This window comes from Chionomys nivalis, chromosome 4 (assembly GCF_950005125.1).
Source record: "Chionomys nivalis chromosome 4, mChiNiv1.1, whole genome shotgun sequence".
In the NCBI taxonomy this organism is placed as follows: Eukaryota; Metazoa; Chordata; class Mammalia; order Rodentia; family Cricetidae; genus Chionomys; species Chionomys nivalis.
In genome coordinates this window covers 14,497,213-14,641,391 of record NC_080089.1, presented here as the reverse complement: position 1 = coordinate 14,641,391, position 144,179 = coordinate 14,497,213, and the positions used below count along the sequence as shown (strand labels likewise).

Below are 144,179 nucleotides of genomic sequence, written 5' to 3'. Positions count from 1 at the left end.
TCCTGTTGCCTGTTGTGCAGAGGATTGTGATCCAGGAAAGTGATCTGTAAGTCTCCCGTAAATAAATAACCCTTTATTATATGTAATTCTGAACTAGTGTGGGATTATTTTGTATCTTCTGCCATCAGTCAGGGCTGTACAGAGACACCCTGTCTCACAAAACAAAACCAAAGACAAAAAAAAAAAAATCAAAACTAAAAACAAAAAAGAAAGAAAGAAAAGGGAAAAGGAAACTGCTTAGTCCAGGTTTTATGTTCTTAAATGAACTGGCAAATGAGAATATTTTATAATCTCACTTGATTAAGTAATTCAAGTTAGAAATTTGAGGTTCCAATATTTCCCAGTACCTTTTGTGTGATAGTGTTTTTTACACAAATTCTCAAGAAATCCCAGAAAAGATCTCAGGACATAGAGTTTGATTCTAAATAATTCAAAATAATGTATTATCTTGTCATGAAAAAATGTAAATACAGTTTCACAAATATGAATGCCCATGGAATCCAAAGGCCCACACAGGCAGGCCTGTGTGGGAAATGGAAAATCAGGATGTCCACGATGTAATGTCCTCTGCTGTCCAGTAGGTGGCGATAGGAGGTAAATCAAATTACTAAATGCCTGGAGAGGGTGCCCAAAAGGTGAGGGAGCCCCAAAAGTGTGGCTCAGTCTTAAGAGATGAAGTCTTAAGGCAAGGGATCACTTCAAATGTGGAACTCTGTCAATCTGGGGGGGATAAATAACCACCAGACATGCATAACTAGAGTCTGAAGAGAGCAGTGAAATCTAACTTGTAGTGGCATTTATTTCATTTGTATTTTAATAAATAAAGCCTACCTGAAGATCAGAGAGTAAAACAGCCCACTGGTCAGCTTTACAGACCAGGCAGTGGTAACACACCCTTTAAATCCCAATAGCCACAGTAGTTGCCATAGAAACTGGATGATAGTGGTGCACACGCTTAATCCCAGCCCTAGAGAGGAATATAAAACTGGAGAAGACAGCTCTCATGGTCTCATTCTGAGGATTGCTGGAGGCAAGATAGTCATTTCTTGTGGAGCCAAGAGCCAGGGGTTGGCACTTTGCTTTTCAGTTGAACCCAAATGTCAGTCTCTGAGCTTTTATTAATCATGCTTTGTTTTTAACTCATATAATAAAATGTTTGAAACCTAAAAGCCACTATCACCTAGTGAGTCAACATGCCCTCCCCATTCTTCAGCTTCTGGAAGACCACCTACGCTTGACATGCAGGGGACATGGACGGTACAACATTGACTTCGCAGACGGATGTAAAAGAGAGTCATCAATTACTTTATATTTTATGGGTTTTGCTTGTTTTTATTTGTTTATCCAATTTTTAAAGATTAGACAGAGCTTCATGCATTCCCAGCTGGCCTCAAATCCCCGATATAGCAAAGCTCCCGATCTCCCTGTCTCTGCCTCCCAAGTTCTGGGAGGGTCAGTTTGTCTCACACGTTATAATAATCGCTGTGGTGGCTAAATGAATTGCAGATGGTGGAGAATTGAAACTGTAACAGTCTTGGTGTAATCCAGAAAAGAGACAATTGCTCAGACATAGCTGGCGGAACTAAAGACTGTAATAAATAGAAATATTCAGGAAATGTGGGTGGTGGTAGGTGTCAAAAGACAGGAGAGTGGAGTACAGTGAAGAAAAGAATAAAACTAATGACTTGAGCTGGGCCTGAAGCTGAGGCCGTAGAGTGCTGGCCCAGACTGTCCAAAGCCCTGGGTTTGAACCCCAGCACTGCAGAAACTGGAGGTGATGGCTCACACCCAGGACTCAGGGTTGGGGTGGGGGCAGCCATCTTCCTTCTGCTACATGGAAGAGACCCCATGCAATAGAACAAAACATAAAGCCTCAACTATTTGCTCCAGGGATGGCAGTGTTTACTGAGAGAGGGAAGAAGGACAAATTTTGGGAAGGGGAGGAAAGCTTTTGCAACTTATTAACAGCCTCCCCAGGTTGATAGTCCCCAGGAGAGGAACTGCTTCCCTTCCCTCAGCAGCTATCACCTGCCAGTAGCTACTCCCATAGAGCGTGGGGTGGGATCTCAGGGGCTTCTCCCTGGTCCACGCTGGAGTTTTTTGTTTGGTTGGTTGGATTTTGGTTCTTTGAAAACAGGTTTTCTCTGTGCAGCCCTGACTGTCCTGGAACTTGCTCTGTAGACCAGACTGGCCTCAGACTCATAGAGATCTGACTGCCTCTGTCTCCTGAATGCTGAGATTAAAAGCGTGTGCCACCCCCGCCCGGCTCATGCTGGAATTTTGATTGACTTGAATTTGGGCAGGTCTTGTGTAGAAACCAAGCTACTATGAGCTGAAATCTCCTTCAAAGTCTAGATTTTATATTTATTTGTTTGTTTGTTTGTTTGTTTTTACCCAAATCAAGAATACCTGTTCAGGAGCTAGAGAGATGGCTGCTCGTGCTGAGGATCTGAGCTGGTTCATAGCATCTACGTCAGGCTGCTAACAACTGCCTTCAACTCCAGGAGATTCAGCATCTTCTTCTGGCCTTTATGGGTAGCCCACACACATATGCGTACATGAAGACACATACAAACTTTTTTTGAGACAGGGTATCTCTGTTTAATATCCTTGGCTGTTCTGGAACTAGCTCTTGTAGACCAGGCTGGCCTTGAACTCACAGAGATCTGCCTGTCTCTGCTTCCCAAGTGCTGAGATTAAAGGCATGTGCCACTACCACCCGGCTCATACACACTTTTTTAAAGAATGCCTTCTTAATTTCTCTGCAACTGCTTTAATATATTCTCATAAATTTGTGTTTTCCTGATAATATAATAACTTTATTCATTAACTTTCAATTTATATGCCCATACAATTATGTGTGTGTGTGTTACACAGAAAAGTATGTGTAGTTATTAAATAAAATACCTTGTAACCACTGCCATGATCAAGAAAAGAAATGCTTAGGGTTACCAGATATTGTGGCACGTGGCTATAATCCCAGAATTTGGGAGGCAGAGAAGAGGAGTGCAAGAACAGCCTTGGCTGTATAGCAATTTCCAGGCTAGGCTAGATAGTGAGACCCTGTCTCCATGAAGGACCTTGAGTGGATTGCTGAGGTGTCCATCTCAGACAACTGAGCCAGTGAGGACCACTCCATCCAAGGTCATCAGACTAGACTCCTGGTACTTAGCCCAGTGGCCTTCTCCAGTGGGAGGTCAGCATTTGCCTCTCCTGGTTGCTGGGTGGCACCGCAGCAAGCACAGGCCTCTCCTTTCGTTTTCTCCCGTCACCTGGAACCCATGGCCGTCAGTCTCCACTGCTCTTCTTCCTCTTTGCATTGAGACCCAAGCCTCAACCATCGCCGTTTATGCTTCTTGGCCCACTCAGCCCTGGGAGCAGAGCAGCTGTTGATGAGGTGATGTTTATTCAAAACTTGATTTCCGCTGGAAACGTGTATGACCATGAGCTGGGACAGTTGAGTAGCCGAGATGGAGAGAACAGCACCAGGTTCTCTTCTGGGGCTCAAGGGGGTCAGCATCAGTGACTCTGGGGGTGTGGCTTCCTCCCCACTGAAATCAGTATCATCAGAGGGTTGGCTCAAAGAGCTACTCATGAAAATTCTCACGTCACAGACATATTGAATTAAAAACTCAAGAGTAGGCCTTGGAAGCTTTCCTTCATTTTATTTATTACTATTACTGTGTGTGTGCGTGTGTGCATGTGTGTGCCACAGCATGGGAATGGAGGTCAGAGGTCAGCTTTTTGAAGTTTCTTCTTTTCTATCACTTTTAAGAGGGATCCAAGAGGGTTGCAATGTAATGATGTGGCGAGCAGGCCTCCTTTTCGTCCCGCCTGTCTCCTGCATGGTTAGCTTTACATCCAAAATAACAACACACAAATTGTATTCTTTTAAACACTGCCTGGTTCATTAGCTCTAGCCTCTTACTGGCTAACTCTCACATCTTGATTAACCCATTTCTAATAATCTGTATAGCACCACCAGGTGGTGGCTTACCGGGAAAGAGTCAGCATGTCTGACCTGGCAGCTGACTCCATGGCATCTGACCCAGAGAGGAGAGGCATGGCGATTGCTTCACTTCCCTCTTCCTCCCAGAATTCTGTTCTGTCTACTCCACCCACCTAAGGGCTGGCCTATCAAATGACCAAGGCAGTTTCTTTATTAACCAATGAAATTAACACAAATCAGAAGACCCTCTCACATCATTGCAAGGCCTTTACTGACTGAGCCATATTACTGGTCCCAGAAATCTAGTTTAACAAATCCTTCAGGTGAGGTTAGTGGACACTGGACTCGGGCAATGGCTGGTCTCTAGAGGGTAATGGCTCTCAGCCAGTGAAAGCAGAGCCTTTAAGTGTTGCCTAGGCACCAGCATTGCACTCACTGTAAAGGACCCAGATGTGATGGCCTTAGATGCTTCCAGTGTGCCAGCCTGATGTGAGTCCTTGCTGCAGGGCACTTAACCTATCACATAGACTTTGGCACAATCAGATCACCTGGTTTTGAAGGAACATGGCCAAACTTTTTTTAACTACACCCTTGACCTGGAAAGCCTTTTGTAACTGGAGGTTTCTCTCCCACCTGCCAATTCCCGAATAAACACTCTGAAGCTTAATGTTATTTACACACTGTTTGGCCTATTAGTTCAGACTTATTACCTAGCTCTTACAACTTAAATTCGCCCATGTCTATTATTTTATATTTTACCTCATATTTTATTTTTCCTGCGACTGCAGGCGTCTCCCAGACTCCGCCTTCCTTTTCCCTTTCCCTTTGTTTGAATTTCCAGCCTGGCTCTATTCTGCCAGGCTGTTGACCAAATTAGTTTCTTTATTAACTAATGGTAGTAAAACATATTCACAGGCCAGGCAGTGGTGGCACACGCCTTTTACACCACCACTTGGGAGGCAGAGGCAGTCAGATCTCTGTGAGTTTGAGGCCAACCTGGTCTACAGAGTGAGTTCCAGGAAAAGTTCCAAAGCTACAGAGAAACCCTGTCTCCAGAAAAACAAAGAAACAAAAAAATCAAAAAACCGTGTTCACAGCATACAGAAGGGCATCCCACATCAGCTTTCCCTGCTCTTTGATTCATATGGTAACATTCCCTATTATCTGAAATTCTAAAGAGCCCATGAAGCTGTGTACCTCTTTCCTAGTATTTAAAGCCCCAGAATTCATCAGTCTATCCTTGGCTATGGAGTCCCCACTTTAAATCTCTACCCCTGGAGGCCAGACCGCTGCCCTGAAAGAGATTTATGGAGTCAGGGAGAGCCTGTCTTCAGTCTTGTTTTCCGTCTCCTGCTACACACATGTGACCCATGATGAGTGACATGCTTGTCATCTCGTGAGGCTGTTGTAGGTGTGAGACACCAGCATGGGTGTATCCATAGGTCTATTCTGATGGTCACTATCAGGGGCCCCGAAGCAGCCGGCTGTTTGTGCTGAGCTTTGCTCTTCCCTCTGCCTCCCACGACTAAACAGAGGTGGTGTCTACAGTGAGCTCTTGGCAGGTCTTGGAGTGTCTGCTACACCCTCCATTGTTGCCAGCTGTGAGGCAAACTTCCCTGGCAAGGCTTCAGAGCTACAGGGCTTTCCGCCTCCTCATCAAAGAGAGGGTGGCTCCCAGGCAAGTGTGTCTATGCTCCTGCATGGCAAAGGGCCTAAAACCCTGGGATGGAAAATCTCGAAAAGGCGCTCTGCAGCAGTAATGGTCCCTGCCCTCCACAGCCCACTGCTCTCGTAATAGTGAAGAAGGTAAATGCCCAAGCGGCTTATGCAGTCTAAACTTTCTGTCTGCCCACTGAAGCCCTTTTCCTGCCTGCTGGGGACCCCATGCGACACTCTCCAGCAGTTAGAAAGGACACCTGGAAAGAGGCACACAAAGACACTCATCCTGGACTTTGTCACCTTCCAGACCAGTCTTTGTGTAAAGAAAAACCGGCTCATTTTCCCTGAACCAAAATCAACACAAGATTTTTTTGTGGGAAGGGCTGGAGAGATGACTCAGTGGTCAAGGGCACTCGTTGCTCTTGCAGAGAACTTGGGTTTGGCTCCCAGCACCCACATGGTGCCCCACAACCATCTATAACTCTAGTTCCAAATGATCTGATACTTAAAAAAATATTTTACTGACTTATTTTTTGTTTTTATTTCAGGGGCAGTGGTGTTTTCCCTACATGCATGTCTACATGATGGTGCCATATTGCTGAGAGTTACAGAGCCACTGAGTACTGGGAATTAAACCCAGGTCCTCTGAAAGTGCTCACAACCACTGAGCCATTGATGGAGGAGGGTCATCTGTCTACGTGTTATTCTCATTGGTTAATAAAGAAACTGCCTTGGCCTTTTGATAGGGCAGGATTTAGATAGGTGGAGTAGACAGAACAGAATGCAGGGAGAAAGAAAGCATAGTTGGTCAGACTCCATGGAGCCAGCCGCTGGGTCAGACATGCTGAATCTTTCCCGGTAAGCCACCACCTTGTGGTGCTACACAGATTATTAGAAATGGGTTAATCAAGATGTGAGAGTTAGCCAGTAAGAGGCTAGAGCTAATGGGCCAGGCAGTGTTTAAAAGAATACAGTTTCCATGTAATTATTTCGGGTGTAAAGCTAGCCAGGTAGCGGGAAGCAGCCCGCCGTTCCTTTTACAAGCCATCTATTTCTACAACCCTGATATGACATTTTTATATTACTTTCGAGGGCACCAGGCATAGTTATGATGCATGAACGTATATGGGGGAAAACGCTCATACTCGAAAAATAGATTCTGTCTGGTGTGAATGGGACAGGCATGAGGGGAAAGTCAGTAGATGGATAGGAATGGCTTCCGGGCATCTGTATACTCCAGGTCAAGCTCAAGGCCAGGGACACACTGCTCTGGCTTTTCTTCGGTGGTTTCAGGGCTACCATTTCTCCTCACCAACCCACATGCTTACCTGGTTCTTTCTTTCAGTTTTTTTTAAACTAATAAACTTTATTTTTTGAGGAGCTCCTAATAGTTCAACAGAAAGTAAGGTTAAGATATCAAATTCCACTCTTTACAGATGCCCATTGCACCCTCCCCTGCCAGGCTGGTGCTTTGTTAAACTACACCGCTATTGCCCAAGGGCGTAGCTCATCTTAGGGTCCACTCTAGGTGCAGCATAGTTTATGGGTTTAGACACTTCATCATGAAGAACAGTTTTACTGCCTGCAACTCCTCTGCACTCCACCTACCCACCCCTTCATAATCATAGACTTTGACCCTTTTGCTTTTTCTAGAATAGAAAAATAGCTGGAACCATATAGTAGCCAGATTTTCTAGGCTGGCTTCTCTCACATGGCAATACCGAACTCAGTTTACTCCATGTCTTGTGGTTTAGTAATTCATTGCTTTTTATTATGGAATTCTAGTTATTCTATGGATGTACCATTGCTTGTCTGTTTACATTACTGAAGGATATCCTGGTTACTTCCAAGTTTGGGAAATTATGAATATAAATGCTACAAACATCCATAAGTAGCACTTTGTGTAAAAGAAAGCCTACAGCTTATTTCTCTAAGTATCAAGGAATTAAGTTACTGGTGTATATGGAAAAGGTATAGTTAGCTTTGTTAAAACAAAAAGAAAACTAAAAGCTGTTCAACACTTTCCCCTCCATTACTTGCACTGTTCTTTTCTCAACTGATCTAACCACATATTTATTTATACAAAGGGTCATACGAGCTTATTTGCAAATTCCATTCTCTGTCGTACTTGACCTGGTTGTGACGTTGCCAGAGCGAGGTCAGGATTGCATAAGCATGCAGGAGCCAAAAAACCTAACCTTTCTTCAGAGCACATTACATGGATTTATTGAGCAATCTCTCAGTGAACCGCCTCTGTCCTCTGGCTCTCTGCTTCCTTCTCTGGGCACCATGAGATGTTGGTCATAGTGCACCTGAGCTGGAACTGGCCTGCAACTTTAGGACAGAGCATACGATTTCATCTAATAAATGTTGCCTGCTGTTAGTATTACTCGTAAGCAAACTTGTAACATTAAAAACTGGCGGGATGTGTGCCTGGAGAGGTTGGAGTTCATGTCTTGAGACTTTTCTAAGATTTATTAAATATTTTTCAGCTCTGATTTTGGTCTACCCAGTATACTGAATTATTTATTATAATCAACCATGATGCTAGCTAAAATTTTTATATATTTAAGCAGTTGTTTCCAGATATTTTGAGATAATTGTACTACAATATTTATTTTATTGGAATGCAGCCATATGTGGAATCCCAATGTTTTCATTACCTATCTCTGCTTTAAGTAGAACCCCACAAACAGTTGCCAGGAACCTGCTCCAGTGGTAGGTGGTAAAGAAACCACGGGAGTTGGCAGCTATGGTTTGGAGGAATGGTTCCGTTGTAGTGGTCTTGGGTCTCTCACTCTGCTTACCAGCGTCAAACTGCTGCACCTGACTCTCTCACTGTTCATTGCTGTAGAGGCTCTAGGATGAGTGCTTGGAGCAGCCCTTGCTAAACTCAGCAGGGGGTTTCTGCTATGGCGAGAAGAGACTGGGCGGCTGGGTTTCTGCATTTTAAAAGTCTTTCTTTGAGTATCTTAGCAACAAGAATCTGTACAAACTGCTGACATAACTGCTCCATGGTATAACTAAGGGGATGGTTTTTACTGTAGATGAGAGAGAGAGAAAGAGAGAGCAGTCAAAGGCATTGGTAGAGTCCAGAGCAGAGAAAGAAGCTCTGGACTGAGCATGGCAGCAGACTGAACATGGCCAGGTTATCTGTGAGAGAGGAAGGCAGCAGGGCATCCAGACTAGAGAACACATCGAGGAGCAGGAGCGGGAAGAGCGCACAGCTGAGCAGCAGGTGACAAGGGGAAGGAGCAGACAGGAAAGGGAAGCCTATCTAGGGTAGGAGAGGAAATGAGGGGGTAAGGACGCTAGCTTAGACTTTGAAATATATAGCAGGTACTTGTGACACAGGAGCATAGCACCTCAGGTAGATAAATGTCTCTTCTGCAAATGTAGGACTTCTTTTGTTAGGGGGGAACCAGCGTCACAAGTTCCCGAGGAACACTGTCTTTTATCTAACTGCCAGAAATCCCCCGTAGTACAGCTGAGCTCATTTCTGGGTATTTGTGCTGCCTTTTTGAGTTTGGGGAATTGGAGTTTCCTTTGGCCTTGTGTCTTTGCACCATAATTACCCAGGGTCTTCTATTCCACATCTAGTCCTGTGAACCTCAGTGAGCAACTTTCCTTGTAGACATCAATATTTCATGCCTGAATTATTTATTCATCCATCCATCCCATCCATCCATCCATCCATCCATCCATCCATCCATCCATCCATCCAACAAATGTTCATTGATTACCTGCCGGGTACCAGGTAATGCTTTTAGAATCAATGACACAATGGTGATGTAGACAATGTTAATCCTCTTGGAACTTGTGACCTCACTATAAAGAGTGGCATATGAAGACCCCAAAGCACAGTCAGGTTTGAGAATGAGAGGGTCTGCAGGTTTTGTAGGATGCCCTTTCGGATGTAGTCTTCAAATGCACCACACAGACATGGGAGTGAGTATCTTTATGGAGAAATACACACACAAACGGGAAGCGGTAAGAACGTGTCTTAGAGATGAAGCTGGAGGCTGGTGCGGGGCGGGCAGTCAGGAGTGTGGCTCACACCAGTACCTCAGCCAGGTCCACAGAACACATGAGCATGTGGAACCACACTGTTCACCTAAATGGGTGGAGGAGGTGGTGATGTACTTGGGGGGTACAGTGCCTCAGAAGCTTTGAAAGTAGCAGGTAGCCATGCAATCAGGAGCAGGCACTGTGGGCCTTGGCGATCAGTGAGAGTCTGAGCATCGGGTACTTCCTATGTCTACCACATTTGTCGCTTCAGTGACTCATCAAAAACCCCAAATAAGGGACATGTAGTCTGCACCAGGAAGTCTTAGTGGGGCTCATATTTGAATAATGAAGAGCATGAAGCTAGAATGGAGATAAAGAGACACATATGTCCTGGGGAGCCTGGCAGGAACCGGCTGGAAGTGCTGGTGAGGGATCCTGTGTATTGGAGTGTGTGGCTGCGCACAGGAAAGCCTGGCTCCAGATAAGGAGACTCAGGAAAACTCTGCAGCAAAGACTTTGCAAAGACCTCAGGTCCTGTTTTATGGACATCACGGGTCTTCTGCATCCACTTCTCCCACCCAAGAAACATCTTAAATGCAAATATCCTTCTCTGGTTCTCGGGGTGACATCATCTTGACTAATCTTACAATAACTAACGACCTTATTGCAGTGGTTCTCAACCTTTGGGTCCTGACTTCTTTTGGGGGTAAATGACCTTGCACAGGGGTTGCCTAAGACCACCAGAAAACACAGATATTTGCGTTATGATTCATAACAGAAGCAAAATTACAGTTAGGAAGTAGCAATGAAAATAATTTTATGGTTGGGGTCACCACAGCATGAGGAGCTATATTAAAGGTTGAAGTATTGGGAAGGCTGAGGACCACTGCCTTATTGCAGTCACAGTTTACCTCATTTCTTAGATATAGCATATTATTATTATTAAACATAGCAGATTATTATCTTTCTCACTTTTTTATGCGTGGTGAAAACCCAGGATGGTTGGCAGAAGAAGCAACCGGAAACTAACGATACAAATGCAAACAAGACCAGCCTCATAAGGAACAGCGAAGACAAAGGTGCCACATGAACTAGCTTTTAAAATAAGACACCCCAGGAAGCCAAGAGCACTCGCTGCCCCTTCAGAGGCCTCAGCTCACAGGTCAGGTGGTTCACACCATCTGTAAACCCAGTCCCAGGGTGTCTGCCACTCCTTCCTGCCTCTGCAGGACCCAGGCGGGTACAGAGTACACAGACATACCAGCAAAATACCCACACACATCAAAAAGACACAATGCTCTTAATCAGTTAAGTAACTTGAATTATAATCAACTGTTTCTCATGTTCCAATAGCAAACTTCCCACATCCTTAATCACTCTTTGTATGCTGGGCACTGTGCCTGGGGCTCAGCTGGAACACTAGAGTCCCTTAGATGTAGACACAGATGAGCAGGAAGGTAGCTTTATTATTTGCTACAAAACTCCTAAGAAGCCACTGCTATGTCTGGGGTCTCCCCAAGCTGGTGGCTTTAGGTCCCTAAAGATCTGTGTCTTCAGGCCAGGCACATACAAGAGGCAGAGCCGGATAGATCTCTGTGAGTTCACAGCCAGCTTCATCTACACAATGAATTCCATGTCATCTAAGACTACAAAGTGAAGTGTCTCAAAACACAAACCCTGATAAATAACACAGAGGAATTATTTGTATTATTATTACAATTCTTTTTTAAATTTAAATATTTTAGAATAAAATAAAGCAAGAAAAATATTTGGAAGAAAGGAGGAAGGAAGAGAGGAAGGAAAGGGGAGGGAGGAGGAGATCATCTGTTAATTGCTTTCACCAAGACCTTGATCATGCTGGTACCCAGGTGGAGGGCGCCCCAGCCTCCAGAACCAGAAAGTCAGAGATTATGGGTTATGCTGTCCAGACAACACCCAGCGAAGTGCCATCTAAACTTTCTCCTGGATGCCATGACAAGGCAAGACTGATGAGAGAAAGGGGCTGGAGGGCAGAGCGACTGCACCATGAGCGGCTGCAGTGTGCCAGGAACCTCAGCTGTGACTTTGTGTCCGTCACTCATCTCGTCTCCCACCAGGTCAGTCTGTACAGCAAGGCCAATGGAGACGTCACTTCCAGAGAGACTGGAGCAATGAGCTTCCCAGCATGCACGTGGCATTTTAAACAGCTTCTCTGCACTTAGGGACTGGGCTGTGCAGCCTCGGAACCTTCCTCTTCCGTAAACTGGAAACGAAGCATTGTTTACGGTGATGAGGGCTCTGGAGATTAAGGACATTAAAACAAGCGCCCTCAGCCGCATAGGGGGGTCTGCAGTGTTCAGGGGCTTGAGAGGTTCAGATTGTGAGCTCTCTAGCGCCACAGAAGGCCTAATCCATTGACCCGGTCACAGTCTAGTGGTCTATTCAGAGGTGAGGCCTGCATGGCTTTGAAGGAAGTATCTTGGCTCCAGCTCCATCTTGACTGTCTATGTCCAGGCTTCCACGAGGTGGACTTTGTTTCCTTATGACCTCACCCACAATGTCAACCTTGCGGCTGGTGTCCTGCTCTAAGAACTTTTCCTGTTTTTTTTTTCCTTCCCACAATCCCTCGCGCCCGTACTTTCCAGCTTGGGCCCGGCAGAATGGCTCCCACAAAGAAGGGTGGCGAGAAGAAGAAGGGCCGTTCTGCCATCAACGAGGTGGTGACCCGAGAATACACCATCAACATTCACTAGCGCATCCATGGCGTGGGCTTCAAGAAGCGTGCTCCTAGGGCACTCAAAGAAATCCGGAAATTTGCCATGAAGAAGATGGGGACTCCAGATGTGCGGATTGATACCAGGCTCAATAAAGCCGTCCGGGCCAAAGGAATAAGGAATGTTCCATATCGTATCCGGGTACGTTTGTCCAGAAAACGTAATGAGGATGAGGACTCACCAAACAAACTCTACACATTGGTAACTTACGTGCCTGTTACCACATTCAAAAATCTACAGACACGCACGCCTTTAATCCCAGCACTTGGGAGGCAGAGGCAGGCAGATCTCTGTGAGTTCGAGACCAGCCTGGTCTACAGAGCTAGTTCCAGGACAGGCTCCAAAGCCACAGAAAAACCCTGTCTCGAAAAACCAAAAAAAAAAAAAAAAAAAAAAAAAAAAGAACTTTTCCTGAAGAGACGCGAACAGTGCTCTGTTCACCCCATTTAGGCCACTGATACCAGAAGGGTTCTGCCCAGGCCTAGCCAACGCCAGTGAGCTTACTGAGCGTGCTTACCTCACAGGAGTGTGGGTGACTCTCAGTGTTGTCACGCTAGAGTTCTACCTATGATAGATGATGAACGCAGACGCGTCATCGTGTCCAGTTAGCAACTAACTATTATTATCAATTATTGTTCTTTATTACTATTATTATTATTGAGACTGGTTCTCACTTCGTAGCTCCGGCTGACCTGTAATTCTCAGAGATCCGCTTGCCTCTTCCTCCAAGCAGTGGGATTAAAGGAGAGCTCTGTCATGTCCCATCCCTCTAACATCCATTGTTCATTTTTATTGATAATTTCTGCTCTCATTTATTTGTTTGTTTGCATGTGTGTTTGATGTGTGTGTGTGTGTGTGTGTGTGTGTGTGTGTGTGGCAGGCATGTGGAGATCAGACAACAGCTATGGAGAACCCGTTCTCTTCTTCCGCTGTGGTTTCTGGCAGTTGAACTCGGGTAGATGGCGAGTGCCTTCCTCTCCGGGCAGTCTTGGCAGTCCTGCTGGTGCTACTGTGTAATTTGAAGACATAGAGGTTGCAGGAAGACTTGATACCTTGCTCCCTCCTGACAAACTTGAAGCTTTGTCACGTCGAGTGTGGTCAGGCATCCTAATGGCTCCCCTTTCAACCTGCTGATTTCTTGCTGTGCTAAGGACCAGACCCTGTGCCTTGTTGAGCACACAAAGGCTCTGGGACAGCATCCTCTTCCCAGTCCTCCTCCAACTTTGTGGAAACGTAGCCTTTCCTGATCTTGTGTGTGTACCCAGCTGAGACCAGGGCAGGGTCAAGTCTGAGAGCCTGCCCTAGTAAGAGCTAGCTGTTCTACTAGGATGGAGATTCCATCTTGTTTCCACTGAGGTTGGATTTGAACTTCACCCATGTCTCTGGTTTGTTGCCCCAACTCCAAATATTTTAATTGGCTAGAGTACAAAACTTTAAAACATACGTTGGTGACACTACCTTGTAAATTCCTGGTCAAGATTAAGATCCTCCATATGACTTAGGACCAGTGAGGAGTTTGGCTGCAAGGGTCCATGGGAGTTTTGTTTCTTCAAGTGCCTTTGAGATTCTAGTTTAGTTTGCTGGTTATGAAGCTCCCCAAACAAAGTCGTGCTACTGGAGACTGGAGGGCACATTCTTCTTCTCTCCCCGCCCACACCATCCCAGCCAACAAGACACACGACAAGGCTTCAGCCTTGCTTGGTTTTTACAGCATTGCCCAAGCTGTGGTGCAGTTCAACCCTCTCTCTCTCTCTCTCTCTCTCTCTCTCTCTCTCTCTCTCTCTCTTTCTCGCACTCTCTCTGAATCGTTCATTCTCTCTCTCTCATTCAAAGCTGCTGTTGTATTTCCTCAACTAAGGATCTTTCCTTGCTTCTTCTGTGCCTGCTCATGTGTCAGAGGGCCCAGAGAGGGGACATCTGACAGGTGTTATAGAATGGTGGCCATGTAGTTGTCATCTTCTGAGTTTTAGGAGAGGCAGAAACTTGGGAGTTTATGAAAAGATTGGGGCTTTTCAACGTTAGGGGTTAATTAAACATCTTACAAGTCCCACAATATTTTCAGAGGCCAGAGTTGGTCCACTGATTTCTGAGACAAGCTGGGCGTTCTGTATACAACCCATTCTAGTTGGAAAAATTCCCCAAGAGCCCCTGCAACTAACCTGAGTGATTTTGCTCTGCTTGCGCTGGTCGAAAAGAGAAGATTCCTGGAGCACTCTGAGCCGTGTGGTCAAAAGCATTGTAATCACTTAACTTGGTCTGTGATGGCCGGCTTGGTAGATCCTTAACCAAAGAACACCTTTCATATGCCAAGCCCCCAAACATGTGCGTCTGATTCTGCTCCCAATTCAAGAGGCCCGCATGTCCTTCTAGACTCGCTCTGGTCCTCCCTCCCTGATATAGACTTTAGGATGTACAGAATGTGTCTCTGGAGACAGCAGAAAGGAAGGAGGGAAGTTACACTCGTCTCTCTTCTGCCCTTTCTCCCACCCCAGACCCTCCCTGCCCCTGTGTCACCTGGGGTCCTAGCACTGTACAAAGCTGCTTGTTTCAGGCTGCTATGTATCTGCAAGTGACCAAATGTTTCTCCCTCAATACTCTCTTTGTACACGATGATGCGGCTGGCATTTGTTGCTAATAATAGATTGGTAACAGATGCCCTCATTGTTGGGTGCTGGGCACATGAAGCACAAATTAAAAACCAGAAACAAAGGGTTCAAACGCCTGGCAACTTTAACAGCAGTCTCTTACTGTTGGGAACAGGCCTTGTGCTGAACTGGGCAAGGTGAGGGGCAGACTCCTGTAAGACTGGGGAACGGAATTCTAGCACAGATGGCATTGGAAAAGTAGATGGGTTCTTGGGAGAAGGGACCAGGACTATAAAGGGACAGTTGTCCAGAAGTTCATGTGTGTACATAGGTCTGTGGTGGAAATGTCAATGTCTAGTCACCCCTGACCCGGGAGAATCAGGTAGCAGGCTAGCTACATCACTGGTCTCGCTTCATGGCGTGACTCTGTCTGCCATCCTTTCCATTTTCCTCAAGAAGTCCTTTTAATAGGTCAGAGGAGTTTGCAGGCTATGAACCTTTAGGGTCTAAGCATGAACACTTAGGACTTTCTTTTCTCCTGCCTTCTTCCCACAATGCTCTTATTTCCCACTCAGGTACTAGCACCGTGCTGCCCAGTATGTAGTCCAAGAAGTGGATCTGGGGATTGAGGCGGAAGGGGTCTGTACTTTGATTCTCCTTCCTCTTGACTGTCTTCCCTGAGTGCTGGAACCATAAGTACACCTCCCACACCCTGCTAATGATTCTACCTTTAAAAATATTGGTTTGGGCCGGGCGGTGGTGGCGCACGCCTTTAATCCCAGCACTTGGGAGGCAGAGGCAGGTGGATCTCTGTGAGTTCGAGACCAGCCTGGTCTACAAGAGCTAGTTCCAGGACAGGCTCCAAAACCACAGAGAAACCCTGTCTCGAAAAACCAATAAATAAATAAATAAATAAATAAATAAATAAATAAATAAATAAATAAATAAAAATATTGGTTTGTTTTTATGTGTATGGATATTTAGACTGCCTATCTGTCTGTGCACCATGAGTTTACAGAAGACAGCATCAGAATTCCAAGGGACTTGAACCCAGGTCCTCTGAGAGAACAGTCAGTGCCCTCCACTGTTGGGTCATCTCTCCAGCCCCATCAATAATTCTGTCTTGATTTGGAGTTAAATAATTAGCGTAAATCCTCCAGCTAGGCACTTATAAACTAAGGTTAGTTAGTCTTTCTAAAATTAAATGATAGCCCCAGAAAGTGCCTTATAGGCTCCACATTTTATTCACTGTGTCCACAGTGATTAACACCGAGCCTGGCACTGAATGAGTGAATTTTTCCCATGTTCCCACCGGTATTCAGAGGAGAAAGCCTCTAGTTCATTTGAATGGGGGTGGGGTAGAAGGATGCAGAGGCAGGACACCAGCCTCTTTCTGCCTGAGCAGATGGCTTTCAGGGACTGGGTGACATTAACAGTCTTCAGGTAGAAGAATGAAACCAAGACATTTACCCCAATCTGAAGACACAGCCTTGGTCTTCCTGTTGCATTATTGCTCAAAACTTCTGTCATGTATTGTACTTGGAGCAGCAAGCAAGGGCGCTGAAGCCACACAGCAGCAGGAAGAAAACCCTACTGAAGGTTTTCCTGCAGTATTTACTTGTTGAATTTACTGCAGGAGCTTTAAAACTTATCTGATTTTTTTTTAAGACAGGGTTTCTCTGCAGCTTTAGGAACCCATCCTGGGACTATCTCTTGTAGACCAGGTTGGCCTCAAACTCACAGAGATCCACCTGCCTCTGCCTCCTGAGTGCTGGAATTAAAGGCATGCGCCACCACTGCCTGGGTAAATCTTCTCTGATTTTTTATGCTTATGAGAGCATGTGCATATATGTGAAGGTGCATGAGGAGGCTGGAAGACAACCTAAGGTGTACTTCAGAAATATTGTCTCTTTTGAAATCAGATATCTCCTTGGCCTGGTGTTCGCTGATTAGGCTAGACCAGCCAGCCCCAGAACCCCGTTGTCTTGCTTCACGGCGCCAAATAGATCATTTGTGTGTGTGTTCTAGGAATTGAATTTAGGTCTTCCTGCTTGTGAGGCCAGCAATTTTCCATCTCCCAGTGCTAATACTATTTACTTTTAAAAGATGTCAGCTCAGCATCCCTGAAGTGTTCATCCATTTAACGGCGGTTTCTTTCACTGTAGCCTCATGGAGGAGGGAGATCAGAAGAGTGGGGGCTGTGTACACATACATGCACACCTCCTATGAGATCTGAAGTTGTCTAATACTGTTATATTTTAACTTTTTAGTATGATAAAAATATAGAATCTACCATCCTCGCTGTCTTCAAGTGTGAAGTATATATTTTTCTGACACATCTCAATAACTTTTCCATCCTGTAAGCCCAAGTCTCTGTGCTCATTGACTACCAGTACTCCCTTTGAACATTATTCAGAGTTCGATACATAGAAAATATGTCAGCTCTGCGCACAGGTGAGCAGCGTTCTGTTCTCTACCCTGTTGTTTAAACATCTCTTACAGCCTTGTTCAGCTAACTCTCCCACCTATGGGATGATCCAACCAAGCTTCTAGGTTCGCCATTATCAGGAAGACAAAGAATGAATTCCAACCCAAAAGAAAACTCTTTAGCTCCCAGGCATCTCCCAACCCAAATTAGGTTAACTTCCTTATTGTGTGTTGATTCTCCTTAATGCTAGAGACTCTGCAGACAGGAGAGTCAAATACACAGCCTCAGGAGCCTAGAAATGACTGACTCTTCTAGTTACAGCCATGTTATAACATGTCTCCTTTATACTGGTTTCCACCTTCGCTAACTGTCTGACTAAATGCCATCTGCCCCATGCATGTAATAGTTTCTCAACCCAAATATTTTGTGCCTAGGTTTGCTTGTCTGTGTTTCTTGTCCTTTTTCAGCTCCTGTGACGTGGAGGTCTCCTGATATTGTTCAGAGCTTTGTGGCTTTTGTGAAGCCTGTGTCTTGCTCTTCCTGGTCTCAGGCAGAAGCTTCTGGGACATCCCTGACTTCTGCTTTCTCTTTGGGGTGCCCACCTGGCCCTGAAAGGCGCTGGAGCAAGTTTACAGGGGAGCGTGGGAACCAGGTGAAGCTCCGTTTCCTCTGAATACCCAATGGCTAGTGTACTCACCGACTTGTGGTGGGCAGTTAAGACACTCTCTGGCTTCTTCTTCATTCAAATAGCAAATGACAGGAGGGCCCAGAGCATGAGGTGGCCAGGATTAGGGGCCATGGTCCTAGTCAAGGCCACAGGGCTCCTGGAGGTAAAGCTGAAGGCAAAGAGTCACCAAGCTGGGCCGCCTGGTCATCAGGCACATGACGATCAAGTTCTCGGAGATCTGCTCACTCCCCCTGCCCACTAAGGAATCTAAGATTATTGACTTTTTCCTGGGTGCATCCCTAAAGGATAGGGTTCTGAAGATCACGCCAGTGCAGAAACAGTGGAACAGGTTCAAGGCTTTTGTCACTAACGGGGACTATGATAGTCGTGTTGATCTTGGTGTTAAGTGCTCCAAGGAGGTAGCCACTGCCTTCCGAGGGCCCATCGTCTCAGCCAAGCTTTCCACTGTGCCTGTGTGGAGAGGCTGCTGGGGGAAGAAGATTGGCAGACCCTCACTGCTCCATGCAAGGTGACAGGTGCTCTGTGCTGGTGCATTCATCCCTGTCCCCAGAGACACAGGCGTCGTCTCTACCCCTGTACCCAAGAAGCTACTGACAATGGCCAGTATTGATGACCACTACCAATCAGCCTCATCCCTGCCCCCAGAGACACTGGCATTGCCTCTGCCCCTGTACCCAAGAAGCTACTGATGGTGGCCGGTATTGATGACCACTACACATCAGCCTGGGGCTGTACTGTCACCCTGGGCAACTTGCCAAGTCCACCTTTGATGCCATCTACAAGATCTACAGCTACCTGAATCCCGACCTCTGGAGAGATCGTCTTTGCAGCATACAGGAGTGCTCAGGAGTGCTCATCGGTTTGTCCCTGCATTCTCTACGTCTCCTTATCAGGAATTCACTGAGCATCTTGTGAATACCCACACCAGAGTCTCTGTTTAGAGGCCCCAGCTCCAGCTGTGGCCACCACAGAAGGGTTTTCATACAAGAAAAATAAAGTGAATCAAGGAGAGAGAGAGAGAGAGAGAGAGAGAGAGAGAGAGAGAGAGAGAGAAAAGGAAGGAAGGAAGAAAGAAAGAAATGTTCTGAGACCAGCGTTCCATGGTGGTTCACAATTGTCTCTAACGCCAGCTCTAAGATCCAACAGCCTCTGATGGCCTCCACTGGCAATAGGTGTGCAAGTGGTCACAGACCACACTCAGGCCAACACTGACACACATAAAATAAATGGGAAAAGAGGCATTCTGAGAGCAATGGACAGAAGCAATAAAGCCCAAATGAAGAGTAGTAGGAAAAGGTCTTTCTTCTCTGCCCCTCCTATCCTTCTTTTCTTTCTTCGTCCTCCCTACGTTGGAATTTGACTTTAAAACAGGTACAGAGTTCACATCTGAAGGTTCTGGGCTTAACAGGACCATCAGAAGGGTCACAGGTCAAGGGGGCAGTGCTGGGCTTAGCAGGTACCATCGGAAGGGTCACAGGTCAAGGGGGCAGTGCTGGGCTTAACAGGACCATCGGAAGGGTCACAGGTCAAGGGGCAGTGCTGGGCTTAACAGGTGCAATCAGAAGGACCTTTTAACCTCAAGCTGTGTGGGTGGTGGGTAGGTATGAGCTTGTGGGGAGGTGAAAGGCTTGAGGGTGTGAGGTGGGTAGTGGATAGGGCAGACCAGGGAAAGCAAGCAAAAGGGAGAGAGAAGTACTTCCGGCTGCGGAGGCTCAAGGTCGATAGGAATGTGGCCTGTCTGCGGAGCTGCAGGAAACTGAACAGCTCTCTGGGTGCAAGGTGGGGGCGGTAAGAGGAAGGGAACCCAAGGAAGAGGGGCAGTGGTGGTGGAACCAGCAGCTGGTCTTATCCACAGGAGTAGGAAGAGTGACTGGAGAATGTGGTAGCAGAGGGTCAGGAAGTCGCCGCATCTGCAAAGGAGAGCACATGGAGCTGGGCACTGAGGGCCTGGCTCATTCAGTGCGGTTGGTCGTAGGATGCCATTGTCACAGTACGGGGGCAAGGCCCGTTTCCAAACAACTTGGGCTAGAAACCCAAACCACAGACATGTACACTGATGCCATTGTATTTCACCTCAGCCACCGTCTCTTCCTCAGTCCTCAGCTGGACGCTCTGGACAGGAGTTAGGGCTGTCTGGCTGTGAGGAGAGAGACCTAGAACTTAGGCCACAGCTCCTCCTCTGTCAGCAGTCCCTGGAGAAGGAAAGAGACTCAGAGCGACCGAGGCAAAACACAAGAGACACAAGCTGGCATTCCCGGATGCTGCTAAGCCAGTCTTCCCTGGAGTGAGTGGTCAGTATTTGAATCAGCTCTGGGCCTCGCACCCTGTTAGGAGCTGTTCACGTCGCTCTCACTGGCCTGAAACTCACCACGTAAGCAAGGCTGCCCTTCCAGCCCCAAGGACCCACCTTCCTCTGTCTCCCCAGCATGAGATTACATATCTATGACACCGTGGTCTGCTTTTTGCCTCCAGCTCTGTGCATCGCACGCAAATAGACCCTCAGATAGTCCTTGTATCTGATCCTCCACTCCCTAGTCCAATCACCGTGGCCGTCACCATAGCCACTAAACCATCTCCCCAGCCTGCCAGCTTTCATCCCTTCAGGAGCACCCCAGTCTCTCCCAGAAATATGACCGAAAGACCCAAGTTTAGACAATACTTGTTTGCTTAGTTTGCCGTTTTTGACATAGGTCTTGCTATGTAGCCCAGGCTGCTCTTAAATTCTCATTTCTCCTGGTGCCTCCTCTCTAGTACTGGGATTACAAGCCCGAGTCATCATGCTTGGATCATTAGCCTAAAATATAGTATTCTTTCCAAACTTCGGGTTATAATCTATTAGTGGCCCAGAGAAAACATTTAAATCAGCAATTACTCATTACTTTTTATTTTTAAATTAATTAGTAATTTAATTTTGAGACAGGCTTTCAAGCCCAATCCGCCTTTGAACTCCTGGTCCCCCTACTTCCCTACGGGTACGCTACCCCAGCTAGTTTACACAGTAGTGGGAATGGGACCCCAGGCTTCTTACACACCAGGCAAGCACTCCACCCACTAAGCCACCTACACTCTTGCCGGTTTCCACTGCTCTGTGTGTCGTCAGCCTTCTGGGGAAAGTCACTCTAGCTTGGGTTGCCTTCCTCCTGCTATCCGTTCAGACTGCATCTTGTCAGGCCCTCTCCTTACACTATAGCCTAAAGTCCTGTAGGAGTCATGCGGTGAATTCACGGTGGGTTTTCGGGGATTCTTTTAATAGCGCGCCTTCTGGATTGTTAACAAGCTGGATTCCCTCTGGGCCGTACTCATCACGCAGACACCCTGCTCTGGTTTGCTCTCACTGTACTAATCCGAGGCATATAAACGGTGGGAGGAATAAAGGGTGTTGGTGGTCTCTTTCCCTTCTGAGTTCCAGTTTGATGTCCAGCACCAGCACCAATGAAACCACAACAGGGCTCTGCTGTGAGCGGAGGAACTTCCTTTAACGGAATTATTTATTTATTTATTTACTTGAAGCAGGATCATCTAGAACCCTGTTTAACTTTGACTTATGGATCCCCTTGCCTCTACCACCACGACTGGCTTTAACCGGGTTTCTTTTCTTTTTTTTTTTTTTTTTTTTTCCGAGACAGGATTTCTCTGTGCAACAGCCTTGGCTTTTCTGGAACTAACTCTGTAGACGAGACTGGCCTCGAATTTACAGAGATCCTCCTATCTCTGCCTCCCAGGTGCTGGTATTAAAGCCATTTCCACCACCACCCAGGGTCTGATGCGGAAGGCTCTACAGAGCCTTGTTCTGCGGGCATCTCCCGCCCCCGTGCATCCCGGAGGGCCCTAGTGCGAGCAAGCCCTGGCTTCTCAGCCCCAGCCCGGGGGACCGTCCCTTGGACTAGGCCAGACCAGCGCGGAGGGGGCAGGTAGGTCTGGCACCCCGACAGCAACGCGGCAGGGGACCAGTCTCCCCGCGCGGGTGCAGCCGCAGAAAGCCGGGCGGAACGCTGCAGCCATCTTCGGGGTGGAGGCGGAGAAGGGGCGCGGCCTTGGCCCGGAGCCGCCCCGGCTGAGCGGCAGCGCGGACTTCCCTGCTCCTGCGGCGCCCGGCCGGCCGCGCAGAGGCCGCCATGGGCTGTGCGCGCTGGCTCGCGCTGGGCGGTCTCCTGGCCCTGGCTGGGCTGCTACAGGCCCGGCTACTGACCCCGCATCAAGCAGGCTTCGGTGAGTGCGACCGCTTCTTCTATGCGGGGACGCCGCCCGCCGGGCTGGAGACCGAGGCGCACGTGAGGATCTGTCAGCGCTTCGCGGGTTCCGAGCGCTTTGCCACCCTATACAGCCCCGGCCACCGCATCCCCGTGTTTTCCGCGTTCCGCGCTGCGCGCCCCGCGCCTCTCAATGCTGAGCAGCGCGGGCTGCTGGAGCCGCAGGTAAGCAGGGTTCGGCCCCGGGGTAGGGGGGCATGGGGGTGGGAGCCGGGCGGGACAGAGGACCCGAGGTTCAGATCGCCCCCTCCCAGGCAGCCTGCCGGTGGGAGTCGCCACTTAAGCCGCAGGGGCGGGAGGTCCCCTGGGGAGATGGCCCTCCCTCCTTGTGGGCGCAGACGCCTGCAGTGTCTGGTTGGTTTCCTGGGTAGTAGATGAGATGAACTAGGAGACAGCCCTCGGGGATCCGGGCAGATCGCGGGAAGCTCAAGCTTCCCAGGCGTGCCCTTGTCCTCTCAACAGCATTTATTCGGGGCGATGGGCAAGTTCACCCCATTTTACAGGCCTAGGAGCTTGCAGAAGACCTCCCACCCCCCAAGCTGGTAAGGTGAGCTGGTCTTTAGGCTAGAAAGCCACTGCCCTAGTGAGAGCACTGGGCTTTGAGAAGCTCAGTGGGGTAGTAACCACGGAGGAGGCACAAACTAGTTTGTCCTGACTCTTCATAACTGTAGATTATCAGACCATTGGCAATCATGTGACCTTTCACAGTGTTGGGTCTGTCTGAAGGCAGGGATCAAGGCTCAGAAAGGCCTCCATGGGCCCTGCAGAACCTGCTGACTGCCTCTCCTCTGCCAGGACTCTGCCGCAACACCCTGTCCTGCCTCTCTCTGATCTCCTCCCAGCCTTCCAGGTTTGCCTGCCCACAGCCTTTGGTTCCTGATGGCCACCCTTACAAAGCTTCAGGGTTTCAGGTGACTCCGCCTGAAGGTGTGGGTTGTTTCCCCATCAATTTCCAGCTACCACATCCTGGCCAGGAAGGTTTCAGGCAGTGTGCACCAATATTACCTCCTTCCATCTTTCCAGCAGTTTGTTGATCTCGGGACCTGTGAGGCCAGGCCAGTGAAAAGAGTTACTGACATGTGGATAGAGGTGCTGATTTAAAATTGCATCCCCCTAGTGTACCCCGAGAACCCGGGTTCTTTATGTTCCCCGGGCCTGGGAAGAAAGCAGCAACCTAGTCCATTCTCACCAAGGAGCTCGTTAGCATCTGGAAGGGATGAACATACAGACGGTGAAGCCATGAAAATTCTGAATACACCTGATGACCACTTGCTGCCCGCCTGTGTGCATTCAAAGCCTGCTTCCTCTAGGCTCGCTGTTGACTGACGAGGACCGCAAGATGATAATAACAGGGTGATGGGGGCGAGAGAGAGGGGCTAAGTGAGCTTCTCTGTGTTCAGTTTCCCGGGGGTGCAGGACATTTAAGTACTAGCTGCTCTCATGCTGTTCACAAAAACACATCATTTAACCGAGGTAAACAGAGTTCCGGAGGATTTAATCCATCGGTAAGGTGATAGGGAAAGCTGCAGGGTCTGCTTGGCATTTGTGCTGAGACTGGAAGGATTAGGTATGTGCAGGAAGGAGAGGGAGAGGGAGGAGGAAGAAGAAAATACCAGCCTGGCCTTGTGTGAGGTGGGCGTGGCAGATTCTTGGATCATGGCTTGGGAATGATTGGGGCAGGTAAGCTAATACTGTATCCTAAGCCCTGGAACCAAGGACTCATAATAAAGAGGAGTCATGGAAGGGAGGGAGGGGCAGGGCAACGACTCATCAGGGAGACTTAGGCAGAGCCAGGGACCTGTTATTATGGAGTCATAAGGGAACGGGGTTTGACAGTGAGGCTGTGGAGACCCTGGGTGGAGTAATCGGGTGAGGCTGAGAGATCCAGGTGGAAAGCTGAGAGTATAGCTTCCAATGGCAGCTGGAGCTGTGAGGGGTCCTGACTTCTGGAAGGTTCCAGAGGGTTGAACTGTGGCTCAGTAGGTAGAGTGTTTGCCTGGCATTCACTTAGCCCCGTGTTTTATTCCCAACACTGCATAGAATGGGGCTCATGCATACAATTTCAGTGTTCAGGTTAGAAGTTCAAGATCATTCTCAGGCCACGGAGTGAGTTCTAGGCCAGCCTGGACAACACGAGACTTAGAACAAACAAATAGATAAACAAAGTTCAACCCCAACACTGTTGGAGAGTGGCCAAAGCTGAGAACTGAGGCTGTTTTTCCCTGTAAGATGGTGGGCTCCACAATGTCCTACCTTGAAGTCAGTGAGGGGGCCAAAGAACACTGAAGGGAAGGAAAGGAGGAGGCAGAAGTGCAGGTGTCTCTGGGCCACTGCAGCAGGCTGCCCTGCTTTTTTCTGTTCCAAGACCTGCCTCTCGCCAGTGCCCTATTGCAGGTCCTGCTCATGGCTCAGAGTGTACTTGTAGCTGCTTCCAAGAAGTTCCTGTGGCCAAATCCTTTTGTGTTTGTATCACCTTATGAGGTCAGCATGACCAGGAGGTCTAGAGGCAGGAGGCAGGCAATTCAGCACTGGCCTATGACAATGAGTCAAGCAGGGTGGCACCAGCCAGCTGGGCAGCCGGGCAGCTCTTGGATGTCCTGCAATCACCCCCAAAGACGGTCTCTGAATAGAAGATGCAGAAATGTAGTCACTGGTGCTTAGACCCTTTGAGGTGTTTCTCCTCAACACCTCGGGGACAAAGCTCAAGCAGCAGGCTGGACGTTTCCATTCTCAAGACCCTTTGGGTGTCGAATGCTAGTTCCAAGTCAAGTTCTATCCGTCCTGTCTCCACACCCACAGGAATGTTGCCAGGCCTGCCGTACCTGTGGTCCCCTGGAATGCCTTCTCACACAGCTCCCACTAACCCTGAGCTCCCTCCTTACACCTTTGCTGTATCATCTCCCCCATCTGACTAGGCCACTCCTGAGTCAGGCAGGACCACACTTCTATGCTCTCCTGTACCAGCTTCCACATCCTCTTGTCAAGAGTGTCCCGCTGTATAGCCCAGGCTGTCCTCAAGTTCTCCATTTTCCTGCCTCCACCTCTCTAGTACGGCCATTACAGGCTCTGGCCACCATGGCTGATTTCTCTTCCTCCTCCTCCTTCTCCCAAGACAAGAGTTTTTTTGTGTAGCCATGGCTGTCTTGGGACTCACTTTGCTTAAACCATAGTCTCAAACTCAGGGATCTTCCTGTCACTGTCTCCTGAATGCTGGGAATAAAGGTATACACCACCATGCCCGGTTTTGATTTCTTCATTTTGTGCTTACGGCAGTGTTTTGTAATTGTCTGTCTCCCCTGCTTGAGCCCTAGAATTCTGACTGAGGATGTAGGGCATAGGTTATTCATTCCTGCAAATGTAGAGCTTAACACATAGAAAGAATTTAATCAGTGATGGATCAAATGAGCCGGAGGATCACGCAGGTGCACTGGTGAGGGGCTTTGCGGGGATTTTTTGGGTGGGGTGTTTCTCTGGGTCGGAAACCCATCCTTATTGCTGGCAAGCAGCCTCTGCTGTCCACGCATTTACAGGTGGTGCCCTCTCTGGCCTCCATTCAGCCCTAGCTTGGGGCTTTGGGACGCTGCAGTGATTCTGCTTCCATCTGTGCTCGCAGGTCCCTGGGTCCCCAGCCCTGCAGCCCGGTGTTTGAACGCTTTGAGGAACAGAAAGCAGTGTGGAGGGAAGCAGAGAAAGCCTGTGACCTGTGGGAAGGGCTCACCTGTAAACCTAACTTGACAGGTGGTGAGAGGCAGAGGGGAACACAACTCCCCATGACCATCCTACCTGGGGACATTTCAACTGGGACTCCAGAACCTGAGAGCAGTGTTAGATTTAAGGAAGAGGGTCTGCCAGTGTCTCAATGGCAAACGGAATACTTCTGTGTATGATAAGCATGATTTCCAAAGTACACTCATACCCAAATCCAGCATGAAAGACAGGAATGTATAGGGAATGGCCTTTACATTATAGCCAGTGATGGCAGTGTACATCCATTAATCTATGGTGTTGTTGTTGTTGTTTCGAGACAGCATTCATTAATCTTAAAAAGATACATTAAGATAGATCCATGACTGTCTCTTCATTGCTAACCCAAGGAAATTGACCCAGAGAGGTTAACTGGTGTCTGAGGTCACACAGCTTGGATCTAAAAACAGGACCCATTGCTTTTAGTATAGTGTTCTTTTCACACACATGGCATTCTTGTGTCTCTTTCATAGGAAAATCTTAGTTTCTACTCTTTCTCTTTTCCACTATCGAGAGCATGCATGAGCTGCAGAAATCCTGTTTAAGCTCCAGAGGCTCTGCAGTGACGGGGACATTTCCAGAGGGTCTTAGAAGGTTATATTTCACATTTCGGTGAATATGCTCAGATGAAGCCGTCTTGGTTAGAACCGTGAGTTCTCAGATTTGAGTTTATGGTAGTTGCTTCCTGCTGACACACCCAGAAGCAGTTGGACACACTGTTTAGTTTATTGTAATCTCAGCCACCGCACACTGAAGTCTCCCTGTACAGGGTGCAGCACTCAGGGTAGTTCTGAGTTTTACTTCCTGATAAAAGGCTTGGTTCAGGTTCCCAGCCTGCTGTGTACAAGCTGTATGACCTTGTGTCTACCAGCCTGCTTTTCCCGTTTGTTTATCAGAGGCAATTGTGACATCCATCGTAGAGTGGGACTGTAATCAAGCCAGCATAGCAAGCACGCACTGTAGGCTTGGGACTGCAGACACATAGTTAGTATTAATGTGTACACTTTGTTGGATCACAAATGCACACACAGGCTAGGTGGGTACCTTTTGCACTACCACACAGACCCTTCAACTGTAAATATTCTCAAATACACTACATCCCACACTCATGCTAGTGCTCAGCATGTGTATAGAGAGAACTTGAAGGAATGAAAAATTGGATGGATGTGTGCGTTGATGTATGGGTGCATGATGGACGGATGTGTACATGGATGAATGAGTGCATGATGGATGGATAGATTGGTGTATGATGGATGGGTGGGACCATGGATAGACGGGTACATGGATAGATGGGTCCATGATGGATGGATGTGTTCCTGTATAGGGACGTGATGGGGACATGACGGATGGATGCATGCATGTATGCATGGATGGAATAAAGTGACAGCAAACCAGCAACAACACACAGGTATCAGAGACACCTCCACCCTCTCTGGTGCTGAGCAACCAAGAAGTGTTGTGTCACAAACAGTGGGCAAGGGCGTGTGAGAGCCTGGTGAGGCTGGGAGTGCAGGACTTGGGAGGGCTTCCGTGTCAATCATCTGCAGCTCCCTCAGAGCACAGGAGCCCTTTCCTTCCCTGGCCCTTTCTTCATCTGTGGATCCAGCATCCCATTCATCCACAGAGTATTCTTGGGATCATGCTAAGGACGCACCCTCTCTCGGGAACACAGCTACATAGTGGTACCTCTCCATACTAGGTCCCTTACTTCTGGCAAAGGACTTCACCATCAAAATGTTTTTTAAAATCATGTAATATCTCTAGACATGGTGACCCATATTTTATAGTTTAAGAAGCTCACGTTCAAAGGGACTAATTAACTCATCCAAGATCTCTCATCCCAGGCTGGCTGCACCCTCTTTGATGCTGAACATCCAAACTCTTTAGCTGCATTCTTCTCTCTTATGCCACTTTCTAGATGAGTTTCCAGCTGAACTGACAAGATGGTTCAGCAGGTAAGGGCACCTGCTGGCAAGCCTGCAGGCCTGAGCTTGGTCCTTGGAACCCACATGGTGGAAGATTCCACACACTAGCCCTCTGACCTCCACACATGCCGGATGACATGCACATGCCCCTCCCCATATTGGCTTTTTTTTTTTTAAGAGAAAAAAAAAAGAAAATGTGGAGTTGAGTAGGTTGAGTAGATGAGAAAAATCTCGGAGGAGTTTGGGAATGGGAAAAAATGATCAGAATATAATGTATGAATTTTTTCAATTAAAAAGATTAAAGATTTCTACAGAGTCCAAACTGACTGACTAGATACGCTGTTTTATTGAATTGAACCAGTTCTTTGTTCGGCTTGTGGCCTTGCCACAAACGCATGGCTCTTAAAATCCCAGCTTCATATTGCTCATAGCTTAGCTCTTAACTCCTGATGATTGCAGGGAGCTTTCCTTGAGACATAAGCCTTTTCACCTCTGGGCTTCTAACACCTCCCCTTTAAACTGCTAAACCGAGGCAGTGCAGCTCTTCTGGGGAGCCTTCTCTCTGTGAGAAGTACCACAGTCCAGGGGAACTGGAATTTCTCGCATTCGAGATGCAATTGTTAGCTATTGTGTGGTTCCCTTCCTTTTCATCCACAATACTCGGCATGGGTCTCTTGATTCTGTGTCTATTTGTTCACAGAAAGGAAAGAAATAGCTGGGCATGGTGGTGCTTGCCTGTAATCCTAGCTGTCAGGAGGTGGAGGCAAGAGCATCAACCTTATACAAGGTCATCCTGAGCTACATAGTGAACTTATGACCAGACTGGGCTCCACGAGGGCCTGTCTGAAGAAATAAAACAAAAAAGGGAGGAGGGATGGGAAGAAACTGATTTTTGCAGTGAACCGTGTGGAAGGCCCACTCAGCACTCCTGTACTCCTGTTGTGACTGTGTACCGGACAGAAGTGTAGCCTACCCCAAAGGAGTCATTCTAAAGGCATTATTTAAGAATATAAATTACATTAAATATCATGTTTTTGTTAACTTATGCATTGATTCCAGATTGTCCTGAGCTGTGATTGCCCTTTAGCAGAGACACACAGTTCTGTCAGCAAGCCTAGGGCTCTTTACTTACTACAGAGTTCACTGAGCATCAGCTATGCTTCACTACTAAGAGAAGATCGGTGAACCAATAGACAGCATTGCCTGCTGTCTCCTGCTGTCTTATGGCCTGACAGAGAGTACAGAGGAGTAAAACGAACTCATGAAAGAAACATTGCATGACGATAGTTCTAAGCGCTAAGGAGAAAAATAAATTAACATATCAAGAAAAGGTGAGGTTTGAGAGGGTTTTCTTAGGACAACATCGTTAAGATTGTAACTGAAGGGAGGGGAAGAAGCTATTGGAGCCGATATCTAGGACAAGAACTTTCCTGCCAAACAGCTGTAAGTGCGAAGGCCCTCTGGTAGGTGTGGTCTTTGTAAGAGGAAGAAGCAAGAGGCCAGCATGGCTGTGGGAAGCAGAGTAGGGAACGAGTGGAAATGCTGGGAAACTCGGGTCCTGATGGGCTTCTTTTGAAAGGGTGCATTTTCCACGGTGTGAGGTTGAAAGCAGAGGCTGACACCACGATCCAACTCACATTTAGAATGGTTCTGGTGCTGCCGTGAGAACAGGCGTGTGGACTCAGCCGCCGACATGGAGATTAGTTAGGAGCGTCATTCAGAAAGACACAGCGATGGCTTGGTCAGTGTGTGGGGCCCTTGTGACATGACTCTGGTTCTCAATGCATTTTGAAGAAAGGACTAGGGATCTTTGGGGTAAGAGGATGGGTGGAGTTGTGAATGAGGCTACAGAAGTCCTGTGAATGGGAGAACAGTCCTGGGAGAGCCAGTTTGGGAACAGATCAGGACTGGTGTTGCTTGAAAGGGCAAGAACACTATGGTGGCTACCAGAGGTGGGGGCCATGGAGCTGCCTTGTGAGTGCTGCTTAGTGACACTGGATGGAATCTCCTAGAAGTCTGCGCAGTGCGCACTTACATTTGGTGATGCTGTTCATCACACCGAAAGCGCTGTTAGTAGGACACATTGCCAAAAGCCATAAGTGACAAAGAGTTCATTTGGTTTAAAATCCCGGGTCACAGTCTATCATCACAGGGAAGTTAAGGTGTCAAGAGCTTGAAGCAGCTGAAGTCACCCACAAGGACAGAGAGCACTGAACTGATCCATGGGTACCAGTGTCCAGCTTGCCGTCTCCACTCTTACACATACTGAGACTCCCTGCCTAGGGAGCAGTACTGCCCACAGTGGGCGTGTCTTCCCACCTTAGCATAATCAAGATAATCCTGCACAGACAACTCTCAGAGGCACGTCTCCGGAGACATTCTATATTTTGTCAAGTTTATAATTAACGCTAACGATTAAAAGAGGGTAGAGCTCATGTTAGGCTCTCCTATTCCACATGCAAGCATGCACATGCATGTACTCTAGCAAAAACACACTGACATAGAGAAACCTTGAGAGGTGTTAGATATGCCTGCCACCTTTGCGTGTTGCACTGCCATGCAACATGGCACCAAAACGCCTCAAACTTGTACACATTACACATGTTTGCGTCTTTGTATGTCGGTCATGCCTCAATAAAATTCTCTCTCTTCTCTTCTCTTCTCTCTCTCTCTCCCCCCCTCCCTCCCTCCCCCCCTCCCCCCCTCGTGTGTGTGTGTGTGTGTGTGTGTGTGTGTGCGCGCGCGCGTGCATTTGAGGCTTAGCTTTGACTATTTCAAATGTGAGACACCTTCACGGTTTCCCTTCAAAGGTTTTCTCTTCAGGAAGCCTAGCTTTTCAGGGGAGTAAAGTCACGGGAGCCTAGCTAAGTCAGTAATGGAGTGGGCCCACTTCAGGGACCAAAGAGGGGATACAGGACAGCACCTTCTCACAGAATGAAAGGAACAGAAAGGAGACAGAGCCACGTATGCATAGAAGACAGGCACAGCTTTGTGGGCAGCTCAGCTTGAGAGATGAAGGGCACCACTGGGCTGCCCGACTTAACAGAGAGGGTGGCTGGCTTCTGTATGAGGAGGCGGGAAGGCTGACGTTTGGTGACTCTTCCTCAGTCAAGGGCATAGCTTCCAATGGTGTTTCCTTCTTCTGCATAAACATTCTGGCTTTGTGCTTAGTGGGCTCATGGCTGATGAGGTCATCTAGGAACCGAGACTTGCTCTTGCTGCCGGCGTCATTCTTTTCCCCAAGGTCTTGGTCCTGTGCTTTTGTTTGGACTTTATAAGGCCGAGTGCTTAAGCAGGCAAGAAAGTCCAAGGAAGAGGAGCAGACACACTCACCTGCCTGTGGGCATTGGGCCAAGTTAATCATGCCTATAGTCTCAGAGAAAACAGTTTCAAGTTATCAATTTGTCTCCATGACTCAGAGGGTAGGCAGCAAAGGGGAAGACACAATTGAAGTCAGGGGCCACACCTTTTGTCCATTTTCAGTCATCCACGAGATGCCTTCAGGTACTAGTCGGCTTCTTTAGCAGAGCAGACTTCTGGTTCCTGTTGAGTAACCCAGGCAACCACCATAAAACACATCCCTGACAAAGATGACTTAAGGCAGGAGGAGTTTGTTTTGTTTCATGGTTTCGGGAGACTTCAGTCCACGGTCATGGGCAAGGCATGGTGGCGGGATCTATGACTTCTGGTTGGAGCATCGAGCTACAGACATGGATCCACGCAGTCAGGGACCAAGCCCAGCGTGGCTGTGCCTACGTGCAGACCTGGAATCTTCAAAGCCCCTAGTGAGCTGCTTCTACCAGCGAGGCCCACCTCCTAAATGTCCAGAGCCTTCAAAAATACTGCTTTCCGCTGGGGGAAAACGTTCAGAACACGAGCCCGTTGGGGTATTTCCAGTGCCAACCAGGGCTAGTGGTTGTCTTTTCGCTATCAATTATCAACTGAGACCAAGCAGAGAAAGAGGACTCACTGGGCTTTTCACCACCATTTTCTCTTGTCTTTGTTATTTGGTAGGGCAGGGCCTGAGTTTTAACCTAGTTTAGTCAGAAAGGATTTCTGGGCAGTAAATACACTGACTTTGAGCCTCATCTGGGGTTTTCTGTTGAAAATGTCAAATGCATGCTTTTAGCAGGTGGCAGGTTAAGGCTTGGGGTCTTATTGTCTCTTGTCCCCTTGTGATGGCTTCTATCTGTCTCACAGTTGAGTTGGGCTCAACTCAGAGCATCCCGCCTCTGCCAATGTGCAGAATGCCTTTTATGACTGTAGGAAGCAGACTGACTTCCATCTTTCTGAGAGCCCTTCTCGATCCTTTGTCCAGCTTGGCTAGTATGCTGTCCTGTGGATTTTTTTTTTTTTTTTTTTTTGATTTTCGACACAGGGTTTCTCCGTAGCTTTTTTGGTTCCTGTCCTGGAACTAGCTCTTGTAGACCAGGCTGGCCTCGAACTCACAGAGATCCGCCTGCCTCTGCCTCCCGAGTGCTGGGATTAAAGGCGTGCACCACCACCACCCGGCCCTGTCCTGTGGATTTTTGAGGGGGCAATGGGGGCTCCAGGAACCCTGCTTGACATGATCTTAACATTCATTGTAAAGGAAAGGAATAGAACCAAATGCGATTGCTGGTTGGATGGATCAGTACGTGTGACTGAACAGGGTCCTCTAAGGAAATAGCCTCTGTCTGGTTCATGATAAAAAGCAATTTAGGGGAGAAAGAGCTTAATTTAAGCTCACAGTCCCAGGCCATAGGTCATCATAATGTAGAAATCAAGGTAGAAGCTTGAGAGAGCTAGTCATAGCACATCCATGGTCAGGAGCAGAGAGAAGTGAATACATTTATGCTTGCTTGCCTGGTCGTGTGTCCTCAGCTTTACTTCCCCACCTTGATACAGTTCCCACCCTCCTGTCTAGGGAATGGTGCCTTCTACAGTGGCCTGGCCCTTTCTACATTAATTAATTTAATTAAGACAATGTTCCATAGACATGCACAGTTCATCCCCACAAATACCCTTTCCAGGTGAATCGAGATTGTCAGTTAAAGATCGCCATTGCAGCCCCGTGTGCATTCCTGTAAGACTGAGTAGCCACCATTGGGTCAAGGCAAGTGGAAGCATGGGACAAGGAAGACTAGCTTTCTGAGCCATCAACCTGTTTTGTCCCCATCCTTGGATTTCTCGGCTGTGTCTGTTGTCATGGAAACCTAGCCTCAGGTCTACCTATTTCAGGGATGAGGACAGTTTGAGATAGCCGGTGGCTTTTCTTTTCGTGCCTGAATTGCATCAACTTCACCTCAGTTTGCCATCTGAGGTTCATGCCCCTAGCGTTGAAAATTTGCAACTCAGCCCCCAATGGCTAAGGTCAGTTCATCCTTCCTTGCTCCACTGTGGCCCTCCTGTGCACTGCCCTGAAGCTAGAGAGATTCTCAGAGAACATTCACCTGTTTCCTCAGGATGCCCCACTTCTTTCTGATAAGGACATAGCCCCTTATCACAGCCAGGAGAGTTGTTTTGCCCGCCACTGCTCTCGCTCTCCTCCCACCTTATCTGGGCTCACATGCCTTACTATGCCTTCCGTGTTGGAGGCTGGGGCTTCATTCTGACTATTATTTCAATGTTCATCATCTGTCCCATCACACGGCTTTGGCAGACACTGCAATCCTTCTGTTTTGCTTTTGGCTTTCTGTAATATTCCCAACTAGGCCAACTGCCTATGTGTCTTAGTTAGGGTTTCTATTGCTGGGATGAAACATCATATAAGGCAGCTTATAAACGAAAGATTTTAATTTGGCTTATAGCTCCAGAAGGCTAGAGTCCATGACAGTGGATTGAAGGTGTGTTGAAAGGGGCTGGAGCAACGGTTGAATGCTCACACCTTCATCCACAAGCAGGGGCCAGAGAGAAATCACACAGGGCATGGCATGAGTATTTCAGAACTCCAGAGCCCCAAGTGACACACGTCCTCCAACAAGACCACAGCTCCTAGTCCTTCCCAAACAGTTCCACCAACTGGGGAACAAACGCTCAAATATGTGTGCCTATGGGACCATTCTCATTCACACCACCACATCAAAAGTAATGTCACTCCCACACATGTCTTTGCCAGCGTATTATAACCACACAGCTATTTCTGTGACTGAGTTCCACATGACTCAACTCCAAGACCCACTGAGTCAGGCCAGGGCAGTGGCTGCTACTCACTGGATCGCATTGCCTGACACCGGGGTAGCAGCCTTCTTCTGTGATGAGGAGTAACTCAGGTGGTGTGGGTCAGATGTCTCTGCTGCAATTATTCGACTATTTGTATTTTAACAAAACAGCTACAAGTGATGACCCTGTTGATGAAAGTGTGGAGGCTGGGATTGGCTCGTGGGATGTAGACTCCCAGCCCCTGATCTAGCACAGTGCTTGGTCTAGCACAGATGAATAACAAATGTCACCAATGGTGAGCACTTAGCACATGTGGACTGAGTGGTTGTGGTGTTTGAAAGTTGTGCCATCCTAATTCCTATGTGGCCCAGCAGCCATAGGTGGATCTGAGGGTGATTCCAGTGAAGCCTTTTGCTGTGGTGATCACCGTAGTTGTTATTTATACTATTTATTATTTATACTATTTATATTTTTTCAGTGTATACAAAAGAAACATATTCTCATGATCAAATTTTATTTTGAGATTTGTTTTATTTTGAGTATTCAAAAGAAATGGATCCCATTTCTCAGAGATAACCAATCATCATAGATTGTGCATGTGTAGATATGTGTATGTAAAGAGTCCAGAAATTTCTATCCCACCTAAAGATGCATGCACCGTTTCATACTCTCCATTTTAGCAAACAAAGTTCTATGATGCCTCACAAACATGCCTGTCACACGGTCGTCACAAACATGTGTCTCACACGGTCATCACAAACATGCCTGTCACGCGGTCATCACAAGATGCCTCTCACGTGGTCATCACAAACATGCCTGTCACACAGTCATCACAAACATACCTCTTAACATGGTCATCACAAACATGCCTCTCACACGGGGACAAGAAATAGCTCCACCCTCTTTCCCTTCCCCATGCTTCTGCAAAGAGAATTATTGCCGTTTGACTTATAGACGAGGAGAGAGAGTCACCATTGCTCAAAGTTGCTTAGCCTGTAAGGTAGATGTCCGTGTTTCTTCTCAGTTTCTGTTTCCATCCCATGCCCCTTTCCTTTGTTTCTGTGCTAGGGTGGAAGCCAGAGCTTCATATATGTTAGGCAAGCTCTTACTGGTTTGGACTCTGAATAATAATAATAATCTTCTATGGAGATGCCTTCCATATAAACTTTCCCAGTTTGTGATGTGAGTGGCTCGTGACCGAGTTGACAGCAGCATCCCTCAGGTGTACTTCTATTGACCCCGTTCCTTGCTGCTGTCCCCGGAGCTGCCCCTCTGACCTCCCAGCTGCAAGGACTAATGCAACTTATCTATAAACTTTTCCCAGTTTCAATCCTGGCATCTGGAAGCTTACATTGTCTACAAGGTCCCTATCCTTTATCGGTCCTGGGCTACTGGGTTCTCACAGTGAGAGGAGCCCCAATATTTAGCCCGACTGATGTAAGAGCTGCAGACTTATCTACTTTTGGTCAGATGTGGGTGTGTGTGCTTGGCATGAGAACACACTAGAAGACTCACAGACGCCGGGAAAGAGACAAACTACTCAAGTCTCAAAGGAACCAGGGCCAGGAAACTTCTGGAAATCAGATGATCGCAATCCTTAACCTTGTTTTCACCCTCCTTCTGTGTGTGTTTGTGTGTATATTTGGTGGGTGTGGGTGTTGGCGTGTACCTGTCATGGTGTGCATGTCACAACATGCATGTGGCAGTTAGAGGAACTTTGGGATATCAGGTTCTCCTCTTCCACAGAGGGCTCTGTGGATTGAACACAGAAATCTGCCTTTTAGCAAGGACCGATGTGTTTGTGATATAAACTGAATTTGAGGAACTAATGACTTAAGGAGACGTCACTGGTTTCCTTTGGTGGCTGTGGAGGCAGGGCTTAATTCCGCCAGAGACAATACATTTAAATCGAGTTGAGACTTGCTTGATAACGACACAGTGTGGAACTGCGCTGGAATCAGCTGGCCAGCTAAAGGCATCCAAAGGAGGGCTTCTCTGCCCTCCCTCCATCATCCTGCTTAGCTGGCTGGGCAAGGCTCGAGGAACCTTCTTTGCGTCTGGTATTTTGATGTGCAGTCTGTCCTGAGATTTCAGTGTCTGAATTCAGAAGGTAGAAAGTTAGAAATGGGGATTTTCCCTCTAGCTGATATGAGTTCGGTGCCACATGTGAATGCCAAACTCAGCCGCTCTGCAAAAGAAAACAGTGCTCAGTGGAAAAGAGACCGTCATGGGGAAGGAAACCCAAGACAACTGGGTTTGTAACCTGACAGGGTTCCGCAACCTGGAAAGGCCTGAGAAGAATCCAGCTCTCTTAAGTTCCCAGGAGGTCGAATGGGGACCTCAGTAAGAGCAGGGGCAGCCAGAGTAGTCCCCAGAGAGCTGGCTTGCCCTGGTGCCAGTCTCCTTTTGGGGCTTCCTTTTCAACACTTCCTGCCAACTTGAAATTGGTGTGTTCTGTTTTAATTTCTCCTTTTACTTTGATTTCTTTGTAAAGAAAAGATCAGAAGTGGAAGGGACTGCTTCCCCCACCCAGTTCTAAGTCAGTGGATGAGACGGAGAACCTTGCACGCCTGCAGGTCAGGCAGCACTTACTCGTGGGTGTGCCCAGCCTGGCTGGGTGTTGGAAGCCGGAGCAGGAAGGTGCATGTGTGGCCTGGGAGCCCAGAGGAAGGTGATTCACTAGAAGACAAGCCAGGGGCCCTTGCAGCTAGACACTCACCACTCAGCACAGGAAGTGGAGACCTCTGCATTTTTTTTTAGACCCAAAGGTCTAAAAAAAGCCAAAGAAAGAACGTTAGCATCCTTCTAATTCCTCTGCAGCTGCTTCTGTCCTCAGGGGGATATGGAACTGCAGATGCCTAATAGGGAGTTAGACTCATGTCTTTATGGGTGGGTCAGTAATTTCTTTTCTTCTGAGAGCTAGACAGTTCCTGTCTGTCCCGCCTCCAGTGTCCTAAAACTGCTGTTGTGTCTCCCTGGATCTCCTTTGTTGGTGGTTTTGTTGTTGTTTTGTTATTGTTGTAAGGCAGCTCCTTGTTGTCCATGGTGAGAGGTTGTGAGGGACACTTAATTCCAGTGTGTGATCACAGGGGACCTTTCTGCTCCAGACCACCCTGATAAGATCATCTGACTGGTCTAGCTCAAGGTTCTTACCTTTTCTGGTAAAGAGGGATTTCATCCCAGTGGCAATGGTCTCTCTCTCTCTCTCTCTCTCTCTCTCTCTCTCTCTCTCTCTCTCTCTCTCTCTCGTGTGTGTTTGTGTGTGTATACATCATACACCATCCTCACTCTGCAGAAACAAATTCAGAACACACACCATTCAGCCTGTTCTATTATTTAAATCTTCTAAAAATAAATAAATAAAACAAGTCGTAGGAAGGCTCTGGCTCCAGTTCAAATGATGCTCACTGGGCCATCTCCCAGCTGACTGACTCATCCCCGTGAGTGCTTATCTAGTCGTGGCTAAAAATTCTCCAGGGGAAGGAAACTCCACCCTGGCCATGGCAACCACTGCCAAGTTTAATAACCGCTTTGATGACTCTTCATCATCACTGCGTTTTTCTTGTGGAAGTCTGTGAGGCAGCAATAAGAAAGGACAGTCTGTTCTCTCTCCAGCGTCTTTTACACATTGTGAGGAATCCTGGATGTATCCTACGGGCAGGCCACTGTGCCAGGTGTGGAGCAGAGGCAGGCACAAGCCTGGACCCTTCAGTTCAGTAGGACAGACAGATTCAGCCCAGCGGCTGGCGTCACTGCAAGAACCACAGTGCTCTCTCTCTTACCCTCTCTATATTTTTTATGGATTTTTTAAGACAGGGTTTCTCTGTGTAGCTCTGGCTGTCCTGGAACTCTCTCTGTAGACCTAGCTGGCTTTGAATTCAGAGATCCGCCTGCCTCTGCCTCCCAAGTGCTAGAACTAAAGGAATGCACCACCATGCCTGGCGCACAGCTCTCATCTTAAAGGGAATAAGATAGTTTATTCTGGAGCCATTCTGAGTGACCATGGCCTGAGAACACAGATTTTAGGTTACTCAAAATTCCATGCTCCAACCTAGAGCATTCTCACAGGGTTTACAGTTCCAGAGAACAAAAAAAGTCATAAATCAAGACAAGTTTAAAATAATTGCTGGGTCCACCAAAGAGGCAGGTGCATCAAGATGAGGGAAGCTTTTCTCCAGATCCAAGATGCTGTCTGACGACATGTTTAGTTCTTTGATTGGTGGAAGCTAGTCTTCTGCTATTATAATATTTTCTAAGAGGTTTTTATTTATTATCATGAGACCTTAGTTCAGATACAGAGCGGGACAAGGAATGGCTGTTTTAGGAGTTTAGCACAAGTCCAAGATAAAGTAATTGGCCTCTGAACCTAAAAAAATTCCAATCTTTCCACAGAAAAGAAATTATCATTTGTCCATCAGTCTCTCCAGACACAGAAACTCTTTCCAGAAGGTTGTCTTTCTTGTTTGTTTGTTTGTTTGTTTTTTGTGCTTATTTTTTGTTGTTGTTCATCGCCAGACACAGCTTCTTTTCAATTGCAGTAAATGAACGCTAAGGCTGCCCAGCCTCGTATTGTGTGGCCCTGATCTCTGCCGCCACACATGCCAGCTTCCATCGCAGTGCACCGTGCTTGCCTCTGCCACCTGAAACTGGCACAGCCTTGCTTCCCCAGGTCAATGACCTGAAGTTCTCCTCATGCTCTGTCCATCTGCCACATCCCCCAGGGGCCATCCACATCAGCCCCTGATCCTCCCTCCGCTCAGAAGAGCTTTCCCTCAGCCTGGGCTGGCTCCTCATACCACCCTCTTGGTTCTTCATTTCTTTTGTTTCCTCAATACCACATGATCTCCTGCCCCCCCCCCCCCCCGGACCTGCTATACAGAAAGACTCTTCATGATGATGTAGGAGACAAAAGTTAGAGTGTAGACCAAACTACCAGGAAGTAAAATTGCCATGCCCAACGCCCAGGACCCAACTCTCAGCTTCCCTCTCTGACTTTCTTCTTGACTTTCAGATACCGAGGGGCACATGTATGTGCATGTACCCATGTGTATGGGGTAGAGGGATGTGCACATATGTGTGCAGTGTCAGTGTGTACATATGCATGTGTATGCACTGTCCGTGCTCTTTGAAGCTGATCCTAGTAACGCATTAAAAGCTGTCACCCTTCCCTCTCTCAGCGACCCTAGCCCTCTGCACAGCCCCCTGCCCATTTGTACAGAATGTCACCCTCTTCTAACTGTAAGGACTACTCTCATTTCTTTGTCTTCTGGTACACTCCCTTGGCTGGTTTGGGAAGGCTTAGCTGCACACCTGGCTCCACAGAGACCTTTGTACCTGCTTCATGTCTGAGCCATGCAAGGCAGCATGGGCCCATCTGTAAGATGAGCAGAATACAGGAGTGGAGCTGGCTGAAGAGCACCCACGGCTCTGCCGTCTGCTCCTAAGGCTCACCCTAACAGTGGGCAGCTCCCCATTCCCTGACCAACTCTGTGTGCTAGCTCTGCATGGCTTGGGCCCTAGAGGTTTGCACGGATTTTGAAGCCTACTGATTCTTAGCGTCTAGGCTATATAAACTCAATGTTCCTTGCTCGTTGCTCTCTGACTGTTCAGGACCAGCCCTAAGATGAGACCCAAGGTGGCTCTAACCTCCCAATCCCGCTTGTCCTGGGGCAGAAGTCCACCTTCGCCTGCCCCTTCAGGAAGCCCTCATCCTACCATTTGATGACATCCTTCCTGCCTTGACTTACAGGGTCCTCAGACTGAAGTCAGCGTCCGTAGCCCCTCCCACCTGTATTCCCCCACTGTCCTCATTCCTGAGTCCTCAGGACTGATCTCCAGTCACTGTGGCCCTTGTCCCCCCCCCCCCCCGCCCCATCCTCCTGCTTCCACACTGTGGTTCGCGCCCAGGCCTAGCTTCCCCTTTCTTTGCTTTGGACATGACACTTGGTGACTGATTCTCCTTACAGCTCTGTCTCTGCCTTCCAAGTGAATCTTGCCCCTTCTTGTCTTCACAGAGGTTGCACTGTGTCTCTCAGTATTTCCTTCTTTGCCTGAAAGGTTTGGAGCCGCTCCTGGCATGCCATTGGGAGCATTGGACCTGGGTAAACTGGGCTTGGTCCTTGGCTTGTCCACATTCCGATTGAATGACTTTTTGCCTGCCACTCTCGGGGTTTCAGTTTTCCCAGCAATCACCGTGCCTACCTCAGAGTGCTGGGGAGAGAATGGCAGCATCCGTGTTCCCCAGATTCTTCTGATTCCAGTCCCCTCCTTCTAATAAGTTTTGTACTTTTTCCTCCTCAGAATTCGGTTCCCAGGCTGCTTGTTTCTGCCCCTAACTCTTAGTAAGGAAATTGTACTAAGTCTTTGTTGACCTTTGGTTTCACTGGTTTGTGGTCCTATGTCTCCCAACTCCCGCTTTATATTTTGTTTCTGCTAAAAAAACAAAACAAAACAAAAAACAGTCTTCCTGCTTTCAGGCCTTTCCTTCTTGATAACTCTCTGTCTCCCTCTTGTCTAGCATCTGTTACAAACTGTGCGGCTCTGTTTTCTCTGGACTCTCTTAAGGCTGCAAGCATCTGCATCTCCTCTCCTTAAATAGATCTGACCTCCCGCCGGGAGGACTTTTCAGAGGCGTGGAGAGTAGAGAGTGGGATCTTCGGCTCTGGGGCGGGACTTCCCAAGGTCATACCCTGATCCCTCCCTCACCCCACCCCCACACATACCAACTGTGCTATCAATCTTGGACAATCTACTCTCTCACCAACACCTCAGATGTTCCCATCAAAAGATGATAAAAGTAACGCGTAGCTGTGATTTAGGTTAGGGACTTATCGATTTACTACGTATAGAGCTCTTAGAATAGTCTATAACACTCTTACAGGCCAGTGAGTCATAGCTATAATTATTATCCCAGTGGCAATGCCCCTTCTACAGTGGCTTACATACAATGCAGCCCTGATAAGCCCTCATTATTTAACAGACAGATGCCACCCTTCTCCCACCCTTTGTTTTTCTAACATGAATATATCACGAATTCGTATACTATTTAATCCTGAAACAAAGAAGACACACCACAGGTTTAAATAGCTTTTACTATCACTTAAGGGAAGACTTCTGCTTGCTGAGAGAAGTGTTCTTTTCTCTTGTACTAAATTTGAAAGGAATGTATCATACAGTTATGAGGCAGGAGACTAGTAAACTGGAGACAGCTTCTTCTTCTAAAACCTATTTATCATGTCGATCTTAGGGAAAAACATTCCATTAAATACAGGCACGGCATCAAATTACATCAGCAGTCCAGAGGGGTAAGGTCAGTTGGGAGGCAGATTAGCCAGGGAGGTTTTTACGTTCGCTCCCTACAGAGATGCCCCCAGGGAACCAGAGTAAACCTGGGGCGAGTCAGGCGGTGGGTGTAACCTGGAAACCAGACCTAATCTGAAACTGCCTCTATGTCATAGGTCTAGCTTTGTCTTCTGGGAGCTAGGTTGTCACTCATTTCCTGCACTTGCAGTAAGCAGATCATTAAACTCTCTGTAGAGGTGGAAAATACGTCTGCCCTTCGGGTGACAGCAGGTCAGAGAATATATCAAGAATGTTTGAATCAGTCTGAACTATTTTTAACTTTGAGTAATAGCTAATGCAAAAGAATTAGTAGAAAAACAAATATGTGTTTCCAAAACTGCCCAGTGTGACTTGGGAAAGGTCTGGAGTTCCCATACCCCTCTGTTGGTGATAGTGTCCTCCTTTGCCCCCAGTCATCTGAGAGGAGGAACCTCAGTTGAGGAACTGCCTGGATAGGTTGGCCTAGGCACGTCTGTGGGGTTGTCTTGACGGGAGGGCCCAGCCCACTGTAGGCGGCGCCATCCCTAAGCTCTAGAGGAATCCTGAGCAGTCTGGAGCTGGAATTAGTAAGCAGCCTTCCTCCCTGGCTTCCGGCTCAGCTCCTGCCTTATATTCCTGCCCTGACTTCCGTCCAGGACAAGCTGAGATTTGGCAGTGTTGGATTAAATCAGCCTTTTCTTCCCCCAAGTTGCTTTAGGCTGCAGTGTTTGTGACAGCAACAGAAAGCAAATCATTAGCGGTGGGTTTTCACCTGTGTCCCTCCACGCCATCGGAGAAGGAGCTCGTACTCCTTCCAGACTGCCGAGGAGTCTGGTCTGAGAAGAGAGCTTTACGCCAAGCAGATACTTCTCACTGCTTTTATACAGGGTCTCTTTATGTAGCTCTGACTGTCTGGGAAATCATTTTGCAGACTAGACTAGCCTTGGACTCAGATCTGCCTGCCTCTGCCTCTGAGTGCTGGGATTAAAGGTGTGACCCTCCACACCCGGCTCAGATACATTTGGGGATGTTGGAAGCCCAGCAAAATAGGAAGAGACAAAGGCCAGCATAGACTTCTCCTACTGAAAACCCATATAAACTTTGCATAAGATGCGTAATTTAAAAAATTTAAATTCATATTTTAGCCAAAAAAAAAATGAAGTTTTTATGTGTCAAAAATACGTTAAAGGTGGAGAATGTGACGCACAGGAAGCCACTGGTGCCGCTGGGGACAAGAGAGGAAGGCCTATGTGCTGGTGACCTGGAAGCAGAACAGGGCTCTCCGGGAACAGCGAGGAGCTGAAAGAGGTCTGCTGTCCTGCTAAGTCCAGCAAGACTGGAGGTGCCAAGGGGAGGCTGTGCGAGGAATTGCCCAGGAGGTTGGGAGAGGCCCAGAGAGGAGCAGGCCCCTGAGGGAGCAGCCTAGAGCCAGCCCCCTTCCTTTCCAGCAACTTCTCTGTTCTCCTTTCTCCATGAGACACCTGGAACTGAGGAAATCACTGCAAAGCTAGTCCAGGGTCAGTGAAGTCTGTAGGGCCCTGGGAAAGGCGACTATGTTGATTCCACTGCTTATCACGAACCCACTGTGCCCATAGACCCTCCCATCCATTGATGCCACAAAGCACTTGGGTTTACCTACCGTCTAAAGTCAATTAGCAGAAACGAACGACTAGGGACTGTGGGACTAGGGGCTGCGGGAATCACTCAGTGGTAAGCACTTAGCCTGTCAGCACAAGGACCTAGGTTCCACCGCCAGCACACACGTAAAAATAAACAAGTAAATAAACCAACCAAAACACCCAAATGAAAGCAGGACATCTTTGAGAACACTGTAAAACAAGTGTTATTAAAGAGACTCAAGTCTCTGGTGGAGGGTAGGCTTGAAACAACTTCTAGGAAGAAAGTAAAACATACTGACAACTATAAGCTAGACGGAGCTGCAGCAGAGCCATGGCCTGGAGGCTAGCTCTGCTTCAGACGGAGAGGGGAGATGTAAAACGTGGGAAAGAGGCCGACAGGAAGGACGGACAGGCTCCGGGCTCATGTCTAGCTGGGGTCTCCATGAAGCACTCTACATGTTTGAAAAAGATCTTTGCCATTTATTTATTTAGCTGCAGTTTGATACTGGATTAGATAAAAAACCTTGGGAGGTTTCTCTAGTGGTTTCTTTTCTGTTTTAATTTGGATAGTAGCATCCACATTAATTTGAATATAGTAGTATATTGTTCTGAGGCCATGGCCAGACAAACCAAGCCAACGGTGGTGAGCACTTGGGCCGAGCAGGTGGGAAGAGTGTGCTCGGCTCTCTTCCGTCTGGTGTTCCTGCTGCTGGCACAGAGTGGAGTAGCCCTTCTATAGCCTTGTCTTAGTGGGAACTGGAGTGAGAAGTGAGATCTGTCTCTTCAGTGTTAAAGTAGGCAATTAGATGCTTTCCTCACCACTGCATGCGAGCAGCCAGACAAGAGGCAGCTGAGGGTAAGAAGGGTTTATTTTAGTTCTAGTTTGGAGGTACAGTTCATGGTGTTGGGGAAAGTGAGGCACAGGAGTGTCTCAGCTGTGGTGTGAGAATTTTTTCATAGTGTTTGGGCCAGTGAGGATGCAGAGATGGGGCTGGCTATAAAATCCCATGACCCACCCCACTTATCCACTTCCTCCATGAGGCTCTACATCTCAAACGTTCCATGACCTCCCCAAATGGTGGTGCTGGCTGGGAACTAAGTGTTCAAACACGTGAGCTATAGGGACATTTCACATTCTAACCACAGTAGATAGTAGGCGGTGCTACAGTTGGAGCTCATGATGGCGGCAGGTGGCTAGCGAGACCACGAATGATCCTTGTACAAGTTGCGGTCATGAAGGACAGGCACCAGGAATCGGACAAAGTCCCAACATAAAGTATGTGCCCATCCTTGGTGGTACAGATCAAGTGTGGCCCACAAGGTCTCACACACTTGGGATGTGGTGAGTCTCAAACACAGAGTACAAAAATGTTCTTGGTCTTTTTGGAAGTGTGTCTCATTCCAGCAACTCCAGGGTATATTACAGTTCCTAGATCTTTGAGGGATCTGTCATTTCAACCTTTCTTGAGTTTCCAGTCTCTTATCCTTCCACAGAATCTGAGGCTCTGTCCACTGGAACCAGGCTCCTCAGGAAGCCTGTAAGGTTTATCTCGGTTACCTTGGTAAATCAGGATCCTTTATTGTTTAATATCACTGTGGTGCAAGACTGGAGGAGGCTGTCGGCCATGTTTCTGACCTGAGTTCAGAAAGTTTGCTTTGCATGGATGCCTGGGGTTCTGTGCCACCTCCATGGGCACACAGAACAAAAGGGAGCAGCCAGATGCCGGTTTCTGTGGGAACCAGCAAGATGGAGGCTGCTCTAGCCCATTGTTCCCTGTCCGTGCTGACAAGCGTGTGCGCTTCCTTGCATGGACAGAGGAAGAGGTGCGAAGACCTGGTGCGGGCCTTTGCCTTCTCTATTCATTCAGGATCCACGGCACCACCAGCTCGGGTGTTTGTCTTTCTCTGCAGTCTGGAAGTTCTTCACGCATCCCATGACACACAGAACTGGGGGACTGTGTGGCTTTTTTCCTTCTCTCTGGTGGACAGAGGGGTGCAGCTGTGTGTACTGAATTCAGGTAATTGCGGGACTGTAGGTTGAGAACAGGCTTTAGTGAACAAAAGGGCCAATCCCAATTTATATTCTACCCTTGCCGCTGACAGTCAGCTGACGGAAAACCTCCCTCATCTTTCTGTGCCTCGGTTTCCCCATCTGTAAACTATATTCACAGTCCTTTACAAAGATCTATATTTAAAATGTTTAATTGATAGCTCAGATCCTATTTCTATCCAGCGCCGTGCAGTCAACATTTGTGCAGAGTGGCCATGCTTTCTGCTTCTGTGTGAAACGTTGTATCTGTCTGGCCATCAGGCCACAGGCAGGAATATGGAGCCCATGTGAGTGGAGTGGTGATGGATAAGGGTTCCAAAGAAAGCAGAGGAGGGAGAGGGTGTTCTCTGCCATCTGAAGACACAGAACATAGAATTAACACTGCCTAGGGAAGGTCAGGGCAGAGAATCCTGGATACCAGCATGGGGCTGGCCCCTGGCCTTCCCAGCCACCTCAGCGTCACCATCAGGGTCTGCTCTCCACGTACCTGGGAAGTGTGGTCAGAAAAGCACAAAGACAGCAAACACACAAAATCACAGTCTGTCAGTCCCCTGACAGTCTGAAGCACACAGTGGATGACACAGGAAAGGGACCCCGTAGGGCCAGCGTACCCTAGATAAATAGTAAAGCTTTATGGGCTCTGCACCCCTTTCGGGAGATCTTATATGCTTCATAGATAAAGCTTCTTGTTCTCTTCTGAAATGATGGGTTCATTGGAAGAATAAAATGCATGGAAACCCAAGAAAAGTTAAATTCACCAGCTCTGCAAAGACCCTGGAATTGTGGGGAGCAGTGACCCCTGTGTGACTGGAACAAAAGCAGAGGCACCGCACTCAATGTCCTCTGTGGAGCCTCTGTGATCGTGGCAGCTGGGGAGCCAGCTTTGCAGTTTGCAAGTGAATCAGGCCAGTCCTGGTTTCTCCCCAGTACCTGGACGTTTATGTCCTGTACCTCGCTACTCTTCATCCTCCTCTCCCCTCTCTTTAGCCTCTTTCTCCTTCACCATCAAAGAAGCCCACTTGTCTGGGCATATCCTAGGCCTGCGGTCTATCCCTGGGTAGCTCTTGCATTGAAGACACCAGCATGCTCTGTGTGCTCTGCCAACGGGGTAACCAGGAGTCATCTCCAGACTTCCCCTCAAGCTAAAGACACTGCAGCAGCGTCAGTGCAGATGGGACACCCTAGAGAATGAGTACAGGAAGGCATTTTAAAGCCTGTGGCCTTCCACCCGGCCCCAGAGAGCCTGGCTTGGCTGTGTCTTGAAGCTACTGTTTCCTGGGGTATATCTTTCAGCTGTAAGAAAATGGAGACAAAGGCCTTGCAAAATGAATGAGTTCCTTATCTTCCTCCTACCAGGGATGGGGTGGGTGAGGGGAGCATCTAGATGCACTGCTTCTTACGCTAGGGGAAGATGGAGTGACATGGTAGGGTCAGCCTACAGAGAGCTCCAGGAGGCTCCATCAGATCTACCTGCTTCTTGCCATCCTGACTGGTCCTCGCCATCAGTTGCCCCGTGCATACACACACGTCTGAAGGCCACGCCGTGAAAGGCCACAGCAGAGCTGGCCAAACACACATCAGCTTGACCTAGATGGGAAGGCAACAAAGACCCCTGGCCTTGACTGTATGAGAGGTTTGAGGGTGGTTTAGGAGGTCGACTCCAATATTAGGGTGTCAGTTAGCAAGGAGAGATTTGTTTTGATTTGTGGGTAGGAGTAGTAGAAGAAACTGTCAACTCTCCAGGAACCAAACAACCGGGGCTGAGGACACATGCTTTGTTCCAAAGTGTTTTGGATATTTTTTTAGAGTGAGAAGTTTTGTGCTTTTAAGCAAAATTATGACTTTTTAAAGTTTATTTTTATCTTGTGTGTATGAGTGTTTTTCTGCATGTATCTATGTATACCACGTGCATGCCTGGTGTGCTCAGAGTCCAGAAGAAGGCATGGGATCCCCTGGAACTGGAGTTACAGATAGACTGAGCCAACACGTGGGTGCCAGGAGCTAAGTCTCTGCAGAACAGCCCTTGCGGCACGCTCAGCCATCTCTCTAGCCCGACCTCTGATACACTTCGTCTTTGCTTTCACTATCACAGTGCGTGCTTCCATGCCACAAACTCCAAGAGCTGCAAGCTCTTTTTCAAAGGGTTTGAGATGTTTAAGGGATATATTATCATTTACTTTACATTTTTTATTTTTGTTCAAGCCGCCGTTGTTATAAGCACTGTCACTATGATATTCTCTGGGCCTAAAGGTAAGCAAAAAGTCCACAAGACCTTGGGCTAGGTCCTCCAACAAAAGAACAGTCTACTTTGGGCAAGAAAAATGTATTCCTTAACCCAGCATTCTTTTGTCCTTTGGATTAGCAAAGTGACTATTGTCTGTCTATCTATGTATTATCTACCTTTTATCTTTGTATCTATTTGTCATCTATCTGTATGTGTATGTGTGCATCTATGTGTGCATATATTATCCTGTTGAACTACAAAAGCATCTTGTATAAGAAGAAAAGATACAATTATATATTATAATTGATATATAACACATATATTGATTGGCTTGTTAACCATAGTAAGTTTTGTGGAACAGCTACTTCGAAGATCAGTTAACCTGAAAGTGGAAGGAGTTAAAAAAGAATAACACAGAATAGTAGTTGATAGGACCCATGCTTGATCTTTTGGGCTCAATCTCAGCAAATGGAAAAAAAATAAATAAATAAATAAATAAAGAAAGAAAGAAAGAAAGAAAGAAAGAAAGAAAGAAAGAAAGAAAGAAAGAAAGAAAAATCAAAATCAGGTCTGGGGAGATGGCTGAGTCAGAACAGTGCATTCAGAATGAGCACAAGGACCCGAATTTTATCCCCAAGCCCATATTAAAGATACCAGGTGTGACAGCTTGGGCTGACGAGCCCAGAGCAAGGGAGATGGGAACAAGCAAATTCCCGCGGCTCAACGGCCAGTCAGCCTAGCGTGATCAGTGAACTCCAGGTTAATGAGAAGCCGTGACTCAAAAAAAAAAAAACCAAGGTTTACTGGAGGGATCACTCAGTGGTTAGAGCACTTGCTTCTCTTCCCGAGAGCTCAATAATGGGCAGCGTATAGCTCCCTGTAAATTCAGCTCTAGGAGTCTGATGGGAGATCCGATGCCCTCGTCTGGCCTGTGTGCATCTGCATACACCTGCGCATACCTTCCCACAAAACACATAACATGCAACCAATTGTTTTGTTTAAGTTTTTAAAAACCAAACCAACCAGCCAACAAAACCCAGGCCTGGAAGAGGAACAACAAAACCAAATTTTGTTTGAAAAATGCCACAATGAAACCGAATTCTTTGTAAGTGAATAACTTTTCTTTAAAGGCTGTTTAGGAAGATTGTTCTCTGATGCCACATGCATGTGAATGCATGGATGTGAATGTTTGTGCATACCTCCCCATGTGTGCCTGCATGCATTGAGAGAAGTCATCATGACTCTGTAAGGAGCAAGGATAGAACATGAAGCAGGACATATCCTATTTGAGGATGCCTTCAAATACCAGCACGGAGGGATATGAGAATGAAGTGTGTGTGTGTGTGTGTGTGTGTGTGTGTGTGTGTGTGTGTGTGTAAGAACCATGCCATGAGCGAGAACTCAAGGGTAGGATCTCCCTGGAGCTTCGGCAAGTGGCTCAGGTACTGTGAGCAGGGACCCATCTCAGCACTGTCTTCTTCTTTCAGATTGATGACCCCGACAGCACCCTTGAGGAGGTAATTGAAGAGGCTGACGCTGTCACCTCCGTGAACAATCTGGGAAGCAAGCAAGCCTTGAATGCAGACTATCTCGACTCTGACTATGAAATCGGACAGCTGTACCCATTCCTCCTTAGCAGTGACCTCAAGATGTCCACATTCCCACTCACAAATTCAGTTCCAATGACCCAGTCTTTCCGGGAACGGTGGCACATGAATCTTGACAGCCTCATGGACCGAGCCTTGATCCCACACTGTGGCGATGGCAAAGACCTGTACATCATCACAGGTGCTGTCCCCTCAGACTACAGAGTTAAGGGCAGAGTAACTATCCCAGAATTCGTCTGGCTGGCAGCCTGCTGTGACGTCCCTGGAGGAGGCTGGGCCATGGGCTTCACCAAGCACACCCAGGCTAGTGATATCATAGAAGATATTATGGTGAGAGACCTTGAGAAGCTGCTTCCTCAAAAACCCCAGCTGTTCCGGGACAACTGTGGGGAGATGGAGCAAGACACAGAGAAGATGAAGAAGATTCTGGAAGTGGTCAACCAGGTCCAAGATGAGGAGCGATCTCTGCAGTCTCAGGAGAGCACGAGTCCCCTCGCCAGTGCCCAAAGCCAGAGGTCTGCCCTGCCGTCCCCAGAAGCACCAGAGGGAGGAGGCAGCTTTCTGGGGAAAGTTCTTGGTTTCCTTTTGACCCCAGTCATCAAACTTTTCCAGTTAATTTATTACCTCGTGATGACAGTCCTAAGGAATGTACTCCATCTCCTTTGGTTTGTGGCCAAGCAGGTGATCAATGGCATTGAGAGTTGTCTTTACCGTCTCGGTGCAGCCACCGTGTCCTATCTCGGGGCCATTGGACAAGAGTTGGTGGGCATTCCCTGGAAAGTGCTCAAGGTGGTGGCCAAAGTCATCAGGGCCCTTCTGCGGATCCTCTGCTGTCTGCTGAAGACTGTCTGCCGAGCTCTGAGCATCCCTCTCCGAGTGCTTGTGGATGTAGCCTCTTTCCCTGTGTACACGGTGGGGGCCATTCCTGTCGTGTGCAGGGACATTGCTGTGGGCCTGGGTGGCATTCTCTCCCTCCTCTTTGGCACTGCATTTGGCACCATGGGTGGCTTGTTCCAGGTTGTTTTTAGTATCTTCAAGCGGGTTGGCTACAAGGTTACTTTTGACAATTTTGGGGAGTTTTATAACCCAAACACATCCTAGTGTCCGTTGTGGTAAATTTCATTATTTTTCAATAGAGAGCTAGACTGGTCTGTTTTTACAGCAGGTTTCTGTTGTCAGCTATGGTGTTATGTTCACCTGGGGGGATGGGTTGTCTTTTTCTGCAAAGGAGTTTGGCACAATTTAAATTTGATCTAAGAGCAATGTTTCGGGTAGGTTCGGGGTCATGGTCCACTGTGCCCTGCAATTATTCATGCAAGCGTTCCCTGAGCATGGTAACTTCAGCCCTGTGCTCTGACTCAGTTCAACACCTGGGCTGACCCAGGCTTGTTAGGAAACTAAACACAAGCGGGGAGAAGATAGCATTAAAAGTTATGAGAAGTGGAGAAAGAATCTTGTGCCTCCAAATGCTCTTAGAGATTTAAGGCAAATGATCCAAACATTGTTGTCCAGTCTCTTTGCATCTCCTTCTATTCCTCCCCGACCCAACCATCCCTGGCCATGCGTCGGTGCCTGCTCTGCTGAAACCCCTCCCTACAGACGCAGCCTCTGCTGCGAGTTTGACCTTTACTTGATCTCGAGGGCTTGTTTGATTTTCATTTTCTCCCAAAGTTGAGTTCTGCTAAATCACAATTCTTATGCCAAATATGGCATAATAAAATTTGAATACAACCCTGATTAGGCTAAGTCAGGTCTCTCCAGGTGTAGAATGGAAAGGAGACAGCAGTAAGTAGGCGCTGTGTCCGAAGGCATTCTTAGGGAGGCTTCATCGACTTACATTAAATCTCTGGTTGACAAGGTTAAACACAAAGATTTGCATGTTAATCTAATAATATGAAACTTCATATTTCGCGACATCTAATGCATCAAATGAGTACTCGATACCATAAAGCACTCTGACTTCTCTCCTGAAATGATTGTTACAACTATCTAGGTAATAGACAAGATGAAAAATATTCTGGCCATCTTGGGCAGAACTATATTGTATGTACATATTTAAAAATCATTGTCTCTTAGACCACTATTTTTATAGTGTATTTGAGGCTAAAAAAAAATATAAGCCCTCCATTAATGCTAGCTAAATTTGAGAGCTTATTCCCGATTTGATCAATCACTTGTAATTTTAAATCTTGCGCTAAAAATTATAACAAAGGGAACCAAACCGGCTTTGTGGGAACCAAGCATTCCCACGGTGGGAATGGATTGTCTAGTATTTTCCTGAGTGTTCCAGAGAGTTGCTGTGAAGAGGAAAAGGGCCGAGTGTGGACTTAACTGGGGGATGTACCGGTTGGCCGGAAGTAAGCTGTAAGAACTAGGAGTCCAAAAAGAAAGCAAAAAGGGAACAGTACATCAGCTGTTCCCAGAAAGCAGTGGCATATGAGAACCTGGGTGTAGCAAGAACCAAGTTTTGCAGATGATTTGAGTCACGCCAGAGAGAACTAGCAGCCTGCAAACTTCCATGCGATCGTAATCTGGAATCTGGACCACGGACCTCGCTTGGGTAGATGCCTACTGTTGAAAGACTTGGAGCAGCATTTGCCAGGAGTTTTCACTGTGTAAATGGGAATGCGAAGGCTTGTGTTGGCACTGGTGGGTCATGAAAGGGACTCTCAGAAGTTGCCAGAGAAGCAATCTGGCTAAACCCTCAATTTTTTTTTTTTTTTTTTTTTTTTTAGGTCTCAGAGGCACAAGGAGACTGTAGACTTGGTTTTGTTAGCAGGGTCAGCTGGAAGCAGGTTGTGACGAGCTAAGATGCCCCATCACACAGGTGTGCCCCCTGAGTAGGATTTTATCCCCCGCCAAAGACTCCAGACTCTGCATCATCAGTTGAATTTGGCAGGTTAATGGAACGCCAGGAATCCACGCAAGACTGCATCTCATGCGGCCCTCTTTCCCTTTTAGTGAATATTTGCATTCTGAGAGGCCCTAGCAGGGTACCCATGGCATCTGAGCCCCTTTCAGGGAACCATTGGAACTGTCCCCATATTCAGATGTCTGGTTATTTATTTTTGTGTGGCTTTTTTTAATATGGGAAAGGATAAGAAGACAAACATATCATTCGGGTTAGAGAACTGAGACCCTTCATTCTGGAGTTTCTTGTTGGTAGGGCCTGGGAGTCACTGGAACCAGCTGCACGTGGCTCTGAACTCCTCCAGGTCACTGGGCTGCTGGTCCATTCCCAGTAGGTTACGTGGGGTTCTGGGGTGGGAGTTTAGGAGGCTAAGCCTTCAGTTTGGAGCTTTGGCTGTGGCTTCATTCTGTTCTCAGGTCCTAGGGGGATGGTGGCTGACTCTCACTCACGGAGCTGTATTTTCGGCCATGTTCTTGGATGCACCCTCTGCCTTTGTGCCTTCTCCACCCAATGCTAACTTGGGAATGGAAGGATCCTTGGTCTTCATTCACCCAGCCCCCTAGCAAACATGCATTCGGTCATCAAGGTTGCAGGGGTGGAAAAAGCTCCATCCACAAGGAGTTCCCAGGATGGTGGGGAAACAGGTAATACAGCCCATGCTGTGACCGGTCACAACAAGCACCATGCTGAGGATATTTGCCCTGGTCCCTGGAGCACAGGAAGAAAACCTGCAGGATGGGGAATGAAGGACGCCGTTGCAGAGGCTTTGGCCACATCAAGCTATGTACAATGCTCTGCGCCCTGTAGATGCTCAATAAAGTCATTGTTGATAGCGCAGTGGTTCCGTGGGGTTCATGGGGGGCATCTGAATGCTTGGAATGAGGTTTGGGGTTCTCTAGGATTACTTCCTTCACTCCCTTTTCCTCTGTGAGGCCAGAGAGTAAACCAAGCTCATGCGAGGAGAGTGCCCTACTACTGAGTTACACACCATGCTCATTTTCTTCTCTGTATCTGTGTGTGTACACGCGTGTGCATGTGTGGAGGCCGGAGGTTGAGGCCAGGTGCCTTCCTCTAGCTCTCCACTTTGATTTATTGAGTCAGTGAGTTCAGTCTCTCACAGAACCTGGAGCTCACTGGCAAGTCTAGCTCTGGGGTTACAGGTGTGTGGGGTGCTGGGGATCTGAACTCATGTCTCCAGCTTCTGCAGCAGGCACGCTGCCATCTTCCCGGGCCCTTTATTTTCTTCTTGTTCATATCAACTCAAGCGATTTTCCCTTTGCTTTTGTTCATTAAAATTTTTGAGTTGTGTGTGAGAAATCAGAAGCACGGCTGAGTGAAACGGCGTCCAGCCACGGCTTGTCTCCTTCATCAGTACACACCGAAGGCCTGTTTGCCTCCAGAATCTGAGGCACATAGAAAATTATAGAAATGATCCCATTTGCTGGGTGGTGGTGGCGCACGCCTTTAATCCCAGCACTCGGGAGGCAGAGGCAGGCGGATCTCTGTGAGTTCGAGACCAGCCTGGTCTACAAGAGCTAGTTCCAGGACAGGCTCCAAAGCCACAGAGAAACCCTGTCTCGAAAAACCAAAAAAAAAAAAAAAATAATAATAATAAAAATAGAAATGATCCCATTTGTTTATTCATCAGAAAACTCACACAGTTCAGAACAGACAGCCTGGAGAGAGAGCGGTGGGCCTCGGTGGCGCCCCCTGCAGTGAAAGGGTAGAACTTCGTGTGTGCCGTGTGCTGAGTGCCTTGTCTCTTTGGCACACCCCACACGTGTTACACAGCGCTGCACTCTGAACATAGAGTGGGGCTATTGGCCTCCAGTGTGAGTCCTCTGAGTTCTCATTGGCTGTCTGTGTTGGTATTCCCCCAAGATCATCATTTGATGTCTAAGGGACACAATGCAAACCAAGGAAGCGCTCGTGACCCCTGTGTCAGTCCAGGGTTTCAATGAGATGCCCCCTGGAGGTGAGGAGGTCACTGGTCACTCCTGGAGGCCAGTATGCCCTGTAGTCCAGATGACAAAGTCCAAGTGCATAACTTACCTCTACTTCTCTCTGGAAGACGGGGCTTACTGAGTATTCACCCGGCCAGGCTATCACAGACACCTTAGAGAAAGTAGGTAATGAACAAGTATCTATCACTACGCTTGCTGTGCAGCAAATGTCAGCTATGCTGCTATTGTTGGCACCGTGCCCACACATCCTGGGTGAACTTGACTTTCTATAAAGATCATGATGTTTCCAGATCAAAGCTGAAAGATCCAAAGTCAAAGTATAGGACAGCAGTCAGTGTCATGAATAAAAGCGAAAAGTTAAAGGGTGATATAGGCGCCAGTGTCAGAATAAAAGTCAAAGGACAGTATAGGCGCCAGTGTCAGAATAAAAGTCAAAGGACAGTATAGGCGTCAGTGTCAGAATAAAAGTCAAAGGACAGTATAGGCATCAGTGTCATGAATGAAAGCCAAAAGTCAAAGGACAGTATAGGTGTCAGTGTCAGAATAAAAGTCAAAAGACAGTATAGGCGCCAGTGTCAGAATAAAAGTCAAAGGACAGTATAGGCGCCAGTGTCAGAATAAAAGTCAAAGGACAGTATAGGCGTCAGTGTCATGAATGAAAGCCAAAAGTCAGAGGACAGTATAGGCGTCAGTGTCAGAATAAAAGTCAAAAGACAGTATAGGCACCAGTGTCAGAATAAAAGTCAAAGGACAGTATAGGCGTCAGTGTCAGAATAAAAGTCAAAAGAGTATAGGCGTCAGTGTCAGAATAAAAGTCAAAAGACAGTATAGGCGTCAGTGTCTTGAATGAAAGCCAAGGAAACCAGAGTGCCTCCTTGGTGTCTACGAATCTGAAAGACCGGGAGGGAGTCTGTAAAACATTTAAGGAAGCAAAAACCTGTTTAGGAGGGGACACATGAGGCTTTCTGGTCTCTGACTTAGACAGATATTTTCCCTCAGGCCTCTGTCTCAGGGGGTTAGTATTTTGACAGATGTGGCATCTCCAAATTTTACTTAGGTGAGAGGGAACCATGCAGATGGCAGCATCTTTGCTTCTAGAAAGTGGTGGTGCTCATAGACATAGACACTCTGTATTTGTCAGCCTCTTAGATAAAATACTATGAATTCACGCACAGAAGGCTGCTTGGCCTGGGGAAACGATGAGGTAGACGTTCCCAACCTCCATAGCCGAACTCTGGAGGCAAGTGTCTTTCTCCTTCTGAGCCACCTCTTGGGCCCTGTGTCTTTATTTCATGAAACCTGATGCATTTTGCCTCTGTAGTGGAATATCTCACACACCCAGGACCCATTTGCTTTCTGGGTAAGTCAGCTGAATCCCTGGGATAATAGGCACAGACATAAAGCTATCGTGAGTCATCTAACAGGAAGAGGTGCATGGGAAGCAAGTGCCCGAGCCTGAGGAGCCACAGGGCAGAGGGGAGAAGGGGCCTCATGCCTGGCAGCAGGCAAACCCTGGACCAGCCTGGGCAGTTCTGAGCACTACACAGTAGCTCCTGGTGGCGCTGCTGGAGGACCCCAGAATGTGTTGGCAGATTGTAGATCCCCAGGTGTCAACTGTCATTGCATCCAGAAGTGAAGCAGAATTGAGAGCATGCTACTGTGCCCCCAGATTGAGTTTCCCAGTGAGTAACTGCCTTTTGCAGAGATTGCTGCTGCTGTGTCTGCAAACCAGAAGATATGGTTAAGCAGCAGGGTCCCCCAGCCACACGGTTGCCATTTTCTCTGCAGATCTGTAGAGTAAAGGAGCTACTGGAGCAGTTACCCTGAAGGTGTGTCAGAAATTGCTCACGCTCTTGTTCCCAGATAACACGCCGGCAGCCTGCAGCATTTTGGGAAATCTCACTACTTGGCTCTTCCTGTAAGTTACAAAAGCAAACAGTCCAAGGAGAGCTAAACGGCGTGTCCATACCAACAGAAACCTTGTGAAATCTTCCCCCAAGCTGGAAAGTTTCCCCACACAAGGAGATGTCTGTTCAGTGGGTAAAAGGTGCTCAGGGATGTGTTCCTGAGAGTTGGGAGGCACCCACCTTAAGCCAGCATCCTATGAACCCAGAACCTTTCTGACTCAAGGAAAACCCTTGGTTATGAGAGCTGGACAAAGTGAGAGGCCTTCTAAGACCAGGAAATCTGTCTCTAAGTGAGAATATAAGAACATTCCATGCGGGGCACGCCTGAGAGAAGATAGAGTGCACTCACGCCCAGCGGTGTTAATACACGCTGCACACCTGACATTCTGGGGTCAGGGGAGGAGTTCCTTGATGTGTGATGTTTGCTGATTTCTGAGGGTTTTCACTGCTAGTGTGATCCTCTGGAAGCAGCTTTGGGCAGAAGTGCTCACACCCTCAACCTACTCCACCCCAGCCTGCTCTGTGCTTCCAAGCAGATGTGTTGTCACTGGGACGGGGAGCTGGCTCCCCACACCACTCTGCTATAGTCCATGTGAGCATAAGATACACGACCAAGATCTATAGCAGAAAAGGGAGGTGAAAGGCCACAGGGAGGCCAGGACATGCTGTGCAGGACCGAGGAAGTCTGGGGAATTTGTTTGACTATTTACAGATCTGCATCCAGTTATCTTAGCCCAGTGCCACCGAATCGTGATTTATCCCATGTCCCTTACCTAGTCTGTGTCAACCACCCTCCCAGTCCCCATCTGGCTTCCTCTGCTACTCTGTCTCTGGGAAGTGCATACACTGAGAAGCTTCCAAACCTCCTTGAGGATGCTCTCCTGGGGTGGAACGGAAAGAAGTGTTTGCAATCGTTTCTGCTTTCTCCGTGACGAGAGGGCACAATGTACTCAGATGCGGATGCTGTCTTGGTCTGTGAGCAGTTCTGGTTCTCGATTTAAAAGACGGAAATACTATCAGGTGAATCTTTTTTGTGTTCAGTGTGAACCTTCCTCTGATCAGCCCCATTTCTCCCAGGATCTCGCTAGGGCCCACAGTTGGTTTCTCAGATCTGGAGAAAGCCATGTAAAAACCAACATCGAACACCATACAGTCATGCTCACTCTCGCTGAGACACCCTCCTCTGAGTTAGGGCTCAGTTTCCAGTAACATCTCTCTGGGACTCAGAAGCCATGCTGGGTGAGGATGAAGTTATGATCTCTGAAGATACCAAAATGCAGCCTCTAGAGAGGGGTCCGTTGTCTCCACACTTAGGCAGTCCGTAAGGTTACTGATGAGATGCTCACTGAGCTCTGGGGAGTAGGTGTGTTCCTGTTGGACTTTGCTTTTTATAAAGGAGGACACTGGGCTTGTGTTCCCTTTAGTGAGATCATAAACCCTGCCCGAGGTCACACAGGAAGAAAATGGGCCAGGGTCTTGATGCCCAGCCCTGCTCCAGCACTCACGCTGAAAGCCGCCCAAGCGTTCTCTTGCCGATCTCACCCCAGGTAGGAAGTCACCAAAGAGCCAAGTTCGCTTGCAGGGGTGTGGAGAGGGGATACTCACAGGAGCGGAATGACTCAAATGTATCTGTACCACTGAAAAGATTCCACATTTGATAAACAACAGTGTGGGTTCATAGCAAATGAAAGCTCATAAGAAGGAAGGAAAAGACCCCAAACCATGTTGTTCCAAAGATAAGCTATCAGATCCTGGACAAAGTCAAGATGAAGACAAAAAAAAATACATGCAAAACCTGGTCCTTGGGTCCTAGGGCAATGATGCAAAGAAATCTGGAGATGCCCTGCAGAGCTCCTGTCTCTCCTACGTGGTCCACCGGAAATGGATAAGGTCACCATATATGCTATTGTCTTGTTTACGCTGAGGTTGAGAGAGTCGAACCCTAGCTAGGCCTTCAAGGAGCTGAGTAGAGGCTTAGGGGAGCTGGAGTCACAGTATAAGGGTTCCCTCACTTCTGTTTAAGAAGGAGGAGCCCCTTGCAGACACGCGGAGTTCATGCTCACCGAGGCATGGCTTTCCCCTCTGGGTAGTGCCTTTGTAAACTTTCCACCACTCCTGTAGGTGATTCTTACATCCTGAGCCTCCTGGACAGCTCTGCTGCTCCTGCAACCCCTGACATCTATAGTCCTCCTCGACCTGGGATCTACTTTTACCCTCTGAGGAATAATGTCCTGTATGCTCCCATCCATACACGTGCTCAGCTCTGCATTCACCGACCGCTCGCTGCCCAGACTACAAAAGTCCCTCTCTTCTGTGGTTTGTCCTACAGCTTCTGGAATTTTCTGTACCTCATCCTTCCTGCCCCAAAGCACACACTGATTCCTATTTCTACAAGAGTTCTGGGTATTTCTAAGGCAACCATTCACCTCTAAATTCTTAGCGCCCTCCCCTACATTCCCAAGGAAATGCTCTGTGCTCTCCCCAAAAAGTTTTCTTCCTAATTCTACCTTTCCTTTCCCTCCCTGCCTAGAAAAGGTTTGGTGGTATTTATTAAAAAGGGCAATATATCTTTGAAGACAAAAAGACTGAGTTCCTCTCACAATACAAACAGACTGTTAATTGTAAGCAGATTGCATTTTGTTGTTGTTGTTGTTTTGTTTTGTTTTTTGAGACAGGGTTTTTCTGTATAACAGTCCTGGCTATCCTGAACTAGACCAGGCTGGTCTCAAACTCAAAGAGATCCACCTGCCTCTGCCTCCAGAGTGCTGGGATTAAAGGTGTGTGCTGCCACCACCAGGTGCAGAATGCATTTTTAAAAGGTTAGTAATTGCTTACAGAGCCCTTTGTTAATCAATTTGCATAAATCATCTCATTTAAATTTCAGGCTGGGTCTTATGGAATTGCAGTATTGCAGTCTAGTGGCAGCTGGCACTGTAGTCATCTGAAGGCATCAGGAAGCGGTAGGATGGGCCACTCGCTTGGCTGACATCTGCCACCAGCTGCCCACTGGCACTGTTAACCATAGCACCCCACACAGCATCTCTGAGAGCAACAGTTTCTCACAGTTTGGTGCCTGGGTTACCAGAGAGAACATTCCGTAAGATCCAACCAAGGTGGCTTACCTTGTTTTGGATATCCCAGAAGAATATTCTACAGAGTGCAATCAGTCTCTGTCTGGCGATGGATCCTTTCTGAGGAGCCGCTGTGATGAAGGAGGTCCATGGAGAAGCGGTCAGTCCCAGGCAGTCACTACTGATGTCTCATTGGGCAGGTAAGGAAACTTCAGGATGAGTTAATGACATGTTTGTCTAAAGTCAACTAAGTCAGAGCTCTGGTCTTTATGAAGGGCAGAGCCCCCAAACCCTAGGAACAAAGAAGGCGTTCTTTTCAGGGATATTCGTGAACATGAGAAGAAATGTATATGGAAAAAGAAACCTTTCGGGGCTGGAGAGATGGCTCAGTGGTTAAGAGCATTGCCTGCTCTTCCAAAGGTCCTGAGTTCAATTCCCAGCAACCACATGGTGGCTCACAACCATCTGTAGTGAGGTCTGGTGCCCTCTTCTGGCCTGTAGGCATACACACAGATAGAATATTGTATACATAATAAATAAATAAATATTTTTTAAAAAGAAAACTTTCTCAGGTAGAAATCTGAATGGAGTAGGATTTATGGTGTGTTCAGGAGCATCGCGGAAGGAGGGGCTGGGAGCTCACTTGCTCAGGGCTTTGGTTGTTTGCACATCATACAGAAATGCACCCTCAGAAGCCCTCGCCCCGGTGGTAAATGAAATTTAGAAGGGTTGATGGTGGGCACTTGTTGCTTTGTGTGTAAGCTTCCCCGTTTAGAAGTGGGAAATGAGTAATACAAGACACTAGGAGGAAGCTTTCAGGGCGCTCAGGGGAGGGAACCAACCCGCCCCGAACACTGGGAAAACAGCAAGACCAAAGCCTTGGAAAGGGAAAGCCACAGGTAGACATGAAGGTGGGCTGTGCCACAGCCTAGAGAATTTAGCAGACCCCGTGGCTCTGAAGCGGGGACAGTCCTTCTGAGTTGTCTCAACAGTATCAGGGGCCTGCACTGTTAGCGCCCACCCATGTCCCAGTACAGGAAAAAGGGCAAATGGCCGCTGTGTAGATAATGCCGCCAGGGAAGGTACCACATTCTGGGAGGGGATTGCATCTGAGGTGTCTGGGCAGCCAGTCCCAGCCTGAGACATGTGGACAACAGTATTCATGACCCTGATTCCCAGACAGTACTCAAAGGGGAAGGCCAGGCCTCCCAGCTCAAACAGAGCACCAACGAGTGTTGTAAGTGGTTCCTTAGGACCTGAGCATGGGCCCCTTAGGGCAGGCCGGAGCTTTTACATGACCATGAACTGAATTCACTTACAGTATTGAATTTGTTGACTCTAGAGCTCCAAATTCTTAGCTTCTACAAGAACTTAAGAAGCAAAAGTTCCAAACCAGTAGTGGTTCTCAACCTGTGGGTCCCGCAGGGTCACAGAAGACCATCAGAAAGTAGACGTTTATGTCATGATTCATAGCTAGCAAACTTACAGTTATGAAGTAGCAACAAAACCAATTTTAGGTTGGGGACAGTCACCACAACACGTGGAATGGTATAAAAGGTTGCAGCATTAGGAAGATTGAGAAGAAGAGAGTTGACGGGAGGAGAGGAGGGAAGACATCACAAAAGCGTGGCTAGAACACACTGCCCTCCCTCTGCACTCAGACTCCCTGACTCCTCTGCCCTCTGGTCCCCTCTGAGGACCCTAATGCTGGTACTGGTGGTCATGAGACTCCCAGGACGAGTGTTTCTGGGCCTCTTATGCAAAGAGTTGAAGTCCAGCACCACACAGGTTTATAAGAGGAACTAGGGAGTTTAATCTGGGGTGCGGCCTTAGCAAGGAAACCCAGCATATCGGCAGTGGCCATCGACTGATGGGGAGCGGGGAGATGCCATTTCTGTGGCACATAGAAGGAGCACCTGTCGGGGCTTTTGGAGGACTGGGGTGGAAAGGGGACAGTATCCTCAACTCTGGGTATGGAGGGAGATGCATGCACCTATATATCTCCATATTTCTATAGTTACAAAGATATATTATCTACATACTTGTCTCATTATCTGTGTCTACACGGCTGCACATCTATTTCACCATTAGCTGTATTTATCTAAACCGTTGTCATCCCTAGTTAATTTCCTCAAGCCAGACAGCACTGTGTTTGTGACTCCTCTGTCATGCATTGGCAGCAGGCTTTGTCCAAAGTCCGGAGCCTGCCTGGGGCCACTGTCAGCAAGGAGTCAAAGGCTGGCGAGTGCTCACTGTGCCAGCACAGCCCCATCCCCATCCAGAGCCTGCCTGGGGCCACTGTCAGCAAGGAGTCAAAGGCTGGCGAGTGCTCACAGTGCAGGCGCAGTCCCATCCCATCTTCCAAGGAGTGATAAAAAAAAAAAAAAAAAAAGGCCTGTTTTCTCTCCAGGCAGAAACCTCCCAAAGAGCAGGGCTTGCACTTTCTTTAGCATCCTAGAAGAGATGGGAGCCCGGGGTGCGGAGGATCAAAACCAGCCAGCTGAATGTAGCCACAAAAGCACATTATTTTCCTTGAAGGCAGAGATGGCAACGCCGGGATGTCTGAGAGACACCCTTTATCCTGACTCACAAGGGCTGCCCGCAAATAATACCTTTGTCAAATTCTGCAGGGAAAAAAAAAAGTCAGCAGTTTGTTTTCCCAGGCATAGGATCTTACTTGGTTGGTGACCTTAACACACAGTGGAGATGTGGATACCTGCGAATTCAGAGGCCAGAGATGAGAAGGAATGAAACTCTCTGATGGCCTGCCTGCCTGCCTGGCAGATGCAAGTGCACTCTTGGCTGTGTGGCTGCACCCTGTGCAGGGCCCGGCAGTGAACAGTGTTTGGACCTAAAAGCCTGCAGTGGCAAACTATACACACAGACTGCATTGCGCTCACACCTACGTCTACATGGGGACTCATGTAGACGTAGGTGACCCTGGAACAACATCTCTGGGTCCCCAGGAGGTCTTGCAGCGGAGAGCAGCCCTGATGGGACATGCACAGTATTCCTGGGTCTCCCTGGGTTGTTCCCTACTCTTGGGAAACAACAGGGACACCCACAGGCCACTGCAGATCTAGGCAATGTGTGTGTTCCCGGCTGTGACTGACGGGCCATGCCTGGCTCCCGCCACGTCCTGGGAGGGCAGAGCTATGAAGTCCCAGTGTTCCTTCTCCTCTCCTTTCCAGCTCTGGAGTGTGAGATGCAAAGGGAGAAGAACGGCCAGCGGGAGAGCTGGCCTAGGTCCTCTCACACCTGAGTAGAGGAGGGAACTGCAGCCTCTTCAGGATCCCCTGGGCTCCCAGAGTCCACCCTGGGGAGACCACTCGTCTGGGTCTCAGGATGCCCACCAGCCCCGCCCAGTGCATGCCTGCCCACCTCGAGGGTCCTCGCTTTGGCAGCCTGACTGGGATGAGAAGGCTGGTGGTGAAACCAAGCCAAGGGCCTCTTGCTAATTTGCATCTAGAAAGCGCCACTGGGGGTCCACAGGTATGCTTGACAGAAAGGGGGATGGGGCAGGAGCAGAAGCTGCTGGAAGGCGGTGCTCTCAGACCCGGAGTTAGGTGCAGCAAAGGTGGAGTTACACCCGGCTCTGAAAACCTGATAACGTCTCTCAGAGCAGCCGGATGGCACGCTGAATGCCACACTGCCCGCTTTCCTGTGGAGCCTCTGAGCAATCCCACCCCACTCGGGAGCAGCCCGGATTTACACAGCTGTTCTCGCCGCTCTTGCACAGTGAGTGCATTTCCCAGTTTTACCGGCAGAGGGCACGCTTATTCCAGGTTTCTGAGCATCACCCTAGGCACTGGGGCCTCCTCCAGTGGTTCTAACCAGCTAGGCTCTTGAAGAGCCTTGTCACGTAAATTGGCGGTGTTGGAGAGGACTGTTCCTTTATTCCTCCTTCCTTTGGAGAACTGTTTACATTTTAAGTAGCTGAGAAGTCTCCAACATGAGGCAAGAGGGACAGATAAAGATGTGTGTGTTGGGGGGGTATGTGTCTCTCTGTGTGTCTCTAAGTGTGTGTCTGCATGTGAGAGTGGCCTCCTGTGTGCAGAGGCCTTTGCTGTGTGCTGTGGTAATAGCAGCGGCTGTGGGCAGGAGACCGGGTTGGCCTTTGTGCACATGAGTCTCCTCTTAGAGTGCTTCTTCTCGACAATTAAAGGCCCATAGGATCATTTCATCATTCGACACATATTTATGGAGTACCTACTATGTGCCATTGAGGAGGCCTTGCTGGGCCTGTGGCCAGACCCTGAGTGTCAAGCTTTCCCGGAAAGTGGCAGTAGTTATATAGAGCTCCACAGGCGTGGCAGGTGATGGGGCAATGTGAAGGAGTGGAGAATCATTTTTGAATAGTTAGCAGATGGAAACTGATCTCCACAATCTGAAGACCAGAGTATGGAAAGAGAGGGGGGGGGAGGGGGACTGAACCTTGAACCGTGAGAGCAGCTAGATTTGAAGGTCTCCTATCCCATGATGCATTGAGGGCAGTTCTGACAAGGATGGAGTGGCCCTGACCAAGACTAGAAAACTTTGGAAAGGAGAGAAAAGTGACTTAATTTTGGATAATTAAAAAAAAAAAAAAAGAAGAAGAAAAAGAAAAAACAACTAAAGAAATCAATGAAACAGACATCTGGCTGTAGAGGCCCAGCTAGAAATGGGAAGTGAGGCTATTGGGGAACAGGCGTGGGCTACAAGCGCATCCAGAGCTGCTGTGGTTGATGAGGGGACTTGGGGAACCCAAGCTCTAGGGCAGTGATTCTCAAAGTTGGGATCGCAGTCGTTTGGGGGTCACGTGGAAGATTTCCTGTATGTTAGATATTTATATTACAACTCGTAAGAGCAAAATTACAGTTATGAAGTAACAACAAAAATCATTTTATGGTTGGGGTCACTACAGTATGAATATTAAAGGGTCACAGTGTTAGGAAGGTTGAGAAGCACTGCTTTAGAGGGTTGGTTTATGCACCCATTATTTGTGGCTCAGACAGGAACTGTTTAGACATTGTCATGTAATTGCCATTCCTAAACTGACATGAGAAACATCAGTGCAAATGCAAGGAAAACAACCTACCGCAAGACCCAGCAAAAGCACGTTTGGGTTTATATATACTCAAAGGATGCTCAATCATTCCACAAGGACATATGCTCAACTATGTTTATAGCACCGTTGTTTCTCATAGCCAGAACCTGGAAATAACCTAGATGCCTCTCAACCAAAGAATGGATTTTAAAAAATGTGGTACATTTACACAATGGAGTACTACTTAGCAGTAAAAAGTAATGACATCTTGAAATTTGCAGGCAAATGGATGGATCTAGAGGAAACCAAATTGAGTGAGGTAACCCAGACCCAGAAAGGCAAATTTAATATGTACTCACTCATAAGTGACTTTTAGACATAAAGAAAAGAAGAACCAGCCTACTACGGTCACAATCCCAGAGAACCTAGACAATTAAAAGGACCCTAAGAAAGGCTTACACAGATCTAAATAGAAAGGAGAAAAAGAAAAGATCTCCTGAGTAAATTGGGAGCATGGGGGTCATGGGAGAAGGCAGAAAAGGAGACGGGAAGGAGAAAGGAGAGCGGAGAAAAATATATAGCACAATAAAAACAAAATATATAGCACAATAAAAAAAAATAAAAGAAGAAAGAAAAGCTGACAGGAACTTTGGGGTTTTGGAGAGCAGGTCACAAAATGCCTTATGTTTGGGTAGAAAAACTGGGTAGACTGGGTAGTAGAGAAAGTGGGGTTGTACAGGTCCAAGCAATGCAGGCCAAGGGGTGGGGGTGGCAAAGCTGGCATTTGATCACCCTCTGTTTAAAACCCCAGGCGCTCAGTACAGAGTCACGGCTTCCCCAGCAGGGGTGGCAGGTGGTGTGGCCTGGGATCACTGGTATGCTCACAAGCCACGTGTGAAAGAATCGTCCACCATGCAGACCTGGGGGAACAGGAGTTGTCTCTCGGTGTCTAGGGTTACTTCTTCACCTTTGCCACACAAGCCTCGTCAGCTGCCAGCTCTACGTGCTCATTCTTGAGAACCTCTCACAGCGCCCACCCACCTACTCCGTGGAAAACAGCGCTCACAGCGCCCACCCGCCTACTCCGTGGAAAACGGTGTTCACAGCACCCACCCGCCTACTCTGTGGAAAACGGCGCTATCCTCATGGCTGTGTGTATGCTCACGGTCTGCACTGATGCCGTCCTTCAGATCGTCCCTTTTGTTTGTCTTAGCCCACATGGGAAAGGTCGCCAGAGTTAGCAAAGGGGGAAAATAGTGCTCCTTTAAATTAAAACTTTGGCAAAAAACCATATTGTGTGGTCCATACTTACTTATGCTTTAAAAATTGTTCAAATGGAATTCTGCTGTCCCTGGGTGTCCTGCAGTTTTACTTGGGAGCCTCCTCTGGGAATGATGGTTCTAAATCTCTCTTCCGGCATTCTAAATCCGTCCAGTGGTTCCTCTTGTCACTCTGGCTGGGGTCAGGAAGTCAGACATGTAAGTAGCTAAAACCAAGATAAGAGTGGGTAAGAGGAGGTGAAGTGTGTTTGCAGGGAAGGGAGGCAGAGTAAGTGCTTTCCCCATCCCAGACAGTCACATGTGGATTTAAAAACTATATAATGACTCTCCACTAAAGCAGACACACACACACACCCAACACACACCTAGCCTCTTCCCACACACACTCCACTCCACACCCAACCTGCACACCTACAGTTTGTCAGAGCGTCAAGCTTTCCAGTGGGAGCTTGAACTTTTCCCTCGCTACTGGCCAGCTCGGACCCTGTTCTGGCTTTTCTTTCCTGGCTGACCAGGTTCAGCCCTCACAGCCATCTTCCACCTATACCAAGGACAACCATGCCCCTCTTCATGCTCCCTTTACATGACCAAAGTGCCCTGTCTGTTTAGGGGCAGTTCCGGTGGTCATCGAGTCTTTCTCTCCGGCAGACCTAAAAGCAGACAGGGATGTGACCATGTCCCATGTTCTTGATGCCTATTATCTCCCCAGTAACAGAGTTACTTAAGATTAGCCATGACCCTGTCTTTTGCACTTTCAGATGCCACAGCGAATGCTTAGTAAAAATTTACCCTGGGTCTGAACACTCATGCACACATGCATGCATCAGCTGCAGACTGCTGGCAGAGCTGCCTCCAGCCCCAACACTTCTGGGTCACACCTGTCCCCTCCCTACTCCAGTTTCCAGGTCAGAGCTTTCAGCCTGTTGTTTAAGTGCTAGTTTAAATGATTTTTCTTTTAGAGCCCAACCTTGAAAGACGGTTCTTTCTATGGCTTCGTTCCTCTTGGGCACATGTTGCTGTAAGCCAGACCCGGAGCTTTGAAAAGAAATCCATGTTAAAGTCGGCCTTCTGGTTCTGAGGAGGGACAGTGCCCAAGGAACATCGGTGTCTCCGAGACTGTTTATATTGGTTAGAATCCTGGGAAAATGAAAATTAGACACTAAACTTGGCAAAGGAGACAGGCACAGGCCAGGTAACCTCCCATTTTGCTAACTGAAGGCTTTAAATGTATCACCTTCTCAGATCTGTTGGTCTGCCCAGTGATATTCTGGCTGGTCTAGAAGGAGCTCCTTATGCTCCTCCAACTTCCAAGAGACTGTACCAGGCATCGTGGACAGGACTGCAGTGGAGGGTTTGGGAGTCATGGTCAGAAAGGAGACTAGCATGTGGCAGGGGAGGGGTTCTCCTGGGTTGGGGGTTTTCTTTCAATCACCCCGTGTTAGTGTCTGGGGGGCAGAAATTGGCATACACCTGTGTGCCAGGCGCTAGGAGAGAGGCTGCAGGAAATGAGTAGAATGTGGAAGTGGCTGAAACATAGTCCCTGGACGTCTCACCCAACGGAGGAGATGGGCCTGAGTGTCATGGGCACTGAAGGTAGCAGCACAGTGCAGTGGCTCAGTGGTTCAGAGTACTCACCTGGGTCAGGGGCCTAGCTTGTGTGCCATTGAGCCAGTTGCTCTGTTTCCCTGGATCTTCTGTCCTGTAGTCTAAGATTGCGCTCCCTTCCAAGCCTGTTCTTAATGCTTTGGTGGGGCCCTGGTGCCTGGTAGTGTTTATCATGCATGTGTAGGAGGTGAGGAAGGGTGTAGGTATTGAGAAAGGAGCAGCTCCTGGATAAGGTGGGGTGCAGGGGCTTCAAAGAGGAGGTGACAATTGCTTTGCACCCTGAAAGACAAGTGGGAGTTCAATAGACTTGGGAGGTTCTGGGGAAGCCCAGGTACAGGGCATGTGGTCAGAGCAAGGATGCAAATGTGCAGGGTGGAGGGGTGCAGGGTGGAGGAGTGCAGGGTGGAGGGGTGCAGGGTGGAGGAATGGGAGCCTGCACTGGGTCTGCATAGGCTGGGAAGGGCCCTCCTTTTCATCGCCCCTATAAAGGTGAAGAAGGAAGACAAAGCATTTTAAGGAATTAAAAAACAAACCTAATTTGCCAAGGATCACTGAGCCAGCTGGTAGAGCAGGAGCTCGAGGTGGGGTCTGTGCCTTGCCTGCTCCCTCAGCCCTGCCTCCCACGGACCCAGTTTAGACTGAGTTGAGTCATCAGGCTACCCTTCTCAGGAGTAAAAGAAATCTAGAATGCAGGTGACATGCACCTTGCTGAATCAACATTAAGATTTAGCCTGGGATGTGTTTCAGACAACAAACCTGTTAGGCTGGGCCCCAGTAAGTGTGACTTTCTGAGTGTCTAGTGTTCTGAGCATAGAAATCACCATGGCAACCACTGTTAACTTTGATTTGGTGTTGGCTTGGCATGGCTGAGAGAAACCCCATACTGACTGCGTAATTTTGCTTTAACCAAGGGCTTTGTTCCCTTAGGGGCCAAATCATGGACCACTTTGTGTAGGCTCTAGGTCTGGTGAGGTATCCAACTGCTAGCAATCAGCAGGCTGAGAGTTCTGCTCTACCTGGGTGAAATTCAGAGTGAGCAAGATGGTTGTTCAATGCTGGTCTGATAGCAGTGAGTGGTGGCAGCCAGCAGGGAGGGCACTGGCAGGTGACAGTCCATTATTATAGTCCCTGTGTCTGCTTCGATATTAGGACCTTTAGTCCCAAGAACAGCGTGGCCTCTTTGTGGGCCTCAGTATCAGAGCCTTGGGCTCCTGGCAGTGGCCAGCGTTACAGTGCCTGGCTCTTCCTGGTGGGCAGAGCCTGCATGGTCTGCTCTCTTGCTCCTCAGTCTGTTTTCAGTGTTCTGTTCTCTCAGCACCTCCACTGCTCTTCTTTTCCCATTCTGGCTGCTCTGGAATTGCTATCATGAGGCTGCCCAAGCCTCTGTATCTTCTACCTGGATTAGCTGAGGTGCTGGCCTGCCTAGGAGTGCTTGAGAACTGGGCACCTGCTGCCCCCTAGGAGCTAGAACAGCCATCTGACTGCTCAGGACCTGAGCGCCAGTGGGACTGTTGGCCACGAGGTGGGATTCGGGCAAGCAGACAGGGTCACCAGTGGACAGGCAGGGTGCACAGCAGGATGGCCACCTACTGCAGGAGGGTCAGCTGTCAAGCGGTGTTACTAGTGGTTGTAAACTAGGCTGGTTGGGAGCCCCAGCAGCTGAGTCTTCCTCTTTGATGAGCTCTCAAGTCTACCACTGTCGTTCCACCTATGGTGCCTCACCTCTGCTACCAGCGCACTAAGTCTGCACAAGGTGTGAGTGTGTGTGTGGGGGGAGGGCAAGAGAGAGACCATCCTTTTCTAGGCCTCACGCTGTAACACCTAAGCAGGTAGCACAGGAAAATGTCTCAAGGGGTTTTCGAACCAGTGTCACTTGTTTGGGTCAACCATAGCCTTGCCTCTTAGCACCAAGCAGTCATTAACCTCACTTCTTAGCACCAATCATCTTTGTCCCTTCACCCTCTCCCAAGAAGAAAATGTCTCAGCTAGGGTTGCAATTATAGAAATGTGGATACAAACTGTTTCAACCTGGCCTGGCAGGAGCTGCCTTCAGGAGCCAGGTGACCAGCTGGAATCCTTGTGATCATTTGAGGAAGTCATGGAGAGTTCTGGCTAGCTGGTATTGGTATAAGGATAGTCCCACTGATAGTTAGACATCATGGTAGTGCTTTTCTTAAGACAGCACAGGAAAGAAGTGAGAATCCAATAGCTGATGATCATAGTCCAATTGCCCCTTCCCCAACACCACTGCTTATTCACAGGCACATGAGCAGAAGGAGCTTACACCAGAAACATAAGAACTACCAATAACAGTTGATTTTAACCATGCTTTAACAATGTTTAACATCTCACCTGCTGCCCAGGAAATGAAAGTCCTCTCACCTGTCTCACAACTGGGCCAGGGTCTGTGATGACTCCTTCACCCATCATATTGGTAGACCCCCCCCCCCTTTTTGTTGTTTCTTGTGGGTTCTTCATCTGTTTTGATATTTTTGTGGGATGCTCACTGGTCAAGGCACTTAGGCATTCTGAACTGGGGAGGGAAGATCTTGCAGTGGACGAGTAGGCATCATGAAAAAGGGGTTCCCATCTCCATCACTTTTTAATGCTAGGAGCTGAGACACTACACAGAACCTATAGTGGAACTGAGACACTACACAGAACTGATAGCAGAGCTGAGACACTACACAGAACCTATAGTGGAACTAAGACACTACCACAGAACCCATAGCACAGCTGAGACACTACACAGAACCTATAGCGGAGCTGAGACACTACACAGAACCTATAGTGGAACTGAGACACTATCACAGAACCTATAGCACAGCTGAGACACTACACAGAACTGATAGCAGAGCTGAGACACTACACAGAACCGATAGCAGAGCTGAGACACTACACAGAACCTATAGCAGAGCTTAGACACTATACAGAATCTATACCAGAGCTGAGACCCTACCACAGAACTTACAGCAGAGCTGAGACACTACACAGAACCTATAGTGGATCTGAGACACTACACAGAACCTATAGCACAGCCAAGACACTACCACAGAACCTATAGCAGAGCTGAGACACTACCACAGAACCTATAGCACAGCTGAGACAATACCACAGAACTTATAGCACAGCTAAGGCACTACCACAGAACCTATAGCACTACCACAGGCACCTGGCACTCACTCGTCCTGGTATGCCTTAACATTTACTCTCATGTTTTGTCTTTTCTTTTGCTCCAACATGTAGTTAGGTAGCTTTGTGGCCTTCTTGCTTTTTGTCCTCCATTTCTGTTTCCTCCACCTTAAGTTCGATGTGAGGACCACATGTGCTCCATTCCCTGTTGCAAGCAGCATGAGGACAGGTATGGTAAGCAGCCCTTTTCTCTGCATCACTGCTTCCATTCCTCGGTTCTTTCCACTTGTCCTGGCCCATAACTCTCAGAAGCCCCTCAACCATCCTGCATCTCTTACTGTTTTCCTAAGCCCCATACACAAATCCTTGACTAGTATACTTGATATCTTTGCCCAAGTGCCTTAAAGTCATCTCAGATTCCAAGATATCAATATAAGTGGTGTTTTATGGAATCCCCATACTTTGAGCCACGTTAAATGTGAGAAATTCTGGGAAAAGAGACGTTCTGAGATGGGCTTTCTCCCTACAGAAAGAGAACCTACATTAGAAGTTATAGCTTGATTTATAATTTCAATATATAGAAGAAAAGCTCCCACCAGCAAAATGCAGAAGTTTAAGAATTTCCTGAGTCTTGCAGTCCATATCCCTAGGTGAAAATGGATCAATGAACCTCACCTCTTAGGGACCACCTATTAAATCATATGGCCCATTTTTTAAATTTTTTAAATTAAAAATATCAAGTTAGCCAGAGAAGAAAGTTATGTGTTTGGAGTATATATTATCCTTTTACATCTAAGTAAAATGTCATATAGACAGCATATAGCAATAGTCATTTATGCCTCTGATCAAGAAGCCTGGGCTAAATTAAGGTGGTGAACTTCAGTACAAAAGTGTCAGAAAATGTCTGGGTCCAGTGGTCCCATCGCAGCCAGCGTCTTTGTTCATGTCCATGGTTCCTGTTACCATTGAAGGCCATGAGGATGCCTGAGGTCTGGGATGCCACCTGGAGCCACGTTTGTGTCCAAGGGCCACATTACCACTGGGGCCATGCCCTTTTGACTGGCCTACATGGCTACCTGGAGCAGTGGTGACATTCAGACCTGGCTGTTGTGGAGGACCGTGTCTGCACCCATGGTCCTACTGTAGCTGAGGTCTGTATTGAAGTCTGAGGACCATGTTGCCACTAAAGGGCACATGGAAGCCCGGGGTATAAGCCACAACCTGTGGCCTTGTTTGTGTCCAGGGACTGTGCTGCCACCAGAGCCATGCTGATCTCGGCACCTGTGCTGCCATCCTCAGCCATGGCGTCATCTGCGTCAAGTTGCTGAGGGCCATGTCTGTGTCTGTGGTCCTGCTGCAGCTGGGGTCTGTGTTACCTCAGGGGGCCTTAGAAACCATTTATGAGGACATCAGAGGGCCGTGCTGAGCCGGTCCCACCCTTGGACATGCAGCAAAAGAATTGCCCTGACCCTCATGGGAGAGCTGGCTCCACCCCTCACCTGGCTCAACCCCTCACCTTGGCTCACATCCAGGACCTTGGGTTGGCCCACTCTAACATCTACCCCATCTAGGAACTGCCAGAGCTCGTGGAGGGACTGATCCCGTGGAACGATACAGGCAGCATCTCCGAGACTTGGGGTGGCCGAAGGATATCTGAGAGGAGTTTTGGTGAGGGTACAGTGATGACGGGGTACCAGAGACTAGAGGTCTTGAACAAACCAGTGACTTAGTGAGGCTGATTGGAGAAAAGGGTCTACTGTGTAACACACTGCAGCTCCCGCTGTCACTAAGACAGGCAGAAAGACAGAAGTGAAGAGGGCTTTTTGTTTGTTTTTAGTTTTATTTTAGGGGGGAACTCTGCAAGGGTGGGAGACAGATATGGGGAAATGTGGGAGATGAGCAGAACTGGGGTGCATAAAGTTGTTTGTAACCTTATAAAAGCCTTGAGAGTATGAACTTTGAGTCAGGGATACTCTGTTTCAGAAGGGCTGGTCTCAGTTGCCTGCCCTTTCTTTCCCTGGAAAGAAGATTCCAACCAGCAAGGAGCTGGGTCTGTTGATCCCCTCTTAGAATTGGAATATGTGGCAACGAGGCATTTTGTCTTTGGGATGGATTCCTAGGACTGTCATTGGAAAGCCTGCCCATGCTCTCCCCACTTTCCTGTGTGCCAGGATCCTCTTCACCACTCAGCATCACAGGCACCAATTCCTTCCATCCACTCTCCTTCCTACTTGACCTCAGTTAATAAAAACCCTTCTCTGGGCTTTCTGACTATATGTTCAAGTTCACTTCTGAGCTGGATATGCAAAGAAACCAGTGCATACCACCTGATTCACCAAAAATGTTTCAGATAGGTACTTCTCTCATGCTGTGTGTGAAAATCAGAACCCATAGAGATCAGATTACTTCCGATGCCCCAAAGATACCAGAATATGACAACTTAGGTTTTAAATAGTTCTGGCCCCGTGTTCAGCACTGCTTCCCCATTCTAATGATACTGGCAATAGGACACACTAGTAACACTGACTTGCCCTTTCTGAGTCCACCCTTTAAAGGTAACAGTAGTTCTATGTTCTGAACAACTTATGCTCCCGATCAAGAGATAAAAAAGCAAGACTTGAAACTGCTGGGGAGGACAGTGATTCCCAACAACCTCACAATTCCCAGAGCGCATGATTCAGTCACCAGGCAGATGCAAATTGAGGCGAGAATATTCTTTACTGTAAGTAATGAAAGAAGGCGGGATCAGTTTTGCCAATTTTATTGAACCAATAAAATTCCTACTAATAACAATGAAATAAATTCTGCAGGTATAAACGTGATACAGTTTAACAAAACCCATTGTTCTGTACCTATAAATAGATTTTTTCAAAATGTCATAAAAAGTGCAGTTATGAATTGTTAACAGGTTAATATACAGTTCCTTTATTTCAGATGTGTTTGTCTTGATTCACTAACCGTTCCTTCTTTATCTGTTCAAATAATATTACCCATCCCTCAAAAAACAAAACCAACAACAGCAGAACGAGAAGAGAAGCATTAAAACACAAGGGTATCACACACAAGCTGGCCCGTTTGGGTCAGCTCTAGTCAGAACTGTCAAGTCAGCAACATAAGAACAAACATCAAGCCTACTTATACATAGAAGCTCTCCTGGGTTCTGTCATCGCCAGAACTGTCAATGCATGTGGAGGGCATTATCGGTAACCACCGTCGTCTGCATCCACGCAGGGTCTGTTCTGCAGGAAAAAGGGTGAAGTGGCCATCGAGAAAGCTTGCTGTTTTCAGAGTTGAAACTATAAAGAAGATGCTGCCACTTGACAGTGAACTTGTAGACCCTAAACTGCATCAATAAAAAATTGGAGAGAAGCTTATCCTAACTTAAAACCATATAGAGTAAGAGACTGATGTGTGTGTGTGTGTGTGTGTGTGTAGCAGTCTTCAAGATCATGTTCATCCACCTTACATGAGTCCAAAGTCATGTGCTTCATAAGGAAAATTACAGCAACAAAGCACAGGACTACAAAGGTGAAACATCACAGCTTCTGATTACATCAAATATAAAGTACCAAGGGACGCAAGGGTAACTGTATTAATACTGATGAATTATGAACTAGAACAGGTGCTTCACAGCATGCTACATACATCACTCACACCTTAAGGAGAAGATGTCTACGTGGAAAGTCATGAACTTGGCATCTGATTCATGCGATTCAGCCACAGTCTTCATGTATACATTCATTATGCAGCTGGCCTGCACAATCAGGACTCAGAAGAATTTTCAAGTTCAACTCCTATTTCATAGTTAAAAGCTACATCCAGTTCTTCCATGAGAGGAACACTTCTTTCATGTTTGAAGGAGGTAAGCCAAGTGGCGAGGCCATGTTTCCAGGGTGGCCCGACAGGGTTCTGGTTTTCCTTGCCAAGACTCTGTGTCCCTGGTCAAGGAGTAAGGAGATGCCCAGTGGCCCGGCACTTGTTTTCCCATCCATCTTGTTTTGGGTTGAAAGAGTAAATGTGACGAGACAGAGGAAGAAAATAAATCCTAATTTCTCTCTCTGCAGAGACAGCCAATATAAAAGCAATGTCTGCATTGGCTGTGAAATAGGGATCACTTTCCTTGGTGGACAGGGTACCATTTAACTCAGCTTCTATTTTGGGAAACCAGGGAGATTCAGGATAGAGATGCCTCTGCTTTGAAAAGGCAAATCTTTGGCCACTCATCGGATACATTTTCTTCATCCTACCTTTTGTTCTTCTATCAGACTCAGGAGAGCCCAGTTAAAGTTTGTAAAGATCAATTAAGAAATCAGGTTTCCTCTGGATCTAATGTGTACATTTAACTCAGCGATACCCATGAGCAGCATTTTAACACTAAAGACCACAGACTCTCTCTAACATTCTCTCCATAGAAACGATACATTCATTTTAAGAGGTTACTTGGAGTAAGAAATACACAGCTTTAGCAAAATTTTACATACCAAAATTATATTTATGATATTTCAATTTTTAATGTTTGGGGTCCTGTGAACTATAAAGTGGGGTGCTCGTTCTATAGGCTACTTTGTGGCACAGGCTGGATCACCTCAAGGGTTCCCACATGCATACAGAAGCAGACGCTCCCTTACCCTTCCAGTTCTGTAATAATGGCAGTGCAGTCCTAATTTAGTTAAAGCTAAATGAACACATCTTGACATATCATTTTAAGTCACCAGGTCATTGCCTAACTAAGAACCTCCTTTACTCTTGGGTCCTTAAACACATTAATCGGGCATTGCATGTGGGTGCTCACGTCTGGGATGGGAACACCTGAAGATGATCAGAGATCTGATCTACACGCCAAACAGGGTAGTTCACCTTTGGGTTGGACAGTCGTCTATGTGTGAACATGTGTCTCCTCTTAGGAGCCTGGCTGTGGGGGAAGCAGCAGCACTACCACCTCTGCCCCTTAATGACGCTATCTGGACTCACACAAAGAGCAGCGGCAGGAACAAGTCTCAAGCCAACACCCTTCTTATCTCACCCAGGGAAGAATGGGGTTAGAAGCTTAATTAACTGAGTGAAATGCTCATGTACTCAGTTTTGTGGGATTTGTTTTTTTGTTTTTTTAATCTACATTACACAGCAAATAGGCTAATATGATCCAAATTTGTCTGCCAGGGATTTCTTGTCCCATTGAAGACTTACAGGTTACTCTGGACTGTTGGAGAATTTTAACTCTGCATTTAAGCAACGGGGACTATTACCAGTATTCACTCTCTAATACAAACCAAGTTAGGCTAGTAATTCAATCACTTTGAATTCTTGCTAAATGTTAAATTCTGCATGGTAGAAATAGATTAATTTCTTTATCATGTATAAATATAAAGGTTCCTACTTTGATAGAAGGCAAACGTTTTGTGATTTATTTAAAATATGGAGTAGTATTACTGAACAACAGAGAATGAACCCATGAGAAGGCTGAGGCTCTTTGGGGCTGAGGTAGAGGAGAGCAAGGTATCTTGGCAGCTGGGAAGAGGGTATGAACAGCAGTGGGTAGACAGAACACACTGGATGCCGTATTTATCTGCCAAGGTGTCCAAGGCAAAAATATAGATGGATGGTGGAGAGAGTGGAAGGGGGTTGGGGAAAAGCCATATTCTTCATGATGGGGGAAGACATACTCAGAAAGACGTAGTGGTGACGCTCAGCAGGTGGCTGGTGACTGGGAAAGGCATTAAGACCCAGACAGGCTTGGGGATGGTGGATGAGGCACTTTGAGGAAGAGAAAAGCGGGAAAGGGTGGATGGAAGCTGGTGAGAGATTTTACCTATATAGCAGGTGCCTGTGCCAAGGACAGTCAGAATCTCAGCTCTGTGTTCCAACTGTTCCTGTAAAATGTTTTCTTCCTCACAGGGCTCAGCCTTGGTGCACACTTCCACTCCAGATCCACTTCATACCGGCCTTTTCCGGTCTTGGCCTTCCCTAAGCAGGTGCTGTTGGTGGCCAAATTAGCAGTGATGTAAAATGCGGATATGTGGGGTTCACACTGTGGACTGACAGGATACACTTACATTATGGCCTGCTTTGGGGAAAGATTGAGTCTGCATCTGAGTCTCCAGAGGCACAGGGACAGTAGGGACCAGTGCAGGGTGATGCCACCTCGAACTGGTTCCAACCGTACCCCCTTCAGACCTTTCTGCTTGCTGGTGAAGTACCACTAACAAAGTGTATGCACTGCAAATGTGGATCATCTTGCATGCCTTTTATCCCATGCAAAATGGTCTGTTTCACAGAGAAAGAGACACAACGCAAAGTTAAAAACCTCATTTGCCCGTTGCAGCACATACCGTCTGTGCGGTCCACTGGATTTGTTCTTTGTCCTTGTCTTACAGTTTAAAGGAGCCTTGCCATCATACAGGCACATACTTGCCACTGGAAGTGTTGACTATTTTAAGAAGTAATCTATAACTGTTTGCTGGTAAATTCACTTTGGTGAGGCATAAAAATTCTATGATTTTGAATTAGCAAAGCTTTCTGAGGTGGGAGAGAAAGTAATTCCCTGGATGATATCCGTTAGATCTTAGAATTATGTAAATTTTTAAAAGATACAACACAAACAAAATAGGGCTCTGGTTCAAATTTTATATGACCTTTATATAAATCTTGAGTTTTCTCTTTTAAAAATAGCCCTGTACAGCTGTGCTATATTGGGTTTAAAACTGGTTCAAAAGCCCAAGGCTACACCCTGGATTCCATTTTAGCTACCCCTGATTTACAGAGCACCCTAAGGCGGGGTTGGGGACAACAAATAACTCATTGGACTGAGACAAGGAACTTGTTTTAAAAAGTAGTCCATCTCCAAAAGCCATTTTCCACCAGAGTAGCAGGAATCTGCCCGAGGAAGCCATGTGAGAGTCAGCCCCAGGGCACTTGGGCCATTCCCACAGTCCAGTGGGTTAAAGAGCAGGCCCACTTTCATGTGTGAGGGTATGCACATATTTCCATCTTCTTTTTAATTTTTGAGACAAGGTGTCACAATATAGCCCAGGCTGATCCCCAAACCTCCACCCCCTGTACAACTTCCATGTATTGGGATTACAGGTCTGTGTCACCAAGCCTGATTTCCTTGATGTTTCTGACAGTGATCTGAGAAACTGAAAATTAGCAGCTGCTGGCAAATGTGAGATTCCGAACTGAACGGCATTATTCCAGCATGCCCATCATGGTTATCAGGCTGATTTTAATACAAGGAGCAAGGAGTTGAGGACGTCACAACCAGACGCGTTCTCCACACACACTCGCACGCTTATGTTTGGCACAATGTGAGCCCCGGGTGCAGCTCAGTTTATCACAGGCTCTGTTATTACACCAATTGAGTCAGATAGCTCCTTTGAAAAATATCACATTTCAGTATAAAAAGCTATACTATAAATTACTACGCTGTAAATTCAATACTCTGAAAAAAATGCCACCCTGGAAAACCGCATCGGAATTTCAAGTTTGGCGCTAGATAAAGCGGTTGACAGCCCACTCTCACTGCAGCATCTTCACCAGGAATGTGGGGTGCATGCTGTAGCGTGGAGGTGGGGCCACCTTCACAAACCAACTTTTTGAGGCTGGTTCACTGAGGCTCATAAATACATTGCTGTGTTTTTATTCACGGTTCCAAGTCAACTTATTTTCCTGATTATTGATTGGTCTGTTGAACTAAAAGGAAGTTTTACTAGAAGAGAAATCTATTAAAGGCACTAATATTTCCATAGTCCAATCTCTACTTACATTTCTGGGGCAACACAAAACCAAAAGCAAAAAGTAAGTGGCCACTTACTTAACCGTTTTCTTCCCTTTTGGTCTAAAGCTTATTCAGGGTTCTGTGAGAATTCCTCCTCCTCGTCAACACAGGACAACTATTTCCATCCTGTCACTCAGTTCATCTGAACGAAAGAATGAGGCTATGAAGTGAAACTCTTCTAACAAACTCTATCCTAAGTGTGAAAGCCTTAAAGCTGGGAAAGCTCATGGGCATTTAGGCCACTGCCTGTGTTTGCCATTCTTCTACATATTGGTCTCGTGGTTCATACACATCTAAAAGCAATGAACACAGTCCACACAACAAACACAATACAGAACCCTGGCACAAGCTCTCTGAGTAATCTCTAAAGGAACCACCCTGTCTTCAAATCTTAGTGACTTTTTCCTCACATGGAGGATGTTAAGCAAGATCCTGGAGTCTAAAAATGAAGAACTACCCATGCTACAGGTCTACAGCCGTCACTGTTCATGTCTCCTCCCCAGGATAGAACGCTAAGTAAAAGGAGCTAACATCCCAGAAAAGGACAGCAGGCAGAAGGATAGCCTACGGAGCGTCGGCCCACAGTTCTGTCATAAGAGGAAAAGTACACCCACAAAACAGGGAAAGCCTTAGTGAGCGCTCTGTGGGAGCTTCATGGATGACTCACTAGAGACAGCTATGTTTTAGGTTAGCATGTATGTGTAAAATGACATCACCTTTCACCAAGCGAAGGCGCTAACCGTGTAGTTGTGTCCTCTGGTGCTATAGCAGCTCTCTAGGCACTTCACTGGTCAGGAACACAATACAAATTAAAGCTAGAAACACACAGGCCTGTGCTCTCTGAAGATAGTCTAATCAAACAACACAAACTGAGGCAAAAATGTGACTTTTTGGCTGCCTTTTTTCTCCTCTATGACAGTGTGTGTGTGTGTGTGTGTGTGTGTGTGTGTGTGTGTAGCCAGTTGTCCAAACACATTTTTCTGGGGGAATAAATGAATGCTTTGGCTCAGTGAAATCACAGTTCAACCTCAGCAAGGTAAAACTGGAAAACACTTGGCACAATAAAGACATCTGAAGGTCATTTCTTTATGGCTCTGTTTAAAAGGACACTTCTGTAGTGACATGATAGGGGAAGCTGAGTTGATTTTTAAAAACAATGCACTGTTTTGTTGTTGCTCAATCACATTAAAGCACAGAAACACATTTTTTCCTTTGAATAACAAATTACTTAACGTATCATAATACGTATTATAACGTATTATAAGACGAAAATCATGTAAAATAGTTTCCAAAGCTGTAACAGGGAAAAATAGGGGTGTATTAACTAACCTTCCTTAACTCTCAGCAAAGGAGCATGTGCAAAGAAACATTTGGTCAGTGTTGTGTGCTGGGATTTGTGTGCGAGCTATAAGCAGCACTGCAGGCACCAGCTACTAGAGTTGACAGAGGACCATGGTGCAGGACTCAAGGAACTGTGCCTAAGTCCACTGCCACACAGACAGCCATGTGGGAAAATGAGGCCTCTGCTTTAGAAGACAAAGAAAGTAGCTGAATTTGGCATTTCAGTAGCATGCTATAGAACTCATCATAATTAATTTCACATTAAATTATGGACAATGTCTGTATCACATTTCACGTTATTGTCAATAGCAGTGTAAGAAAAAAAATCAGATAAACCAAAACAGAACAGTGCCTGATCATCTCCTGGGGCACAAGTTGTGTTCCAGGAGCAGCTTGGTTCAATAGCACAAGCCTTCCCAGACTCAGGACACACGTGGGCAGTTTCCGGTAGAGGATGTTGATAGCAGATTGCAAGCACTTGTCCTTATGCTCTTTAAGTAGACAAGTGGTACACATACACATGAACTCCAGAGCACTGAGTGAAGCCGTAACAAACCAGGTCATGATTTATGTCAGATCCCCAAATCCAGCTCTAAGCAATGTGAAGTAGTGCTCGTCAGGGTTACTTTTGCAACTGTTAGCAATGTTAAGCATAGAGAAATATAAAACACACCATTGCACATTACAGCCAGAAAAAAATAAAAACAAACAAAACAAACAACTGCCCCCCCCAATCAAACCCTAACAACAATAACAAAACAAAACAGAAACAATAAACCTCGACAGCTAAACTTTGACACTAGGAAACTGAATAACTGCTGAGGCTGCGTCACAAAAAGTTCTGATATGAGTCCTGTGTGAGAGGCCCTGACACATGCTGACGCCTTCCCGGTGGGGCTTCAGGTCAGGTGCCGAGTTATGGCACGCAGAGCGTAAAGCAGCTCAGCTTGCATCCGGGCTTCCATCAGCAGTAGATTCACATGGACCTGGAAACCAAATGGCACTGGCTCAGTGACTATACAGCACAGGAGAAGAATGTGGAGAGGTTTTCAGGTACCACATTTGCATAGGTTCTATGTATTCGGATACCACACACAGGCCTGGGTATGCACATATATATGATGAACACCCAAACTTGCTTTTGTGGATAGTAAATGTAAATTTAAAATAAAATTAAAAACACATTCCTAGCATTTAAAATTTTAAATTAAGAATTAAGGTTAAAAATACACTTCCAGGTTTAACTTTAAGCCCTACAGTGAAGCTGAAGCTCACCTTGGTTTGGGTGACTATCTGATCTCACCAGATGACCACCACTTGCAAACACTCTGGTAATCTCAGGGCTCCTCTCTGGGGAAAACCTCTCAGCTGAAAGGCTGATGTAAAACCTCTACACTTTCTAAATTGATTACAAGGAAATGCTCTAATGTTGAGTTACTCCACATCTTCCTATCATCTGAGCATGGCTGCTCTAGAGCTGAGTTACTCCACATCTTCCTATCATCTGAGCATGGCTGCTCTAGAGCTGAGTTACTACACACCTTCCTATCATCTGAGCATGGCTGCTCTAGAGCTGAGTTACTCCACATCTTTCTATCACTTAAACATGACGTTGGGCATACTCTCCTGATGACAATATACAATTTCTAGAAAGGGAGGAAATCTATCGCAAATATAAAAACAGCATAAGGATGCATCAAGGCTGAAGATGAAGTGGGTAATATGACTAACATCAAGACTTCAAAAATTATTAAAAGTGGAGCCATAACACACTTTGCCAAGGCCATACAGATCACTGGGGACCATTAGGACCCCAGAATGAGTTTTTCACATTCAGCTTGAACACAGTAGTATAAAGGAGACAGATTCAATGCTTTAAAGGCCTAGGACCTAAAGTCAGATCTGATGCTATACTGTTGGTAAAGATTCTTAAGTTTTACTAGGTTCTAATCTAAATAATAATTCATATTACTCCTTCTACAGATATCACCATAATGGCAAAATACTAAATTACAATAAGGATCTTTGGTTCGAACAGTAACCTGGTGGCTACTAAGAGTTTCTAAATGGCAGTGCCTTCCAGGTTGGGTACAGTTCTACCCAGTACTGCTTCTTAGTGGTTTTTTTTTTTTTAATAGAATGGTAGATTTATTGGTATTTAGATCCAATCTTTCAAAGGCTGATGCTAAAATGTTGGCTACTTCTTTATGTCAACTTGACAAAAGTTAGGTTCATCTGGGAAGAAGGAATCTTGAGAAAATGCCTTCATAGGATTGGCCTGTGGGTAAGTCTGTAGGGCATCTTGGTTGATAATCGATGTGGATGGTCCAGCTCACTGTGGGTGGTGCCACCCTTGGGCAGGTCCTGCTCTGACCTGTGTGACCTCAGAGCTGTAAAGCTAAGATAAACCTTCTTCCCAAAGATGCTTTCCATCATGTGTTATCACAGCAATACTCAGATGTACACCTTCCCAGATAAGAGCACACATCTAAAATTTAGTCAACAGTCAACATATTTTAGATTAATAAAACATGAAGAAATAGCTAGCTCAATTCGCCACCCCCTTGTTTTGTGATTGAAACTGTCATGCTGAACATAATGTCCTTGAGGTCTGCTTGGTGATGACACTGACCTTCTCTGAGTGTGTGAACTGCCGCCAGTAGCTGTCATACATGCGCTTTGTGGTTCTCTCAGGGTAGCAGGTCACCGTCTTGATGTAAACCTTCAGGCTCCGTTCAAGTAACTGGTTAACTTCCCCATAGTCATAGTCATCATACCTGTGAGTGACAGTACTGTGATGTGAAACCCAAGCCTCACTGCTTAGCACTTGCTGTTCAATGATGTCATAAGCAAAGTCCATTAAGTAAGCACAGGGAGTATTTGCTGAATGTCTGTGTGTCACACACCCTTCTCATTACTGAGATTCTGTAGTAAACAAGAGGGAAAAACATCCACCCCTAGTGTCACATATCTTAAACTCTATTAAGATGTAAAGAGAAAACACTACAAAGCAAACATATAGTTTTGAGGTGGTGGTAACTACATAGAGAAAAAAATGGGCCTGATTGTGGTGGCGCACACAATTAATTCCAGCACTCCAGAGGCAGAGCCAGGCAGATCTCTGAGTTCATGGTCAGCCTGGCCTACAGAGTGAGTTCAAGGACATCTAGGACTACAGAGAGAAACCCTGTCTTAAAACACTAAAGAGGCAAAGAGGCAAAAAAAAAAAAAAAAAAAAGGAAAGAAAAATGGATATACAGCATTGGAGTATTGGACTGTAATTTCCAGTGGGGCAGGCAGGTGAGAAAATAGTAGAAGGTACTGAATGAGCAAGAGTAAGGCCAGCCAGTAAAGGCTGGTCAGGTGTTCTCAGTCAGAGGGTGAAACCCTGAGTCAGGCAACACTTCTGCGATGGAGCAGAAAAGTCTTAAAACCAAAATTCTAAATAGTCCTAAATTCAAAGTTATGTGAGCAAGAGATCATGTTTAGGGTTGGGCATTTTTTTAACTTTCTCTTTTGCAAGGATGGAGATCAAAGCCAGGCTTTGTACAGGAAGAGCAGGTTAGGAATACTGACCCGGTAGTACTCTTTATTAGTTGATTTGTTGGGAATTTGGTGGTGTTTTGGTTAAAACTACAGAAAAGACTGCTTAACAAACTGAAACTGAATCCCAGTTTCAATCTGTAATGCTTTTTTGGGGGTGGGTGGGTGGGTGCTCGCTCATGACTGCCTAACTTCTCTTTGCAAATCTATGTCATGAGGAAGTCTACAGAGCCCAGCTCAAGCAGCTTTCCCGAGTAGACCACTCCATCTCCTTCCCTCCAGGTCTTACCATCCTCTCCAGCTACTTCTTCAGCTTAAAGGCTGTTAATTGACTTATGACCCCTCCACCTCACCTTGGTGCTTTTGGGAGCAGCCCAGCATTGGGAGTACAGAGTGCCCTAATTATAATTCCTTCATAAGGCAAGTCACAGCAACCATACAGACCTGAATTTGTTATTGCTATCTGAATAGACACTTTTTTCTCCTCACACTGACCTATCAGGAAGGATTCTCAAACCTGTATCTCATTCTGTTTACTCCCCTGCCTTAGTAAATAAAGTCTTACTGCTCTGCTTGAGCCATTATCAAGAGTCACAACACATTTTTTATTTATCTGTAATTTACTCACATGTTCATGTACATGTGAAGCATATGTGTGGAAGCCAGAGGCCAAGCCTTAGTCTTCAGATGCTGTCCACCTTAGTTTTTGAGACAGGACCTCTTACTAGGACCTGCGGCTTGCCAATTAGGCAAGGCTGGCTAATCAGTGAGGCCTCAGTATCTGTCCCCACCTTCCGAGGGCTGGGATTCAAGTGGGCATTTAAGTAAGTGCTGGGGATTGAATCCAGGTCTTAATGCTCATATTTATGGCAAATTTTACCAACCAAGTCATCTCCCTAAGTTCCAAATACTTTAAATGAAGAAAATAATCTGAGATGAAATTAATTTTTAAATCAGGTAGCATCCCCCCCCCCCCAGAAAGATGTACTCCCAAACAGGCTAAAAATAAAACAAATGCTTGAATTTCCACTCAGAAATGTGTAAGAATGTTTGCACAGGGAACATACCTGATTCCAAACATACAGTGAACATAGTTGAACAATGCTCTGCGTAGCGTGGTTGTGTCCACATCCTCATGGGTGGCCATTGTGTTGTAGGTGAGATTGTAGACCATTCGGAACTTCTCATCCAGGAGGTGCCCGATGTCAGAGTAAAGCCTGTTCACCAGCGAGAAGCCGTGATTTTCCCAGGTGTAGTCCTGGATGCAGAAAAAGTGTCCACTTACAAAATGGGCATTCTGTTAATTTTTAAAATGAATAAAACTATTGAAGAAAGTTAGCATGGGGGTATTTCTGACTGAGTTCTAGGATGGCAGCTTTACCAAGCATGCTTCTGGTTAGGCTGTGGAGTGCAGAGACAGGGTATTGTCTCACAGGGTCTAGGGCTTGGCATGTTTGTGATGAACTCTGACCACCTCCTCTGCACAGGCACTCTGTACCCTATACTTTATATGAAAGTATAAGTTCTTGGCTATTGCTATGCCATCAAATTTACTCAGGCATAAAGGAGTCTGAATTTATCGCCTGTCCCCACAGAGTCCCATTGTACTGTGGGAGGACTGGTGTAGTCAAACTTCAAAATGCCTTATTATAAATGTCATCAATTGTTTGATTTCTTCCCTGCCCCTCCAAGAATGACACACAAATATGTAACTATCCTGCATAACGCAGGCAACTAAACTAAGCAAACTGTTTCCTAGTGACTTCCTAAGGCGAATATGTTGGAATAATTACCTTCCTATGGGAACATCAGATAGACTGGGTTGAAGATCCTATCAAAAGGCCTATTGGCTACTTTAGAAGACGCTTCATTTACATTTCAACAGTTACCCCTTGGAAGGGCAGAACTCTCTAGTTTCTCTACGTTAAAAGCTCTGTGTACCTGCGCTCGGAATGTTGGCAAGTGCTCTTCTCCTCGCCTGGCGAAGTCCTCATACCCAAAACCTGGGTCTTCAATGTATCGTGAAACATCAGCTGTTATGATCATGTCATCTTCGAAATCTAAGGGGCAATAAAGGCATTCAGGACACTTACACAGCTAAGATAATGAGCCTGAACCCCAGTTCCCTCCATTGTTTAGGTTTTCAAAAGTGACAGTGTTGACTACTTGGCATATAGCACATAAAATATTGGTTAGTGGAGTTCTAAGTACAATTTCCTTACCAAATATTGGGTAATAAGATTTAATTATAGTACGCAGGAAGAAAACCAACTAAATTGAAATATTTAAGCAACTATAGCAAAAGATCACTATATTTACTAATTTAGTAATAAAAGATAAGGCTTATGAATCTAAGATTTAAAGCTTGTTTGATCTCTTCAAGGGGATAACATGGGCTATGGGGAAAGAGAAGAGACAAGAGAAACAATGACTGAGTTTGAAGACAGATCTTTAAAATTATATCTGATTACATTTAACAGCAAAAAGCCCTTCACTCTAGTTCGCTGTTGGCTTCCAGGAGGCAAGCCAGTCAAGACATGAGGCATGGAATCCCAAGAGAAGGGGCCTCTGGGTGTCCGGCTAGCCTCTCTGTGCAGTTGGTGAACACCCTCCCCAAAGCCTGAGCATGCACATGGGAGCAAAACACTCCCATGGTGCTGAAGCTGTGGTCAGGGTCATGTCCCAGAGCGCAAGGACGCTAGGGAGGCAACATTACTGTCTACAATAGGTTCAGCATGCTCGCTGTGGTCAGAGCCATGTCCCAGAGCTCAGGGATGCCAGGGCGGCAACATTACTATCTACAATAGGTTCAGCATGCTCGCTGTGGTCAGGGTATTGCCCCAAAGCACAGAGACGCCAGGGAGGCAACATTACTATCTACAATAGGTTCAGCATGCTCGCTGGTGAAAACCCACTACTGAGAAACTGTAAATGCTTATAGTGCATATTATTTTAAGCTGAAAACAATTTTCTTCCAACTCACTGTGTTTTAGATTAGCGTCTTTGTAATTACTCCACCCTCTTCATGATTTCAACTATTTAACAGTGAATAAACAAACTTTTTTTCTTTATTCATGAAGAATACATGGTTCTCAAAATAAAAAAGTAATTTCTATGCGATGAATAAGTTCTTTGTAAGTAATTTATGTTAAATTAGTTTGGTCTTTAATAAAAAACTAATTCTCATCTGGGTAAATTTTTAGGAGTTTGAGAAACAATCAAACAAATTCTTCTGAAAGACTATACATGAAAATTCTAATAAGAAAAAGTCTCCTTTTTATCTTTAAGTTGGGGCCATTGGTTCATTTCAGGATGCATGAGAACAGCAGAGAAGATCAGATTCCCAGACTACATAACGTTGAACACATGACATTGAATTCTCACCCTTCGTTACTCAGGCCAAGAGGAAACTGACACCTGCTGAGCACTTCCTGCATGGCAGGTGATGCCACAGTTTTCCTTAATTCGTTATATTAAAAAGAAAAATCCACTTAAGAAATAACTATTAGTCAGTTCTGATCTGAAGCTTTTCTTTCTTATCTTTTCTTCTTCACTTTCTCCAGTGCTAGGCCTTGTGTATACGGGGTGAGGGTGGGGGCAAATACTCCACCCAGGAGCTCTGTCTCCAGTGCCATCTAAAGCTTTTAAGTAGCTCTCCTCTACGATGAAAGCCCTGTATGATGGCCCTTATGTGTAATACGAACTCATAACCTCTGATTCGCCTACAGTCCAGGCTCCATTCAAAGAATGTTAGTGCAGCAATGGTTTTCAAAGCGCCAGCTCTTGACTCAAAGAAGTCATGCTTCTCTTTCATCCACCCATCACACCATAAACAAATGACAAAACCCAACCAAGAATATCTGTGGCACTGAACTGTCAGCTTCCCTAGCCCCTGGGCCACTGGATTCATTTGCAAACACGAACACTAGACTTGTCTGTCACAGGATTCCCTTTGTCTTTGATACTAGTCATTGTTTTGCTCATTTTAAACATTCTAATTTCAAAATAGTTAACTAACCATATCAAAGTGGGCCCCAGGAAAAACCTTATAACTTAGAATTAGCAGCAGACAAGAGCTGTTTTCTAAGCAATCTGTCCATATAAAAAGATGTATGAAGGTACCTTGACTGTTTACAGTTCACTCCACTTGGGTCTTAAGTGTTCTTCCAATGTCCACATGGGACAGGCTGGACCTCTAGGAGGTGGAGCCTCCTGTGAGGTGTTTAGGTGGTTAGGGTTCCCTCAAAAGTGACTGTAGGACCTTGGTGTCTTCCTGGATTTGTGTTACCACAGATCCAAAGCAATGGGGCCAGCCAATCACAGGCTGATGTCTAATAGTCCAGCCAATCACAGGCTGATGTCTAACATGCCAGGCAATTATAGGCTGATGTCTAATAGTCCATCCAATCACAGGCTTATGTCTAATAGGCCAGGCAACCACAGGCTGATGTCTAATGGTCCAGCCAATCACAGGCTGATGCTTAATCCAGCAGCTCTGCACTAGCTGGACCGATCATTTTGGTATGTGTAAGAGTCACAAAGAACTGACTGACACTATTCTTTCTAAATTTACCTTGAAGGGTTAAAAATACTACTCTAGTGATCAACAGCCTGAAATTATTTCAGATTTTACCTAAACAAATATTTAAGTGTGTTCTAAAAGGAAACAGCATTTTACACACACACACACACACACAATTTTCTTGGGTTTTTGTTTGTTTTTGTTTGCTTTTTTGAGACAGGGTCTCTCTATTACGTCTGTCTGTATACAGCTTTCAGTCAATAGTAGGTAGTCAGCAGTGTGAGACAGAAGACACTCCACTGTAGTAATGTAGTGATTCTCTCATAAAGGTAATATGAATATAATAAATATGCATCTCCTTCAGAATTAAAGACTCTTATAGTCCTTCCTTACATGGAATCTGGGAATTTTGTCATATTAATACTTTATTAAATAGGAAAAAATTAATTTTCTACTTCTATTCTAAAATTGATAAATATTTATTTGTAATATGTATGTATATCTATCTGAAACTCAATTATCCACTGTACAGGATCATTTTGGCAAATTTGGTATTGATATGGTTAATAATAATAAAATATTTAATACAATGGAATGACTGATATATGATATGGCCTTATTTATTTAAATCACAATGTAGGAACTGGAGAGATGGATAAGCTGTTAAGAGTACTTGTTTCCTCTCTGAGGACCTGGATTCAATTCCTGGCACCCATATGGCAGCTCACAACCACCTGAAACTCCAGTTCCAGATGATCCAATGTTCTCTTCTGACCTCCTATGGTACCAGACACACATACACACATTGCATATATATATGCAGTATTAACACACCAGCAGGCTCCCCGCTGCAGTATTAGCACACCGTCAACATTACCCCGCTGCAGCATTAACACACCGTCAACGTTACCCCGCTGCAGTATTAACACACCTTCAACGTTACCCCGCTGCAGCATTAACACACCGTCAACGTTCCCCCACTGCAGTATTAACACACCAGCAGGCTCCCCACTGCAGTATTAACACACCAGCAGGCTCCCCACTGCAGTATTAACACACCAGCAGGCTCCCCGCTGCAGCATTAACACACCATCAACGTTCCCCCGCTGCAGCATTAGCACACCGTCAACGTTCCCCCGCTGCAGCATTAGCACACCATCAACGTTCCCCCGCTGCAGCATTAACACACCGTCAACGTTCCCCCGCTGCAGCATTAACACACCGTCAACGTTCCCCCGCTGCAGCATTAACACACCGTCAACGTTCCCCCGCTGCAGCATTAGCACACCGCCAACGTTCCCCCGCTGCAGTACTAACACACCGTCAACGTTCCCCCGCTGCAGCATTAGCACACCGCCAACGTTCCCCCGCTGCAGCATTAGCGCACCGTCAACGTTCCCCCGCTGCAGCATTAGCGCACCGTCAACGTTCCCCCGCTGCAGCATTAGCGCACCGTCAACGTTCCCCCGCTGCAGCATTAGCGCACCCACTGCATTACTCTCCTTTTATCCCCACTTCTTTTCTCTGTGTTTTTCATTTCTTCGTTAATGTCTGGAATTTAGTTAACTGCAATGCACCCAATTCATTTCTTAGTTTCTGACTCAAGCTCCCTGTGAGACACTGATAATGTCACACCCTGTGCTCAAGCTTAAGGCTCCCTGCTGGTCTCTTCTCTGCTCTTGTGTGCTGTGCAAAGGTGTTTGGTCTGCAGGCATGGCTGAGGGTGGACAGGACCAGGGGACTGAAAGGTGGCTCTCATTTAAGAGCACTGGCTACTCTTGATGAGGAGCTTGGTTTGAACTCCAGCACTGACATGTGGGTCACAGCCATTCACTACTCCAGTTCCAGGGGATCAGCGACCTCCATGGGCACCAGGCACACATGTGACACACATGTATACATGTGGGGAAAACACACACACGTTACAGCAGCACAATTCTCAGAGCTTAGACGACACCTCTGAGGGCTTCCATTTGTGTCTATCATCTATGCTGTTGAGGTCATAGTTACTATACACTGCTCTATACCTTTAAAGATACAATTGGAAATTTGCCTTACTATTCCAAAATTCCTTAAGAGTATAAGAAAAATTCAGTTTTACATTTATTTATATCACTGTGTGTGTAGGTGTATGCAGGCCACGGAGGATGTGTGGAGGTTGAGGAGAGCCTGCAGGAGTAAGTTGCAGTCTTTCACCATGAGGTCTCAGGGTCGACCTCAGACTGTCGGGTTTGGTGGCAAGTACTGCTGAGCCATCTTGCTGATCTCAGCAACTGACCTGCTTTGAATATGTCCAGGACAGAATCAGGACAACAGCCCTACATATCTGTCTCAGGATTAGTGATAGCCATGTGCTGTGTAACAGCACTTTATTTAGTCAAAGACTGAATGCATATATGAAGGCGGTTCCTCCAGAAGACGCTGGATCTAGAAAATTCCTACGGCCTATGACACTACAGCTAACACACTGCAGCCTCAGGCATTTCACACTTGAGGTGACAACGCTGTGAAGAGACCTGGTGCCCTGCTAGTCACAGGGCATCTACCATGATATGACACAAAACAGCCACAGATGTATGTATTTGCTATCTGTGCTTCTCACGTTATTGTTGAACACACCCCTTTCACTTACCAAACATGTACTGTTGAATATCATGCCATGTTCTGCTGGCAATAGCTGTATACTCTTCATATTTAGAAGGAGTACCATCTAAGTGTGTGAAAGTGCACCCCACAGTGTCTGCATAACTGCAGGTTTCTCAGAATGCACCTCACTGTTGCTCTAGCAGGCATTCATACTCATCTTATGTAGTTTTATGGAAAATACTAGAGGCTGGTGACTAATAGTCTCTGAACAACTAGCCAAGAGCAAGAACACACCTGAGTGAGGAAATGAATGGAAAGTCTCTCCAGGGACCACAAAGAGACTTTCTTTCGTTTCTTTCTCAAAACGCGTGGTCATTTCTTCCTGAGTCGTCTCTCCATCTTCCCTGTCTTCCTGAAGCCTTTTCATCCTTTCCATTAAGGCTTCTAGCTCACCCAGTGAGTCGACAATCTGGAAGAACAAGACAATGTTGGGCTATGGCACTACAAACTGCTCTAGGAAGCCCCTCCTTCTCCAACTCTACTACAGCATGCACACAGGACAGTTATTTAGGCTGCAGCAGAGAAGCTAGCCAAATGATATGAACTTTTAATTGACAGGAATATTTTAAATATGGCTAGGGTAGGCAAGTATATAGAGATAAAAGGCAGATGAGTGACTACCATGGGGTAAATATGGGAGAAGGGGATGTGTGTGTGTATGTGTGATGCTACTGGCTATGGAGTTGCTTTTTATACTGCAGTAACATTCTAAAATTTATTGTTGCCAAACTCTGTGATCATCCTTACAACTATTTGGTTGTACCCTTTTAATGGGCAAATTGGGTGATATGTAATTGACATTTCATTGAAGCTATTTAAAAAAGAACTTGAGTTTTTCACTAACTCCACAGTAATTATATGACATACTCAAATATATTCAAATGTATGAGTCTGCTTCAGTTATAAATATAAAAAATTATAGGTGTGTGTGTGTGTGTGTATCAAAATACAGAATTTTAGTGTTTGGTATATGCGGTCTCAAAATTTCTCCTTTCTGCCTTCTAAGATCTATTTTCCTTTGTTTACCAGCATCTTACAGACAGATGTTGTACATGGGTCTGACTTTAAAGGCCTGTGATACTGACTGTATCAATGCTCAGTTTTTGTTATTCTAACAACATCACTTTCCTTAAGGTGCCAAGAAAGGTGTAGGAAATCCAAAGAAGGGTATACATCATGTATAGCAAGAAATTGAGGTCAAGAAGTCACCTGGGCAGTGAAAACATTCAGAAGGACATTTAAGAAGAGAAAAATAGTTTAATGATAAATTTCAGTATTGTTTTTTTACTGAAAGGTGAACTCTGTAAACAAGGGTATATGTTTAAAGAAGAAAGCTCAGAGTCTTCTTGGTTACAGTGTCTTCAGAGTAATAACAGCTTAAAAGTTCAGGTGTGGGTGGGCAAAGGTATTATATAATAAAGACTTAAAGTTAAAAATAACAGTCAAAACTTTAGGTTCTGATGAAACTTTTACAATGCTAACAGCATCTTTCAAGTAGGTAATATCCTCTCTGGTCACAGTGAACTCTCTCTGGATAATATCAGCAAGAAGGTTCCAAGAGAAGTGATGTGGGACTCCCCAGCCACTGGTTGATGGGGAGGCTGCTTCGGCCTATGGCAGGGCAGAGTGGAGCTAGGTGGGAGGACCAGAGATGTAGAGGGAAGTGGGCAGAGTCAGGGAGAAGCCATGTAGCTGCTAAAGGAGAAAGATGTTACTGCCAGAAACTTCCCAATAAGCCACAGCCTCGTAGAGATATACAGATTAATAGAAATGGGTTCATTTAACATGTAGGAGTTAGTTAATGAGAAGCCTGAGCTAATATGCCAGTATTGTAACAAATAAAGTTTCTGTGTGATTACTCAGGTCTGGGTGTCTGGAAAATGAACAAGCAGGTTCCAGCTACAGAGAAGCAGTTGAGTACAAACCCCAAAGTTGTTGCCCGACAGGGATGCGTTCTCGATGCTGTTGTCATTAGCCAGATCACACACGCAGAAGCTGTTCACTGAGATTAGTCTGAAATTGTTGGAGATTCCTGGCTCTCTCTCTGGGTTGATGCCACTACCAAAAACAAAGCTGGCCAGAGCATGATAGTGAGCCAGCAGGACCACGGCGTGCACTAGCTCAGGCAGGGACCAATTGTTTTCTCCAGTCTTGACAAGTTTCTGAAATGAGAATGTGAGTCGACATGAAAACCAGAGGAAGCAACAGTCTCACATGCTCACTTGTAGTCATGTTAACTAAAACTCCTTTTAGAATGTTTCACACATTAGATAGGCCTTTGGTCACATGATGTCATGTGCAAACTACCAAAGCCTCGCAACATGTGGTGGCATCGCCTATAATAAATACTGTACTGCAGCACTTTAAAAACATTAATAAGATGTTAAGATAATCAAGAAACATTAAAGCTGGAAGGGACTTTGACATTTTCTACCAAAGCCATTCATTTTCCGGCATTTTAGATACTCTGTCCTGAAGTCATGTGAAGATCTGGTTGAACAGGATAGCTGTTCATTTCCCTCTAGACAGCATTTGGTAGAGACATCCACCTCCCCATTTCACAGGACAGAAAGTGACTGTTCACTGAAGTAAGAACTTATGACATGTCAGTACACTTGTTCATATGCTAGTTCATTTGACCTCTATTTACAGCCACAATTAAACCCATTAAAAATAACAATACCAAGTAATGTCCAATATTGACTACCAACCTGACTGTGTCTGCACACAACTACAAGCCAGTCACTAACACTTCAGTGAGTAATTTTCCTGATTAGATTTCTTGAAGGCCCACTCTAAAAGTGGACCAGGTCCCGGAGTGGACAGAAGTAGAGGAAAGCTGGCTGAGCAGTTCAAATGCATGCATGCATGCATTCTCTCTCTGCTCCTGAATGTGGATGTGCATGCTGCTTCAAGCTCCTGTCTTCACTTCCCTGCAGTGATTAATGGACTGCAACTTGGAATTGTAATTTACAATAAATCTTTTCTCTCATAGGTTGCTTTTTGCAGGATTAACTCCCAAAGGTGAATTTCACCAATACTTCCCGGAGACTCCTTTCCATCAGTTCAATATTCATTCACACAGGTAATGCTGTTCTTTTCTCTATTAAAAAAATCATCTTTATATGACCACAGCCTTAGACATATATTTTTCTGCTTTTCAAATCTAACATTTTGACATGTTCATTTTTCCCGAGGCTACACTGTTACACTATTTTTAAAACACAGGTACAATTGTAATGCACCTAACGATTTCAATTCTGAGTTGATGTCAGATCATTCTTTTGTTTCTTCTTCAGCTACAATGAATAGCTTCCTTACGCTCCAGCTCCTGTCAAGCCTTGACGTGGTCCTCACCGTCCACTTGTCTTTGAAACGTTGGCTTGTCCTGCCTGTGCCCAGTCCTCTTTCTTTAGTCCCTTCACCTCAGCTGTCACTTTTGTCCTCCCTGTCTAATGTCCATCCTGTCAATTCTCTGATGTACTACACACCAGGAGACCAGAACAGACCTAGAACCCTGCTATGCTCCACAGAGTTCAAAAGTTGCCAAAATCTAATATTAAATAATAGAAACAGAGTGCTCGCTTTAAAAACCGGACAGTGGTTTAAAAGGCATTTCTATGAATTTGCACATTACATGTGTATTTGTAAGCAAGTGTCTGAGACGAAGGTAAGGCTTTTTCTGCACTGAACTCTGCAGGACAGCACTGTATCTGAGGAAGTAACTAAGTGTCTGAGACAGAGATGTCTATTTCTTATCTGGCCAGTAATTCCCACACTAGCTGGAAGTCACTTTTGATTTATAAAAACCATTTCTTTATGGGTCTTAAATTATGAAATGTTAAAACTACTGAAGGATTTAGAATTCAGAGATCTTCCAACTATCTGGAATTTACTAACTAAAGACACATATCACTGACAATACAGTCAGAAGCAGGACATCCTTGACACTAGTGGATTTGGATCTATTATCTCCTGGACAATGGAAGCCAACTTTTCTCAGTCAGACACTGAAGCACAAGTTCAGGCCAATGAGCAACGCTTATGGAGGATCAATTTTCATTTGCACTTAAATGAAACCCACTGAATTTCTGATTCTTTTCTGTAAGTGTATAATACAGCATCTCTTGTTTCTCAAGTTATTAATATATAGGTGTTTAGAATTAAGTCCTTATTACATACACACATGTTTAATGAAAAAGAGACTATGAATAAACTCTCAAACTTCAAGCGTATATCAGAACCTGTATAGAAACACCCAATACCTGAATGTGCTCTTTCGTGATCAGCCAGGGCCGGTGTGCCAGCAACTTGTTAATTTCATTAAGATTTCTCAGTCGTTGTGGTACATATTCTAAGCCATTCAGCCACTCAGCAATCCCTCCAGTCTTTAAAAATTCATCCACATGCATGTTTATCAGGTAGGAACACTGGTGTCTGGCTGCAGCCTAAAGCACAGAAACAAGCTTCCTGAGAAGAGTTGTGAGCAGGTCTTTCCACAGTGAGTAATTCAGATGGAGCCAATAAGTTTTCACTCAGTAGCTCTTTTCTCACAAAATCTTCCCTCAGAACTGTTTACCACACTGTTGTTGCAGATTCTTGAATCGATACACGAGGCGGATACTCAGTTTTCAAAGCAAACACTTGCCACATGAAGTCAACGACTTCCTCCTGAGCTGGAGGACACAGAGCAGCAGCTACACTAGCTGCTTTCAGGAAACGCACAGGCACGGGGCAAGTCCGCTATGGGGAAGACACAGTACGCTCCATCTAAAGTTCAGGAGCTTCTAGGAATGTGTATCCTAATCAGGAATCTGGCTTATATGAGGACTTCCCTCATCTCCCGTAGGATGAATGAAGCAATCACATCTGACCTCAGGGAAGGGCCTAGACACCGCCATCATGGATCCTCTCTTTATGTAGTCAATGTCAGCTGAGTGCTGACAATGGGACACTCATGTGAAGGACGGCTGCTGCTCGTAAAAACTCTTTTTATTCTTTCCAGTCTCTCTATCTCAGCTCTGTCTTAGAGAGTGAGCATTCTCGGTCTGCTTTCAGCCTTGCTGTCATTGAAAACTGTTAAAGTCACAGTTCATCAAGTTCATGTCAGAAAGCACAGAATGCTGATTTTGTTCAGCTCGGTGACGCTCACCTGGACAGGGCAGCTCTGCTGGCTGCTGCCTTTATCTTTCCACACACAGCAGCATGGGCTCATGCCCCCACTCTCTTCCCCACTGGCTAGCTAGGTAGAGCACAGCTCTCTTCCTACTGCTCTAGGACCTCCACCACAGCTCCATGCCCCAGCCCTCGACTTGCAGATAACATTGACTAATTAGCCTCAAGGTCCACACTTAGAAGTGCTGCGATCCACTCAGTAAGTCTTCTCTTATACAGATCTGTCACTAGTGGCAACTAGAACTTTTCTCCTACCCGCAAACCAACGATCATCTTCATGTATAAGATAACTAAGGAAAATGCCTGCAATCAGCTTATGCAGAAAAAGACTGCAATAACAGCAAAACTGGACCCAAAATCCATCTTTAATCACAAGAAACTAAACATGAAAGTAATTCCACTGAAGGTTAAGCAAGAAACACTCAACATATTAAGTGACTTAAAGCAACTCTGAATGTATCCAAGGGATATGGTATTCAAAAAACCAGAGGCTTCTTCAGTTATGCCCCATGTAACTATACTCATCTTCACATGCATGCACATACAAACATACATATATGCACACTCACATACACATACACACTTATACATACACACCCCTCAACGGATACACACACAACCATATATGTATACACTCACACACACATCCCATACATACAGTCTCTCACACACACTCATATACACATTAACCCCCCCTCCAAACATTCACACGCGCGCGCACACACACATTCCACACATTCACATAAAGTCTCTTAACAGGCACACTCACTCACACCTCTCCCCCAAACACATACCTTAGAAGGGACACAGAATATGTGGAACCTAGTTAATGACAGTAGGGAGTAGCGGGAAGTAAGCACCTACCATGATGGCAATGTAGTGCCTGTCTGGGAGGGGAAGGGGGCCATCCATGCGCAGCATGTAGAACTGGCTCCGCAGAAAAGATTCCAGGTACTGAGTGTGCAAGCTCATCACCTGTGTGATGTTGTCCAGGCGACCAGACGTAGAGTACTCTTCCACGAGAAAGTTTGTCCGTTCGTCCACCGTGTTTGCTTGGACAACCTATTAACAAGCAGAGACTGCTGTGACTACTGTGATGGAGAGAGCTGTGCTTTCTGCGGACCCTGCCTCTGCTGGGGAAATACATATTCATTTGATGCTAACAGACCCTGAAATTATGCAGCTGCTCATACTAGAAACAGAAATTTAAAAAGAGAAAGCACCATTCAGTTTTGGTTTTGGTGCCACAATTTATTAAACAACAAATGGTAAGTTATCAAACATTAAACACGCAGCTATAAAGCTGAGGGAAGAAGCCTCCATCTGTCTTTGCAGGCAAGCAGACAGGCTCCAGAGCCCATTGCCTGGCCATTGTCACACAAATGTAGCAAGGCAAATCCAGCAGCATTTGGTCACATGTATTTGCAGCCTACTCTCATCAACTGACAAAGAAAATTACTTGTATTATTTTGGACAAATATCTGATCCTTTGCTGTTTCTGCTAGTCAACATTTTTAACATCTTTATGAAATCTTTTTTAGAGATACAGGAACATATAATGACTTGTGGAAAAATATTAGTTGAAAATTAATACGGACACTAGATTCCATCATTGCTAGTTTAAGCCTAACGTAGTAATTACTAAAAACAAGGCATGAAAATAGGACTCACATCCTCCATCTCGGGACCAAAGAACTTCCTCAAAATAGATGATAATATACAGCCATATACTCCATGCCAGGTTGGTGCCACAACCCAATTGGCTGTGGCAGTGTGAAGAGCTTGTTAATCTTGTGAAAAGATGCAGCTCTGTGAGAATGGATGGACACCACGGTGACCCCACCACTGGCTAAGTTCCCATTTGTATTTTTGAGCTGTACTTTTAGATGTAAGATGAACATGCTTCTCAGTTTTAGAGATTCTGGATGTAACTCAATGTTGTACATCTAGTTTATAGCAAAGGTTTGACTAGGTCTGTGAAGTCCAAAGTGATGGCCCTTAAAGACTCACTGCTCTCTTCAGAGCTGGCTTCACAGTTCCTTTTACCCCTGGGGGAGTGCACATTATACAAAGGAAGTGTTTGTGGATAAATACTTAAATGGAGTATATCTAAAAGTGAAGCTGTGAAGAAATGCTAGTTACACTGGCATAAATACAAAAGGCAACTTCACCTCAGCTCATTATGGAACCTCGGGTACTCTCATTTGCTGTTTCCCTGTTGGGTCAACTAGAGGGACTGAGCTAATAGTTAAGAAATAATAGCCTCCAAACCCAAATATAAATAGGGCTAGAATATTCTATTTTTGATTTGCTTTCTCTATAAGTTTCTGAGTTCTCACAGGGTGTTTACAATATATCACTAGATTCATATGCTGCTCCACATCCTAAGGATGCTCCGGGAGGTAGTGCACATGGATCAGGCCACCATCTCACAGTGCAGCCCTGAGCTGTGCACGCAGGCACATGCACACAGCGCTTCTTGTACAGAAGCTGCCACCTCTGAGAGCTAGAGGTGCAGCACGGTCACTTTACTTTTCGATTCAATGAGAAGGTCACTGAAGCAGGAACAGGAAGTGAAGTGAAGGCAGCACCCTAGACATCCACAGACAAAGGCAACTGTGCACACCAGGGGACAGCAGCGAGGAGACGACTGCATCCATGTGCACTGGGCACCCACAAGCAGACAAGTAAGTCCTTACAGTGGTTCTCAGCCTGATGACAGCCAAGAGGCATCACCAAGACCCCGACCTCACTGTCATCACCCACAAAGATGCCTACCAACAAAAAAGGTGCAAACCTTACTCTGTACCACTGTTAATCTCTGCCTTGCACTTACCATCTTGTCACCAAACCCTCACCAAAGATACACAGTTGTTAGAGAGTTTGTGGCATCCTGTCAATCAATCTTATAAATGAGAAAAAAAAAAAGAGTAACTACCAGTAATGAAGTCATTGTCTGTCTTTTAAAGGTAGATTTCATTTCAAAATATCTTTCTATCCCAATTACATGATAAAAGTACTGTGAAATGCTGGTCTCTTTAAACATGAAAACTTTAAGATTTTCTTAGTGAATCTAAAAAAACCCACATTTTTCTGACATGAATAACACATTAAAGAGCAAAATACATCTACTTTTGCATGAAAATATGGAAGCAATTTTAGTGAGTTTCAGACTAGATAATATATTAAACACAAAAGAACTTACTTCTTTCTCTGGAATAAAGGCACTTGGTCCTCTTGTTAGGGGTTGAGACACTCTGATTCTTTTATCCTGTTTGTAAAAGAAAAGTTCAATGTGTTATGATAACTTTCCCAGAAAATTTGATTGGTAGACAATGACAGCCAATGCACTACAATAAATGAGTAAGTCAACAGAATTACATAACCCCAAAGAAGTTTGGGGTCAGGTCAAAGAAAATCCAGAGCAGCACTGGTTGTGTAGATGTGAGATAAAAGGACAGACTTCTACCACAGTGCTGGGGGAGACTCAGTCATCAGAGATCATTTTACAATTGAAAGCTATTAACCCTACAATAAATTCATACCTGTCCTTACACTGCTACAGTACAACATTGTTGAGAAATATTACTATTTTTGTTCTCACTTAAGTCTCTTTATGATTTATCATGAAGATTCTAATGAGTTTGCTCCCTTCTCCATGAGCAAGCCCGAGTGCAGAGAACAAAGAGGTCTCTTGAATTCCTTATCTACAACATTTGGGGAAATGGCCATGTGATTGTCTACAATAAAGGTAACACTCTGAGTTAAGAACCAGCCCTCTGAAGTCACCACATAAAACTATGGGTGACACATAAAGGTTACAAAGACTGAGCAGGAATAATAAAGAATACAGGCCTTGTGCCTATTAGAAAAGTTTATTGAGCTTTCAATGCCACGAACCCTCCTGAGGAAACCTGACGCTAAGAAAGTAACTCAGGTGGCTCCTTCCCTGAAAGTAACAGAACCTCTTCTAAATGAGCCTACAGTAAGAGCCAGACAAATGGAAACTGACTGGTAGTCCATGGGTAGATACCTGGGTATAAACGCTCTGTCCAAACCCAATTAAGACTAATTAGCATACATTAACAACTTCTCAGGACTATACTGTAGAGTTACATGAACATGATGCAATCAGAGAGCCAGGAGAAACAAATGTCACTCAAATGCAGATGCAAGAGGAAAGAAAAGGAAAGCCCTGGGTGGGTATCAACAGAGAAACCAGTGGTGTTGCTATGGATTTCTGGAAAAAAGTAAAGCTTAAACAAGGTCATGTATATTCATTCTCTCCCTTCCTCCCTCCCCTTGGTTAGGGGGTAACTTTAGTCTTTTTTGTTCCTTACAAATAAAAGAGCTTACCAAACACAAATAGTTATTTAAATCCTTTAAGTCCCTTACTTCATTAAGAAGCAGTTTTAAAACAAATTGGCAAAAGTAGGCAGTTGGGTATTCAACAGTGATTTCTTTGAGAGCCTAATTGGATATTGTGATAGGCCGAGGAGAGGAGTAAGAAAACAGACTTAGCCCCAACCCTTCTGAGCGTTGCACACACTCTCCATCAACTGTCAGTGTTCTAGCAAAATGTATACGTCACATGACAACTGTAAGCTGCTTAAGTTTCCAAACAAGCGACACATCTAGATCACAAAGCAATGCCGTAATTCCCAGGCAATTGCTCAAGGACATGGAGGATGGCACATGAACTGGATTAACTCAGAATTTCTCATACTGGTATTTCTGTCTACACTGATTATAATCTGTCTAAAAAAGAATACAAAATAGAAGATATATGTTCCCCTAGCTCCCCTCTGCAAATGACGACATATAAAATGTCAAGACATTGTGGTAGTGACACCTGTTTGAGACTAGTCATCTTGTCTCTAGAAACACAAAACAAAACACAAAACACAATGCCTCCCACTGTCTGTAGACCTTCATGAACTATAATGGGGAAAGCAACTTCCTGGATAACTAGCCATTTCCAATAAACAAAGCACCTAAAAAGCTGATATAAGGGAGAAAACCAAGTTTGAAGAGAAAAAAAATGTAAGTATGGTGATAAATGAACACTGTAAAATAAGAAAATACATAAAAATCAGAGAAATATAGGGTACAAAAAATGCACATACCCTTACATGGAAGTATCTAAGGGGTTTCTGGAGACAGCATGAGGTACTGTGGTTATAATGTATTTATAAAAATCATGAGTTAATACATTAATAAACCTAATTCACCTTTAAATTTTTAAAACTTTTACTTTGTTTACAAAAGTACTTTCTGCAACAGACAACATTTAAATATAACCTGTGTTTTTATTGTAAGGTAACTACAGGATCCTGCATGCAACTCAATACAGTATCATTTTTAACCCACTACTAAGAAGGCAGACATACATACAACTAAATACACCATTTGCCTCACACTGGCAGGTGCACACAGCGGCTGAGACGAGAGTGTTAGCAGCCACCATCTACCTCACTGTTCCAGCTACATGCAGGGTGTGCACTTCACTCCTGCGTAATGCTGGCACAGACATCCTTATAGCAAGAGACCTGTGGCATAGGCCATAAGCTCTGGCATAGTTTCTGCTGCAAGATGAATTCCTGGGGTTTCGACTAGAATTAACCTTAAAAGAGTTACATACTGCTACAGAAAACAAAGATGCCCATTTTTATCCCCTGAGAAATGTCCATGTAACACACTCATTTCAAAAGTAGAAATGTTCTTGGGTCCTTTTATTGTATGCTTATTAGAGTACCAAGTTCATAAACAAAGATGAGGATCAGATCTGTGTTTGCAATGTCACTCTGGGGGTGACACCGCATCTGGGCCATAGAGAGGAAATTAGGAGAGGTCTGGAGACAGCCCATGAGAGAGGTGGTGTAGTCTTACCTGAAGGTACTGTCTTTTCAATAAATTGAATGGAGAGCTAACAGCATTTTCTTTTTTTCTTTTCTCAGATACATACATAGATATGCATGTGTGTGTAGCTATTACACATATATAGTATGTAACAATGTATACATATGTAAATATACCTATAGATACATGTGTACTTTGTGTATATGCATGGTTTTGCTTGAGACAGGTCTTGCTATGTACCTCTAGCTGGCCTGGAACTCCACAGTGTGGACCAGGTTGAACCTGCAGCAACCTGCCAGCCTCTGCCTCCTCTTAGACTACAGTCACAAGTGTGAGTCATCGCCCTCCCTCAGCTGCGCTCTCTAACTGGCACCGCTTTTGAAGTCACCACTCCGTCCAGCTTCTGCATGGGACAGCCTTCCTGGGGTTTCTCTGCTGTAGCAAATGGCTGCTGTACACATTTCTAAAAGGCTGAAAACCAGTTAGAGAAATGGCCAAGGCAGATCCTCAATTTCACTCTGAGCTCATTTTACTCTCAAAAAAAAATTCTACCAGTCCATTTTTATCACTGTATGCTTTAAGGTAAGATCACATATAAGAGAAATAAAAAACCAAAAGGGCCAAGAGATCTGCTTTCAACTGTACACTAGAGTTCTAGACAACCTTTCACCTCTCCTCGGCTTTTTCTTGGGTATCCAAAATACCAAAAACCAGCTTTCTACTTCATTCTTTAGGCTAGCCATTCTAAAAGCCCAGCCTTGGATGCTCATATGATAGGCACTGGCCACATTTAGTTAAATTTAAAATAAGTTTAAAGCAGTTTCCATTTACACTGGTCACACTTCTAGTGCCTGACAGCCACATCTCGCAAAGCTGCCAGGCTAGCCAGTTTTGGGATCACTGCAGAGGAGCGGCCAGTGCTGCTCTCCCTTCTTCCCTCGGCTCTGAGGATGTGTCTTGATTCTGAGAGTGTGCTGAACACTACGGCCCCTCTTTAAAATCAACACCACACGGGATCTACCTGTGACTGGCATGTGCTATCAAACTGTGAGTGAGCAGCAGTGCAATGGCAGCCCTGTGTGCTAAGTCCTGAGAAACTGAAACTCTAAGCCTCCAACACAGCCAAGTTACCATCTACTACCAGACTCTCTTACAACCAAACTCCACCTGAGGCCTTCTCATAGCCTGTTCAGTTCACACTAGCTCTCAGCTCTCCTCTCACTCAGCTTCCACATGAACTCCACGACCCACAAGGACACCTTTTCTAGATGCCCCTCGCACCACAAAGAATTCTTCTCTCAAGTAAACATTCTCTTCCATGGCTTTCACTATCACACAAACAAATGTGACCATAACCTTTAACACTGGAGGACTGGGGGAGCTCAGTGACAGGGGCTTTAAATGAAAAAGAACAAAAGACGTGACTGTATCTTCTCTAAGTGAGGAGTAAGTTCTCTGAAGTCCTTAAGTTGGCACTGGGGCGTCCTGGGACATGTCATATCCGTTCAGTCTTTCATACTACAAAATGACTTTGTCATTTAGTAAGTCCATTCTGAAACTGCATGACTGAGTGACAAAGAAAAAACTCAATGTTTTACCTGAGTTTACAATTTTCTGTTTCGTAGCTGTCTTTGATCACATGAGGCTCTGAGCTGCAGGCTAGACACATGTAAAAACTCACATATTGAAAGTCATTTTATTCCAAAGACTTAATACTGGTAGGTCTTCAGGGCACCACAGCAGCAGTGACCCTGCTCACTCAGAGGGTTGTACTTCATGCAGACAGTGTCAGTCCTCTAAATGTCTCTCAGTCATTGGTTTCTGCTCATGCTAAGGAAGATGTCAGCTCTTGGCTGTAGCTCCTGCCCTTGTGGAGAGGCCCTGGCATCACTTCCAGCTGACATACAAAGCTTGGCAGAAAACGAGGCACCATAGTTTCCTTCTGCCCATTTTCTCCCATGAGAGAAAAAGAAAGCTACATGAAAACTTGGGTCATTCTATATCAAAGGGAAAATAACCTGTGGCTGTCCGAAATTCAAACTTTTATTACATTTATCTATTTATTCATATGTGTGACAGAGGTACACACACCATGGTATACATGCAGAGATCAGAGGATAACACTTGGGGGTCAGTTCTCTCCTCCCACTATGTGAGCCCCTGGACGAGACTCAGGTTGTTGGGCTTGGTAACAAGAACTTTACCAGCTGAGCCATCTCATGGGCCCAGTTACATTAATTTTGAGGACAAAACTGTCCTGGGTCCTTTTCTTTAACTATCTGTGATTAAGGTAATGATTTATTCTTGGACTTAAAAGCCTTTTTATCATACTAGTGAATTGTACCATGACACTTACATCAAGAATCTTGTTTAGCTTTTGTGAAAGTCACAGGAAGCAAACAGCCTAGAATTTTTCTTAGCTGCTGTCCATCACGGTGACCATTAGCTTCATGGGCTGATGGATTTTAAGTTGATTAACATTAAGTGGTAGATTTAAGGCCTCAACTGCCTACCTACATGCTCAAGATTCAAGAGCAACATGGCAAGTGGGTTCCAAGCATGTGATTCTAGACCATTCCATCAGCATCAAAGGTTCTGTGGTGCAGTAGGCAGTACTTCCCAGCATTGCCCTGATTTGGAAATGCTGTTTTCATAGGACTGAACCCAGTACAACATGTACCAGTAGAGGGGTAAAAACAAGATGTAACTGGGAAAAATGTAAAACCAAGAAATTAACTAGCTAGAAAAGCTGGAAGATACCATTTCTCAGTCCTCATTTGTTAGTAAACTTTGAAGCCACTAAAAGTAAAGAGAAATTATCTATAATGCTGATTCTGGTGCTAGAAAACAAAAGGGAGTATAAAGGTATATAAAGTGCTTAAAACAGAAGGAATCTAACTTGTGGCTTGTTTTCAAATATTCTAGACAACAGTCAAAATGTTCTTATTTTATCTATTAGATTCAACCATTTCAATCAAGAAAGCATTGGCCATAAAATGGGAGCTATACTTTATGCCTACTCTATACCTTATACTACATGCTTTGGGGGCATCACCAGGGCTGCCATCTCAAAAGTGCTGCTAGCAGGTATGGTCCCTTCTGGACAGTGCAAGCCGAGAGGATCTACTAGACAGAAATCAGATGAAATTATGTCTGTTAAGCAATTACCTGTTGGCAAACAAAACCTTGAAAAGATGAAGTTGAGATATATTTAGAAAATTGGCTATTTTGACACTTAAGAGCTAAGCACTTTACTAGATCACCTTATATAAATTAATCCCAATAGAAAATTAAGACACTTGCAAGTTTGGGACTCTAAAAATCATGAGTTTTTAAAATTAATCAGCAAACTACTTGCTTATAGGTGGATAGGCTCGTTTGTTTCCTGGCCACCCAGATGCAAATAATCACACAGAAACTATATTAACTACCACATTGTTTAGCCAATAGCTTAGTCATATTTCTAATTCTTAAATCTTAAATTAATCCATTCCTATTATTTTATATTTTACCATGAAGCTTATGGTTTACCAGTTAAGGTTCAGGGGCATCTATCTCCTTTGCCAGCTACATGGTGTCTCCCTGACTCTGCCTTCTTTCTCCCAGCATTCAGTTTAGTTTTCCTCACCTAGTTCTACTCTACCCTATCACAGGTCAAGATAGAGTCTTTATTCATTAGCCAATAAAAGCAACACATATCAGAAGGACTTCCCACACCATTTCCCCTTTACTGTTCAAATAAAAGGTTTTAACTTTTAACATAGCAAGATTGCATACAACAAAACAGTTACCAAGCAAGAATTATAGTTATAATATTTAGTCCATTTACATTTGGCAAATTAAGGAAAATATCATTTATCCTATCTTTGTGAGTCAAAAGTTTTATATCCAATCTATCTTTTATCATAAGTAAGGAAAAGTATAACTATAACTATCTGTTCTTCAACTCCAACAATGACTCCAGAATATAATATTCCCTAAGTAAACAGGAAGTGCATTGTAAACAACTTGCAAAACTCTAGAATTGACAGAGACATCTTGCTGCCTAGACAGTCACCCAAAGTTCTTCTGTAACATTGGCCACCCATCTTCAGTCCACAGGCCCATAGTATCTGGCAGACTTTTCCATGAAGCAAAAAATCTGAAGATCTCTCATGTCTTGTACTGGTAAAGTTCATCGGTCACTTTCTTCTGTGTACTGCAAAATGTCTGGTAGTGACTTTTATAAAGCAGGAACCCTGACGGTCCATCTCACCTTTAAGCAAGTTCAGCAGTCATTTTTCTGTGGTTCCTGCATATTCAGTTCATACAGCATCTCATCAAGAGTCCAAGCAAGAACAGTTTTTTGCCCAAATTGCTAACAAACTCCATAAGGAGACTCTTCAATGTCCTTCTTCCTCTTGAAATAATTGGTGCTACTAGGAGCAGAGATGTCTCATTGTCATGAAAAGTCCTTATTAAAATATTTTGAATGCCATATTCTGTTAGTCTTTTTGAAAGTTTTTTTCCTGTTAGTTTTTAAAAGGTTTGAAGAATATCTATCCATCTGAAAAATATCTCTAGATATATCATCTAGAAAACCTAATTAACATGACTACAAGCTTGACTATTATAGATGACTATCTATTAACCTGTATTTATTAATTGTACATTTTTAATGAGCTGCACAAACACAATACCTTAATCATGAGCAGAAATATACATATAACAAAATTGACCTTAAATTTGTATCAATAAACCAAGATCCATACCAATGCAAAGTATTCATCTATATAGCATATCCCCTTTAAATGTAAATAAACATTTATAAGCAACCATTTAGAGAATTTGGGCATTGTTCTCTAGACTACTTCCTGCTGACTGGATGCTGTTAATCAGGTCTTTTATGGGGTATCCCATGTGATAGGTCCATCTCAGCCAGCAGTCTTGAAGCTATCATGGATGTTGGACCATCTGGTACATTGCTTCAGGGGTCTTGTTTGATCAAACCATAATAGCTGGTAAGGAATCCACAGCTTTCTAATCTCTGTGGAAACCAAAACAGAACCTTTTTTCCAAAGCAGCATATCTTTAGACTCAAATTTTGAAGTCAAGATACCTTCAAAATATATATGTTGGTTTAGCTTAGCAGCCCATACAATGAAATGTCTCTCTGTACTTAGCTCATTTACAGTAAAAAATTTAAAGAAAACACAATAATATACATAATCCAGATTCTGTGTATTTTCCATCTTTTCATTGTTATTTTTTTACTCCTCTAATCTATGACTGTCTGTACTCTTTTATATATTACTTTTACTGTCTCTTTAAAGATATTTACTTCCTTTTTATAACTGTCTATACTCTTTTTTCTTTCTCTCCCAAGTCTATGTACATTTATAAACACATTGTGACTGGTTCAGAGGTTTATTTCCGTCTGAGTTTGTCTTTATTGCATATCTGTAATTATTTTCTGACCAAGAGTGCTTTTAAACCAGTAAACAGCTTGGTTTCAGTGGCACTGGATGCTGGCTCTGCCTCTCTCAGCCTTTCAATATGGTAGAGTATGTTTACCACAAGCTCTGGGACCACCGGGTGGGAGCTGCATTCACCACCTCAGCTCTAGTAAGCAGTTGGTCCATGATGCCACCAAATAACTTGCAGCACACTGTCCACAAATCCCATTCAAGTACTCAGCCTCCTGAATGAACCATAGCTGTTTGTGTAGCTAGCATAAACCGGGAAGCTTTCTTAAAGGAACCATGCAGTTTTTGCTGTTACCTCTGAGTCAGGAAGCCTTCTCTTAAAGGAATCATGCCTCTGCTTGCTTCTAGCAAACAGAGCCCACCTAAGAAAATGCTGCTACCATGAAACTGTGCTTAACACTCTCTCTCTCTCTCTCTCTCTCTCTCTCTCTCTCTCTCTCTCTCTCTCTTTTGGTGTGTGTGTGTGTGTGTGTGTGTGTGTGTGTCTAGAATTCCTTTCCAAGCTCTCTCGGGTTTTATGTGGATGTAGTTGACCCACACTGGTGTGCCATTTTGTAGGTGAGGGCTGCTTGTTCAATTTCTGGCCACCCAGACTAGAAATAATCACACAGAAACTATATTAATTACAATGTGGTTTGGCCTACTAGCTCAAGCTTCTTATTAACTAACTCTTACATTTTGAATTAGCCCATTTATTAGTTTGCATTTTACCATTAGGTTCATGGTTTACTGGTAAGGTTCCTAGGCACCTGTCTCCTTCAGCAGATACATGGTGTCTCCCTAACTCCACCTTCTTTCCTCATCTATCTGCTTGGAATTCCCATCTTAGTCTATTCTGCCCTGCTGCAGGCCAAAGCAGCTTTATTAATTAACCAATAAAAGGAACACATATACAGATGGACACACCTCTTGCCCTAAAAAACTGACTGCCAAGGAGAAAATTGTTACATTCTAAGATGCTAATATATTTAAATGATTAAATTTAATGTTTTTATTTATTTTTCTTCAGTTTGTGTCATTAGAAAATGCAAAACTATGCACATACACCTACTCATGTAAAGCTGTTCCTGCAATTACTCCATAAAGATTATGAATAGCACATATATGATTAATCTTATAAAAACTCTATATCTCTTTATAAGTGCCATCTGCTTAATGTGTAAAACTATTCTGGCAAAGTGAAATCTAACCCCACAGCTTTCAAAGATAGCCTCAGATGACAGTTTAACAGTTTCAACATTTTTAATGTACAACAACAACAAAAACATCTTAATGACTACACGTACCCTAAACAATCTTTTCTGTGAATACAGGAAATCTGGTTGTTGCTGAAGATGCAAGCAGTGCATTTCAGTTGTTTTCTGTCCTCACACTAATCATAGGTGCTCCGTTTTAGCAGGATCACTGAAGAAAGACTAGGGATAGACCACAGTCACAATGATACAGGAGACAACGTAGATGCTTCTGTATGAAAACCTTGGTAGGAGATTTCAGCTATATGATGTCTGCACAGATACTAATGACATTGTATATTTCAAAAAGAATGGTCATGGAGGGGCGGAGTCAGGAGTTTGCAGAGCTGGTAGGAAGCATGGCTGCGTGCAGGCAGATGGTGCTGGAGAAGGAGCTGAGAGTTCTGTATCTGAATCGGCAGACAGCAGAAAGAGAGCCACGTTGGGCCTGGCTTGAGCATCTGAGACCTCAATGCCTGTCCCCTGTGACACACTTCCTCCAACAAGGTCACTCACACCTACTTCAGCAAGGCCACACCTCCTAATAGTGCCCTTCCCTATAGGCTTATGGGGGCCATTTTCTTTCAAACAACCACGCTGACTATGGATCACAAGCTTCTGAACAGACTTCCTGAAGTATCTAAATCCTGTACTTCCAGCGTGACCAAAAAAAAAAATTCAGTTGTAAAAATATGAGCATTGCACTATTTAGTTACTGAGAGCAGAGGTAACCCCAGAAACCCGCTCAAGGCAAGGAGTGGGACTTCCTTCACTTCACCGGAGAGGTGACTTGCTTCATACCTTCTGTGAGAGGTCACAGGGTAGCACCATGAAAACCACATGTTCTGTACACTAGAGAGATGTTGAACGGATTTCAGTCAGAGGGGTGCTGCTGACAGTGTCTCTCTCCCCTTACTCCACTCTTTACTGTCTACCCTTCTTAAACACCTAAAGTAGGTCTTGCTCCCTACTCTTGCTAACTTTCAAGCTTTTCTATAAATTCGAATATATTCTGAAGATTCACTGTTGTACTGTTTCCCTTCCTCAGAGAGACTAAGGCAAACCACAGTCTTGTCACTTCTTTACAACTCTATAGGACCCACATCAACAACTCCAGTATCACAGCACAATGAAGGAAGTAAAAATTCCTCACAGATTTACTGGGTTTGAATTAAGCAGTGGGTGGTGGCCAGCCTGAGGCTCTTCCAGCCTCCTTCTCTTCCTTGCACCTTGTAAGAGCATGTCCTTATCTGAGGAAGCTGACATTCTAGAAACATCAGTTGCTTAAACTAATAAGTTAAGTGCAGGGCTGTGCATCAATCCACTAGTCTCCATGTATCATCTGGATCCTCAGTCACTTGTTTTCTTACATTAAAACAAACATGATCTACAATTTGCCATAAATTGCCCTAAGTTCTTAGAGATCAGTAATAAATAGTTTGCATGCTGTGACACCAATTTGGGCAGAAAAACCTCCTTTTAAGCCTTTAAGTATTCAGAGATGAAAGGTACAAAGATACTTGTTGAACATACTATTAAAATTTTTGGCTACAGTCCAAGGAAATAAGGAGCGAATTATAGGTCTTTGCACCTGAGATAATATAAGCCCATAACAGCCACCTAACTCAATGTTTCCCTACTTACAGACAATGCATATTCCTACCCCTAATTATAAGGTCCCGTTCCCACAGAAGTATTAGGAAGGCCTGAATTTCTATAAAAAACATTTAGGCTTCTAGACTATATAACAAGAACCTTACCATAAATCCTAGAAAGATTTCCCTATTAAAATCACATCCTAATTAGATTAAGAGGATTTAAAATTGGGAGTTCTAGAAAGTAAAAATTCCCATAATAGGAGATTATAGCAATGGGACATTCCAGTATTCAGGAGCTAACTAGTCCTTCTAGAGAAACACAGGAATAAAGGCGGTAGTAGTCTTGGCACCAAGGAGATGGAGCTACGTTTTAAGTGTCAGTTTGTCAAGACAAAGTCAAAGAGCTTTCATTAGTCTACTGGTAACAGGACAATTTCCAGGTCTTTATTTATTTTTAATGACACAGACCACTTGCTTGGCTTTAAAAAATAAAGGTACTAAACTAGGCACATTTGACCCCCCACAGATTCACAAAATGTGTAAGCATTTAGCTAACAAAAACCAGTAGTTCTTTATACACAGAGTCCGCAGAGAAGCAGCAGGGACTCATCTTCACTTAAACTGAAAAAATCACTTTCACACAGTGTCCCAGGAACACAACTACAACAAGCTAAAATTTTGACTTTACATCAAATTCTGTTAAGCTTTGGTTTTAAGAAAAAAATTGAAAGAACAGAAAATTCTACTCCTAGTTTGAAGGAAACAGCTCTTAATTTTTACCTGGAATAGAAATAGAACTGGTCTATATAGTAAAACCCCAGGGGCTTCACCTCTGTTCAAGTTTGTCAGTTCCACTGATTGTGAACTACAAGATTATGCCTTAATATGTGTGAGTAAATTTACAATGCATTGTAACCCGAATTAAACCCATACCTGGACCCAGGGAGATGACTTAGCAGAAGGTGCTTGCTGCCGAACCTGATGGCCTGAGTTCAAGCTTGAGCCCAGATAGCACAATCACAGGAGAACTGACTTTTACAAGTTGTCCTCTGACCTCCACACATGCACTGTGCCATGCATGCGAGCATGTACGCACACACGTGAGCACGTACGCATGCACACACACACTAAAATAAGCACCTTTTAAAAAAATTGCTCAGAACCTTTTAGATATCAGCACCTCTTTATTCTTTTAAAAATATGAATCCCAAACCTTTTTTCTTAGTTATCATATCAATAACTATATTAGAAACCAAATCAAAGAAATCTTGAAATGCATCTAATTTATTAATTCACTGAAAAATAAGAATAGAGGCTAATGGCACAGCTCTGTGGGAGAGGATGTAGTTAGAATCTGCCAGGCTCTGGATTCAAGCTCCAGCAACCCTCACCCAACTAAAAAAGAAACAGTAAAAATAAGAAAAACAGACCCATTACATAGCAACAAAAGGAATTGTTTGAAAACTATAATATAGAAAAAATTGAAGCGTTTGCCTTATATTTGTGCAAATATTTGACTTAATTAAGCGCAGCTGGATTCCTATGTATACACCAGCATTTTGTCTGTTGCTATAGGTCGTGGTGAAGGAAAAACACAAAGAGAATCTGGGCTCAGAAATATGTGTCTGGGAGGCAGAACAATCTTACATTTATATTTATTTACATGCATGGGGGTGTGCATGAGCATGTGGGTGTGTGTATGTGTGTGTGAAAGTGTGTGTGGAGGCCAAAGGTTAACCTTGGATTCCATTCCCCGGTGTGGCTCACCTTGTTTTTGGAGGCAGGGTCTGCCACTGTCCTGGAACTCGCCAAGTGTGATAGACTAGCCAACGAGCCCCGGGCTTCCCCTGCCTCCCCAGTGCTGAGACTACTAGTGTACATGCAACATGCCCAGGCTTTCAGGTGGGTTCTGGGCACTAAACTCAGCACCATACTGTTATCTCTCTAGCCCAGAATAGCTTAGTGGCCCTCTAAACATAGCATTAGTCATTCTTTTATCATACTCTCAGGTTTCACAACACAGCTTTTAGACAAGCATATTGCCATGTAAAATCTGAAATTGTATCAAACTTCTTATGCAGTTACATTAAAATCCACTGGTTCACCAGGTAGTTTGATTTGTTTTACCCGTGCTTGATTTCATAATACTAATCTCTCATCATGTATAAAATATTGGTTCAGAGCATTGCAAGTTGCAGATGTTGATACATTTAATACAGTACTAAAAATAAAATTTGCTACCATAATATCATATCTGGTGAGTCTTTAAGTGTCAAGGTAGTCAAGCTCACGGCAAGATATGCATTTTCCAAAATGCTTTTTTTCCAGGGCTTTGTTATCAGCAGGAAATCCTGCTAGATGTTTTTCTTTAAGTGAGAGTCTGACTTTGTTCAGTTTTTGTGAAGCTGTATGCCAAAATACCCAAGTTCAAATGGCCACAATGATAGTGGCCAGCAGTTTACAGAAGTGGCTCACACTCCATCATAGGACTGCTTTTGCTGGACAAGCAGGAGAGCGCTATGCATTTCCTCCATTTTGAAACACAAATTATTAAACCATTCACCAATGAAGACTTGACTGAACACATCATGTTTTCTGTTACACCAAGGACTTTCTTAAGTAAAGTGCATCTTGTGAGCACGGAGCGGTAAGGAACACAATAGTTATGGCAGGGGTGATGCATTCCAGTCTATCATGTATTGGAGACTTGGCCCATGCCCTTTCCTGGGCTCTCCTCCCACATGTATCCTGTAGTTGGTCTTTTCATGGTGTCCCACATTTCCCACATGCCTATTTCCTGCAGTCTTAGAATTTTTCATACTCTTTGCTTATTTTCTCTAGAGCCTCTACTGTATCTTTGAGACCCGATAGTCTACTTTTTGTTTGATTCATTCTTCTTGCATGGCTTTCTCTTGAGTTTTCTTGTGGTTATTGGGTTTTTCAATTCCACTTCAATTTCAGCTTGAGTCGTCTTTTATACTTCTTATCTCTTTACTGAATTTGTTTCAAAATCCTGTATTGTTTTTGTTGTTCCCAGCAGCCTTATGTCTATATTTTCTGGATTGTTTTGCTGTTCCCAGCAGCCTTATGTCTGTATTTTCTAGATTGTTTTGTTTTTCCCAGCAGCCTTATGTCTGTATTTTCTGGATTGTTTTGTTTTTCCCAGCAGCCTTATGTCTGTATTTTCTGGATTGTTTTGTTTTTCCCAGCAGCCTTATATCTGTATTTTCTGGATTGTTTTGTTTTTCCCAGCAGCCTTATGTCTGTATTTACTGGATTGTTTTGTTGTTCCCATCAGCTTTACGTCTGTATTTTCCAGTACATCACTCAGAAATTTATTCTCTTTATGTTCCTTTTCTTTAAATTCGCTGTCTTGTTTCTTTGTGCCTTTTTTAAACTTTTATTTGAATCCTTTGATGAAATTCATGATTGTTCTTTTAAATTCTGTGTTCTGGGGTTTATCTAAGTCATTCTCACTGGCGAACAAGTCCATAACCTGGAGGATTTTTGAGGGGAGGTACTGCCTCGATCTTTCATCTTATTTGCATCTTTGTGACGAGATCTGGACACGTGGATCTCCTTTGTTAGTTCTGTGTCTGATATGGACAGAGTAGGTTGACACAGCAAAAGACAGGATGTTGCCAACTGGGTTCCGGCTGAAGGTTAGATATGGAATTAAGTCAAATGAACATAGGGGATGGGGCTGTCATGGAGGATGTACATCCTAGCCTCAGCCTGGGTTCGGAGATCTTGGGGTGTAGGGGGTGCAGTTTTAGAAGGGAGGATGAGGTAGACTCACCCACACAGACTTTGGTGCAAGATATATGGAACCTTGCTGGACAGAGATTTCAATATGGCGCCTGAGGGACCTGCAGATTGGAGGTGGGTGGGCAAGTCCTGGAAAACTGGGAGCTGCACAGGCAGGAGTGGCCAGACTAGACCAGGTTATTGGATGTGGAACCCTGGCCAGATCTTTGGGGTTGGTGAGGGTGCATAGAAGGGAGTATCAGGTAAACTCACTGGGTTAGAGCCTGGGAAAGGATTTCACATGATGCATTCTGATTTGTGCATAAGGTGCCAGACAAGGTCCACAGAACACATTTTGACAACCACTGACTGAAATGAAGACTGCCAATACAGCTCATTTTCTTTCCTGCAGCATACATTTGTCAAAACTCCTTAAGCCACGTGGAAAAAAACAAACAAATTAACAAATGAAAAACTACCCACAACAAACCATTCAAAACTATTTTTAACATTCATATTAAAACCAAGTACTAAGAAACTTAAGAGCAATGACTATTTGTTGCTTTTTTATCATAGTCTTAGATTTCCTAATGAAGTATTAATTTCCTTTTGTAAAATTAAACTTTAAAACAATTTAAAAACACGAGTGACAAAAAAACACTGTAAAAAGATCAACAAGGAAGGGGTATCCGGCTGCCATACAGTCTCTCTCCATTCAAATACTGTTGGTATGTAGCCTTTGTTATCTGGAAGTATGTTTCATCAATTCCTAAAGTCTCCAGGCCTTTTCTCATGAAGGCATACTGAATTTTGTCGAATGCCTTTCCAGCATCAATCTAGATGATTGTGCTGGCAATTTTTTTGTCAACTTGTCACAGGCTGGAGTCATCTGACAGTAGAAAGCCTCAATAGAAAAAACGCCTCCCTAAGATTGAGCAGTAGACATCTGTCAGGCATTTTCTTAAGTAGTGATTGATGGGAGTGGGTTATGGGGGGTGTGCAGGTCATTGTGGGTGGAGTCATCCCTGGGTAGGTGGTCCTGGGTTCTGTAAGAAAGCAGGCTGAGCAAGACATGGGGAACAAGCCAGTAAGCAGCTCTTCTCCATGGCCTCTGCATCAGCTTTACCCTCCATGTTCCTGTCCTGACTTTCTTCAGTGACCGACGGCAATGCTGAGGTGTGAGGCAAATAAACCCTTTCCTCCACATCTTGCTCTTTGGTCATAGTGCTTCATCTCAGCAAACACCATGATTATGTTGTTTCTGTCTTTAAGCTTTTCCCATAATGGTCTGTTACGTTTATTGATTTATATATGTGAACCAACTTTGCCTTTTTGGGTTCCTATCTTGACTTCCTCACAATGATGAACTGTAACCCGGAACTGTGAGCTTAGATCAACCCTTTCGACCCTAGCTGTTTCTGTTGGATGTTTTATCTCAGCAACAGGAACATGAATCAAGACGACAGTTTAAAGGAGAACAGGTTTGTTTTGGCCCATGATTCTGATGGTTCAGTCCTTCATGGTGGGAATGTGTATTAGAGCATTTGTATCGTGGTGGCAGAAGGCAGATCAAAGGGAATATAGGAAGGGGCCAGGACAAGATATCGCCCAGAGAAATACTCCCAGTGATCTGCTTCCTCCAACTAGGCCCAACCTCTTACCTTTTTACCAACTACAAATAATGCTATCTTATTAATCCACTGAGGGTTAATCCACTCATTAGCCCATAGCTTTCAAGACCTGTCTCTGGACATGCCTATAAAGATACACCCTACTCTAATCTTCTAGGCCACCCAAGCTGACAATCAAGACTAACCATCACAATATGAGGAACCTCTTCAGAACAGTGGCCATTTGAAGCATTGTTCTGATATCCTGGACTCACCTCAGTCTACACACACACACACACACACACACACACAGTAGAATTCTTTCATATCACCTAAATATTGTGAATCTTCATTCTGAAAAATCCCCAGTGTAGCCTTTGACAGCGAGGGTGAAGAGCAATCATGGTATGATTATGATCTGTGAAAGTAATTATGTTCTAATAATCACGACTTCCATTGTAAGTTTGCTGTTCTCTTCTCCCATTGTTCACAGGTGGCCATTTCAGCTTTTCATCCTGTGCCATTCTGTGTTGATTAATGCAAACAGGCTGTATTCTCCCTAGCCTGCACTTACTGCTGTAATGTTAGTGTACTAAACCCATAGTTATGTTTACTTAACTCAAAATAAATAAGATCATTCATATGATCTATGTGTTATTAAACTTTAAGCACTAAAAGACCATCTACTAGGAACTGGAGAACTGCATTAGGTATTCTAATCTAAAAAGAATACCACACACTTTCAAATAAATCAACCAGCCAATCAGTATCTGCTAACCAAATTCTCCCCTGTTAGTTTATATAATCATGTTTTGACAATACACAAATATAAAGTACAGACATATACAAAGTCTTAACGCTCCTGAAAGGGGCTCCCACTACTTGATGACTGACACAGAGTGCAAACAAGAATAGAGTGCTATGTGACTGAATGTGGGTGAAAGCTACACTGTAGCAAGAACTGCAAGGCCTGAGCTCTTGACCCCTTTAATCACTAAAAGACCTGGTTGGCTGAGGAGACATGGGTCTTCCCTTGTAGAAACGAGAAACAATCATAAAAGCCCATTTGCATTTATGTGGCATGGTTATGCTGTGATATTGTTTGAATGATGGTAGAACATTTTCAGAAACAAAATAAACAGACCACTATAAATGTTTTTCCTGTTATTCTTGTTAATTTTAAATAAGTTTTGGTGCTTATAATAAATATTTGGGGTAGCTAGATGGCTCAGTAAGTAAAGGTGCTTGCCGCTAGGGTTGATCACCTGAGTTTGATCCCTAAGAACCACTTGGTAGAAGGCGAGAACCGACTCTCCAAGGCTGTCCTCCGATTCCCACGTGATATCCACCATAAACAAATGTAACAGCAATAAATTGACAAATAATGATTTTCCTTAATTAATATGCTGATAAGCTATTAGGCTTTGGATTCTTTTGATAAAATGTTATAAAGCCAAGGCTATAAACAAAATTATGTGCTATATAACTTGCATTTTTAATATAGAAAGACTTTAAATACGCGGAAAGTTCTTTTCAGTGTTCTACATTCTTTGTTCTCTATGAGTGACCCAGCCAGAAAAACATTTCATACTCAAGCCAGACAGATAGCTTAGTGGATCAAGTGAACCACAGCACATCCACCTGCTCTCACCTGCACACCCACAGAAACACATGCATGCACATGCACACACACACACATCATACCAAGCTTTAAGAAAATGAAGTCCATGTGTTGTTATAGTACTTAATGATTTTCTTCTATTTTTCTTTTTTTACGAATCAAGAGATAATAAACAAAGTTATGTAAATGAGTTTTTAAAAATAATCTTTTAAAAAAGACTTTATTATGTATACAGTGTTCTTCCTACATGCTAGAAGAGGGCATCAGATCTTATTATAGATGGTTGTGAGCCACCATGTGAGTGCTGGGAATTGAACTCAGGACCTCTGGAAGAGTACTCTTAACCACTGAACCACCTTTCCAGCCCCCTTTTAATACTCTTTATGATCTATTATTATGAATGATTTTAAAAGTTCTCACAAAACAATATATAGATTTTCTGTCCTCAGATATTTCCATTAAAAACATAGTATGGAATTTTAGCTTCAGCATTAAGGATTACTTGATCTGGATATACTGTAGGTTTGTGTGGGATATGTGTGTACATATGGGTACACTTTGGGTATCATTCCTCAGGAGCTAGCCTCTTGAAGATTTATTTATTTTTATGTGTATGAATGTTTGCCTGCAAGTATGCACGTGCACATGTGTATGCCTGGTGCCCATGGAGGTCAAGGAAAACATTAGATTACCCAGAACTAGAGTTACAGGTGACTGTGCTATGCTGGATGGGAACTAGGAATCAAACCTAGTTCTTCTGCAAGAGCAACAAGTGCTTTTAACCACTGGGTCATCTCTCCATCATGTCCACTTTATGTTGAGACAGAGTCTCTCTGGACTGGAGCTCAACAAATAGCAAGCTGGCTGGGTATTGAGCTCGAGAGGTGCTCCTGTCTATGTCCTCAGCACTGACATGTGTGCCACCATCTTGGCTTTTTACCTGGTTGTGAAGCTCAAACTCAGGTCTTCATGCTCAGAGAGTACTCTTCCAACTGAACCAGCTCAGTGCTGTATTTTAACTTTTCATAACTTTTGTTAGCGAGTTCCCAGGATCCTGACAGACTTTCAAGTATAGCTGTTCCTGCCCAAGAAACACATCTCCCAAGACCACGACACTGTCTGATAAAAGATGAACTATGTGGGGCTGTAGAGATGGCTCAGAGGTTAAGAGCATTGCCTGCTCTTCCAAAGGTCCTGAGTTCAATTCCCAGCAACCATATGGTGGCTCACAACCATCTGTAATGGGGTCTGGTGCCCTCTTCTGGCCTGCAGGCATACACAGACAGAATATTGTATACATAATAAATAAATAAATATTAAAAAAAAAGATGAACTATGTGATCCCCAATGTGCCAAACTCATTTATCACTGTCACAGCACATGGGTGGGCTGACAGGTCAGGATGTCGTAAACTAATGGACTACGGCTGGCTCAATATCCTGGTTTTCCCTCTTAGGGACTGCCCCCACATTCTCTAGCCATGGTTTAGTCCCCAGAGAAGCATCCAAATAGGCAAAGGCCGAAGCTGCAGGGCATCCTGGCAGTTCCTATTGGCTTCTCAGACTAATTTTACTTTCTAAGGCAAAGCATTTGAGTTCCCAGGTACCCCAAACTATCATTTCCCTACAATGTACACATCACTGTAGGGGTAGCTTTGAGACTTTTCAGCAGTTACCTACGTGGAAACAAGACCTTGGAGGTCAGTTCCACATGTCAGTGCACTTCCAGATCAATCAACATAGAATTTACTGATTACTCCAATGGTGACTTTACCTTGTGAAGGAGAACGGAAGTCAAATTACCTTGGCATATCTACCCGTAACATGAGGAAGATCATTTTAAGTTGTAGTTTGGTTAGACACATATATTTAATAAATAGAGTTAGCAAATATTTTCAAAGAATTAACACACCAAGACATTTAGATTTCAAAGTGCACATGTAAATACGGACCTCTTATATCTGAATGCTATTTGATTCCCTAGGAAAGACATGCAGGAGTTACATGAGAATGCTGTAGGTACAAGGGATCACTCAGTTCCATCAGCTCTGAATTAATTCTCTACTGGACAAATCATGAAATATCAATTCTCAAGGCTATATGGCAATGAAACCCTTCTGTACAAAAGCTGGCAAGTATTTTTCCTAGAAAAGATATGCTTTTTCTAATTTAGAAAACAAGATAGCTGTATTTTTTATTATAAATAATAACTTTAAAATAAAACTCTTCCCTTATCTACATTTTCCTTGGAAGGGAACAGTGTTGGGCCAGTAGGAAAACATTCTCTCATGAAGTGGACATGGTATCTCAGTTTCATAAAGTACTTACACAGAACAAACGAGATAGGATGTGAAGATGGCTCTAATGCTGTCTCAAGAAACTGGGACCTCAGAATGGTACATTCAAATTTCAGTCAGACCATTTCTAACAAGAAATAATAATTTCCCTCATTCTAGAAGACTATGCTTTTCCTGAGAAATACATATAGGAAGTTCACAAGAATTCCATATTTAACCACTCTTCTGTTCCATATAGTAATATATTTGAGCATTTGGAGTTTTATCTGTTCTGTGACCACTGTTAATAGTAATAAGCAAATAATCTGATCATCTATAAACCCAAGTGGGGGGTGTTGGGAATAGATTCAGTTGTAGAGTGTTTGCCTCACATGTGCGCTAACAGCTTTAACATTTTTATCAATTCATGCTTAGTAATTAAACTATAAAACACGAATAATAAGCATTGTTAAAATAATCCTTAATCTCAGCATTTCAAATTAATCTTGTCAGTTTAGACATTCCTTCTTCTGTGTCTGGTGTGGGACAATTCTATATTCTGTAGATTATGTTTTAAATAAACTCTGATTGATCAGTAGCCAGGCAGAAAGTATAGTCGGGACAATCAGAAAGGAAGTAGAGGTGGGGCAATGAGAACAGGAGAATTCTGGGAAGGAAGCTTTCTCTGCAGTCCTATCCAGACACTGAAGAAGCAGGATGTGACCTGCCCTGCTGAAAAAGGTACCGAGCCATGTGGCTAACATAGATAAGAATAATGGGTTAGGGGGGAGGCAGAAATTTTTAATAAAAAAATTAATAAAAAAAGAATAATGGGTTAATATAAGTTATAAGAGCTAATACAAAGCCTGAGCTAATGGGCCAATCAATTTATAATCTTATGGAGACCTCTGTGTGATTTTTTGGGGGACTTGCCGGCTGTTGGAATTGGGTAGGACAGAAACCCCAACAAGCCCGCTCGCTCTTGTTACATGTGTCTGTCTTCTTAAAAACTAACACTTCACATACTTAGAAGAAGCTAGCTTTTTCTATTCTAGACTCTACTGTGGGTGCATCTTTACTGGCCTTCAATTACAGTGAGGGGCCCAGTAGCTAGTCAAATGGTGCTGTCTCTTCTATGGATGTGGGAAGAAGCAGGAACTGGAGGGCCAGGTTGCCAGCTGTCTTTTAAACAAGAAAACTGATCTGAGATCACAAATTGTAGTGACCAGAAATGCATTTTTATTAAACTTTAAATATTGTCATTGCTTCCACTATTTTATAGAGATAATTCTGTTTAAGCATAATCAAGAATAACCCATCATTGGGTCAGTATTTCTTTCTTTGCAAGAATACAATCAGAGATAAATAATACCTTTTTCTCAGGCCCTGGTCCCAGTCCTAAGCTTGTAAGAGATTCTAGAGTTTACTGTTAATTTGAAGATCAGTACTGTTACCCCTTAATTAAGAGGAGTTTTACAGACTAAAAATGCTCAGATCAAGTGCAACTCAAAGAAAGGCACCTTCTTCTGGTGCAGTCAATGGTGCAGTGGCTGACGGGAAGCACTCCCATGCTTTACTGATGCCATATTGCTATTTCAGACCATGAAAATGTTTTTAAATTTCCTTTTTTATGAGACTCCAAGTCAAAAGCTGAGTGCCCATTGCCATGGAGACAGTTCTATTTAAGGCACTCTATTAGTCCTTTCCTCACAGAATACAGAAAATGGTCAACAAAAAAGCAACTCTCCCCACGGTTTTGAATTAAGTAACTGCAATTGCTTCTTCAGCAGCCAACACCTGGGCATCTGGAGGTGTGGCAGGGAACCATGTAATGAGCCTCCTCTTGCTTAAAATCAACAACAGGCTCAAGTTTAGCACTAGAGACAACACAAGGAAAACACCCATTACCACAAAATTAGAATCAACCAAACAGAATAAAATTAGTTGTGATTGTTGCTGTAGATTAAGACTGTAACTGACTGAAGCAAGCTGTGCTTTGCAAAGAGCTAGCTTCCACTTAGTGGCATGTGCATGCACGTGTATATGAGAATTTGTATGTATGTATATATTGTGTGCACATGCATGTAACATATAGGTTTGTATCCTGGATCTGTTCTTCATTTACAGCCTTCCTAATGTCACCATCTGATACTTACACAAGGCAGGTAAGCAACCATAAATGAAAACATACCTATAATTTATATAAATGCTTAAATTTTCTCTTAAGGACTCAAAACAATAAAACAAATATATCAATCCTTGATCTTTCTAAAGAATATGTGTCCTAGTTCTCTTTAAGGGAAAAATTATTTTCATTGTGAAAATTTAAATATCAGTCTTCGGACTGAGCATTTAAGAACATTTGCCGCTCTTTCAGAGGAACCAGGATCAATTCCAAGCACCCACACGGTGGCTCACAATTCTAGTTCTAGGAGATCTGACTCCCCTCTGGACTTCTCCAGCAGGGCACTGCCCAAACATGGTGAACATATATACATGCAGGCAAAACACTCATACACTGGTCTAGATTAATGACCATGCATTTCTATAACTAGGTTCAGTTTAGAACCACCTCATGTTAATTTCTTTAATCTTTCCAAAATGAACTTTTAAAAAGAAAAGCAAGTTTCAGTGTGTGGAGGGAGAGGGAGTCAATCATAGTAATTTAGAAAGGGCATTTTTGTCAAGACCCAGTCACTTCCGAACTTGTTATTAGTTCTACAGATACATAGAACCCAGACCTTGAGTGGTGCTAGAGAACTTGCATCCTATGTGTTCACCGATTTCAAGAAACAAGTCGTATTGCTAGGGACTGAGGAGGAACTTACTACTTGTATGTAAATTTCTCTTAGAAATGACTGAAAGCCTATTATGCATTATTTATATTCCAGGAAAAGGCAAGTATCTGCCTCCTGTGAGTCTTACATCTTTATCTTAGAACTCCACCTTAGACTGACTGATCTCCAATGGACCACACAGTATACCTTTGTTTATAGTCAATCATCCATGAATGCTAAGTGCATGAAATGACTATGAGGAAGAAGAGGGATGTGGGCTCCAGGCCTCTGTGAAGGATGGGTAATGCACACCTATCACAGGGAGGCATTCTGCAATACCTCTCGTGAAGACAACAGTTAGTAAAGAGAGGAAAATAGAACCACTGTATTAGTGAATAATCAGTAAAGGAAGCAAGGTACAAAACACAAATGTCATGTGTGTGCTTGCCTTTAAAAGTTCAAAGCCAGTCAGAAGTAAAGTATCTTCCATCACATGTAGCTGCTTATGTATCAGCAAGTTGTTTTCTTTTTAAAACTTGCACATTAGTGAATATTTCACAAGATAAATATCAGTAAAATTTCTTAGTCTATTTACTGACGTATGGGTTGTGTGTATTGAAGTTCTACATGGGCATCATGGCAAGAGCTTGTCAAAGTACTTCCTCTAGACCTAAGTGCAGGTTGTCAACTCTGCATTCAGTGAGAATTCTGATCAAATAGGCTTGAAATGTGCACGCTTTGTGGCTGTGTCAGTGCTCCGAGTGTCAGTAGATTTCTACCATCACATCCGGATGCACTTACACACCAGTGACCCAGATAAACAGCACCATATAATAGTCACTGATTAAATGCTTAGTACCTCATTTTAAAAGCTCACCCTCATCAGGAATACTTGGAACACTCCTTAGAAGGATTAGCTTCTAGTGAATATCCTCCTTCACTACGTTCCTCAGGCCAACACTCACGCAGCCTGCATCAGGTGCTACCCTTGCCAGCTCTGATGGATGCAGGCATTTCACTTACAAGACTCATTACATGGGTGCTTTTGTCAGTGTTGGTTAAGGAAGGTAGGCAGTGAGCCAAGTCAAGGACAGAAAAAGACAAACACTTCACACTATTTATTGTGGCTAAAGACACTATGTTTCTGAGTATGAAATGAATCCTAAAGTATTGCCCAAGCCATTACAAAAGCATGCAAACCTTCTTTGTACTATACATGAGGAACATAACCACAACCATGAAGATCTTCTCAAGACCTAAAGGCACACTATCAATCACCCACCGCTTAGGTACAAGTGATGGTCTTTTCATTTCCTGATCTTTTGGCACCTACCAGGTAGAAGGATTTAATGTAAGAAAAAATAAATAAATTAATGGAAGATACATAGTACTGAATGGTTTATAGATATCAACAGACAATATTTCTTTTCTGAGAATGTGAAGACCATTTAAAAGAAAAAGTATTTGACACAGAAATATACTGTTACTAAAAAATCTACAGTTTTTATTTACCTAAACATACATCTCCCTCATTTTAAAGAGAGCCAACTACTAAATAGGTTTCCAACATAATTAAATGAAATTCATAGTTGACAGTGATTTCTTTTAAGTATTATTGGTGAATAAATCTAGAGCCTTAAACATACTTGACAAGTAATCTACTACTGACTCATAACCTGGCCAAGCTAAAATAATTTCCAAGTATCAACAACTTAGCCTAAATAATATTAAAACCTATATCTTATAGCAACATTTAATATCTATATTATTATATAGTATTAACATAACGTATTTAAAATATATAACAAACATAACATATTTAAATAATAACACTACAATATAAATAGGTAGGCTACCATACAACTGAGATTTCACCAGTTTCGACTAAATTATAGAAGAGTTCGGAGGAGAACTGATTTTCCTTGCGTGTATGCCCAAATCAGTACCCTTCTAAAATGTCAGTTAGGAAAGACATTTGTAAACAAGTTGTTACTTTGATCTCAGGACTTCCTTTCTCCTGGAAATAATACCTTGTGGCCAGATTTGCAGGCTCGTCAGTTAGCACCTCTACAGACCTACAATGTCCACAGCAATCTACCACAGAGGCATCTTAGGTATTTCTGTGGGAACTCTTCGTTGTGGGATATTTGTACACTGTGTGAAGATGTATTGCTGTGATTGGTGTAATAAAAAGTTTAATCGCCAACAGCTAGGCAGGAGGCATAGGTAGGACTTCAGAGCAGAGAGAGAACTCTGGGAAGAAGTCACCAGCAAGATGCTGAGGAAGCAGCATGACCAGCATGGAGAGACAAGGTAATGAGCCATGTGACAGAATGTAGATTAAAAGAAACTGGTTAATTTAAGTTACAAGAGCTAGTGGAACAAGCCTAAGTTAAGGTCAATCTTTCATAATTAATAATAAGTCCCTGTGTTATTATTTGGGAGTTCTGATCTACTACAGCAGACCTACCCTTTCCAGGAATCCCTCTCTCCAAACAAACCTAGGTAAAGGATGAAACCGTGCTGAGGACAGCACAGCAGCAGATGCAGGGAACTGGGGACACCAGCAGTGCAGGCTTCTTACCACCTTTAACTAATGCTCAATGTGAATGCTGACCTGAACGGTAGAAATGAGCACTCACATCACTTCTTAGCTTCAGAAAGAATGGCAAAGAATTCACCAAAAAGTGAGGATATTTCTTGGGAGTCTAATTCAAGAAACACAATAACTGCAATAGTCCTAGACAATCCTTTTTCAGAAAATACTGTACCAGTCCTGCCTGATACCGTGAGATTAAGTCATGATTGGCTCGTTGGCAGGAAGAGGGGTCAAGTGTGCTGGGCAGTTTGAAAAAAGACATTCTGAGATCAGGAAAGACTGGCCACATAATTGGGGGTTTGAAAAGATAAAAGCAAAAACTAATAGATGAAACTGTAATGAGCATTTCAACTCTGTCTCTCTCCCATGTGCACAATCTTAATTCTAGGTTCAACTGTGGTAGCTATAAGAGAAAAAAACAAAACAAAACAAAACAAAAAAAACAACCTACATCTGTCTGAATCAATCTTGTGATTAATTACATTAACAGGAATGACCCAGATTATTAATAACCTCATTTAAAATCATTAAGAAGGAAAAGAGTAGAAAACATCTAACTTTGAGATCACATCTGTTAATCTCTGGAGGCTTTAGGTTCCTATTCAATACAGTCAGTTTTACTTCAGAAGACTTGAGGAGTTCGTCACATTAAGAAAATGTTGGAATATACAATCACGCAATGATTATAGCTGTATACTGTGCCATACTTTGGATCTCAAACTAGTTTCAAATTCTGTTAGTTTGTTGGTACTATGACCCACAACTAGTTCCCAAAGCCCTCTGAGTCCCAGCTTCTTCACTGTTAAAAACTGAGAGCTGGGTTCAGTGGATAAAGTGCTTGCTGTATAAGTATTAGGTTCTGAGTCTGTGTCCCTAGCACCTGTGTAGAAAGCTGGTCCAGAAGACCTGTGCTAAAAGGGGGAGGAGAGCTAGGAGGATCCAGGAGCCATGCTGGCCAGCTACTCTATCTGCATTGGTGAGTTTCTGGGTCAGTGAGAGACCTGATTTCAAAAAATAAGGTGGAGAACAACTGAGTAGATATTCTATGTCCTCCACATACATGCACAGATGAGTAGAACCACACATATATGCACATATAAACACATGCAAGCATGAGAGAGAGAGAGAGAGAGAGAGAGAGAGAGAGAGAGAGAGAGAGAGAGAGATTCTTCATGGGTTTACTGTGCCAATGTGAACATACATAGAACTCAATACCTAGTTGGTAACTAGGACTGTTGGGACTGGCAACACAGAGAGCATATAAGGAAAGATGCCTTGTTACTGATATTATAAAATAAACTTGAAACTGTGTCACAGTCTCCGATAATTATAATGATCTAAAAATCCATTTTTACTTACCCTGTTGGGAGCTTTCTAAATATTGTACACACATCTGTAATTACAATAATGAAATTCATTTCTTCAACTGCCCTGCTTTAGCTGTTGTACAGGGAAAGGCAAAGATGAAATAAAATATTCAGATGCATTCCTCTATTATAACTTGTTGATTTGTAGAAAATAAGGTGAAAATATGTATCTTATTCTGGTTAAGAAGTACCTGGTATAAGAAATAATCCAGTCTTGAGCTAGGCATTTTTAAATGCTGGTCATGCTTATTCATATATGAGCTTTATTCTTTAAGATGAATAAGGTAAAGTACCTGTCACAGCTTATCAGAAGTTTCAGGGGTAGAATGCGAGTGTCTTCAACTCATGATTGAGTTCCAAATAAGGACAAAATATCCTGCAATTTTCTTATCTGTAATATCTATGTCTTCTCCTTGATGGCAACCAATATTCTGGCTTACAGAGCAATGAATGAGTCATTCTTGGGTGGATCTTAAAGGTAAAGGCTAGTTATGGGGTAGTCAGAGGCTACAAAACATTCTGTTCCATGGTTACCATAAGAGTGCTTGATGACCAACGTGCCTGCAGCTGGCGTGGGAGCCTTGTAAAGGAAAGGGCTTGGAGCAGAAAAAGGAAAGGTCAAGTAAAACCTTTACTGAATGGGAACCTTCAGAGATACCTACAAAATGTTTTGGAAATTGAAGATATGCCCTTAATTACTCGTCTAAAACAGTCATTCCTTGCAGAACACTGGCAAATTTTAAGAAGTCTAAGAGCAAATTCTAAGAGTTCACACCAAAGCAACAGCTATTTTCTATTTCTAAGCATGACTAGCAGCTGAGGCTGGTGTCGGCACCCTCTCTCAGTAACCATTCTTACTCTACGACAACACTGCCCAAAGACTAGTGGGATAGTTAGCTGAAACAGTCTTGTGGCCACAAAAACAATAAAATAGCAAAACAGTAAAACAACCAGTACACTTTATTTTTCAAATAATCTTTATTGCTGTATTTCTGAGAATGTAGAATCAAGTTGGAAAGGACTCGATACATTTCAGAAATGGTGTGACTGTATTGTGCCGGCTCTACTGTACTGCATCCAATATGAACGCACTGCCTACACCTATGTGTTTAAATAGAAGTCTCATCATTTGAGAAAAAAAAACAAAAACAAAAAACCTTCATGAGCCAGATTCCAAATAAGAGACCATCTGGTAAGACAAAAATCCATGTAACGTTGTGCTAATGAAGAATAGGAAGGGCAACTGATGCAATAGCTGCACAGCCTGGAGTCCAGGCAACAGAAAAGGAAAAGGGTGGGAAGATTAATAGCAAATTATACTTTCCTTCTCACACTTATCGCAATGATAGCTAAGATAGGCCAGACGCTGCTTGCCACTTTCAGGTCTTCGTTAACCACAGAAAGTAAAGAGATCCCGGTCCTGTACCCTGGAGACCATAGGCTAGGCAGCTGAAGGTTACCAAGCTTCCATGCACTCAACACACTGCCTCTGTCTGCATCCTTTCCCTGACACACACATACACAACTCTCCTGTGAAGAAAACAGCCAGGAGCCCTGACTGCAGAGCTGTCTATTTCCCATCCATATCAGTGTCCTTGTTTCCTTTGTCATAGAATGCTATGAGCAGAGCCTCGGCTTGACACTTCTCTTTGGTCTGATACTCCCTTTGCCCTCTATTGCTTCCAAGCCATGCAAGCTAACCCTGCTACTTGGAGTCTTCCTCTCCTTTTCAGCCAAACGCCAGTCAATTAGAGTGCAATGGACATAGCCTTGGACCAGACCTTTCTGCAGTTGCTTCACACAGCAGAGAGAATACTCCAGAACCAAAATTTTGCCCTTTTCCCTAATTTCTACCACCTAAAGGGATGCCCATGAGAATCACAAAAGGATCATCTGCAGTTGATCAAAGTCTTACCATGCTAAGAGAAATGCTTCTAGAGCATCAACAAAGAGATGCCAGGCAGTATCTACAAGCATCCCCATACAGCACAGGTGACTGATGGCCTTATAGGTATCTTCTGCAAATGCTATCAGGACTTGTTTTTTATTTTCTCCATTGAACTTCTTCTGCTTGTACCATACTCTACAGTCCGTAACTCCAACATAACGGTTTTTAGATGTCCCCTCATGAAAAACCTTCACACTCAGAAAACATTGCAAACACCAGAGCAGTTTGTTCATGCGCAGATTATAACTGTCAATAGTTACTGTAATAGAAATTAAAGCTAGGGAGAGTTTAAATGTTTAATTCACCTAAAATAAAAGTCTACTACATGGATGGGCGAAGGTGGTGCTCACCTTTAATTTCAGCACCTGGGGGGAAGAGGCAGGCAGATCTCTGTAAGTTCAAGACCAGCCTGCTCTACAGAGTTCTAGGATAGCCAGGACTGTTTCACAGAAAAACCCTGTTTCGAAAAAACAGTCCCCAAAGTCTATTACATGTTATCATAAATCATATATGTTTATGGAACTTTATTTTCCACAAAAAAAAACAGTGAGGTTCATTTACATTTTTGCAAATCTCTTCAATGTCTATCATAAGATAGCTGGGCTTTTTGCCTTTATAAGCTGTGATATTTTGACTGAAGAATACTTAAAGAAAATCAGATATGTGGTTTAAAAAGGAGACAATTATGAATACTTTTCTTAGACATCACATCAAAACTTTTAAATATCCCTTCTGAAACCATATACATGAACTTAACATTTTATATTACATTAAAGCCTACCTCTCCATCTTACATTTTGAACAGATATCTTATCTCTATGTGATCTTGATAAACACCTCAAAAATGAGTAATACAATCCTCAAAATTCAAAGAAAACTACTGACAATATTCATTGTCAGTGTTAAGACAATCATTGGCCAAACCCACTGCAATGATTTGGTTCTTGGCTGAAAGGCAGTGGTTTGGGGGAGGGGGCAGAGGAAGCAGGGTATAACAACTTGCAGCTTCCAAAAACTGGTTCACTGGGTTCTGTGTATCTTCCAAATGTTGGTGCACATATGTGGTATCAAAAATCACATCCATTAATAAAATCTTTCACTTGATGAGGAGAGTTTAAAAGGTGAGAAGCTTGCACCAGGTATGATGGTGTACGCCTTCAATCCCAGGACTAGGGAAGCAGAAGCAGGCAGATCTCTGGGGCTCCAAGCCAGCCTGGTATACATACTGAATTCCATGCCAGCCAGGGCTATATACTGAGCCCGTCTCAATAACAGAACATAGATACAAGAAACAATTTAATAGAACAAATATAATTTTACAAAAATTTGTTTAATATTTGTGTTTACATAAATACTCAAATCTGAGGAAGCAAATGTCTGTCAGTGCTCTTCTGAGTAAAATGGGTTATATAAAAAACTGTCCGATTGAGCGTGTTACTAAAACTACTGCACAGGTTTACACAGGCAAGGCAGCTTGCTACGCAGAGTGCTGTGCACCTTCCAACTGCCTCACATGTGTGAAAGGATGGGTCCTCGAGGGTCGATTCAAAGAGTAAGGCTTACTGCTTCTCCAACAGCATTCCTAAATGAGACTGATCTCACTCCCCCATGTTGAGTGGGACCATTTCCTTGATTTATGCTAAAGGATCAGCACAATTATGCCCACACTGCTTTTATACACACTAAAGAAAGAAAAATAAGAAAAATTTCTTGAGATTATAGCCTCAAAAATGTTCAAAGAAACAGTTTTTTATTATGCCTAGTATGTCCTAGACATACTCCCCAAGCCCAGGGCCAGGGTGAGGAGTGAGGGGCCTGCAAGCATTCAAGAGCTGGCAGGTGTAGCTGACTCCCTGTGCTCTTTTCCCTTGAGCTGCTGCACCCTGTCTAAGAAGGCTAACTTTCGAATCCCAGTTCTAGGATCCTTGGAGCATTGCACAGAGGCTGCGTGTGGAATAGAGATATTTCCTGGCAGTTTCAGCACTGCAGGGAAGAATGAAAAAGTTCATCACAGCAACAGAGCAACTTAAGGGTACTTATTTTATTAGCTGTATGGTAGACTCTGCCACCTAAACCTTCTCAGTGTTGGGAGAGACCCAAGAAGATGCAAAGACACTCTATAAACTACCAGGGTCACTGTCTTCAAAGGAAAAATGGAAAACTCAGGTGCTGAGATTAGGAGACTACTGCTTTATAACTCTTCTCCTAAACTGAGTAACTGATGCCCTTGCTTTATCCTAGGTCTTCTCTGTTAACCTATGCTCTCTTCAAGTAAATACCCATTTCCCTTGTCAAATGGAATTACTAGAAAATCCAAAAGCAATATATCATATTATTCTTTAAAGGAGGGTATGTACGAAAAGAGGAGGATACAAATGAAAATGTGAAACCAAAAATATGCATAAGGGTTATTCTCAATAAAAATATTATCATGGCCCCTCTTATACTAGCAATCATTAAAATTCCTATGGAAAATGACTACAAACCAAATTACTTAGGGTGTATTAGTAGCTATAATCCTAACACACAAAGGAAAACATGCAGACTGGGCTTTGCATTCTTGAATAATGACATTTGAGGCTTGCATAGTGCTTACACACACTCTCTTTAAGCCACAAAGCCACCACGAGACAGGTAGAAACCACGTATAGTACAGGAAAAAAACTGGGTTTCAAGGAAGTTAGTTAACTTACCCACAGATCAAACTGTAATCATCTTATAAATTATGGGAAGCAGCAGAAGTCATTTCACCAATTAAATCTTACATTGATCTTGAACTATGAAGCATTAAATATACAAAGCAATAATTTAAATTAGAATTTTGTTACAAATTAATAATTATTTATATTACTAAGTTTGTGATCCCAGAAACAAATATGTGAAATACAGGAAAAAAAGTTTTTATAAAGTCTACTACCTTCACAAACAATGACAATCTTCCTAATCAATAATGTAATAAAAAGTTCTAATGTATAATATAACCACCACTATCATCACCACCATTATAGCCATCATGATCATTAGCAACATCTTGTAACAAGATAATTATGATAGATTCAAATGTGTTAAAATTATGGGTACATTTTATAAGTATTTATATTTTTAATTACATTAAAAATAATTGAATACATAGTTAAATATTTAATCCAACTCTAGTGTTTTAATACCCTAAAGCATCTTAGCACTCCACAGAGAGCAGATTGAAGAGCACTGCATCTAGGTTTGCTATCACAAACTTACTATTTGATCTAAGATAGCATTAATTAAAAAACCACCTCACAATCAAAAATATAAAAATCAAGAAAGCTCACTTAGGCAAAGGTAAAAGGTAGCTACCTGTCCATCATGTAAGCAAATCTGTTCCACTGGGTGAACTAGATAAAATTTCTAATACTGACCATTTTGATTATAATAAGTGAGAATCATATGGGTCAAATTAACATTTTTTCACTTTATTTGATATTCTCTTTGCTTATAAAAACATCAAGAAGTTGTAAGAATATCAAACTGCATAAGTGAAAAAATACTATAGCCACAATAGATGTATTACTAGAACTACTTAGAATCATATTAAGGAATTGAAAATTCTCAGCATAGTGTTGCATACTTGTCATCTCAGCACTTGGGGGACTAAAGCAGGAGAATCAAGAGTTCAAGGCTAGCCTGAACTACATTGAGGATAGCCCAGGCTACACAGTGAGAGACTGTTTTGTTAAAAAGGAAAGAAATAAAAATGTAAATCCTTTAATTTATATCAAGAAATTCTATTTATCTAATAGTAGTAATAGTTCAACACACAAAGTATGTGTAGTACACCACCTTAATTCTGAAGTGACGGGTGAATGGGCTGACAGTCACCTACCTTCTTTAATGGGCTTCACCACTTGATGCTTGAAATTAAAGATCAGATCCTGTGGTTGTCACTCAAATTTCTTGAAGCAGAAATGCTTTACAATTCAGGTCTTGCTATGTTCCCAAAAGTAAATAGTTCTCCTCTCGCTACAAAGTGCGCTCAGTTATGTATGGTGACAGAGCAGGTGCTGTGTATGGTGACAGAGCAGGTGCTGTGTATGGTGACAGAGCAGGTGCTGTGTATGGTGACAGAGCAGGTGTGGCTCACTGTGTATGGTGACAGAGCAGGTGCACTCACTGTGTATGGTGACAGAGCAGGTGCGCTCACTGTGTATGGTGACAGAGCAGGTGCTGTGTATGGTGACAGAGCAGGTGCGCTCACTGTGTATGGTGACAGAGCAGGTGCTGTGTATGGTGACAGAGCAGGTGCGCTCACTGTGTATGGTGACAGAGCAGGTGTGCTCACTGTGTATGGTGACAGAGCAGGTGTGCTCACTGTGTATGGTGACAGAGCAGGTGTGCTCACTGTGTATGGTGACAGAGCAGGTGTGCTCACTGTGTATGGTGACAGAGCAGGTGCTGTGTATGGTGACAGAGCAGGCGCGCTCAGCTGTGTGTGGTGACAGAGCAGGTGCACTCAGCTGTGTATGGTGACAGAGCAGGTGTGCTCACTGTGTATGGTGACAGAGCAGGTGCGCTCACTGTGTATGGTGACAGAGCAGGTGCTGTGTATGGTGACAGAGCAGGTGCGCTCACTGTGTATGGTGACAGAGCAGGTGTGCTCACTGTGTATGGTGACAGAGCAGGTGTGGTCACTGTGTATGGTGACAGAGCAGGTGAGCTCACTGTGTATGGTGACAGAGCAGGCGCACTCAGCTGTGTATGGTGACAGAGCAGGTGAGCTCACTGTGTATGGTGACAGAGCAGGCCGATCTAGATCTATGGATCTGATGCTCTTGCTCTCCCCTCTGGTCTTCTCTGACTCAAGTTACCAAATCAGATACATCAACAACTCTATTTATTTTGCAAAACAGTGAACCTAAACTGTGAGGATTCTTCTAAGAATAATGAGATTCTCATACAATAGACAATTCACTGTTCAGACACTGAATTAAAACAAATTCTATCCTTTGACAGCTAATTCAGTTCCTTTTAGAAAAGTCTTCTGCAATATATACAGGTAAAGCCTTGTCCCATCCTTAATGTCGGTTCTAATAGCAAAGGTCACTCAGTTACAACCCATAGGGCTGTCACTCACTTGTTTATTACTGTACACTATTAAATGGACACAAGAAAATGTAAAGCATTAGGTTGTGAGAGCTGTAGATTAACTTTGCAAAATCATATACTCTATCAAAAATAAAATCAACTCATTATCAGAAGTAAATCTTTATGTGGCATTTTTAGAATGATGAAGCATTTAGTGCTAGATACTGATTTCTTTCTAGAATCCGTAAGAATAGCAATCTTAAAAAGCTTCAAACATTGCCAGGTCATGTCTTAACTGGCAAAAACAATTCTTTTCCCATCTAAACTCATTTCGTGCTACTACATGAGTCAAAATTAAACACCTTGTAGTTACTGAAAACTGAGTACTGGCTGAGGTGGGCACCACAATTATAAAATGTGAAAATGTGTGTGCCCAGTTTGTACATGCTTCTCTTTTTTTCTAGTTATGACTAGAAGTGGGGAAGACCTTCCTAGGTAAACAGAAATACTAGTGCCTTAATAACTAGAAGATAATCATAAACATGTCCTTAGTGCTAGTGTTATGGATTCATAATCAAAGCTTTTTCAAAAGAAAAATAAAAAAGTATGAAGCCAAATATCTATTCCAAGTATCCTATTAGTCAAACAATTTGCTATTAACTAGTTTAAAATTTATTAAAATGTTAATGTGCTTTGATTGAAACAAAATTATATCATTTAAGCAAGTCAATTATAGCACCTTTCCCCACACTCAGTTAAAAATATATAATTTCCTCTCATTTTAACTGAGAATAAACTGAATTAAACAGGTCTCACTGGCATTGTTTTTACTGACAAAGGCAGTTTCTGTTTAAAAATTAAGAAACAATATTTTTTGAAAGTTAAATTCAGATGCCATCTGGTCCAGCAATGAAGGAGTTAACATCCAACTGCACTGAACCGAGCTTCTGATCCATTACATTTCTCACAAGCTGCCCCACAATGAGCTGAGCAAGTATCAACTGTAATTTGATCCAGGAGTTTATGGGGAAAAAATAACTGCACATACTCAACATGCACATTTAATAAAATTCTGTTTTAAGAGAAACATATCCAATAAACACAATTTAAGGCGTATTTAATTGTTTGATTAACTTCAAACCTGCAATCCCTTTGCTTTCCTGACGCTCTCAAATAAAATAGGAGAAAGGAGGAAAGAAAAAAAAAAAAAAAACCCGCTCCACTGCAGGGAAAAGAGGCTTGAAAAACAACTTTGATTGGCACTTGGCCTGACCCACAGAGGAAGAAAAACAGTTTTTGGACAAAGAGCGCAAATATTTGAGCTTGCTTATTTATGTGCTTGCTCGCTTGTTTTTCTTAATACATAAAGAACAATCCTAAAGTGACTTTAGACAGGGAAATTGACGAAAAAGGCACTGTATTCATTTTAGCTCTCAGATATGCACAGCTCAGCAACTTTAATTCATTGGTGCTGGACAAACAGAGCCACCTCACCTAATGATCTCACTTCATGCAATGTAAAAATAGAGTGTGGAGTAGAAACGGGTTATATTATTCAAGGAGGCTGCTCAGATCTGTTAAAAACTCTCCTGCGCCTACAGGGACATTTTGTCATCCTTTCTCTCCCGGCATCCCCATCCCCCACGGAGCGATTAAGCCAAGTAAGCTAAACAATACTGGAGTAAACTTTCTATCAGTGAGCCTGGAAAGCAATAAGCCGATTCTGGGTCGGATTTTCCGGATCCACACCGCGGTGGGGGATGTTACGGAGGGCGACACCACGACTACTTCAGCCTCCACCTCCACCAACCCCAGCAGAAGGCACTGGAAGATCCAACAGCGTTTCCCATGGGCATAAAGTTCAAGATGCCGACACGGGGCCTTTCTGGACCCACCAAGAAAATACCAAGAGTGGGTGCCGGGGCACGGTTGGCCTGGCAGCAGCGAGCCAGTCAAAGAAAATACCCCCAGAGACAGCCTCGGCGGAGAGGCTCCTGCAGACCAGACAGGCTGCAGTGATTTCAGGCCAGCCTCCATCCCCAGCCGAGCCGGTCCCTCCCAGCATCCCAGCATCCCTTCAGCCTCGGGGCAGGCCGGGCGCGGGGACCTCGCGGGGGGACCCTTTGCGTCTCGCCCCCCTGGAGCTCCGGCCGGACCCCGGCCCCGGGGAGCGCCCCACCGCCGCCGGACGCGGCCGCGCCGTACCTTCCGCAGCACTTTCCGGCAGTTGGTGCAGAGCAGGTAGTTGGCCGAGGCCGAGGCGCTGCCGCCACCGCGGTTCATCGCGCCGACGCCGGGCTGTCACCGCGGCTGCTAGCGGAGGGCCGCCTCAACGTCCTCTCCTCAGGGGGTCGGGCGGCGGCTACGGCGCTGCGGCTGCCCGCGCGAGCTCGGCGGGGACTGCGGCCGCGGCACTCACCGGCCCGTTGTTCCTCCCGCCCCCATCGCCAGACCCCCGCCCCGCCGGCCAGGACGAGCAGCCGCGGCCGTCTCAGCGCCTCAGTGCAACCCCGCCCCCGCGGCCCGCCGCCTTCAGGGCTGGCGCACCGGGAGCCGCCCCCTCCCGCCAATCAGACCGCGCCGGCCACGCCCCCTCCCGCACCCGCCGCCAATGAGTGGCGTCGGCCAATCGCGGAAGGCGAGAACACCTCGAATCTCCGGGCAAGTTAAGTTTATCTCCGAGGCTCGGCGCTGAAGGGTGACCGCGGGTTAGTTAGGCAGCGGGATGGGAGGGGCTCCAGCCCGCCAATGAGAAGCGGAGGGTGTGGTGTATGCAAATGATCCGGGACTCTAGCACCGCCCTCAGGACAAGCCCCTCCCCCCACCCCCCACTCCCAGCGAGGTCGGGGCAGAATGGAGTGAGATTAAATAGCTGGAAGCTAGAGCTCGCTAGAGGATCTGAGACCGAGCTAAACCTTTCCTGCTCTCTCGGTGGTGGACTGGAACGCTAGAACGTCCCTTCCTCCGGGGCAGTGGTTTGGCTTTCTCTCGGTCGAAATCTAAGAATAGGTGTGAGGAAGACTGCGGTCTTGCACCACTTTGCACGCAGAGATCTCAAAGAACTTCATGCTTCACTCCGAGTCTTGTGCGAAAGACCATCCAGCTCCCTGAGGCTGCAGGGATAAAGGTCTGAGTTCTCTACAGCTAAGGGAGTTGGAGACCGGGAGACACATCTTTGGTTTAGAGGGTTTTCTCTCCCTCCTGACGATTATTCTCACAGCAAAGAAAGTTCTTTTATCTATCATGAACAGGTCAGAGGTACACACGCACACACACACACACACACACACACTAAAATTCTGTCCGAGGCAGCTAGTTAAAGATGTGCAGACAACAATCCCAGCTTGGGAAGGTAGGTTCTGAGTACGAATTGCCATTTCAAACGAGTGGACCTTCGTTTCCCAACGCTGACAACGGTGGCCAGGGTTTAGCTTTTATGTTCTGGAGACAGAAGACAGCAGTCACTGCAGAAAGCTCTACTGGCCGGATGCCCAACCCAGGCGAGTCAGGGAGCCAGGTACCCCGAGGAACCAACCATGCAAGGAGGATTGCAGACCAGACTCCGGCAGCCTGCTCCCCAGTGAGAACAAAGACCGTGCAGAGCGAGCACCTGATTGGTGCTGGTGCTCACCGATGTTGACAGGGTGCCTCTGCCACTGGCGCAGAGCACTAGGCGCCCAGGAACTGCAGTTCCCCAACCGGCCTTGGCGGTGACCACACCGCACTGCGTGCTATGACATCACCTGTTTTTGCTCTTGAGAACCTAATCTGTATTCTCGGCTTCTCCTTTTCTGAAGGTCTCGAGTGTGACAGGATTTGTGAAGGCCTGCAGTTCGCAGAAAGTGTCTGTGGAGATGACTAAAAAGAACTGACCCATGGTTTACGTTTCGTATATTATTTAACACACTACCCTGCGTTAGGGATTTAACGTAGTATGATGCAAAATCCGGAAGGCGCCCTTGGAGGAGCTCGCACGTTTAGCATAACAAAGCCATTAGACCAAACTGCTGTTCAAACTGCCCATCTCTTCCATTCTCAACATCTGTCTCCCATCCCCTTTAGAGACCTACACCTTAAACAAGCCTACGCAAAGAACAAAGGAAATGGAAATCTGCCCGCGCAGGGTTTAAATAGACTGGAAAACCCCAAGGGTCTAGGTGATATGGTTAGGTAAGTGTGAAGGTCTGTTTAGCTACTGATAACTAGCAAAGAGTGGCTTGATGCTAGGTAGATCTACATAGCCTAGAAAATAGCAGTGGTTTGGGTAAAATGCTAAACCTTCAGCTAAAAGAAACAGTGAAAGAAAGAAAACTCAATGAAAGGCAAGATTACTGAGTGCCCTTCATTGCCGAGAAACAAGAATTCTAGGCAGAAAGTCAGCAAGGCACGGTTTTTCTGAAAAATGAAACACATATGTGTTCCCATTTTGCTGAATTTCTTGGGCTATATTCCTACCTGGATCTCTCTCCCTCTCTCCATCCCTCCCCCCTCTCTGACAGGGTCCTGCTATATAACACTCCCACACACAACTCACTATGTAGGTCAGGCTGGCCTTGAACTAACTCAGAGATCTGCCTTCCTCTGATTCTTTTTTTTTTTTTTTTTTTTTTTTTTGGTTTTTCGAGACAGGGTTTCTCTGTGGTTTTGGAGCCTGTCCTGGAAGTAGCTCTTGTAGACCAGGCTGGTCTCGAACTCACAGAGATCCGCCTGCCTCTGCCTCCCGAGTGCTGGGATTAAAGGCATGCGCCACCACCGCCCGGCTCTTCCTCTGATTCTTAAGTGTTGGGATTGAAGGTGTGCGCCACCATGCCTGCCTGGCTTTTGTTTGTTTGTTTGGTGTGTGTGTGTGTGTGTGTGTGTGTGTGAGAGAGAGAGAGAGAGAGAGAGAGAGCGATTTCTTATATTGAGCCATGATGTATACATGTGTGTCCCCTCCTGAAGTACTCAGTGTCATCAAGTCATTCCCAGCACTCAGCTTCCACCACTCTTGTTCTCTCCTGTAGAATCCAGCTTCTTCTAGAAGCCCTTCCTTTCTGTTCAGTTCTTTACATGCTGAGGGCTTCCTTAGTGTATCAGCTGGCTTGACTAAATAGAATAAGACTTAGAGTGATCAACCAATCCAAGATCCTACTCATCACTCAGAGGGGAAGAAATGAAAGCCGGCTGTTTTCCTTTTACTCAACAATCCTGTTGTCTGATGTCTAAAATAGGTAAGAAGTATAAGAAAAATCAGACATAGGTGAAACTTGCTGCCAATGTGGAGAATTATTTGCTTTTTACTTTATTTTTATTGTGTGCTCACGTGTGTGCAGTCGAGCGCACAGGCGTGGGGGTCAGAGGACGACAGCAGGAGCCAGTGCTCTCCTTCTGCCGCGTGGTGTCCAGGGCTCAAACCCAGTCATGAGGCGTGGGGCAGGTGCTTTCACCTTCTGAGCCATCACCATATTGAATTTTTCCATTAAAAACTTAGGGTGATACTTTCTTAAAGATGTTAACATGATTTGAAATCCATGTCATAATCATTTTGCTGATTTTGAAATATTCTTTCAAATGTGATTTTTTTACATTAAGTTATAGGACTTGGGTGCACCTTAACTACTTTGCTGTAATGTATGACTGAACTTTCTTGCCTTGTTTCTGACTGCTGTAATGTTGTACTAAACTTCCTCAGATTTAAGTTTTTGCTAGCATCTCTCATTGCTGGGTAGAGAATTTCAGAGTACAGGGGTACAGATGTATTTTAAGGCTCGTGAACACTTGCTGAGCGTATTTTGTGGGAAGGTTTGGAGAAGAGCAGGTAAGAGCAGCCCTTTGAACACGCAGGTCTGCCCTGTCCTCCCTGGCGTGAGTCCATCAGCATCCCCAGTATCCCGCCTACTGTTTATCTCTACCTGGAAGCCCTCTCTCTCCCTCTGAGGAGTCATTGCTTTTCCTCTGTTGAAAGATTTCCTGATGAACTCAGATGCTTGTCCAAGTATCCATGGTCCCCCTCTAGGCCTCTTCCTTATCATCACACTCCCTGCTGGAATGATACAAAATGCTTTCTCACCAGACTTTGAACCCCTGGAGGGCACAGATGGAGTCCGTGACATCCCTGACTCTTACCCGTGCTCAAGCTAAATGCTTAGAAAATCCTCGAGAGGAAAGACTTTGCATTCTTACTTTCAAGCATTCTTCCAAAACAGGCCTTTCTTGTCTTTACTAACAGTGGTGAGATCTTATAAAAAGGTTCCAGTAAGTATTTGTGAATAGAATGTCCCAGAAAAGCAAGTGCTGTGGAGCAGAAAGGTTAGGCCCACATCTATCTGCCATGATCCCTTATTTAGATCCCATGATCCCTGGTTATTGCTTGGGGCTATTTTTATAGAATTAATGCTCTTGACACAAATTAGGTATGTAGGAAGCACTGAGAGAAATGTTTTATGTTCAGCCCTCTTGAAAGGAAGAACCCAGTTAGTGACATGAGGTGAATTTTGTACTTATCTAGAGACTCTCATTCCATTGACCTAACTATCATGCCCTATGCGATTGCTAAGCAAGGACTCAGTAGCAAAAATAACTACTAAATTTCTGTTCCTGGTTTGTGATCTGTGTGTGTGTGTCTGTCTGTCTGTCTCTCTCTCTTATACACACACACACACACACACACACACACGCACGCACGCGCACACACGCACACCCTCATCCAAGGCATTTGGTCTCCAAAGAAAGCCTGTAGTATTTACACATTTGCAGATTCTGTGATTTGTTTCTTGCAGGGGAATCTGCACTGCAAGCAGCTGTGAGTTGATTGCTCTCTCAGAGCTGTTCCATTCCTGTGATGTTCCCATCCCCACCCGTGCCCAAGAGCAGTACAACTATGAGGAGCAGAAACAGAGTCACCTATAGAAAGGCCAGGGCTTAGTCACATTGTATCCCCTCAATCATCCACCAACACAACCACTGTTATGAATATCTGCTAAGGTATGGATCCTCCTAGCCTTCCCCTAACCTGCCACACTGGGTGTACTACCCCATGGTAAGGCTGATTACAAGTGAAAACCACACAAATATGATGTCAGTTTGTTTTGCTGCCCAATGCCATTTGATTCCATGTTTTTTAAAAAGCGATTTTTTAAACTTATTCAGGAATTTCTTGTACCAAAAATGTCAGATTTTTTTTTTAGACTTTGTGAGGTCTGGTCATGCTGGGCTTTCTTCCTTACATCCTAACGTTCTGCTAAGATGCACCACTGTCTGATGCAGTCTCTGCCATGCATTATTGATTACTTGTTTTGCTGTATTATTTTCCCAACCTTTGTAGAATTGCCACCTATATAAATTTTCTCCAGCATCTAAATGATTCATCTGTTTATTTTTACACTTAACTTTATTATATAGTGTGGATTAAAAGTAAATGTCATCTCCCAGCTCCAGCAAAAGTGGAGAAAATGTATGACCGTGTGACGTAGCCTGATGAGTATGTGTGTGGTCTGCCTGTCTGTGTCCCCCGATGGGAAGGACAATTGTGTAACAACAGCCACTATTGTTTAGCCATCAACCCCACTCCTTACCCTAATGCGGCTTCCATTCCCCTTTTAATTGTTGCTTTAGAATAAGGAGACCACAGGAGATGGACATGGAAGTAATGACAGGGCAAAAAACCACAGAGGGCAGAACTGGTCCATCCATTGAAAGTTTTCTTTGGTGGGCTAAAACCACTGGGTACCAATGGGTTGAATTTGACTGTTGACTTTGGCCTTTCCTAGATACATGGCATTCAGCTAGACACCAAATCTCTTTATTCCTCAGTTTCTTCAAGTGTAACAGGGGATAATAATGTTACCTGTCCTCAAGGGTGGCATTAGAGATGGCATGAGCTACTGCCTGTGGTGAGCCAAGCAGTACAGCAGCCGTCACCGCTGGGGCAATATGAAGGTGTTATACTTTCCATATACTGTGATCATGGTCTGAGTCTATGTAAGCACTTGAAAATTATCCCTAGCTTATAAGAAATACTGTAATATAAAAGTGACTTCTGTCATTGAAGATCTTTGTTTTTGACATTTAGTCTTGAATGTAAGATAAAATGGGGGCAGTGTAGATAGCAGTGTATGGAAAGTGAAGAAACACGGGACTTAGTACAGTACCACCATGAACTAGATAACATGAGGCCTCAGCTTTCCAATCCCACAGTGTATGTGGTGATTAAGTTAAACAAAGACCAGATTCCAGCTTTGTAAAGACTTGAAGCATGTACTATAAATGACTATCTTTAAGAAAAACAATAATGCTACAAATACAAAATTGATAATAGGAATCATTGTAGACATTATCATTATATACAGAAACCACTGATCTCCATGAAGACTGCCAATGTTGTCCAGACTAGAGAATTCTTCTCATCTCAGCCTTCTTAGCATTAATATATGACCTGAAGCTCTCCTGGGGCCAGAGATGGCCCAGTATTAGTGATAAATCCTAAAGTGTGGATTTTCTTAGCCTCTGAAGCATACTTGGAGGTTGTGTTAGTTTTTCTTTGTGTCCCGGGGACATTTTCTGTCACTCTGCTCATCTTCCTGAGACTCCAAATTCACTGCCCCATGAGGAGCGAATGTAATAGAGGTGATAAATTCCATCCGTAATGCCATCCACAGCAAAAGTATTTATATCTTTTTCTGTAAAGATGCCCATGACGTCCACTGGCTGTCTAAGTATTATAACTGGGACATCCATGTGAGAATAAAGCAGTTTATAAGTAGGGGCTGGCCAATATGAACACAGAAGTATTATCTAAGACCTAGAGATCTTAGAATAGTGTTGCATTTTATAAAGACTTTTCAGGAATCAGCACATGGAAGTAAGATTGGAGGGGCCTCGGAAGGGCATAATGACCTAAACTGCACTTTTCAGAGCTTCTGAGCATAGCTGTGATATGCCTAGACTCTCAACATCCATCTCGTGGGAAAGTTTTACTCTGCTGGGTATTTCTAGCACTTGAAAATCTAAGAGGTATTCAAAAGCTTTTCAGATGGAAGCAATGAAATGCACCAGAGTTTGCTAACTGAAATCAAGTGGACATATTATTTTACCAATAAAATTTTTCAAATAGTCTTGAAGTTGTAAGCATCTTCGCGTGCAGGCATAAAGTCCACTCACTGACCTTGTTAGCAAGAGGTAATTTCCATAATGAATGATGCAACCTTGCAGCACTTCAGATGTAATGCCGATCTAAGGAAATGCATACAAATATGAATTGCAAGCTTGGATCCACAGTAGCTATTTATGAGATGCTAGAAGACTTCAAGTTTGGAAGCATGTGCTGTGAAGAACATATGGCCTAAATTTCCCTCTATTCCCACTCTTTGTTATTCAACCCTTACCAAATAGTAAGTCCTGGTAATAAAACTGATGGGACAGTGTTATGATCTAGTGGTGTGGCTATGGCATAATCTCGGCATGACTAGAGAAGAGAAATGGCAAATGGAGGCTAGAGAGGAAAAGATTGTTACAAAGAGCTCAGAGAGACCTTTTGGACATATATACCTCTAACTGGATGCCCTTCAGTAGTGGTGCTGGGACATTTGAGGAAGAATTCCTGCATATTGTGCAGTTCCAACATCAACAAGAATATGGGGTTGACGTACAAGGACTAAAGGATGATGCAGAGCAGTATCACAGTGGGCTTGCATCCTGGTTTTGTGTTCATTACTTAATGCTTCCTTGTATTTATGCATAGTGCCTTCCGTGCACAGGCGCTTGCTTCATCATAGACCTGACATGAAGAGTAGAAAAGTCACAATTTACAACAGAGCCAAGAAAAAAATAAACCTTAAATAAGTAACACTAGTGGCTGCTGTACTAGGAAAAACAAGACAAGAAATCAACAGCAGCGTTGGTCACTTGGTTTAGGCCTCCTAGTTAAAGTGAAAAATAAATCCATGTAGTGGCTGCCTTTTCTCATGCCCACGAGTGATGCTCTCGTACCCCATGTGGGAAGCCTTTTCCTTATGCAGTTCTCATTTTAATGGTTCACTTTTCCATTCCATAGAGTTAAGTTTCACTTACAAAACTCCCGTGAGCCCTGATTTTGCAGCCACCAAACTTCTACATAATGTGGAATCCCCAGTTATTTCCTAAGAGTACTAGCCCTTAAACAAACATTCGACAGAATCTTTCCTCCCTTCCTGATGAAAGACTTTTAGTTAACTTTATTATCTCATATTTACACCCTTACGCTGCCAAGTTCCATCCACGTACTTCTAGTATGTTCTTTTTTGTTGTCGTTTGTTTGTTTGTTTTGTTGTCGTTGTTTTTTGAGACATGGTTTCTCTGTGCAACAGTCCTGGCTGCCCTGGAACTAGCTCTTGTAGACCAGGTTGGCCTCAAACTCACAGAGATCCACCTGTCTCTGCCTCTCAAGTGCTGGGATTAATGGTGTGTAGCACCACTGCCTGACTAGTATGTTGTTATGCATTAAGAATGTAAGGTACTTGAAGATATAATCCTACCACTGCTTTGTAGTCTCCAAACCTTATTAATGCATTCATCATTATCTATATAGTAATATGAGCAACTACCACCCTATGCTGAGAACTTACTATATGCCAATCATTATGCAGTAACTTGCACACAAATTTGATTAATATTTGTAAACCTTCAATGAACTGGTTGTATTGTGTCCATTTTGCATATGATTTATAACGATAGAGGTCTAGTGAGTGTTACTTAGTTGTTTCAAGGAAGAATTGTGATTTGAACTTGTATTTACAATGTTACATGATTCCAACCTTGACATTACTGTATTCAGCCAATGTTGTAAGTATTAGTTGGATAAATTTTGTGTTATGCTATCAAATTACTAAGTGCATTGTCTTAGATCTGTAATATATTCACCAAATATATTTGGGTACCCTGTGACATTTTTTAGATAAACATTGAGATTGGGCAGAAGTACTCACCATTCCCTATTCTAATAACTTTAAAATTAATCCAAAATATTTTGACATTTATTTGTAGCAAATGTTTGTGGGCACATGCGTGCCACAGCACTTGGTGGAGATGAAAGGACAACTTGTAGGAGTTAGTTCTTGCTTGCTTCCGCGTGTGTTCCAGGAATCAGCTAAGTAGTCATGGTTGATGGCGATGTCTTTGCCCAATAAGACACTCTGCTGGCCTATATTCTAGTATCTATTTCCCATTGGTATGTTGCTCTAAAATAAAGCAACTAGATGGTCTCTGGGTAAGGAAAATACTTTTGTTTGCATGTTAGGATAAAATTCCAAATGTTTGAATGTTTGGTGACTCGCGTGCACACAGCTAGACACGGAGATGCAGAGGTGAGCGTCGGATGACAGGGCTGGGAAAGGTGATGTCGCTGGTCTCGCCGTATCAAGGCAGTACCAGAGCTTTGCAATTAGTACGGCTAACTACCAAGATGAGTGAACTGTTTCCAGATAGTCTGCCAGCAACCTGAGATGCTTATACCGATTTACCTCTTCTAAGGAGCTCTCTTTGCTGGTAGCCTTCTACACAGCTGTTCTCAGCGCTCTGCCATGTGATCACTTCTTATCTGAGATCTGTCCATCATTGGATAGAATCTTGACTCAAAGCCAGTCAACCATTCTGTAACTTGGTTGTCGATCTTTGTAAAGTGTTCTAAAAATGATCATCTTAGCCAATCAGATTCCTTACATGGAAATTTGTCATTAGAAAACCAAGCTAAGCTATTTGCCAAATCCTGAGAGGATGTTATGAACCATGTGCAAGCTAAGACCACTGATTGGGGAAGGAGGGTGGGCAATGTATGGAAAAAGAGCACCGTGGTTTGGGAGCTGCCCTTGGTCTGGCTGTCTCCATTTCTGGGCCCTTTTTATGCGTGCGGGGATTTCTTTTACCCAGTCAAATTTCTTGACACTACTAACTCTTTGAGTAACTATACCTGTGTTTCTTTTGAGAAAACAAGATTAGCTAGATTAATCTTCCTTCTTTCCCTTGTCAAACTCCCCGACATAGGAACTATACTCTTAGTATAGTAAAAGGTTGTAAGACATTCCGAAAGAAAGAACAAGAACTTAGTGGGCCAGAAAGCCCCACATTAGTTTTTATACACTGAAAACGTCTTAAAGTTTCATTAAGAAAGTGTGTGTGTAAACCCTCAAACTCCTTAGAACCTATTTTTGTCCCTTAAAGAG

General features: G+C 44.6%; 2 protein-coding genes and 2 pseudogenes across 2 annotated transcripts; 3 read left to right on the top strand and 1 right to left on the bottom strand.

Moving 5' to 3' along the window:
• Positions 1–12,240: 12,240 nt before the first annotated feature.
• LOC130872642 (60S ribosomal protein L31-like) lies at positions 12,241–16,243 on the top strand (annotated as a pseudogene).
• A 1,146-nt stretch (positions 16,244–17,389) lies between these two features.
• On the top strand, positions 17,390–20,863 carry LOC130872641 (40S ribosomal protein S2-like; annotated as a pseudogene).
• A 932-nt stretch (positions 20,864–21,795) lies between these two features.
• Endod1 (endonuclease domain containing 1) lies at positions 21,796–52,719 on the top strand. The gene is made up of 2 exons (XM_057768722.1): positions 21,796–22,485; positions 48,831–52,719. The coding sequence occupies exons 1-2, from the start codon at positions 22,186–22,188 to the stop codon at positions 50,049–50,051; spliced, it is 1,521 nt and encodes a 506-aa protein (XP_057624705.1). The 5' UTR covers positions 21,796–22,185; the 3' UTR covers positions 50,052–52,719.
• A 19,872-nt stretch (positions 52,720–72,591) lies between these two features.
• Sesn3 (sestrin 3) lies at positions 72,592–134,449 on the bottom strand. Its single transcript, XM_057766744.1, has 10 exons — positions 134,212–134,449; positions 98,053–98,118; positions 95,712–95,909; positions 93,938–94,120; positions 91,598–91,834; positions 89,907–90,081; positions 84,446–84,564; positions 83,572–83,762; positions 81,594–81,738; positions 72,592–79,947 (listed from the first exon to the last, which is right to left on the bottom strand). The coding sequence occupies exons 1-10, from the start codon at positions 134,287–134,289 to the stop codon at positions 79,861–79,863; spliced, it is 1,479 nt and encodes a 492-aa protein (XP_057622727.1). The 5' UTR covers positions 134,290–134,449; the 3' UTR covers positions 72,592–79,860.
• Positions 134,450–144,179: the final 9,730 nt, after the last annotated feature.

Excerpts from the sequence above, each read along its gene's own strand:
- Sesn3 (XM_057766744.1), bottom strand. The coding sequence starts at position 134,289 with ATGAACCGCGGTGGCGGCAGCGCCTCGGCCTCGGCCAACTACCTGCTC. Across the intron at positions 90,082-91,597 it reads TGTCGGGCAACAACTTTGGG|ATTGTCGACTCACTGGGTGA; the intron begins GTTTGTACTCAA and ends TTGTTCTTCCAG. Across the intron at positions 79,948-81,593 it reads AGTTCACACACTCAGAGAAG|GTCCATGTGAATCTACTGCT; the intron begins GTCAGTGTCATC and ends TTTGGTTTCCAG.
- Endod1 (XM_057768722.1), top strand. The coding sequence starts at position 22,186 with ATGGGCTGTGCGCGCTGGCTCGCGCTGGGCGGTCTCCTGGCCCTGGCT. Across the intron at positions 22,486-48,830 it reads GCGGGCTGCTGGAGCCGCAG|ATTGATGACCCCGACAGCAC; the intron begins GTAAGCAGGGTT and ends TTCTTCTTTCAG.